We start from the raw sequence: 144179 nt of genomic DNA, 5'->3' as shown, positions 1-144179 counted from the left end.
GATAGAAAACAAAAATCCTTTTTGTGTGCACACACACACACACACACACACACCAGTATTATGATTCACTGCAGGGGGTAGAATGGGGACATTTATAGTTGTTTTGTAGCAGTGGCTCACAATGACCTGAGAGTACCAGGGGGTGTGACACAAATAGAGTGGGAAAAAATTTGTGCATAAAAATGAGAGTCAGAGATGTAGGTGGAAATAGACACGGAGAAGATGAATTGACAAAAACAGAGAAGACAGAAGACAGAACAGAAAGTCCAGAATCGAGACAGAGGGAGGACATGCAGTCCCGGCAGGGGCAAAGGTGAAAAACAGGAAGCTGTAGCTGAGAAGGTATCGAGGTGAATATTGTGAGAGTGACAGGGAAAGAGGAGAAGACATGGAGGTGAAAATGACAAAAGCCTCGTGGGAGCACAGAGAGGGGAGCGGGCCCCGCAGTGAATGCGTGTATATATATATTTTTTCAGTTTAGCCAAACGATCGGTTTATGCTTGACAACTGTGCGGCGAGGGCAGCCACATACTGTGCCATGAGAGCCTCCCGTGAAGGCCAGACGAAGTGCGAGACAGAGAGAGACAGGAGCATCAGAGGGAGAAGAGGTCGGGAAGCTGTGACTGTCGATATTCTATGATCGAAAAACAAAGATGGAGGAAAAAGCGATGGTGCGGAGGGACAAACACCAACAGTGAGCTTAAAAAGAGAAAAGGAAAGAGAAGCAGAAACTGTAAAAGGGGGGAAAAAATGGCTGAAAATGAAAATGAGGAGAAAAACAGAGTTGTGTGTTTGTACACAATGGATTGGGCATTCTTTGTGAGGACACTTATAGACATAATGCATTCTCTAGCTCCTTTACCTAACCCTAACCTAAACCTAATTCTAACCCTAACACCAGGTCTTAATCCTCAAAAAGCCTGTTAAAGTTGTGTGGACCAGCCAAACATGTCCTCACAAATAAAGGTTTGACAATTGATCCACACAGCCTATTTAAGACATGTACACACATACACTAAAGTGCTACTTTCCTTTCACCGTGAGCAAGAAATCACAATTACACGTGCAGCTACTCAGGTGAGTCACATTAACTCAGCAATTTTCTCACATTAGAGCCATAAAGGCACTAAAAACAATGGATGTCAGAGGTTTAAACACACACAATTCAACGGCCACATATACAGTATAAAACATACAAACCCTAGTAGTTATTAAGAATATTTACTGAGGCAGGGGGCATAAAGTTAACAGTAAGTACACGGCAACACGGGCCAAAAGATGTTCTCAAAGCGGAAGAACAGCTGTTGTTTGGCGTTGATCCAGAGAGAGACAGACTCCAAAACTTGTATACAGTAGTATATGCTGTACTTGAAATTAGATTAAATGAGGCTGAGGGAAAGGTTGGTTTCACTTGTTGTTGATGCGTCCTTGGGCAACCTGGCAGGTTTACTCGCAACATATGGATGTGTTGGTCGGAGTCATAGTGAAATTCCGCTGCATAAAGACTAGAAATTTACAGTAAATATTGACCATTTATTTGTAACTGAAATAACCTTTTGTCTTGAACGTGTCACTCTGATTGATGTTCAAAGTGCTTGCTCAGTGTAGTAGTGTGAGGAAATAAAAAAGACTCATCTGCATTGATATTGATCCGTGATAAGCCATTTTTTTCCCCACTGTGGTATTGTCAGACCCGGGTTCGATCCTTGGTTGGGGATGGAGTTTACATGCATGGAGTTTGCATCTTCTCCCTGTGTGTGCGTGGGTTTTCTCCAGGTTCTCCAGCTTCCCCCCACAGTCCAAAAACATGCAATATGGGGATTAGGTAAACTTGGGGCCAATTCCAATTCCTATCTTAACCCTCAAGCTCAACCCCTTAGAATCGGGACAGCACTTGCACTAGAGGGAGTGTGCATTTTTGAGATTGAGGGTTAAGCAAGGAATTGGAATTCACCCCAAGTTACTGTTTGTCTCTATGTGGCTCTCTGATGGACGGGTGATCTGTCCAGGCTGTAGCCCGCCTATCGCCCTATGTCAGCTGAGATCGGCACAGCACCAGCCCTGCGACCCTCACGGAGGATAAAGCGGTAGAAAATGTACCTAGTTTCTGTGTAATTCTGTGTAAACCTCTGGAGTCAGTGTTGAGTTAAGTTGAAAGACTTTATTGAAGGCAGCTCAGATCCGAGGAGAACTGAGACAACGCCTGACATCTGAACAGTGAGGCATCGTCACATATTCTGGTGATCAGCGTGCCAGTTTCTGATATATATAGTTAGTAAGACTTGAGATAGTGTATCAGGTCCTTGGTAGGGAACCTTGAAAGGTGTCTAGTTTGTTTGTTTATATTGAACACCGGGTCTGGTTATAAGAATATGTGAGTAATTAAACTCAAAGATGGCTGAAGATTAGAATTTTCTCCCCCCAAAAAAAATTAGTCGCGGTAATATTTTACAGCTGCACAAAATGTGGAGACGGTTTCACAGTACGAGCGTGCAAGGGAAGATGTCAGTGGACTGTTTCACAACGACGTTCACTTTCTCCAGCAACTTCAACAAACTTCTAAAAATATCCCTGCTCATAAAATTGGCTGTGGCTGCTTTCGTCGGCAGCGTTTTCTATTGGAAGCGTATTCGGAGAGAATTGTTTTTGTTTTATGAGACCCAATATGACATAATTCAAATTTCGCCTTAAGTGGCTTGACAGTCTCTACAGTGCTGTGCTTATTCAGCTAAACAAAAGCTAAATCAAAATAATAAATAGTATCTGAGGGAACTGAACAAATCACATTATATTTAAAATATGGTCGTCAAGGGTATTGAGGTTTTAAATAGTAGTTATTGGAAAAAAAAAAGGGTGCTATCATTACAGCAACTAAACGTTTTATTATTATAATAATTATAAAACATATTTATTTACTCTAATGACGATCTTACAAAACATCAGCTGCCCCTTCCCTTGCCTTCTTTTCACTGACAGCAGTTGACGATCACCTTATAGCCTCAGGACATTTCAAGGATCTGCTCCTGGACCAGCTCTGCTGCTTTGCTAGACCTTCACTGATGCAGTTTTATTATCAGGTTTTGCTCAATAAGCCGAAAAACAAACAATAAATATTCGCCATATACTGTCGTCTATGTAAGAATTGCCTCTGCCTCTACTCTCAGAGTAGGTGGAGAGAGATCATGACTGATAACAGTGCAGTTATGCCCGTTGGAGACAAACTGAATCACTCCTCGTGTGCAAAACTCAAATTATCGCTTACTATTATAGTCTGAAGAGCTGGAATAATATCCTAAAATGAAATTCTGGTGATTTATGCTAATGAAAATATTGTTTTTCCCCTTTAAATCCAATCATCACTGGATTTGAAATCTCTTCATATGACTTCAGGCTGTTTAAACTCATACAATGCGACTCTAGACGCGTTTGTGTTGTAGCTGCATTTTGTATTTTTGCATTTCTGCAATCGATGCACTGACTTTCACTTGTGTGAGGGCATGTTCACAGTGTGTCCTTACCGTATCACATTTAATCCAGGTGCTCGGGTGCAACAACGGATACCGACCTGCAGACACACTCACATGTCTGCAGCTAATCTCTGTTGACAGGCAGCCGTTGCCCCGTCACACAATGTCCCAATTATAGACGACTGTATGCTGCACAGCATGTGAGAGTGCGGATTATGTGCGTGTGTGTGTTTGTATTTAAAATGATGTGTTTGTCGTGTCAGGGATTATTGAGCATCCTTTTTAATTCTCCTGACAGGTAATCATTGCTGGTGAAGCTGCGGGTCATGAAATTTGCTGTCAGATTAGGAATTCAAAGTTAAAGTTGTGCTGATTAATTTGAACCTCAGACTTTTCCTTTGTACAATATTTCAGCCCATTAAGGTACTGCGTCGTAGAATAGAAGTTTTTAATGAGCAATATTTGTGATGTCTTTGAACACATCACAATGGTTACATTAGAATAAATTTGTGCAGTAAATAAAGCACAACCAAAATCAGATTGCATCCACAATGCAATTTTTACATTCTGGCTTTATGGGTTAAAGAATCAACATATAAAGTTTTAATGAGGTAGTAAGTTTCGGAAAAGGGCCGAGCCAGGATAACGATGTCTTCTACTTCCAGTTACTAACAAAACAACACTAAATCGTGGCTGTACATCTTGAAAGAAGACAGAGGCTTCTGCTTATGCGGACAACCAATCTCACTTCTGCTATGCGAGAGGACGCATTAGGATTTAAGCTAGTGGACTTTATGCTAACACGTTAGCATAAAAGTTAGCAGACTTCAACTTTCTCCAGAGTTTATGAACAACAAACGGATGGATTATTTAGCAGCCGAAAGAGAGCAGGACATGACGATAACTGCACACCTTGAGGAACAGACAAAGTAGTTACTTGTGAGATGATGACATGACACTAGCACCCAGAACCTCTTGTTATCTTCTTATGGGGTGAGTTTTCATTAATGTCATTATTACGTTAGTGTTCATTCGAAGTCACATACAGGGATTCTTTTAATAATCCACTCTGCACTTTCAGAACATTATGTGGCTGTATTGTTATTAACTAGCTCCAGTGCTGGTCCAGGCATTTATGGGGCTCTAAGCTGAATTTGATTTGGAGGCTTTTTTTTAATACTGAGATTTGTCTCGCTCGGTATTGTTGTTTAAAAATGCAAATGTTACACACATCAAAACTTGTGTTCGATCGGCTGTAACGTGCCAACCTGATGTGCATGAATCATGTGTGCATGACACAGCTTTGTGTACGAGGTATTGACTGTGATGCTAATGATATAGCATTATAGCATACCGTGTGTTGAACTGGTTTGAGCTGTGACATAACTCTAAAGGCCTTTGCACGTTGTGTCACACTGGGCCACGTAATTTTTCGTTGTGGCGGATTTTCCTGTGCTTCCTTTTCTGACGAAATCAAAGCTAAGTGCTGTCGATGACGTACAGTCCAAACATCCCAATTACAAGACGTGTGTCTTATGGTGTGTGTAACTGAAGCTTCAAAATAGTTTTCACCGACATTTGACATTCACCCCCCCCCCCCCCCACTCATAATTTATTTGTTTCTGGGTGGAAGGATGTGTCGGAATTTGCATCCGCGGTGCAAAGACCTTAACCCTGCAATTGATTTTTTTTTTTTTTTTAAACGTTATCAGTACAGAGCCAGCATTTCAATTATCACGATTCCTCACTCTTTGATGACACATAATGGTTATTTTATGTCTTAATATAACACAATTTCACACACAATGTACACCGACATTAAGGGGGAAAAATGCAGTCATAGAGCTTATGGGATGATTGATGATTGAAGTGAAGCTAACCTGCTGCTGGGCGTCAGGCAGTGTACTCAATTGTGTATTAGTGCTTTTTTTTTTGTAATGCTCCTAGAAATAAGCAACATAATTAGCAGCTGCTACAAATGCTGTGATGCATCACACTGGATTATTGCTGTGTCGTTCTTTATGCATTGTAGCTGTCCATATAGCAGAATAAATGAGTTGAAAATAGTTTAATTTGTCATTCATATCTTAACATTAGTGCCCTGTAGAGAATATCGCAGTGACTGCCTGTTTAAATGCTGGTGTATTAGTATTTGTTTGTTACTCCTTACAGGTGTTGGCTTTAATTTGAACCACAACGCCCCCAGAATGCACTTCTGTTGTACCAGAAACATCCAACCTCACACCTGCTCTTCACGTTAATGATCTGAACTTATCTTGGCACCGAATCTGACACACATTTCCCTCTAAATGGCCTTTGTCTTTCGACAAATGTAACATAAATTAGTCATGCTAAACATAGATTGTTTTGTTTCACCAATAAGTTGCCATAAAGGTGATAATTGAACCAGAACCTGAAGTAGCACTGCATAAATATTGTAAACTTCATTATTTGTATCAGAAGTCATCTGAATTTTTATTTAACAGCCATTATATTAAAATTCCCAAAAAACAAAAACAGTGACAGCAATTATGACAGATCACCCAAAAAAATGAACATCACAATCAGTTTAGAGTACACTTGATTTGGGGTTTAGCTCCGTGTTTAATTTTGGGATTGACTGATGCACAAAATAGTGCTTCAGTCTAATCCTATTAAATTATGAAGCCACATGTACATGATATCTCTGACGGCAAAAGTCTATATTCCCTGTTCGAAGGGGATTATTATTACCTATAGCCTTAACGTGTTACTGTTTTTACATAGATACGGTAGTTTTTGATATTGGTATCGGACACACAAAAGTGGTATCAGCCCAATTAAGGGTTAGGGTTAGTATTTCTTTGTGAGCATACCTGGTGAATTTTATCACTACAGATAATAATAGGTCGTTTTTAAGGGGGCGAATAACACTCACAGTGTTTATGCCATGTTGGTGCAGCAGGGGGGTGTCTCAATATACTCATTTGGCTTATCTGTACCATGCAGCCCTACACTCTTAGAAATAAAAGTGCAAAGTAGAATATAATATATAATATATATACATATAAGGTTCTTCGGCTTTTTTGGCTCCATGCAGAACCTTTCTATAAAGGTTCCACCTGGAACCCTGTTGGAGGGTTCCACCAAGCACCCTTTTAAAACCCTTTATAACCCTGGAACAAAATGGTTCTTAGTGGAACCATTAGTGATACCAAGAATCCTTGAAAAACCGTTCCTTCGGGAAAGGGTTTTTCAGAAGCAAATAATCCTCAGACCTTGTAGAAGGACACTTTTGGAAGCCTTATTTCTAAGAGTGTAACTCTTTCCTCTTATACCAACATGCAATTCTCACTGCTTGGTGTTCATAAGTGCCATATTTGTTGTGGCTTAGTGCTGCATAATGTTCATTGTTGTGATACAGTTTTTACAAAACCTACCCCATTGGTAAATTCTGTCATCTCCACACTCTTGGGTTCTGTGACATACACAGACCCATCATTCCTTAGCGCGCCGCTTCCACAGCTGTTTTGTCACCTGTCGTGGCTGACACCAGCAGAGGTGGCCCATCACAGGCCCGCTCTACCGTCACTAAGTCATTTCGACGGAGACCACATCCCCGCTGTTCAAAGCCACTCTGCTCCCAGCTGGGTGATGCGAACAAACGGCACCGTCGCCACGAAGGATGGTGACCTTTTTGGATTCAGAGTGTCATTTCGAGTTATTCGGTGACAGAGCGACTTCAAGGGAATTCTTCAAGGAAATTGTTATTCTCATCAAACGTCTTGTGGACTTCTCAAATGTACTCTTCTCACTGTACAAAAAACAATTCACAGCCACAGCAGTTTTACATTATGGTAATTTTACACAGAGGCTGATGGAATTGTGACAATTATAAACGGCATCAGCTGCAAGTCGAAATGATACCCTGCACATTAGGATTTCTTTGAAATTGGATGCACACCTTTCTGCATCAATAGGCTATTACACGCTTTGACATTTCTTTTGGCTATTAAGCCATTTTTAGACATGGACTCTGGATAATGTTCAGATAATTTGGTCTGAACATTTCGCTGAGTTAACTGTTCACATATGACAAGTGAAGCCGGAGACATCTGCTGACATTTGCACTCTTGCACGGAGCGTGTCCATCCAATGTCCAGAGAATCTACGTACACGAGTGCAGCAAGTTCAGATATGATCTGATATAAACGGACGGGTGAAGAGAAGTCTGTGAGAGTTTAGGCTTCTCATCTCACTGGGTCACTGGGACTGCAGCCAAACAAACACAGGGACAAATGTGATGGGAGCTGTGGAGATATTTGACTGGAGTTATCAGCGGAAAACAGCTTTCTGTTTTTATCTCTTCTCTCTCCCTGTGTGCAGGCCAAATAATATAACGCTGCAACAGATCCAAGAGGCAGGAACCCAACGAGGCAAAATGTCTGCAAATTGATTCAAGAATTTGCCACAAAGTGCCAGCGTTTTGTATTTTGTTTACCTTTAAAGTGGCATTAAATGCTGCCATAAATAAGAGTCGTGTCAGTTGGCAGTAGTATTACAGCAGAGTAAAGATATTTCACAGCGTTTATATCTAAACTACAAAAAGCTAGTTTCCAACCGGGCCGCATTACTCTCTCACTGCGAAACGAAATACTTGGATGACGCCATAAACTTGACGCCATTAAATCTACGGTTACAGCAAATATCAGCGAATCCTTTCCGTTTCCGTTCACAGCGCAAAATGGTCGAGTTGTGCGTTATTTCTGATCGCAAATGGCATGGATCTTATTGAAATAAAAATGAGATTTCATCTTTCTTCATGAAGGCGCGAGCTTGAAAGCTGGGACTCACACGCAAGAAGATTAGATGTAGGAAGTGTGTGTCTGTGTCTGTGATTGTGTTGTACAGATGAACGAGATATCCCGAAGAGGATGAATACAAAGCAAACATGCTGGTCCACTCTTTGATAGTGCTGTTCACTTCCTTTTTTCCTCTCACCTGTCACATTAGCAGTGAGAGGCTGGCGCTGGCCTCCCATTACTGTGCTCCTGTAACGGCTACGTATTCGACTCACACCTTCAAGGTCACCGCGCTTCGCCAACATGGTTAAGAAGAGTGGCACGAGTGTGATTTTCACCACAAATGCTTCATAGCCATTACTTGCATGAACACAAACAAACTAAGAGCTGCGGGCCTGTAAATGTCAGGCCTCACTCACTGTCACTGTCTGTTTGTTAATACATCTAATTGAGCATGGACTTTCTCTGTGTGTGTGTGTGTGTGTGTGTGTGTGTGCGAGTGTGAGTGAGATTATTGTTCAGTTCAGTTAATGTATTTTTTACATCACATTGTAAATACCTTATAATTTTGGAATCTGAAATAGTTCGTAAATTACAATAGAACAGAATATCTTTATTGTCGTTCCATTGCGAAACAATGGAATTGGAATGCAACCCTTTGTGCGACCGTAAAAGAATCCGGCTAAAATAAAACAAAAACAATAAAAGTAAATGACTAATTTAACACGCTCACAGACATTACTCTATAATCCAACAATTTATTACCAAATAATTTCCAGAGATGAGACAAGAACGGGCCCTGGAATGTCGTTGGCTGACAACAATAAAAACGAGGAGCGTCTTTTTTTTAGTTGTTTCCTACTCCTATAATCGACTGTATCTGAGAACTGATGTCTGCCAGCCACCAATCACGGTGTAGCACTTAGTGATTAACAGCTCGGCAAATCACACGTGAAGCCCGATCGCTGCACGGAAACAATGTAATCCCTCTTGTTACATCTAAGCTCTTTCTTCCTAAGTGTCACTGACATGTTACAGTACATTAGTCGAGGCTCATTATGAAGTGGAGTAGAATTATGGATTATGAGTAATGGCTGTGGTCAAACGTCATGGCGCGTAATATCAGCTGGAGAGGACGTTGATGGAGTCTGGAGAGGCCAAGTCTGGGAGGCTAAGTATAAACGTGTATGTGTGTGTGTGTGTGTGGATGTTAAAGGCGCCATATGTAAGAATGTGGCCAAAAACGGTTACTACAATCAAATTCAAAATACCAAGGTTTCAAGGTTTTCTCCGCCATTGTAACTCAGCTCAGACGTAGCAGTTGCTTTAGATTTATCACATAATGCACCTTTAAAGAATGATGTAATCGATCATATGACAGAATAGACACAGTGTCACTGTACAGATTTAATTAAGAGGATGGGGTATTTTTTTTGCTCATCTATGTAACAGAGTAGCTTATGATTTGGTCTGTTAATCTGTAACAATTCTATTTTCAACTTACATTTAAAAAAATTTTTTTTAAAAATCGAGGCATTTGAATTAAGCTCACACTGAAATTAGTGTGAGCCAAAATGTTTCAATTAATACAAATGCTAAGAGAAATTGAAGGTTCTAAGGATTCAGCTGTGTGATTTCTTATCTCTTTGGCTCTAATCTCTACATCTATGGCTCTCTCTCCACCCATCTACCTGTTTGATCTGCTTCTCTCTAATGCATGCAGTGCTTTCTCAGGACCCGAACGATGGCTGGCAGACATATGGCACTTTGTGGTTGTTGATGGTGATGACGCCGCTGCTCCTTTGAGCACCTACTTGATTCATTAATATCCAGCCACTCGTAAAGCTACAGACCACAAACGCACACACACACACACACACACAAGCCTAAACAGGGAATTCATAAACATAACACACATAAAATTAAATGCACAGATAACCTCGAGTCAAACGCATGCTTAAATAATGTGTCACACAGACTCATGGCCGACGCGCAAAACTATGCCAAAGCAGCACTAACAAATAAGCGATGCAGGAATCTGCTAATACATTTATGCACACCTGCGCAGAAATATAAGCATACATCATGCTGCGCACACGCACACACACACACACACACACACACACACACACACACACACACACACACACACGCACGCTCACACACTCTGCAAGATGTGCTGACACACTGTCCTCTTTCCCCCCAAGGATTCCGGTAATTAGATTCCTACAGGCCAAGTCTCTCAATTTCACTGCGTTTAATTGGAAACACACACACACACACACACACACACACACACACACACACACACACACACACACACACACACACACACACACACACACACACACAGAGAGGGAGAGAGCGAGAGAGAGGGGGAGAGAAGACTCCACAGGTCCACGCTTGTTGATCACAAGCCGGCGCTGTGCTGCTCTAATAATTAATTTCTACGCTGGCCCCCCTCACACGCCTCATTTACCAATCAATCCCTTCTTTGTTTTATGAATTCTATTACGTTGGCCCCCGTTCTGGCAGGATGACGTGGAGGGAGAGAAAGAAGGCAAGAATGGCTGAAGCCTTCTCGTTGCACGGCAGAGTTGAGCTGCATATTTATAAAGAGTTCATGGATGGATGGGCAGCAGCAGCAGCAGCATTAGCGTGGAGGTGAGCACATGAAAATCCCAACGCTGTTGTCTGTTGAGTGACACTGATTGACACTGGCATTTCACCTCGGGGTTTTCTTCAGTGCTAAAAGCTCATGTGCACCTTCATCCCGAGAGGCATTTTTGTGTGTTTACTGCGGTCGATAAGGATAAAGTGTGAGATGCAGAGTTGAATAGGAACACGGAGTATGCAAATTTCACAAAAGAAGGTTTCATTCTGTTTATTTATTCATATAGCAGCAAAGGACAATAACAAGAAAAACATGCCACTTATAAAGCAAAACAAAAACAGTGGGAACCAGTCTGACTATATTATCTTCCAAAATGCCAAAACATTCCTATCTGTACAGAATTATTGTTACTGACTTTTCCTTTAATAATGATTAATAATTTAATATAAATAATATAATTAAATCATTTAAAAATTGGCAAATTTTCTCCTCCGTTTCAACCTTAAAGCTCACATAGAGTGGTCCTGTTGCACATAATTATATGTGAGTTATGGAGGTCTACTTAAATACATTAGCTTGTTAGCAAAAACCTCCTAGTTGCTGTAAATGAGCCGATAGAAATCTCTCCTCACTGAAGCTCTCCTCAGCCGCGGTGTTTCAGACTGAAATCTCACACCCAGAAGACAGACTGTGTTGTGATTGGCCAGCCAGCATAGAGCCTTCCCAACTGCCTTGTGATTGGCCAATAGCCGGAAGTGACATAATTAGCATACCAGCTCTCAGAAGCGTAACTCCCCCCTCTGGAACGGTGGATGCACTGCAACTCATTATCAAAACATTGTTTAAAAATAGGTTCGTCACGACTTTGACCCGGAGTCTTCCTGTTTTCTGTTATGGTCGCACTCGCCAGCACTTTCGCGTGTTTTACGGACAAAGCGGAGCTTCGTGAGACAACAATTCCCGGAATTTAGCGTCTTGTGATGTCCCAGTGAGCACGCAAGTCAACATTGCGTGTTTTATCTTCTGTGCTTAGACTGAGGAGGACCACAACAACTTTAGTGAGTCATCTTATAGATAGATAGATAGATAGATAGATAGATAGATAGATAGATAGATAGATAGATAGATAGATAGATAGATAGATAGATAGATAGATAGATAGATAGATAGATAGATAGATAGATAGATAGATAGATAGATAGATAGATAGATATTTCTGAATCACTCCTATTAATAAGGAACTGGAGCAAGCAATTAAGGATTTAATTTAATTTAATCTGTTGTGAATGCAGACAAAAAAAAGCAGCGAACTAGACCATGAGCGCTCTCTATTTTTGACAACACCTCTCATCCCTAGAGAGGCAGCAAGCAACCTGGGGCAAACTCAGTGCTGCTCACACACACACACACACAAGAGATAACACACACAAACACACACACTCTCACACTTGTGGTTGCCCACCCTTTGCATGGTTGTCATACAAATACACATTATACACTGAATTACTATTAACCCACAGGTTCCTTCTGTGGACTAATATGTGCCATGTGATCTGTGTTCATTTTTTTGGTATCATTCTAAATTGCCCATAGGTGAGAATGTGAGAGCGAATGCTTGTTTGTGTTGTGTGTGTTGCTCCTTTGTTGGAACGGCGACCTGTCCAGAGCGTACACCCCAACCTTGGCCCCGTGTCAGCTGGGATTGGCTCCAGTGACCTGTGACCCTCATGTGGAGGATATAAGTGGTAGAAAGTGGATGGAACGGCGGTGGAAGTAATACTGCAGCAATAACACGCATGAAGGTGAAGTAAATAAGAGGCTAAAAAGAAGAGCGGCAGAGGCAACAGCAGCAGGAAGGTTCCGTAAAAGGTTGCTCTAACTTTAACTGTAAAGACTTAAAAAATAGAAGCATAGAAAAGTGATATGATTTTTTTTATTATTATTATTATAGCTCTCCTTTGAATAGGCCATCGCTGGCTGCTGTGTGCTAAAAAGGAAAACCTGCCCAGATGCAAAAAGCTATCACACTGAGGGTTGAAAGCAAGAGACAAAAGGAGATGGAAAAAGAAAAGATGGGATAGATTGTGAGACAGGGAAAGAAAAGAAGAGAAATGAAAGATGAATTAAGAGGTGCAGAGAGGAGGGGAGACTTGAGAGACATATTGAAATGAGGAGAGACCTTTGAAGATCGGCAGGTAAATCATTCCTTTGATAATCGTATCGGCTTTTTATTGTGGTGCTTAGTAATAGCATTTGCGTGCGCGTGTGTGTTTGTGTGTGTGTGTTTTCGGGCAGTGTGTTTGTATGGGTGTCTCCTTCACCCTTTCATAATCTGGGGCACGTTAGAAGCAGGCACTGGAGGCTGGAATCCTTCCTCTAGATCATGAACACAAAGCAAAGACCCTTGATCTCACATGAACGAACAAGATATATAATAACTTTATGCGACTGGAATAATGTGGGAAACATAACAGGTATTGTATATATTGTACACATATATACATACAATGTGTGTGTATGTATATATATATATACATATATACAGAGGTGGAAAGTAACGAAATACATTTACTCACGTTACTGTATTGAATACTTTTTTTTGTGTATTTTGTATTTTTTAAGTACAATTTAAAATCAGGATTTTGTATTTTACTTGTGTGCGTATTGACTCAAGTATTGTACTTTGTTACTTTATAAATCCTATCCGTTACCGAGAAAAAAATAAAAATTCAGCACAATGAAGACCTACAGGGGGAAAATACACAAACCAGAACCACACGAATGATGATGTGATTAACACCAGCACTGGCGCGTGAACATAGAGGGCACGCGGCAAAAGTGACGTAATATCCTTTGTCACGCCGGGCGTGTGAGCTCCAAAATAGTATTCGATTGCTGGATTGGATTGCCGTCTTGTCATATTTCTACTACCCTCACACCCCACGCAAAGTAACGAAGTAACTTTTACTTAAAGTACATTTTCAGATGACTACTTTTACTTCTACTTGAGTAATATTTCATCAAAGTATTGGTACTTTTACTTGAGTACAATATTTTAGTACTTTTTCCACCTCGCAACACTCTTTTTTAACATAAGCTATACTCCTGTCACAATCCTATACCTCGTTTTACTTCAAGTGCTTTCATTTTCCTGTTTTATTTTTGTCTCATATTATAGTTACTGGTGTTCGTTTGTCTGTTGTTGTCTGACGTTAGTTCCTGTTTTATTTTGACACTTCCTGTTTTGTTTGGACACTCTCCTCTTGTCTTGTTTCATGTCACTTCACCTCGGTGATTACATGCCCCGCCCCCTAATTAGCGTCACCTGTTGCCTCTCCCTTCCTAGTGTGTATACATACTCACACTTTCCCCCCTTTGTCTGCTTTGTGTCCTGCACTTGGGTCCTTTACATGACAACCGCAACCTTAGCTGTAAAGCTGTTACTTCATCATACATGAGCAAAATGGATTCCACTCACAACCCACATGTTACAAAGAAAGTAGAGTGGCAAACTGGAGCTTTTAACTCCATGGAGTACACACAGACGGGTGCTGTCGGATGAGGTCTCTACTGCTGGATTCAGGTAAAAATGTCCAAAAGGATCCATTCTGCAATGTTGCCTGTTACACATGTTAGGAAGCTGTAAGTTTTAAACATGAAACAACCAAACTGCAGCCTTAGCGCTATGCTAATTGCGTGCTTTCAAGTTCTGGTTTCTGTTTGAGAATGATTAATTGTTCAGCGCGAATCAGAGCCTTGTTTAAATCACCTGCGACATGTCAGACACACAGCTGTGCGTTTAAGCAGCCACACTGTAGTAATTGACAGTTTATTTTGTGTATGTGTGTCAAAGAGCAGCATGATATGTAGGGGAGTGTGTGACTTCAAAGGGTATTTCAGCCTCATGGTCTTTGTGGATCATTTGACACAGTCATGCTGCATTATGTCAGCGAGTGCATTTTGAGAAATTTCTCTTGACACATAAATATATATGTATATCCTCTATCCTGTTGCCTGTCTGGCCTCACACCTTCAGTAATCAATCAGCAGAGCAGATGCTGCAGCCATCACTAGCAGCATGCTGGCTAATGGTTAACAGGAGTAGATTGCTTGGGGTTATAAAGCTAGGCTGCAGGCCAAAGCATCAACTCCCCCGGAACTATAGGGAAACTCCTGCATGCCCGTATTTGGATGCACTTTAGTTTTATAGTATATTTAAAGATATAATATGTAATGTGTTTGCATTAAGAATATGTAAAACAAGAAGAGTGCTGCACCAAAATCTTTTTCCAACAATAAACCTACAACTTTATTTTCAATTTCGTTTTACATCGCCCCAGAAGAGGTGACAACATGTATGGTGTACACCAGAGGTGAATGCTTTAAAGGGACACTGCGTAGTATTTATGGGTTTTATATGACCCAAAATCCACTTTTTTTATACATATTATGTGCTCCTGCATTGTCTAGTCGCTGTATAATAGTTTTTGCTTCATTTTCGTAGTGTTTCAAAAGGTCATGTAAAATAACATGGCCGCTGTTAGCAGCGAGACGCCATGTTTCTACGGGAGCCTGTATAGACAAACCCGAGAGAACAAATCGAGCGCCGAGACGAGGCTGAGAGCGGATCTTTTTACGCGTTTAGAATGGAGGACCACACATATTTTACAGCGTATAAAGGAACACCAGTACCTGACCGTACGCCCGCACCACGGAGGAAGACGACGAGGATGACATTTGACCGGCTGGGGATATCTTAGCGCTCAGGGAAGGGAGCAGTTTGTTGTTGTAAATTTCAGCCTCTCCTCTAGATGTCACTATAAACTACTTACTTCACCTTTAAGACAGCAAGGGAAGCTCAGCTTCCTCTAAAACAGGGGTCTCAAACTGGCGGCCTGGGGGCCACATGCGCCCCCCCCCCCCCAATCGATTACACACGGCCCCCCACTTAATATCATGTAATAATGAAAACATGGACCACGACCTCACCGTCTTTTAAACACAGTGTGTAACTGAGGCACAGCTGCCAGCGAGGTAATAGAATAAAATATACGTTTGCTAGCAATGTTTTTATAACAGTGATAATAAGACATTTGGTCATAATTAGGAATGGCATTGGCCGAAATGGCTCCTGGCACAAATTTTAATTACAAATGTCCACACTATTTTAATGTGATTTGAAATAAATGTCTGTTTTTGATATTAATACATTCATTTTGCATCATAAATAGAATTATTAATTATATACGGTGGTGTGCAATATTGAACTATTTTGAAACTTTTTGTTCCGGCCCCCTCTTGACCACAATAGATGCGCATTGGCCCCCAGGTCATTTGAGTTTGAGACACCTGCTCTAAAATGTTGTCAAATATGTGCTGTGATGCATTTACATTTCGATGCTAAACGTTGCGCTAGTACGCGATTAGAAACTTCGGAATCGGCTGTTTATCACGGGTCGTCTTACGTGATTTTCATATTTCCGTAGCGGCCACTGCATTAAAACCATACACACTGTAAATAAAAACACTATTATAGCATTTCAGTTTTACATAATTATCGCGCTTCCTTGTTCTAGTTGTTTACAGAATGTATGTATGAATTAATGTATAAATTCCTGTGCCTGACGGCTGCATGCTCCTGCTAAATGTCATTGTACATTCATACAGTAGCGGTCACTGACATGTAAAACAATACTGTGCGGGGACATACAACGTGTCACTTTAGTATATCACCTGTACAACATGCATTCATAGTTCCCACTCGCGCTCACTCTTTGACAAGTAGGCTGCATGATGAATCTGGTCTTGTGGGTGATTTCAATATTATGTAAAATTAAACTGCATACATTTAATTTGACATTTATGTAAGGTCATTGCTCAACCACTTTCTCAGCCAAGTCTGGGGTAATTGAATTTCAGATGCTGTTTTGCCCACAGCCGTCCATGGATTACTTACAGGGCATATAGAGCACACACACACACATACACCCAGGCTTCTCAGACTACCACGTGAACTGAGCAGTTGCCACCACAATATGCGCATGATCAATATTATATGACACAATGCATGCATACATGATAATATGATTCCAGTGGTAAAAGCTCTAAAATATTCCCCACATATCTCCATGCTTCACCCACTTGGCGATGAATCTCTGTTCTTATTACTGATGTCACTCTTTCAATTGTTTTCATCACTCTTTACAGCTGACACGTCGTCTTAAGCTGGATGAGGGAGATTGTTGCTGCCATCCAGGTTAAACAGGGTAAAACTGAAATGTTGTATTTTTATTTTATTATCAGACCCGACTGAAGGAGCTAAATTATCGACTTTTTTAAGCAATAGAATTCACCTCTTTTCATTGGCAACTCTTTGTGTTTTCAGCCGTACTCCAACCTTTTCCTAGTGTATTACTTTACTAGCGCAATCTTACTTTTGTCTGTCTTCACATCAAATTAATTATCTCAGCTATACTGAGAAAGTTATATGGAGCTAATAGGCTTATTCAGCATAGTGTGAACTCGTTTGATAGTGGTTTGAATGTAACATGAGTGAGTTATACGGTAAAAAAGATCCCATCATTGTGCAATCTCACACACTATAGTCTTTGACGCTAACTTCATGATGTACTGTACTGCATTCTGCTGTTGAATGTGAGATGCTGTGCCTTCAGTTAACCAATCCAGTCTAATTGGCACAGCCACATGTGTGCTATTAGGTCTTTGTGTGTCCTCAAGCTCGACTAGTTTCAATCCTGAAGCTAAAGTACAGCTAATCACTCCACTGCTTCCTGGTGGACGGCCCTAATGCATTTAACACTTCTGAGGGAGCCGATGGCTGACGGTGTGGAACGGCCTCTCTTTCCACTGTCACAAAGATCTCTGAATTTCTCTCTTTCTTTCATTTCACTTGTTCTGCCATGCTCGTCTTTTCTTTTTGTCAGTGAATATGTGTGAAATAATATATATATAAAAAAACCCTCACATCTTTGTGGGTGTAGATATAGGCCACTGGACTTGCTTGAGTTTAGTTTCACTTCTCATCCATGAGGTTCTGACTCACTGGTAGATGGGGCTGCCACTTTTTTCCAAAAATCAAGTTCAAATGAATTTATAAGCCCGCAGTTTCATAAATACATAAACGAGGATTTGCGTCCATCTAGGGTTTCATGCGAATGTACGCGATCTCATGTTCCATTCCAGTAGTGTTGTATTTCTCACCAGTAATTTGTTTCATTCATGTTTCCTTGTATTCTTTGAGCGCTGACTTGTACACGTGTGGGTCTTTAAATAGCCTCAAGCATGATGAAACGAATGCTGTGCAGACCATAGCGGACTTTAACTCTCACATTGGACGTGGAAAACATGATCCACCTGTGTTGTTCTGCGTGTAAGTCTTGAATAGTTGATGTTTTAAAACACTTGCGAGAAGCACCGTGGCACGGATCTCTGCAGACAGCAGCTGTTTATGCATAACGCATGTCAATTTGCTCCGAAGGAGACACAGAATGTCTGGATAAAGAAACAGTGGTTGCATTAAAAGATATACAATTTGTTTTATTTACACATGAGTTTTGTGAACTTATATCAAGTTGGTAAAAGAGTTGTGTGAAGGATGTTGGAAGTGTCTGTGTCTTGGGGCCTGTCCACACAGTGTATGTGAATATTTATAGTTTTTTTTTATTTATGGTGTTGGTGTTTCGTCCACATGGAAACAATGTTTTACACCCTAACCCTGAAATGGTATAATGGAGAGTGAGAAAATCTCACTGCCCTTGAGTTTTTCGTGTATACAATGAATACGCTACTTGTTGACATCTTAGGCTACTTTTACATGATGAAGGTCTGAACAGAAGACGCAAAAGTGGCGTTGCGTCTTCACTTTTAATTCTGCGTTTAGACGAGTGTTTTTGGGAGGAAATCGACGGTGATGCAAACGTGTGCGGAATTCGTTTGGGTATGCATGCCAGGCGGTGCTAGGTGGTGCTGTGATACACTATCACACAACGCCGCCATGTCTGAGTGCATGCGTAGAATCTTCCTTCTCTTATCTGCACCGCGAAAACCAAAAAATGGCTACCGCCAGTAATAAAAGTTTTTTTTATTAGAGCTGCCAGTGCAAGGCCAGAGGCATGGAAATAATCTGACATGTTTGTTTATTTCCCTATACTGGCGCATGTATGTGACGTAAATGCGTACGTGACATGATTAGAGTTTTGCATCTTGGCAGTGTAGACAGACACGTTGCGGTGGAGCCTATTCAAGTTTTCCATTGCATTTGTATATGTGCGTTTTTAACCACCAAAAACGCCTTCACTGTCTAAACGAAAGGCACTTCTGATAAAATATTTTGTCGTTTTTACCCGCAAGCGTCTTTGTGTAAATGGGGCCTTTGTCCCACCTCTCTTACGCTGGCATTCACTGTGTCTGTCTATCTTTTATTTTCTTAATTTTATCTCCCCATTCTTTCCCCTGGCTTGGTTCATTCTATCTCCTTCTCTGTGCTTATATACATTGTACTGTGTATAACGTCATCTTCTCCGTTTTGGTGTATCGTTACAGTGCCAAGTTTTTGAGTCGGTTTGGAGGATTTTGTGTGGACAGAGACATTTCGTGACATGTTTACAGGAAACGTTTTTCAAAACAACAAAGAAAATATCACGTTTCCTTTACGTTTCATTCAGTTTCCATGTGGTTATGGCCTTGTAGTGTTGTAGTGTTTGCTGCAGCTTTGTCCTTCCTCTGTCCTCCATGTGTCAGTGGACAGCTAAGTCCTGTCTGGACAAGCAGGCTCTCCTATGCTGTGCCATGTGGGTTGTTTTGTTTCTCCAGCATAAAAAGGTCAAGACCGTTATAATTGCATTGTATTGCATGGACCACATTCCCTTTGTTTCTGGAGTTTTGTCTTTTGGGTGGACGAGTTTCTACCTTAAAGTGTACAGGAACGTGGTGTTTGTTCAAATTCTTCCTGTGTTTCTTAGAGACTCTAGAATAAATAATAGACTGAATAACAAATGTGTTCTATTCTCTTGTTTCTTTGATGTTCTTCCTTTTGAAGATTATTTGGGTGGCCACAGGTTTTAAGCACTTCACTCATGTGTTTATGTTCCTTCACCTTTCCTTGCTTTCTTGTGAGTATGTCACAGGTTCTGATGATGCTCAGATCTTCTTCTCTCACAATGTTCACTTATTTTTAGGATTTTCCACAATCTACTTATGTCTCTTATTCCTCGAGTATTACTTCATGCCAAGGTATGACACACTGCTTTTGATCCTGCTTTCTGAAGACCTTGGTAATCCTCACCTCCACCCTTTTTACAGTCACTCTAGCTCTCTCTCTTTTTCTTCTCCACCTCCATTACTTCTCTCCCCATGAAGCACAAACACAGAGCGGAAGACAACAAGATAGCTATTCCCATGATGCCAATGATCTCAATGTCATCAATCTGGGTCTTTTAATTTATTTTGATTAAGAGACACAGAACAGTGCATACAGTATGTTAAGATGTCTATCTTGGTAGCTAATAAGCTGCAATGCATGTGTGCAAGTGTCCACTGTGGACATTTGGATAGAAATAGACAATTTCTTCAGTGAGTGTCGGGCGCAGTCTTGCAGAGTTGAATGTCGGTTCAGTGGCGCTTCATCATGATGGCCTTTCTTTTCTGAACTCGTTCATTGCCTGTGTTGAATAAAAATTAACTGACGCTCAAAGAGTACGACTATGGTTTATGGGTCCTTGGAGAAAGCAGAGGAATAAGACAGTGTAAAGATTATTACTTCATAAAGCAATGGCTAGTAAAGGTATTAATCACGTTAAATTGGGTGAGTAGTGACAGTCTGCACATTTTATCGGGAGGATAGTGGATACCTACTAAGAGCTGAATCCAGGCAACTTCCCATTCACCAGTTTCTGTCAGGATAAGATTTATAATTGGAGAAGGAACTTGGAGAACAGTAGAACGTGATGGGGTAAAATGTAGTGATACATAAACCTAAGAGGAGAGGGGAAAAAAAAAACATGTGCAATATGTAATTAATAGAAAGACTTTAGTGCATGTGGAAAATATGTTTAAATTTGTGGTCGGGGGGGCAGATGGCAGCATTAAAGTCAATTTGTTCAATTCAATTTTGTTGCTGACAGGACTCTTGTGTCCCACCTGCCCACCATATTAACATCAATATGACCTCAACACCAAAGGCAGACGACTACATCACGTCAAGTGAAATTAAAGATCAGCCAAGCAGAACCAGAACTCCCGGTGGCAAAGGCGGTTTAAGTGGACAGATTTTTGCATTTTGCAACAGGGACTGTTTCAAAAATCAAGAAACTTTTTCATTTTATTATTAATAAATCTATACTTCCCCCTTAAAGCTTTATTGATCAGCCAGTGGCCACGTCCTCTTGTGTGCACATGAGAACACACGGACACCAGTGACCTTGTTGAGAGCCACTGATGCTATAAGCCATCCATCCTCACATTTTGACAATGCGTTTGTTGCAATATATATCACTCTGCTCAATATCCTGCTAAACCATGCACATTTTAACAAAACAATATTGAAAGAATAGAGAGGATGTGACACGTGATAATGACCTTCCTTATTTCCTTAGTTTACTGTTGCTTGCATTAACCACCGGGCTTTGGACTGTTGGTGCACTGTTCATTTCATTTACATAGACACACATGGTTGGTTTATCTTTCTGCATGAGTATCAGGCATTTGCCAAAAGATGAATTTAAGATATCCATGTTTATTTCAGTGCATTTAATGTCTCATGTACTTACTCCATCCTACCTGAGGCCAATTGTGAGAAATGGAATAATTCGATTAGACACGTCATCACCAACGTGTTTTCTTATCTTAATATTAAATAAAAATAAATGCATTTTTATGCAACACGTGAAAGACTGGAGGATGAGCACATGTGCAGAGTTTGTCTGTGTGTGGAAGCAAACTGCGGGGGTGACTCTAATTTTGATTAAAAATAGATTAAAGGTGTTGTTTGAAAAACATGTACAGCAGCAACCTTTTAGTATTTTTAATGGTTACTGCAATCCCAATCCAAAACATTTGAAAATGTGGGCTGCCACTCGCACTCTGTGTTCATGCACGTCTATAACTGGCCCACACATCTGTTTCATTTTTTATAAACACTGAATTTAAAAGTTTAATTTTCACATGTCAGCAACAGGAGATGACAAAGTCACAATAAGGCTTCGTGAAAACATCATTATGTTGAATATCCACTGACGAAATGCCTAAGCGAGAGAGGGCATCAGCTAGCTTTTGGTGACGTTAGCTGTTTTGTTTCAGTCTTCAGGAGAGACGCGTCCACACCGAACTCTCCACTCTCACTTATCTATATTTAACGTGTCTCCGCTGTAGACGTGGGTTTTTCCTTCTCTGGTCGAGATGTTTTTGAGAGGGGCAACTAGGCTTTTATGATTTTATGATTTAATGAGGAGCACTTCCAACACATAGCTACAGTGTGCTGGCAACCAAGCCGTCTAATTGCTAAGAGCTGTGTTACTGGGTGGGTGGTGGTAGGTGGCGCAACAGACACGGATAAATGTTAATTTGAAATACTGGATTCACTGATAACACATCATGGTCATTTTTCTGACCTAATATAATACATTTCGTATGTATAGGCCCGTTGGGATATGAATATATTTAAAAATAATAAGGAATGAAAATCAGAATCGATTATATACACACACCAACGTTGGATAGGAGGCCAGAGCTTTGCACTTCATGGCCATTCAATCCTTTTAGTTCGTCTCTCCTCTCAGTTCTAACGTCTCTTGCTCTCTCAGCGGAAAGCTTCCTTTTCAAAGTGCTAAGAAAGGGGAGGGGGGACACAAAGGTTAGACCAATTTAATGAACATTCCTCCATTCTGTGCCTTTTTTTTTCTCCACCTGATGTTTCATATTCATAATTTTCAGTTCTTTTTGTTTTATATTCATTCCACAGTAGCCCATTTTGTTGATGTCTGCTCTTTGTGTCTCCCTCCCTTCCTGTCTTCTCCTCACCTTCCCATTCTTCACATCTCCTCCAGCATCCTCCCATCGCCCCTTATGAAATGTGAATATGCAGTCAAGTAGCATCACAATCCTTTTTCTAAATGACTGGCCTTCTCTTTATGTGTGTGTGTGTGTGTGTGAGAGAGCTAGTGAGTTTGTATTTGTGTGTAGTTGAGGGTGGCAGTGCAGACAAGCCATGAATGCTCCAAGATCCATATTCAAATGTCATTTCACACTGTTGAGGGTAAAAAGACCTGACACAGCACTCTGTGAGGAGGGGAAAAAAAGGGAGGGGTGGAAGAGAAATGGAGGGAGAGAGTGAGGGGAGGAATATAAGAGATTGGAGGGAAATAATGTTGAAGACAGTGCTAAAAGTGGAGGAGGAAAGTGAGGGACACAACGTGGGAGAGGAGGAGAATAATGGCTGTTGGCACCTACAGTATAGCAAAGGAGCAAAAACGAGAGAGAGGGAGGGAGGGAGGCAGGGAGCAAAGAATGAGTAGCAAAGAAGCCAAGTCTAAAAAGGGAAGAAGAGGAGGATGGAGAAAGGAGATGGGATGGTAAAGGAAGTGCAAGAGAGCAGAATATTAGCAGCACAGAGGAGGAAGACATTTTGACAGTTTTCTCACTGTCCACACACCTCACTTTTTTTTTCTCTCTTGTGCAATCTCTTTTCTATTTCCAAAATTACACCCTCGCTACCTCCTCCCTCTTTTGTCCAGGTGAAGCACTGGCCCCCTTCTTCTCCTCTATAAGCACAGCCCAGCACCTCCTTTCTCACACAATGCGCCTGTTTATGCAAATGAGGTAATTAGGAGGCTGCTTAGGCTTCCTCTGAGCTTTAAGGTTTGAGGAGAGCTGTGAAGGAACGAACATAGTGGACAGTATATGTGTGTATATACAGTATATACGTGGACAGATGAGGCTTCAGGCTTTAGTGTTTGTTTGAAAGAATGTAAGTAGATCAGCATTATGTATACCCATATACTATCACATATGTTATTCTCTTTAAAATCTTGTATACATTGTGTGTGTGTGTGTGTGGTTGACTCTATATAGTCGTATTTCTTTTCCTGATGCTATGGTTGTCTTTGCAGTCACATCTGTATGGAAAGACTTCAGCGCTCGCTGTTTTTTTACCTTTTTTTTCTGCCTTTTCTATATGTTTTCTTCCTCCTCCTCCACCCGTCTTCTCTTGTCTCCTACCCTTTTTCTGTCAGTCTGGCTTATAGCCTTACCGTTTCTGTCTCGCTGGCCTCAGTCGCCTCGCCAACACGTTCTTTGCTCCTGCCCTCGAACTTACTTTCTTCCTCTTTGATCCACACGTCTCCATCAGGTTAAGCCACTGGCTCCCCCTCACTGCCCTCTCTCAACCCCTTCTCTTGCGTTTCCCTCGTTACGTTACAAATTTTTCATTTGTCAGTTGTCTAATCACCTCTTCTCCATCTTGTTTTTAATCGTCGCTGTTTTCCTCTCTGGCTTCAGACTGTGTTGGAGTTGCTCGTGCTCTAAACAAACATGAAAACACTCACATTCTGTGTTCTTCAGTCGAGCCAACATGCATAATGAGGCTGTACATGCAAGCGCGCGGACATGCACTCGCATACATTTGCCGTCAAGGCAGCGCTCCTTTCTCTGACTTGCCTCCTTAGGCTTGATATCAAGGCTTTGTCTGTTCCCCTTTGTGTTCTCACTGTGCTCTTTTTCACACAGACATGAAGCGACTCACAAACACATGCCTGCACACACACACACACACACATGCATGTCACCTCACGTCATTTCTCCCCGAGTTTTCAAAGTTCGGAAGGCAGTTTCCTGTCAGGGAATGAAGGTAAAGGGGAACGAGATTTCTTCAAAGAGACAGGGAAGAGACGGGGGTAGAAGAGATAAGGGGAGGTGACAGATGTTCAACTCGACACCTTTTGCCTCAAAGATCTTTTATTCACCTTCTCCTCCTTCATCCCGGTCTCTTACTTCTGTTCTCCTCCTTTTTGTTTTAACTCGCAAAAGTCATGTTTAAGGCAAATTCCTTCATTGCTTTGATCTGAAAGGACCAGTGTGTAAAAGCGAGTAGCATCGAATGGTGAGACTGCAGATTGAAACAAACACAAGACTCTCCCCCGCTTACCCATCCCTTTTATCAGGGAACTATACTGTAGCCTTAATGTACCAGAAAGGACATAAACGTGCATTCACAAAGTTGTCTCTCCTCCACTTTCCCATTCTCTCCGCAGTGTCCTCGTTCTCCTTCATTGGTTTATGTATCAGGTTTATGTAAGTAGAGCTGTTCTCCGCTTGAGTAGTAAGCTTTTCCATAAAAACGCTCAGCAAAAGGCCCTCGCTTTAAGTATATAAACGACTTATTCTAAGGCTGAACGTTTCGAACAAGTGGTCATATGTTAAACTGCAAGTTCAAACTAAAAAGAGGCTGCAATAACAAAGCCCCTTAAATGCAATTAAATCTTATTTGTATAGCAGGCTGTGACGGAGAGGAGAATGGAGAGGAGAGGAGATAGAAACTAGGAACACAATGCAGTCACACAGTTGTGAATTATGAATATAATGGTGCTTCGAGCCAACTAAGGAGCACCTGGGACAATGATGTGGACAATGATGACACCAAGTGTCTTTATTACTGTCTACTCTGTTAATTAGCTACCTCGTCTGTGTGTGTGTGTGTGTGTGTGTGTGTGTGCTGAATAAGCCGACAGTGGCAGACGGGCCGAGGACAATCGCGTCACATTAGGGACCGAGTGTTGCACAGCTGCAGGTGTTCGCATGTGTAGTTTACCGGAGTGAAAAGTGTGCATAGTGTAGGTCGTTGTCTGTGCATGGTGGATGAGTGGATACGGCTGTGTATGCATGGTTGTGTAACCTGTGTCCTGCCTTTCGTCAGATGTTGTCTATCCTCCTTTTCTTCCCCTGCTTCACAATCATCAACAAAACACACACACACACACACTCCGACTCTGCAGTAGACACACTTGCACATCAGCTTGTAAGACTGAAGGTTTGTTTTATTTGGCCAACGCCCACATGTGTGAGCGTTCTCTGCCTCGCACATGACATATCAGGGTGAACAAATAACAGAAAGAGGTCTAATAGTAAATCATTCGCAGCGTTACTGGACGTCCCCTCCCTCGCCAATATGGATTTGTATTGGGAGGCGGGAGGAGCCTGTTCTAAATGGATATTGCAGTTATAAATCAGTCAGTAAACACAGTATTGTGTGCAGTGCACACAAGCTTTAACTAAGTACAGGAACACAGATCCCCATCTCCCCACATGTCTTAAGCATATGCCCACTCCATTGCATCAGAGATGACAATGTGCTGTGCTGGAGTTGAGGTTTTCTGTATGGCTCACTCACTCTGTATCCTGTTCTCTTGTGATATACAGTAGATCGTGCTAAACAAAACATACAGATACACAAAGTTCTGCAATGAAGCGATAAATGAAACTCTGTTTTCTGTTGTTGAGCTGCCTCTTGTTTGGTATTTGGGAAAATAAATAATGTAACATTAGTTGAATATTGCATTACAAAACTGGCTCTGTCAATACTGTCGGACCTGAATGAGGGAGTATGTGTGTGGATACAGAGGCAGCACAGGGGCAAGAGGCATCAATTATTATCCATCCTGTTAAACGGCTGAATGGTTTTTGAGCTGTATAGTTCACTAACAAAACTTTTTTAGTCCAATCCAATCCAACTTTATTTGTTAAGATCTTTAAAACAAACAACAGTGGAGTGCTCTACATAATAAATAAGACATAATTCAAAGTGATACAATAGTCATACTACAAATTGTTTGCAGTTTTCTCACTGTCTTGACATAAAATGTCACACACTTCCTGTGTGCAGTGTAGGAAGTTGAGCTATAACATGAGCTATAAATAACCTTAATCAGCATTGTATGAAATTCTTAATCAATAATTTGAATATGCATATATTATATTTAAGTTATGTCACTGTGAGATTCCATCTTTGTGTCCAGATCTCAGCCCTGTGTGGTTCATTAGTACTAAGGTGATGTGCAGTAGATGTTCGGCAGATTAAAAATCTTCAACGCGAGGAGTTAAAATTGAAATGCAAATGGATGAATCTTGTCCATTTTGTGTGGCTTGCCTCCTTCTTAATAGAGCCGTTTATGGTCTATAGTCAACATCTGGCCTCCACACACTCAGTGCAGTAATCCGTGATCTGTAGGTCCTTGCAGACTTGCTTTTCTCCAGCTCATTTGCCAGTTTGTGTGTCGTCCTGTCACCCAGTAAATTGATATTATTACACTTGAACTTTTGTCTGACCCACATTCTGAAAGCTGTGCATGGTGCATGATGCTGTAGAGCTGAAAGCTTTGAGCACATTTGCAGTGAAGAGCAAAGCATTGGCATCGGCATATCATTGTGCCGAAAAAAGAGACGATGTCCCCGTTGCAAGGCAAGGACGAATATCCACAGAAGGTGTGCATGTAAAACAATATCCCAGCTGCTTTGCTAGAGCTAATGCTGTTAAGCAGATTAGGTTGATATGGGGCCACTGTTTCAATCCACTGACAGGCATTCTCTAAAGATGATTCCCGACAGAGAGCTTAGAATCCTCTCATCACACAAAGAGAGAGAGTGGAAAGGAATAAAAAGAGAAGTGGGTGTACTGCAGAGAGCTGTAGATTGAGAAAGAACACGAGTTAAAGCTATCAAGCTAGCAATAGTAGGCTTCACACTATACGTTTAATGTGTTCAGGAATGATCCACCCATTTAACTCATTTGTTCACTGTAATAGCAGGTGTGCATCAAAATAGACATCTAAACATTGGGAAAAAATTGGACTTGATAAAGTAGAAATAAGATGGATTCAATTCAAACGGAGACTGGAAAGTTTGAATTCCAAAATAAAACATTGAGATTGGGCCTCAGAAGAGGTATTTCATCTATTCATCGGAGCAAAAAGTAAATCACAACACACACAATTCAAACACAATTTTATACTGTTCTGCTGTGTGTGTGAATGTGGTCTTCTTTCATCTGTGTGAACATCTGGGGCGAGATCTTTAAAATATATTTAGTGTTTTAAGAACGAATAGTTCCGTCCTCTGCTAAATGATTAACAGTTTTATTCACTTTGTCTTCTTCGGTTCACCGTCATTCACACTTGGCAGAATTATATGAAAGTTGGTGTCTTGTGTAGCTGCCCAGTTTCACACGTGAATTAATTCTGATTATGAACAAAGGAGCTTGAAGCGGCTCCAGCAGTGTTGCCACGGAATACACACACTCTCGCAACGTTCACGTAACCGCTTTCATCGTTTAATTCATCAATGTGACAAGTTGTCAAACTGCATTTTGAGATTCTTATTTTTGCAATAATTTCATTACGAACCAATAATGTGCAGCATCTGGCTGTTAGGGGTAAATCTGTCCACTCGGCTGGTCTGTGATCCAAGAACCAAAAAAAAAAAAAAAACGACAATCTGGACGTTCTGCCGAGTCAGACAATGTTGTTGCAAGGAGGAGATGGATCTGACAACCATATGTTTCCAACGACCGACCTTAAGTGTGTGGCTGTTGCTGCGGGTTAATGATCCATTTCACTGCAGTGGTTGTGGAGTTCTCAAAACTGAGGACAGAAATTTAAAACTGAACAAGTAAAACATGCAGTATAAAACGGCATTACACTTAATGTGGAAATTGCTGAGTGTTGCTTTGAATCATATGCTGTCTTACGTTTATTTATGTAATCAATAAAGGCAATATAATGAGCATCAGTTGCTTTGTCAACAGCATTAAACTTAGTAGGACAAGGCTGCACCACTGTTAAGAGCTACAGTTTCAACCAATTGCCTCACAGTATATAGCAGGTTGTGGAGTGCTTTGCTCATTGAAGCCTGTCCACATTTCTTTAAGGAAAGTATTGAAGATATGAGATTTCCCTTTTTTTTTTTTAAAATGCACAAACACACATTTGTGTTCAGTTTGACTGTGTTTAATTTATCTTGTGACTCAAATTCACCAGCTGAGTGACACTCAACATTGTTGATGCTGCGTATACCACTCTGATTGTAACTAAATTCTGAAACCCACGCGTTCTGCCCTGTGACAACCTGTCACACAGTGCTGATGCAGCATCCTCTGGGCCTCATTTACTTTCTCTGGAGAAATATTCTAGGTGTCCTGCTATAGCAACAGTGGCTGAGTCAGACAATTGCACAGATTAAATTTAGTGTTTGTTTTCTGATTCTGCTGTCGATCCCTAGAGGGATTATCCTGAGTAAACCACACGGGCTCTTATTTTGTGGTGCTGTGAAGACATGGAGCCTGGTGCCTGGTTTGAATCCTGCTCTGACATGGGGTCTTTCCATGTAGAGTTTACATACATGCATGGGTTTTTCTCATAGTCCACTGTCTAAAGACATGCATATTAATGTTGGGGTTACTTAGACACTGATGTGATATGATTCAATTTTCAAACACACAGTGCATCTCTTGGGAATGTTAAAGAAATTGCAGTGAAACCATTCAGAAATATTATTCTTTGCACAAATTTGCTTCTGTCATGATTTATAGTGCGAATTGGGTCACGGCTGTCCAGTCCAGAAATGCTGCTCTAAATTACCCAGTGTGAGGTTGTTTTTCTCTGTATGTTAATCCTGCAGCTGACTGGACACCTGTCCCCGGTTTACCCTGCCTCTTGCCCAATAACGCTCCATGCAGCTTCCGGATTGCTCTTTAAGTAGATCTTCTGAATAACTGATGGAGAATATACAATTCTCACAAAAAGTTAGGGATATTCAACAAGAATATCTCTATGAAAAGTTCATGCTACAGTGATATTCTACCGTGAAAGTAGGGCATTTAAGTAGAAGGATGCATTTCTTTCTCATTTCTTTACCACAACACAAAATCTCAATGTGTCAATAACTTGCGTTGTCTTGGTCTCATGATGTCAAACTTTCATGATATCACGATTAAGAGCGTAATAGCAAGGCATTGATTATCTTGAGTTGTCCTCTAAACTTAATCAAAACAAGGGTTTCATTAGCCTTTTGGCTGCTGTAGAAAACACCGTTGTGAAAGATGGCAGCCTCCATAAAGCAAAAACATAAAGAATACACTCTTTTCCACCAATTGGAACGGTTTGGTACGGTCATATTTATTTGAGTTTCCATTAGAAATAGTACCAAAATAACCGGCCTCAACCGTTCTATAATTCAGTAACCTTCACGTGGGGTACCATAGTAATGGTACGGGTTGAACTAGACCCACGACAATGAGCTGATACAAAGCTTGACGCCTTGTTGAGATAAACAGCCACAAACCGAACATCGCTGGATCGGGTTCAATGTCATTGTTTGTTCCCAGCACAACGTCGCACTATGTATCTCGCTTACGTGGCCCTCGGGTACAGCTCACACCCGGCCGACCAAGTAAAGCTACTCTTTTTAGGCGCACAGGGTTTTACCGTTTAGAACCGTACTGTACCAAACTGCACTGTACAGGGTAGTACTTATGGGTAGTATATTCAATGTAAAAAAAAAAAAATCCCTAAATGTTACACACTGGATCTTTAAGATCATATATTTAAATATTACAATTGCTCGAAAGTACATATTAAAGTTAACTTGGCGAGATGAAGCTGCCAAGGGGGATTTACGATCTTCTCCATTATGCGCGATTCATATTCATTAGCTTTTGAAAGCTATTGTTGCTGCTGTCAAGAAGCCAGCCTTCTTATTCAGCTTTGGCTACCGTGTCAGTATCCACTTTATGAATGCATTATACTTTGTCCCTGAATATATACGGATAGTCTTCGTAACAACCTAATGGGTTGTTTTGATCACTTGGCAAGAGGTGCCAAAGCTTGTTTGTCTTAGGTCAGTCGATGAAGCATTGCCTGACATAGCTGACGAGAGAGGGAGTGTGTGTGTCCCTGTGTGTGTGTGTGCGCAGGATGTGTGGGTAGTGTTTGTGTACACAGTTTACTCTCAAAGGATTCTTCACCTGAAGTGATCATATTAGCATTAGCCACTGTCTGTGCCTGAATGGTCCAGTGAGGCTGTAGTTTGCTGCTGGAATTCTTTGCAGTAGAAGAGGGGGAGGTGACATAAGGAGGGGAGGGAGCTGTGACTGTGATCGGATAACGATCAGATCATGATGTAGACGCATGTAGTGAAGCGTCATCTGATCACAGAACACGCACTCTAATGCCAGGTGTAAAGGCGGCCATAGACGGCCTTACCCTAACCTTATCAGTGTTGGTTAAATTCCTTAAAAATGTATTACATTTTACTTTTTACTTGTGTTCAGAAGTCACAAGTTATATTACAATGTTATTTTCTTTGCAAAGTAATGTTCTACTTTTATCAAAAGAGTGAGGTTTGGTTCACATGCAGTCACTCTCGTCTGGGAGGGGTGAACTACGAAATACGTTCAACACAGCCGTGCCTTATTTCAGTGAACTAACTACTGATGGCGTCAATCCATAGGTTATGCCATTTTCATTCATATTAGTTCATTTTATTATTGAATTATGTGTTTATTAATGAGATGACTGTAGGGCTTTTTAAATGGCATTTGTCCCCTCTGCCAGCAGACTTCATAACCTTGGTATGAAGCATCAGTCTCTTATCCTTTTACTTTTTCTATTTATCATTACCTGACGTGTTGAATGCATTGCATTTTTACGCCGTTACTTGATGAATAAATGACATCTTCTCTTTTCCAAAAAATAATAATTGTGAAGCATCAAAGTAGTATAATGTGTTACAGACCAATATATTACTCAAATATATACTTTTTTACCCCCAAAAGTGAACCTTAATCATTGCTAACCCTAACATTAACCCCTACCTTAACCTTAAACTAAACCATAATTCTAACCCTAAATGTGAAACCCATAAACAGCCATTTAAAGATGTGTCAGAATGTGAGGACCAGCCAAACCATCCTCACTTTAACAAAATATCAAGGTTTTTATTTGGTCCTCACAAAGATGTACATACACACACTTCTTCCAACCCGACTGTAGTTTTTGCTGAAGGAAGGAAATAAAATAGGAGAGAAAATCTAATCTTCCTCTCTGTAACTTTACAAACCACGTTTTGCAACTTAGATCTCATAACATTAACATTTCAGGGAGGGAATTTCCTTCCCTGATGCATTTCTCTGTCACTGTAGATTGCAGCTTCCTCCTAATGCTACACAGCTGACTTCAAACAAAGCTTAATAGGATGAAAGTCTTTACTTTGCGCACCTTGTTTGCAATAATTCTTACTGGTGTATAAAGAGCGTGTTCTTAGACTGTCTATATATTAGCTTTGAATGCTTTACTTAAACTTTGATTCTGTAATTTGTTTCTGAAACACTTTGGATGATCATGTTCAGATGAATCTGGAAACCTTAACTTTTATTTTTCAAGGTCGGCGGTTTATTCACATTTGTATTAACACATCAGCAAATGACATTTTATGGCAAAACATGACAATGCTGAATGAAACGCACTGGTGTAGTGTCAACATAATGAATTTATCTTGGATTCGACAAAGTAAGGAGTTGGTACTTATATGTATATGGAGGACCAGACCTGACATAACAATAAATACATAAATGCTTTACATTTATTTCTACATTTCTGTTCACCTACAATTATTTATTTATTCCTGTATTTATTTATTTATATTTTTATTCCTGTATTCCTGTATTTTTTTTTTTTTATTATCATGTCAGGTTTTGTCCTCCATACGCCATACTACATATCTCTCAGCTTCTGCTTGTATTAGTTTTTTTTTTTCTTTTATGTACATTTGTCCTTTTGCTTCATTTGTGATATACTGTACATCAGATTCAGATTGTTGTTCCTAAAACACATCTTCAAGTCTTTAGCTGATATTCACAGCTTTTTAAAAAGGAATCCAAATTGGTTCCTCAGTCACCGTATGAATCCACAGTGTTGTTTTTTTTCCATCCAGCCTCTGCCTGTGTCTCAGACTGTCGCATTGTGTGTGTGTGGGAGGGGCAAAGCAAGTTTTTTTTTTTTTTTGTATTTTCTATGGCTCATCACAGCCTTTACTTTAGCTCATAGTGCAGCTAAATGGGTGACTGCATATCCGCTACCCCGATTAAGGGTGTTAATGTGTGAGCGTGTGCATGTGGAGAGAGTGTGAATGTGTGTGTTTGTGTTAACACAATAGTGCGGGCCTTTTGCACAGTCTCTCTCCCTCTCTCTCTCGTTGTCTGCGTCACACACATTCATCAATACAAATAAAAACAACATGAATGAAAACATGCCGGCAGAGCAACACAGGAGCAAATTATCACAGTAAGAATAACATGTTGTTGTTTTTTTGTTTGAAAAAAGTAAGTAAATAGAAATGCAGTTTTGACTGTCACACATACACACACACACACACACACACACACACACACACACACACACCCAGATACAGACACACAATAGTTTTACACGGAACGCACAGAGCACACTCCTAGTCATTTCTGCTAAGCTGTCTCCTGCTTAATTGTAGTCGCCTGTAATAGCTGCAGGGGCTCGCTAAGACGCTTTGTCATGGGAAATAAAACACAGCATAGTAAGAATAAACTTACCTCCTCCACAGGAAGCTGCCGTTGCCATGGTAAAGCAATTTTAAAAGGCCAGTTATGGAAACAGTCAACACAAAAAAAATGTGTTGTTTAAAAGACATTTTCAATATGTGTGTCCTGAGATAATACGTGTGTATACATTAATTAATAGATGATGATAGAGGGAGTCTTAAAACATTGTGTCACTGTAACCGCGTCAGGACGAGTAGTTCTCATGGGGACCTGGTCCTAATGAGATAGAACTTAATTTGTTTCGGAACTCAGTTTAAAATTGTACATGTGGTTCGGTTAAGATTCCATTACCGGTTAATGCCTGCCATTTCAGTAGGAGCATATTATCCAGAATGTATTTGCATGCAACTCGTATAGGGAAAAATAACGGTGAAATAATATTATAATGATCACTTGAGGCCCTTGACTTTGATAACCCAAGCTGACGAGTGGTGTGCGTAACCCTCAACAAACCGTAGCGGCTTGTAAGAGATGGGATAAGAAGTAAAGCAAACGCGGCCTCAATAAGACGGTGATGATTCATGGTCAACACAAAAACCACCTCTGGAATGTGGGAATTTTCATTTCATAGAGATCAGAGAATGAGAGCAGAAACCTGAGAGCAGGAGAAGCAGCAGAGGACACACCTCGGTGTGAGGAGCAAGAGCACATTTGCATATGAACAGGGCATAGAACTGAAAATGAAATGAAGGATAGTGCTCTCAAAAGGAAAGAGACTCTGCTCTTGAATAAACGGATAAAAAAAAAAAAAACAAAGAAAAAAACAACTCGATAGGAGAGCAGTTCCAGAGTGGTTAATGATCCTGCAGAGAAAGCTGGAGTGAAACAAGACAATGGGAAGCAGAGTATTGGTGAGAACAGATTGTTTCTTTCTAACATACAAAGGCACAGGGTTAGAGACATACAGTAATATCACAATCTTATTTCCTTTATTATTATTATAGCCTTAATATCTTCCTAAGCCAAAAAATACCTTATTTTTTTTTGTCTTCAAAGTGTTAATAAAAATGGACGGCGATTGAACAATTGCTTGCTTTACTGTGACTTCAATCTCAGAACTTAGTTTTTTGTTGTCCAGGCTTTTCAAAAAGGAGCCAAGAAACAAGTCCTGGAATATACCATGTTCCTGATCATATCAATGTAGTGTTATCGTAGGAAATACACTTTTTTTCCTTTTTAGATGAAGTCACTTTAGATAAGTCAAAAGCATGCCAAAGCAACAGCTGGTGATATTACCCTAACTGTTGAGCCTTGTGGTCTGATCAGAGGACAGACGGACCAAACATCAGTGCTTGCCTGTAGGCAAATCCTGTCTGTCCACCTACACCAACATACCTCAGACTTCGTTCTGGGGAAGGTTCATTAATATGCAACCCCAGATGTTTTCAATCAAAAAAAAATAAGCTAGCAGTACTTCATCACTTCATACTTCAACTGTATCGTTAAGGCTCTAAAACACTTGGTAATGTGGATGGTGGGCAAATCTTGAGCAGAATTGATACGTTTTTAAATATAAACATAGTGGTGTTGATGTTGTAAAATAATTTCACCGTGAGGCAGACCAGAGACGGTGGGTCTGGAAATCTAATATGGTCTGATAACACTGGTCAACAGCAAATTTAAATAATAATGTAATAATAATAAATGGTGCAACTCCAGACACATCACTATTAAAGAACAAGGACAGAACTTGGTCAACACCAATCAGGTCAACTGAACAAAGCTACCTACGTTTTTGTTTACATGTGCAGGTATTTTCACATCATATAATACAACATGATTTTATATTTCTTGCAATAAACAAATTTTGAAGATTTTGCATGTGACAACTTATGAATGATTTTTTTATATATATATTACAAGTGAAGATGCAAAAGATCGGATTTTTCTAAATCAAATATGCATTAAAACCTGACCTGATTAAGAAAAATGGATGTCATGTTTGGATTCAGTGGTGCAAAATGGTCCTAATTCGGTTGAAAATACATAGACAACTTACAATGGTTTTTTTTTAAATTGTTTTTAACCCAGTGTAATCTGTGTAAGCAGTGGATCATTTACCACTTCAGGGCAAAGGCTTTTGTTAGATATGTTGAACAATTGAAACACAAGTCTTTGAAAGGAAGGCATTTTACAAATTGTGGGTCTTTTAACTATTGAAATAAAGCAGTTTTAAATCTTGTGTGTGGTATTTTTTTTTGGGAGCCAACACAAACGTGACAATAACTCTCCAGATGCAGTTCAGAGTTTCGATTTGTTCTGGGTTGGTAGATAAAAGTTAATCCATTCATGAGTGAACTGAAAGGAAATGGAATACCATTTCCTTGCCCTCAACACTGTGATGGAACTAAATGAATTGTCAATGAATGTGCAATGACTGTTGACATTGATTTAGTCTCGTATCTGTCTTTCTTCGCGTGTGTGTGTGTGTGTATGTGTTTTTGACTGATGGTTGATATCATTGAGCAAAGCTTTCTGTTATCCACGCAAGAGAGTTTATGATAAGGGCATCGTGTGGCGCAAAGAGAATAATGAGCCCTTGAGGCCAGAAAACGACGAGCATTAAATATATGTGCACTGTGAGGTGATGTAATGACACGGTGGTGATGTTTGTATGCATATTTATTCACTATATGTGCTGATACTGTGTGTTGTAACTCCAAACGGGCGTCTTAAGTTTGCATGTGCATGCGCCAGTGTTCCCAATTCTCTAATATTGACCTCCGTTGTGTTTCAGATCTCGGCTTGGTTGCCATGACGAGCGAGGAGTGTCCTGTGCCGCTGGGGAGCACCTCCTCAGCGGTGCCAGGGCAGACCGAGAAGTACATCTCGGCGCAGCCTGACGACATAATCGAGGAAGTGGGTCCGGATGATGACGTCAGTATCGACAGTGATCTGAGCACGTTCGTGGTGCCCTACCCAGAGCTGGCGCCTGTGGTGTTTTTCTGCCTTAAACAGACCACCTGTCCTCGCAACCTGTGCATTCGTATGGTCTCCAGTCCATATCCTTTCATTTACTTGGCCTCAGATCTAACTGTTATCCCTGATTTTCATTATGATCTAACCTCAGTTGTTCACTTGTCATCACATATTAGCTGGACGCACTTCCATCAATGGTTTTTTTAACACCCTGAACTTCATTAATCCCCCTCACTCCGTCATTAACATCTGACTAACTAACATAAACTGCCTGACTGACTACATAACTAACAGATACCCTATCCCCACTGGTCAAGAAGTGTTTAATCCCAGGTTTAAACAGGTTTTTCATTAGTGAGAATACGTTTAATCAACATTCACTCTTGGGTCAAATGACTGAATGTAATGCACTGTGCTTTTTATTGGCTTTGGCTCGAATAGACATTAGTGGGAACGTGAAACCCAGGTGAGCATGATCATTTCTTCCGTCTGCTTAATTTTTTTTTTGCCAGCAATGCATTGTTTCTGGCGCAGTGCTGCCATGCCCTGTTAATTGTTAGCTGCCATCAAATCGCTTTTTTAAAACCTTGGGACAGTGTGCCCAATATGTTTTTTTATTTAATCAATTTGATCGACTGAAAGATGGATTGAAAGCGAGAGTGAAGCAACCAATGTCACACTGCCACTGCCACCGTTTTGTAACAACAGACATCCCAGCGTCTTCTCAAAGTAAGTGTGTTTGACGTTCTTTCACAACTACGGCTGCAGTGATCACCACTCCGCCACTTGAAGAATTGAATGTGCGTGTGTGTGTGAGCGTGGTTTCTGCTTGTGCCCACAAGCAGTTATCCGTTTGCTGACTGCATTGGCAGTGGAGCTAAGGATGATCCTTTCACAATAGAGACAGACTGGAATGCACTGCTGCTGCTGCAAAAAAAACCCTGTGTGAACGTCTAATTGTGTGCATCTCTGTGCAATATGGCTACGCCATTACAGTATTTACTCTCATGTTGTGGAGCTGATACAGGATTGTGTTTGTTCTGTGAAAAGCACTGCACAAACGACTTGATGTTAAACTTCTGCTCAGCACACTTTTGAAGTGAATTAAGCATAAAGTGCTTGGCTTCAGTTCATTCAGCAATAGCCAGGTTGTTTTCCTGCACTGTTATCATGCAAAGACAAATTGAGTCAAACTAATGAATTAAACCCTTGTAAAATACATTCCATGTAGACACAAATGGGAAATTATACACTAATAGTGTTTTGTCATATGTTTGGCAGTAATTATATGCATGCAGTAACTGGCTCGTAGTGGAAATAGCAAAAAGTTCTATTTACTCCCATGCAGTACATATTCATATTTTCCCACATCCTTGAAGATTTTGAACTCATTCATTATATTTTATTTGTCTTTCTGAACATAAGTTGCAGTGAAAGAGGAAAAGATGATGGTGAGCAGAAAAATCAGGAAAAAAACATTTAATGGTTCAGGCCTTCAAAACTGTACAGACAGGCTTTCTAGTTGCCATTCAGACACTGTCTTGAGGGATGTTTTCAGGCGAAAAAGAGGATTCTCAAGGATTTTACTTGGCTCGCTAAGGGTTGAGCTCTGCTACTCTCAGGTGGGCCCATGCCACGGGGCACAAACATGCTGCTGAATATACAGGTCTCACAATATACAATTCGATATACAAGTCCTCTCACAGTCCGAATCATATTTCATATCGCCTGAGCTTATATTTCAGTACTATTGAAATGTATTGCCGGACACCCACGGCGACTAAAACTGCAGGATATCTCTCGAATGTGAGATAACGTATAAAGTGAGTGTCAGACGGGACTAAAGACAGATTGTGTGTGAGTGTAGTGGTTTTAGAGAAGGTTGTTATGCTTGTCACTGAGGTGGTTAGTGAGGTGTTACCTTTGCCTGCTGTGACTGTTAGTAAGAACTTAGTTGGAAGCTTGCTAAAGTGAGAGCATTTGCGTGTGGGATGGCAATGTTCACAGGCTTTGTGTTTGTTGTGTATGTTTGCACCACTGTGGAAGTGCGTTTGTATATCACAACAACGATTTCAACTCATTCATGTATCTGGATGCCGACTGTAGTGTGCAGGTCTGAGGCAATGATTCGATGTGTTTTAATAATGCTACAACGACCATTCGGTATAGTTATTTCTCAGTAACCTTAATGGAACGCATGCAGAAAAATACAAGAAACATGAATGCAGTTTATAAATAACATTTTCAAGGGGGGGGGAAAAAAGGATGTTTCAAGTATTTAATGACCAATAGCATGACCCTGGATCTATTAGACTTCGAGTGGAACTCTAAGGCATTACATAGATGTGTTTTATGAGTTAAACCCATTGACAGTTTGCTTATACACTAGCGTTCAAAAGTTTGCGGTCACAGAAATGTCCTTATTTTTTAAGGAAAATGAATCTAACATTAAATGAATCAGAAATACACTCTATACATTGTTAATGTGGAAAATTACTATTCTAGCTGCAAACGTCTGGTTTTGAATGGAATATGTACATAGGTGTATAGAGGCCCATTTCCAGCAACCATCTCTCCAGTGTTCTAATGGTACATTGTGTTTGCTAATCGCGTTAGAAGGCTAATGGATGATTAGAAAACCATTGAAAACCCTTGTGCAAAACAGTTTTGCTGGTTCTTTGACTATGGCAAATTTTGAAATTTTTCTAAATTATTATTTTGAATAAAAAACATTATTTCTAATCTATATTTCCTATTCGTTTAGCAACTCTTTTAATGAATAAAAGTGTGAGTTTTAATGGAAAACACAAACAAATTGTATAGGTGACGGTAGTGTATACGAGACCAACTTTAAGTCACATTCTAATCCCACTGCCTATGTTCACACTATTATGGCAGGCATCAAACACAACAAAGCTGGTGGTGTCCTGGGACTTTTCTGTATATATACTACAGTATACTACATATGATTGACATGAAATACACTGCAGTGATGGCCTCATTTCACATCAGGTTTCTTTTCGCTTGTGCTGGCCGCAGTGTGTCTGAAGTGAATTTTGTCAATATGTTTGTGTGTAGAGGGAAATAAGTGGTTGTTTCACCATCTCTCTTTAAATCAATAATTCTGTCCGACACTCGGTAGCTGTGAAACGCCGTCGGTGAGTGACACACACACAAACACACGCACACACATGCTTGCAGAGCCATTCTTCTTAAGACACTGCATTTACTTCCATTCATTTGGACAGCCCAACCAAAGCTCAATCTCTTAACCTTAACCATGTTGAAACCCAACCTTAACCTAACCACAATTAAAACCTTAGCTCTGAACTGAACCAGTTCTTCAGAAATAAGGTTCTTTCTCATTAGGACCAGGTCTACTGGTCCTGACAAGGTCAGTGTTTACTTTTACCCTTGCACTTCTTCCAACTCTTTAACTCAAGTTATAATTCCAAAGTAAGTTATTACATTAAATAGTGATATTTTAGACTGAATTTATTTTCCCTGTGAAAATGCACGGGTAATTAGCTGCAGCGTGAAGCATTTCAGACAGGAAATGTGCTGGTACGAGTTGTTTAGAAGCAGAGGAGTGATTGATGTATGGCTCTGGGCATTGTTTTTCTTTTCTTCTTTTTTTTCTACCCATTCAAATAACATCACAATTGCACAACACACTTAACTATATTTCATTTCCCTTTCCTCTCGTTGCTTCCTAAAGTCTTCTCGACTTTCTCTAAAATGACTGTTGGCCAGCTCTGTTGTCGTTTCCCTCCGCGTCTTTTAAGTGTTAAATATTTGGTATGTTTTTTTTTTTCTTTCTGAAAAGCTTGATACATAACTACTCTTCCCTTTGCATTATCTTACCTGCACCTCTTTGACTTTGATTGGCTCCTGTGGTGTTTACGCAGAGTGAGTGGCCTCTCTGGCCTGTGGTCGTCTTTGGCCCTGACAGCTTGTTATCTCCATGGTGACGGATGGCTGAGGTGCTGCCGTGCCTTGCTCTTAACTACTGCTGAGGATAGAGCGCACACCTGGGACACATCACCTTCTCCTCTTACCTTCTCATTTTCTCTCTCTGCGGTTTTCTTTCCTCTTGACTTCTGCTTTTCGGGTTCCCATCCGCCCTCTGCGGTTGGCGATGGAAAAGTTGCTGTGGGGCTACAAGATAGATTTGTATCTTCTCTGCTCTGACACTTGCTGTGAGGTGTGCCACTTGATAGATTTGAGCGCGTGTGGATGGTGAATGGGTTGTTTCCTCTTGTTTTGACAAATGTATTACAAAAGAAAATCAAAACAGTGTCTTTGATTTAAAGTGACACACATGTCTGTATCCCTTAGCTGTTGCTTTCTTGTCATTGCTTTCATTTTTTTTGCTTTTCCAGATTAATTCACTCCTCCCCCTATTTCTTATCCCAAATTTCCCTTTATGCCTTCTTGTGTTGTAATGTGTGCTGCACTTGTTTTAATGAGCCCCTGCTTCAAGTGTGAACTGTTGTCCTTTTACCCAGGGGGGAGTCTTTATAAAAGGGGAACAAACATTAATGAGGCAAACCTCTGTTAAGGCAAAATAAAACTTATTAGAACCCTAATGCTTATGCATTTAAACCAACTCCCTATGCTAGTACAAGTACCAATACTGATTCTAATGATCACCACACTCTCTCATCACTCTTTATCACTTCATCTTTCCTTCCTTTCCCTCCTCCCTTTCTCTACTCCCTCAGGTCTAGTCTTAACTCCATTAGTGCCTGCAGTGAGAGGAAGAAGAGACAAGAAGGACAGAGCAGAGATGAGATGAAGGGCTTAAAGTGACTCTAATAACTCCGGTAGTATGAAGCTTTAGTGCACACACTCTGTGTGACCTCTTTCACAAGCATTATTCTCTCATAGTAGTAAGGTTGTACTGACCATGTGCTTTTTTATATGATGCAGCTTGAACTTAAGTGTTAAATAAGATATTAATTTAAACAGAGGGCACTTCCACATCTCATTGTATTTGTTCCATTTCCATATCTTTATAAGAGTAAGAATTTCAGAGAACAAATGCAATGATTTCACCTGAATCCTTGAGGCAAATGAATGTTCTTTCAAAGCATGCATGCTTGATCCTCCTTCATCAGAGGAGCGTTTTAATAACCGATACACTGACACATTTCTACTTCACTGACGTGCAATGTTTTTGTGGACAGGTCTGTTTGAAACCATCGCTGTGTCTTAGACACGCTTATTGGCTATTTTGACTAGCAAGCAGAGAAACGGTTTGTAGACGCCGCTTTGGAATTGCAACCATAATTGGGTTATGGGTTCACTGTCACTTTATTTAGAAAAAAAAAAATGACATTCAACCGGCTGGCTGACATTTTTCTCCCCGGTGCTTTGGCGTCGCACTACGCTGTATGTGCTCTACGCATATCATTGCAGGGACACTTAAGACAGCAGTGCCCGTTTGTCTGAACTCGGTAACAGCAGGGCAGATTGCTTTTGGATAAATTGCGCAGATAAATGTCAGAGGTGTACAAACAGATGTCTGAGTCTCTTTGTCTCTCTGTCTCTCTCTCTCTCATGCACACACCTACTGTAAGCATATGTTTGAATATTATCCCCTGTCATCATTGCATTCATGCTGCCTTAAACGTAGAAGAGAATTATGTCAACTCAACTCAGTATTGCTTTGTACAAATTGGGACTCTTGGGAGAATTTAATCAAGTAATTTAATGTCTCCATCGCCACTAACCGCAGGCTACATTTTATCCAACTGAGTGCTTTGTAGTTTGCCATTTCACATCGATTATCCACAAAGTGCTGTATAAATCGTATGAGTCATTCTACACTGAGAGTCCGTTCTGAACAGATGTGGAATGTTCAGTTTTCCTGGACGGCTGCACGATGGAGGGAAGTTGCACTGAGCACAGTGATGCGGTATCATTTTAATAACAAGGCTCTATAGTTCCAAGTAAAAAGGGACACTTTTTGAATCAAAGTTCAATATGGGATTATTATCTCCCATCCCATGATGAAATACTGCATTTCTGCAGAATGTTTTGGAAGTTCCTGAAACGATGTCACTGCGGCTTTGCCGTCAGTCGTCTGTTTTACTTGAAAAGGTATAACTTCTCCCCACCTCCTCCTCCAATAACCATTCCTTTACTTAATCTTTATTTTAAACATTCTAAAAATATCCATCCAGTGAAGTTTTCTTTAAAAGGCAAGACTTTAATTGCTGTGCAGAAGTAACATAATCACCAGCTAGGGCTCATATCTGCCAGTTGAAGACGGTTTGCATCTTACCATACAGTAACATACCTTAGTTTGCTTCTTTTGCTGATTCAAATGGATGTGAACAGAAGCAGCTAAAGCTTCAATTTTAGTAGTTTGGATGTTAATTCTACGGCTATTACCAGAGGCGACTGTTTAGACTGCGACAGATAAGCAAAGCAATAATTATTTACTCCAAATATTCTTGTCTTTTTACACGAGGAAGCTAAATCGTCAGCAGACACACTTGGTAATAAATCAAATGTGACTCAGTCTTATTTTGTTGAATAAATAGTATCTTTTCAGAATAATGCTCTGCTTTGTTTTGCCTATGGTTAATGCTAAAAAAAAACACCACAAAAAAACGAAAAGCAATCTCTACCTGCATGCATAAACATGCTGGACCATATAATGTATTACTGTGCATACACATACATTTTAATTAGAAACACAGGGTGATACATCCTTGAATAAGGTATTCAGGATTGTGTGGACAGAAAGCAAAGCCTCAAACTAAAGTGAAGTTGCAGATGTACTTCTGATATAATACTTTTTACATGCACAGCTTCTGCAGACTTTTATTTAGATGTTTAAGCTAATTATGAATATGGGTCTGAAGAGATTGCATCAAAGAACATAATGTCTTAAAAAACCGGGGAACAACCAATCTATTATTGGCCCTGTGAACGCTCCCCGTCCACTTTTTGTGGGTGTGTAGGAAGTGTGAGGATGGTGTGAGTCACTAAGGGATATTTATGAATATTCTGCGTTTTCATTGATCGTCAGTATGTTTCTGCATGATCCGTTTACCCGCTGGCTGTAGAGGCTTTGAGGTCAGTAATGAATACTTATGAGCATATTAGCAGACCAAGAACCCTCATTTCAATAACAAGGAGCGCAGCGGATCACATGCCCTTTTAGGTTTTAGGTTCTTTATGTCGCTGCGTCCATGCTACATGAGCTTCATGTTAACAATTCATGGCTCACAGTTACGTCAAAGTAAGATGAATATGAAAATCGCTGAATCAATGAACACAGAACTCCTCTCTGGGAAAAAAATATCATTGCTTTTCCCCTTTTTTTTTTACAAATATGGGAAACATGAAATTTGCTGTGAATTGTATGTTCTTTGATATGAAACCAATTCAGGGCCATAGTGCTGCTGCAGTATTCTATTTATTCGATTATTTGACCATGTTGTTATTCTGTATATTCATGTATACAGACACGATGCAACATATGCGCAGAGATGGAAAAAGTACTAAAATATTATACTCAAGTTAAAGTACCAATACTTTGATGAAATATTACTCAAGTAGAAGTAAAAGTAGTCATCTGAAAATGTACTCAAGTAGTACTTTAAGTAAAAGTTACTTAGTTACTTTGGTTGGGGTGTGAGGGTAGTAGAAATATGACAAGGGGTCAGAAATCCAAAACTATTTTGGAGCTCACTCGCCCGGCTCACTTTTGGCGTGCGCCCTCTATGTTCACGCGCCAGTGCTGGTGCTAATCACAACATCATTCGTCTGGTTCTGGTGTATATTTTCCCCCTGTAGGTCTTCATTGTGCTGAATTTTTATTTTTACTCAGTAACGGATAGGATTTATGAAGTAACAATAAGTACAACACTTGAGTCAATAGATAATCACGTAAAAAGAAAGTATGTTGCTACCATGAGGGGAAATTGTGATCTTTTCTCAGCCCTAGCAGGTGTTTTTTTTGTGCCTACACCTCTCCACGGCTTCCTCACTGTGCCTAAAACTAACCACACTCCTTACCAGGAAATGGTTATCGACTGTATTTTGAACATTTCAAAATACAGTTTGTATTCACTCTCACTCAGCTGTGATGTGTAATAGTGCCCTTGAGAATATGCATGACATACAACTGCCCAAATAATCACAATCGTTTTATGGCCAAGTCACTGTTCACTTGGGAGAGATCAAAGTGAGTTTCACTGGGCTGAAAGATGGAGGAATTTTATTTAATTTCTCTTGACATTCACCATATTCCCTTTCAAGTTAATGCTCTTCTGAATTCATTTTGTTCAGACCACAATGGAAATGTTAAATTAAGTTGTGCCTCATTTGTTCTCGGGAAACCTGGACCTTTGTGCAGTAAATCATTTTGCATGTCGCAACAAATTGCAAATGCATACAAGTTTACTGCAAACGCACAACAAACTGCAGATGAGCAGGGAAAAGTACACAAATGAGAACAAAATGGGGAGGGGAGACAATAATGGAGGTGTTGGGAAAAGAGGGGGGGTAATTGTTCTGCAGATACTCCGAGAGCGATGGGGAGAGCTAGTGAGAGTCACGAAAGCTAGACACTAAGTGAAGGACAAGTGTGGAGCTTCTCTTTGAAAGACGGATAAAAGAGGATGAGAAAAGATGGGGACAAAATAGAAAGATCGTAACCCTTTGGGGAGGTGGATCGAGAGATAGGGGGAGATGTGAGAGATTGCTAGTTAGCACTTTTCTTGAAAAGACAGAGCATGTGACGGAGACGGTGTGAAGGAGGGGAAGAGGAAGAGAAAGGGAGATAGTTAGCACGGTGGCAAAGTGAACTTTTGCCCAGTGCTTGTCAGTGCAGAGGACAGCAGAGGACGTGTGTGTGTGTGCGTGCATGTGTGTGCGTGCCCAGCCTCTTGACAGTGAGGAGGTACATGAAGTCTCTAATTGCTCTGGTGACTGCAACTTCAGACCTCTTCAGTGGAAGGGAGATAGACAGAGAGTGGGAGGGAGGGCTGAGTAACGCTGACGCCAGGACGGAAAAAGACAAAAGGTCTCCATGACGGGAAGAGGGACTAAATGAAGTTCTAAAGAAATGGCACAGGATTAGGACATAACATAATGGTCAGGGACCAAATGCACAAAGTGGAATCCCTGTACCAGCTGATATGAGCAAAGAAAGAAAGAGTTCACATTATAATAAAATGATAATTTCTGCACAATGCAATGATCGAGTGGATGTAGAGCAAAACAATATTTCCTTCATCTTCTTCTGATTGAATCGAAATACAGTTCTGTTTAAAAACAATGTAGTTGCAGATGGATGTTGCATTAAGTACACGGAGTGTAGACATTTAGATTAGTGCGAGAGTCGAGACTCACCCTGGTGATTTGGTGATTTTTACCTGCACAACTGGACCTGGTGGACATATGATCTACTGATCTACTATATTGCACACTTTCAACATTGACCCACAACATTTGACTTCTATCTAGTGACCCTTACCATTTCCTGGACCTATTCTCTTATCGCTCTGTCAGCTCTGAAACGGGAGCGAGGGAGACCGAGGGAGTATCAAGACAGAGTGAAGACAGGAGTAGAGTGACCACAAGTGAAATGGCCCTGCTTTGTCACTGTCACACACACACACACACACACCTTAATCTGTCTAAATCCTTCTCCAGTGTTTCACCTTGGACTGTTGTGTTTGTATTTGAGGTGTGGGGCCGGACTGTCAGGGCAGATGCTAAACACAATGTTTACCCTAACTTTAACCATAACCAGTAACCATAACTTACCGTAACCTGAACCAAAGCATAATTCAAATGTTTAACTCTAAACTTAACTAGTACCTCAGAAATTAGAAGCCAGAAAACGTCACATACAAATACACAAAACACGCTCAAATATACATGTAACATGTCGGGGGAATAACCACAATATTGGGCCTAGCCTTTGTTTAGAGTCCACCAAATTGTTTTATTAAGGTCAGTTCATTAAAGCGGACCTAGACCGGAAGTTCCAATTAACGCTGTTTTTTAGTGTGTATCTGCGTCATTACCTTGTTCAAGAAGCCTTGAAGGTTCAAAACAAACAGTTCAGCCACTGCTGAGAACGCTGTGTTGTATTGTAATCTCGGGCTCAGCTCACACCGGTTCTCCGGAACAGCAGATCCTCCTGCTCCGGGTACTAGTCCGGGCACATCCGGTTGCGTACATTGAACCATTGTTAAAACAATGTTTTGATAATGAGTAGCAGTGCATCCACCGTTCCGGGGGGGGGGGGGGGGAGCTGCACCTCTGGCCAATCACAAGACGTTGGGAAGCCTCTATGCTGGCTGGCCAATCACAATGCAGTCTGTCTTCTGGGTGTGAGAGTTGAGTCTGAAATATCGCGGCTGGGGAACAGCGTCAGAAAAGAGGATTTCTATCAGCTCGTTTACAGCAACTAGGAGGTTTTTGACCATAAAAATAAGTTAATGTATTTAAGTAGACCTCCATAACTAACATATGTGCAACAGGAACACTATGCGAGCTTTAAGTTTCCATTATTTTCACAATTATTTGATGCAAATATATATGCCTATCTATATGTGATCATTGTCTGGAAATGCTTGTGTTATCTGGCATCTACTTCAGGACTATCTGTCCTGGAAGAGGGATCCTTCTCTGTGGCTCTCCCTGATGTTTCTTCCATTTGTCCCCTCTGAGAGCTTGGTTTTCATTACTGGCTCCAGGTCAGATACGTTTCCCAGTTGGACTCTGCCAGGAGGCCTGAGGATTTTGTCAGTGCTTTCTACAGATGATGTGGTCCTACTGGCTTCATCAGGCAGTGACCTGTAGATTGCTCTGGGACACTTTGGAGATGATTTAACTGGAAAAACGTTGGGGAAAAAATCCAGTATTAATGAGATTGGCAGCTGGATCAGGACACTGTCTGTCCCCATTAAGGTGAAGAGGGAGCTCAATCAGAAGACAAGGTTCAAGATTGTGTCTAAAATTAGTTTCTTCCATACAATGTCTGTGCTCAACCTTGGAGATAAATTAGGGACCTCTGACATCGAGGAGGGGCTTGAGTTGAGCTGCTGCTCCTCCGAATTGAGAGGAGCCAGTTAGGGTGGTTTGAGAGTCCCCTGAATCCTTCCTGGGGAGTTGTTTTGGCCATGTCCAAGTTGAAGGAGGCCCCAGTGTGTAGACCTAGGGCATACTAGAAATATTATGTCCCTGGCTGGCCTGGAACACCTTGTTGTCACTCTGGCAGAGATGGCTAAATTTGCTGAAGCGTGGAGTGTCTGGGTCTCGCTGCTGAGACTGCTGCTGTGTTCCTTACCTGAACTGAGGGTCTAAGGACAGATACACTGTACATTTGAAATGTACATTCACACTAAGTAATAAATGGCCAGGCATATGGCTATGATGGCTATAATGGCACCCCAAACTAAGATTTGGGTGAGGAAAAAATTCTCCCAGTTGCCCATTGTCCATTTCTTCCTTTTCTGGAACTGCTTCCTCACATATTTCTGTAGGTAGAGAACCGTGACAGCTTCCACAGCTGGATCCTTCTCAACCAGCATGTTCTTCATCTCGTCTCCATAGTTCTTCTGGAGCTGTTTTATGACAGCCTTGGCCACTAACTTGGTCTTGTCGATGTGTGGGATTTGCCCCTTCACAACAGCGAGCCCTTTCCTCGTTTGAGTCACCAGACGTGAAACGTGAAAGCACAGCTCCTGGTCAGGGAGTGCCATGAGCATGCCGGTCCTCCCAAAGATGTTGATGACTGCCACAGTGAGGAAAGTAAGGGCCTGTTTTTCTGTAGAATCTACACACTGTTCTGTTTTGACCGTTAGGGTGTCATTCAAAACTCTTATGCACCTTATTGCCATTGGAATGGCTTTTGTGTGTCGGATTAAGATGAAAGTTGGTGCTGCTGAGAGGTTGTTTGTTTGATTTCCCGAGAGTGAGCATGTGGAGAGTTCATTAATGTGAAGTGATTGTTGTTGTTTCATCCTGTGACGTGTGTGATGTCACCTGTTCCTTTCATCATTATCCTTTTATTACTCAAATGACGTACTCATGACCATGACTCAACACTTTTTTTTTTTACCCTTATTCTCCCATATTTGTCATTTTAATGGGTGTATGGAGCAAATGGCAAGATTTGATAAATTAAAGCAGAACAGTACAACTGAAATCTGAGCAGAGTACTTCAGAACCAGGAACTAAAGGCTGCAGCCTGGCCTTCTCCTTGGCAGTGTAAGCTTTACCTGGCACTAAACGCCATTCTGATTCTGACGAAGTGCAGGTTAGGGTTGGGCAGAAATGGCAACAGTGGTCAGAACTAATAATTGCTTGAGAATTAATTGCATGAAGAAGTGCAAAGAACAGTCTGGCCAAATCTTAGTAGTGTGAACAGGCTTGCATCCAGCTCTGGTCTGTAGGCTAATTGTTTTCTCTAGCCAAACAGTACATGCATTCATACCAATATCTGAAAGTCACTTGGTGAGTAATCTCTTTGTAATATTATATGATAAAAGCAAAACTATAGCACAATGTCCTTTTTCTACTCGCCTCCAAACGTTTTCCAGGCTCTAAACAGAAATGTTAAATGACACAAAAAAGGTTACGAAGCATGGACCCGACGACCTCTGAACTGCAACGCCATCCCAGGGGAACACATTTACTTTCTCACCCTCTTTTTTTTTTGCTTTCACAAAATTGACCCTTTGGCCTGTCTTCTGATTGTAAAAAAATGGCTGACAAGTCGACTCCTTTTACTGCAGCCTATAGTTTTGAAGACTAAACCCCACTTGAGGTTTGTTCTTGTGAAACTAATGTGTGCACTTGACTGTGCTATGCAAGCACAAATACACACGTGCGGCATCCTTACACACAGACACACACTATAATGGAACACTGTAGATTCCAACTGCCGTTAAACACAAACAAGAACGAGCTGTTATGGCCGTCATTCCAACGCTTGCAATTAATGAGGTTGTGATTCGTTGAGCAAACGATGAAGGAAATGACAACTAGTCATATTATTGTGCACGAGTCGTCTTTTTTTAATTTGATTTTTGAGTTTATGTTTAAAAAGTAGGTCTGTGCAACTGTGTTGTAGAGACTTTGTCAATTTGTGTGTGTGTGTGTGTGTGTGTGTGTGTGTGAGTGTGTGTGTGTGTGTGTGTGTGTGTGTGTGTGAGTGTGTGTGAGTGTGTGAGTGTGTGAGTGTGTGAGTGTGTGAGTGTGTGAGAGTGTGTGAGAGTGTGTGTGAGTGTGTGTGAGTTTGTGTTCCCCTGCAGTGACTGACCTTCAGGTAACCAGCGAGACACTGTAACCTGCATGACAAGGCTATATCTTTTTTTTTTGCAACTTGTAGGCATTCCTTTGCTATTTGTGTTTAATTGTTAAGTAACTCGTGTGACAACTTTACACAGTACTTCTAAAACATTTTAGCGCACAGAATTTAGCCCCAGCACGGTCAGAGGAGTTATGGGTGAAAAAGGTAAAGCAATGACTGGTCAATTATTGACATAGCTAAACTGGTTATTACACCAGTTTAGCATTCTGTCATTGTGTTATTGGCTTATTTAGCTGTTAAATGTGCTTCTATTATTAGTCCTTTTCTTAATACAGGAAGCAGGTTTTTTTTTTTTTCTTTTAGCAGGCAGGCATTTTTCAATATATTTGTGTTTTTATAATTTGACAGCTGCATCCTCACACACACACACACTGGACCTGCCAAGTGCCAATAACTAACAAGACCACTGGAGCTCTAACAAGGGCACCTTGATGGTTGAGAGACAGGAGAGTGTCATTCATTTATGTTCCCAGCCCATTGTCCCCTATACTTTCAAGGACCCGCTGACAAACTGCCAATGTTTAAATTACTCAGCGTTATTGCACCTTTGTATAATGTGAACTCAATTTTGTAGATAGACCGATTGGTCAGTGCCCTGCTCAGTTTTTTTTATTTTTATTTTTTTATATAATTTTGTTTTTGCTACCTTTCTGGCACAGATATGTGGCTGCATGCAAACTAAGGATGATTATGAGGCACATTGAAACGAGGGAATGCATGTTTGACTCTTCTGATGATTGGACTGTCCTGCTGAAGATTTGAAGCATGACAAATGACTGGCAGAGACGTACAATGTCACTGCTGTCAAGTTTGACATGTTTCTTTGGTCTCTTGGTTAGTTTTTGCTGGGTCGTGCTGCTGAGGGGAGCAGCTCGGCTCGTCATTCTGCCTGATCTGGTACGTCAGTGTCCTTACCGGCTTAACCAAGCGTGAGTAAGTGAAAGTGCAGATGAGAGGGGGACAAATTGCTGGCTTCCTGATGCTGCTATGTATGTATACAGTTTGAGTGAGTGTGAGCGTGAGTGTGTTCTTGTATTTGTGACCCCTTCCAGACCTTTTCTGGCATAAATACTGACCTTGTCGGGACCAGTTGTCCTTGTGAAGACCAAATCCTGGTCCCAATGATGCAGAACCTTATTTCTGGTTAATGTTAGGGAAAAGGCTTTGACGTCAATGACGGTCCTTAAAAGGATAGCTGCATGAATGTGTGTGTGTGTGATGTGATTAAATAAAGGGAAGGCTGTTTAAGACGTGTGTTTGAGTCAAAGTGTAATTGTGTTACACTCTGGGTAGTTTAATGGAGTTCTGGGTATATACCATACGTGTCGACAAATGTGAATGTGTGTGTGTCAGGTAGTAATTAGTAACGACAGGCTTTCTCGCTGTGCTGACGTGCCCACAAGGGACTTCAGATAAAGAAAAACTGAGTCCAAACAGCTGCACCAAGGCTGCAACTTTCTCAGTCGGTTGACGAGTAAACTGACTTAATTTAGCCACTCAAATCTTTTCTTTTCGCTCTCCTAATGCTGCAGCACTTCACCGTAGGAAGAGACACAGAAGATGGTGGTATGCATTACTGAGTCCCTTTGTTTCAGTTCAAGTCTTTCAGCACGTGAATTAATATCGTTGTAGTCTTATGAGGAACTGTCCAGGGTTTACCCCGCCTATCACTTTTATGTCAGCTGATATTGGCACAGCTCCCCACGGCGACCCACGTGTGGAGGATAAAGCGGTAGAAGATGGATGGATGGATGGATAGGTTTATGAGGACAAAGATTATATTCCAGGGATTTGAATAGAGAAAACAGGAGAAAAGGGTGTGCAGATTTCCATTCTCTGAACCCTTTACAAAGAACAAAGATGTCAAGTTAACTTGCAAACAAATAACAGAGGGAAGTTGGCGCATAAAGCACTTACTGGGACGTGAACTTGCAGGCTTCAGCGCACCCTGTAAATTAACCCCTGAATCTGCAGTGTTTCTTTTACACACTTGCTACAACAGAAGCAATACACATTTTCTGAAGTGAACCAATGTAAAAAAAATACACTATAGTAAATTATGGGTTAGCTGAGGAAGACTTGTGTTTCTGTATTTTTAGTTTAGTTTCACTCCGAGAGAGACTTTGAGGATGAAATGCCCTGTCGATGCAAAAATCCAGAATTGAGTCTTACTTTTTTGGTGTAAAGTGGTTAGCTTTGCATGTGTATTTTGATTTCCAAAAACTCTCTTTCTCTTGTGCTGTTTAATTAAACCAAGTTTAAGTAGTAGAATGCCGAGGCTTCTCCTCTTTGAGAAAGAAAGCGGGGGAGTGAGGGTCAGAGGAAAGAGAAGCAAGGTCAAAGAGAAGTTACTATAATGTTGATGTCAGTCAGTCACAGTCACTGTGTTCGAGTGCCTTGTGGCTTTTACTTGACGACATGAAACTTCGGAGATATTGCTGGAAGAACAGGAGCAAGGTAGAAGCGGTCACCACAGCTCTACGGGGCCTGGGGGTAAAGGTTTTTTAACTTTTCTCTGTCAGAATCCAGTGTAGCTTCTGTTGCTTCCCGTTTGCATACAGAAATACATTATGCAAGGAGGGCAGCTCAAAGTCAAAAGTCAACACGAAACATTACGATGATAATATTTCCATTTAAAGTATAGACATATTATACCCTATTTCTCCAAGTTAACCTAGTTCCCTGGTGTCCTAATGAATTTGGCAGGGTGATAATGAATCACCCTGCCAAAACAGCCCTGTTCAGAACGGTCAGTTTTGAGTGCCTGTCTCTTTAAATGCAAATGAGACACAGGAAACTACGTCAGAGTCACTGAGGCTCCGGCAGCTAACAGCAGTTAGCATTTGGAAAAGCCATCATTTGCCGACTCTAGCTGGCACATTGCCGTCATATAAAAAAAATGTATCCACTGGACACGTAAATCCTCTGAGGCTGGAAGTGTGTGTAGAACTCTGTGCTGCACTGTGCAGCCAAGAATAGAACACTAGCTTTGCAAAGAATTGCACAGACAGATTGAAAAACTCAAAGCTCAGTTCCTTTCAGGATCACACGTTGAGCACTAACAAGCTTCTATCATATCTTTGATACAGTAAATGTCACATCAAATTTCTCAGCGACTGTAAAATAAAGGGCAACGTTATGAAAGCCTTGCAGAGCTTTTTTTTTTAATTATTAATTTTCCCTTGCAATTTGTCTTTGAAACTTTTGCACATGAATGTTTCCTCAATGCCAGTGAGAGCTGGGCCATAACGAACAGCCTCTCCTGTTTCAAAGACCAGCAGCCACCACTTCTTGTGAGACAAATTAGACCAGACCCCTGAGACTAAGAGCTGCATTTCACTGACACCAGCTTCTAAAAGCACAACTTAAAATAAACGACCAGAAAATAATAAACATGGGACCTTCAAGGGAAACAATTTTATGCTCAATTGAATATAGTAAACAGAGTGAGAGGGAGGGGATGGAAACGGAGAGATCGTCACCTTTTTGTGCGAGGAAAATTTGTCACCGACTCTCGCTTCGCACCGACACTCGACGCCTTCATACCGCCTCCTTCAACTTGTTTGTTCTTCTTTCATGTAACACCTGCGGAACTCGAGGATCCACTCGCTACGCTTCGCAATTAGAAGCATACACTGAGTGAGTCTAACCAATCATGGGCAAATCGATTTGCCAGAATGAAAAGAAGAAATCTAAAAATCAAGCCGTACTCTGGTGGTGGTTTTGAAGAGCAGGTAATTGAGCTTGTGAGAGTTCGCTCTTTCTGTCGAGTCATGCAGGCTTGCTCTTGTAAATACTGTATATAATATTTGACATTACTTTCTCATTCAGGCATATTTATGTTGCTTAAAGGTGCATTATGTAATAAATCTAAAGCAACTGGCCATAAAATCCTCCTAATATGTCACAGAGACTCGGGAATAATGTTCATATAACAAACTGAACTCAACAACAACAACAGTACAGCCAAAATATTTCCATCAAAAAAAATATTTTGCAGACTGCAAATCATGTTTATGTGTTGAAATCATGTTTTGGCATGTGGCGCCACCTACCGCCATCTACCAATCATTGCAGTCAGTAGAGTCTCAGCTGCCAAGCAACCACGGGTTGCCAGTTACGTCAGAAAACGAAACATAAAAGACCTCGGTATTTTGAATTTGAACGTAGTAACCGTTTTTGGCCACATTCTTACGTATGGCACCTTTAAGTGTTATGGATCCATTTTGTGGCATTATATTGATTGAAATAGAAATCCAAATAAGTTTAAATTCATGTGTGTAAATATCAAATGGATGGCAATTGTAATGAAAAGACCAAAACATCACATCAAACTGGAACTTTCTTTCAATCACTGAGCCACTTTCCCCTTGTTTTGTTTTTTTTACTTCCTGTCTGTAACAAAGGATCATGTCAGCCCATTAGACCCCTGTTGAAATATGGATGATGAGATGAGAGACTTGAGGGCTTACAGTTCCCCTTTCACCCTGATCCTCTTCATCCTCATCTCCTCCTTCTGATCTCGGTTTTCCCGACTCCCCTTTGTCGCTTTAGAGTGATGGAGGGTGTTTTTTTGAGAACAACTCAGGGGGGAAACCTGAAATTTAATTTAGTTTACAATCTCAGTCAATCTCGTATTATTCTGGCTCGGGTTATTTAATCAAATTATCCAAACTTTGGTTTTAGTCTGGTCCGTCTTGTATAATAATAATAATAATAAACAAAAATGCTGCAGGCAGTAACTGAAATAACACAGCACAAGCAAATTATTCACAGTTTTCAAACTGGTGAGCGCAGACTATGTGACCATATCGACACATTTCCACGCTGATTTGTGACACATTATTTCACCCTTGAGGAACTCTGTTAGCGACACACACACACACACACAGAATTACTTTCCTCAAGTTTGTCATTCAGGATTATTGTTACAGCGACTACGCTGTGCTTCTCTTCTTTTGGTCCTCTGCTGTGAATGAAATGAACAAATAATTCAAGTAATAAAGGGGTAATTTATTTTTTCAATCAAAGTAACTTACAAGTAATTGTAGAGTGCAGAAATGCACGTGAATTCACACCTTTTGCCGCCTGTGCAACGCTCATCAAATGTAATTGTTTTTCCATCAGGAAAGTTCCTATATTCAAGAGAACACAACGAAATGATAGAAACATAAAGTGTATACATTTATGATAGTTTACTGTATCATTCTATAGGAGTTGAAAAATCTGTCCTAAAAACAATAGACAGACCCTGGATCCAGACTAATAATATTCATGATTCATGAAGACCTGTGGTCGAAGACTGACCTCTGTGGTTTCACAAATTCTAAGTGAATTCTAAGTAATTCTAAGTAAAACAAAACTTAAGAGACAGGGAATGAAATCAGCCACAGAGGCTACTGGGAGCTAATAGCAGTTAGCATTTGGAAAAGTGATAATTTTCAGGCTCTAGCAGACACATTGCTGTCATATATAACATGTATTCACTGGACAGATAAATCCTCTGAGGCTGGAAGTTTGTGTAGGACTCTGTGCTGCACTGTGGAGCCAAGAATATAACTTTTCGAGGACTTCTGGTTTTCGAATGCCGTTGCCCTCAACATCGCGTGTTTTATCTCCTGTACTTACGCTGAGGAGGACCACAAAACCATGAGTGAGTCATCTTTTTTCACACTTTCCAGTGTCTCTAATATAAGGATTAAAATGACTAAAAAGTTGATTTTGCATAATGTGGGACCTTTAATAATTCAAAGAAGCCACAGTCACTTTTGGGTTCATTTGGAGTTCATTTAAAAGGATCGTTCAGTTTTTTGGACATTAAGTTGTATGACGCAGACACCAGCTAGTAGAGTGGATGCAACGCTGTCAAATCATTGAACAAGTCTGCGGTTCAGAGTGGAGAAAAGTAGTTCTGGGTGAGAGCCAGGGTCACAAAACTAATGTTAACACAGTTGAACAATAAAACCGCCATCCGTCAGTATGTCAGAGCAATCACTATACGCTGAGCAGAACAAACATGTCGGACTACGAAATCGATGAAGATGAACCGTTTAGAGATAAGATAACAACAAAAGGGGATGGATCTGTTACTTAATGAAACATTTCGTCTTTAAGTGCAGACAGATTTGTAACACAGACCTGTTCCATACACGTAGACCAAACTAGTTGAGAGTGGACTCACAGCAGAGTCATGGGAGAAACCTGGCTCCAAATTTACCCAATTCATTTGACTGGTTTGCCTTTTGTCCAATTGCTCATAACACTGAAGTGCAACCTGTGCTTCTCCTCATTACATATACCTGCTGTAGGTTGTAAACAATATTTCCAGCACTGCCCCTCTGACACTGACTCGCTGTCACATATTAGCCGTAAGGACGTAGCGAGATGAAGAGATTGCAGAGCAGATGGTGTCACTACATGCGTCGAGCCTTGTTGCAATGACTGCTTACATGACTAAAGGGGTTCAACTAGTTCTTACATTTGGAGCCACACATTATTCCTTCTTCCTCATTCCTTCCTGAGGAAGAAGAAGTGTGTGTATTTTTATGCAAATGCATGATTTTACTTAGACAGAGAGGAAGACGGGTGGCCAGACGGAGGTTGAGAGCCGGTAAGGAAGGTTATTTTTCTCATCAGTTGTAGTCCCAGCAGATGTCAGCAGCACAGTGCTGTTATCTATCAGTGCTATATCTTTTTTTTTTCCCAGTCTGTCTTTCCCTCTGCCTGTTTCCAGTACTCCAACACTGTGTCAAATTCAAATTAATGGATGAGTACATTGCATGTGCTCCCATCAACTGAACCACAAAGCACCATATAGTTTTTATCTATTTCCCTGCTTCTCACCCCCCCCCCCCATGCCTTTCTCTAATTCTATTCGCTTATGCGCTCTCAGCGACATCCTCTTTCACCCCTGACTCACCTCTATACTCACTGAGTCATGTAGTTCTTTCTCTCTCTCCATCACACACACACACACACACACACACACACACACACACACACACACACACACACACACACACACACACACACACACACACACACACACACACACACACACACACACACACACACATTATTGGCTTATATTTCCCTTGGTGTCTGCAATGCATTCAGCCTCACTAGTGGCAGCAGTGCACTGGAGCAAGGCACCTGCTGTGCTGAGCTGATATGATGTAAAATGTACACTCTTACTCACACGCACGCGCACACACACACACACACACACACACACACACACACACACTGTGAATATTCAAATGCTTGAAGGAAAGGCAATCACCCCTGTCTGCAAATGTAAACACTGTGCGTTAACTTGTACATTGCAATTTCATCTTCTTACACTCACCCCAACAATGTTTTCATACAAACTCCACCAGACAGACGGACAGAATGTAGAGAATTGCCATACACAGTTTATATGCTGTTTCGGTGGGTAAAGGTGACCCGTCTGCTCCCGTTGCCTTGGTTACAGGCCACAGGCCATTCTACAGAGGTGCTCCGGGTCACTGTCTGCCATGTCAGGCTGTGTAGTTAGCAACTTGAGTCATATGCCATGTGTGTGTGTGTGTAAGGGAGTTCAATTATGAAATGACATTGCGGTTTCATAATTTATGACTCAAGCCCACTCTGTTTATTTTCTTGTAGAAAGAAAAACAGGTTCTACGGATCAAATGTGTATAGGAAATTACCACTACGCCTAAATTTCATGACATGTCTATGGAACACAGCTGGAGCCATTTAAAGGGCACAAATTAGGCAAAATCTACTTTTTAATCATTTAAATCCTTATACTTGGGACTCTGGAGGTCCTATCAGTCTGCAGTGTGAAAAAAAAATGCCTCGCTCATGTTTTGTGGTCCTCCTCAGTCTAAGTACAGGAGATAGAACACGCGATGTTGACTTCCGTGCTCACTGGGACGTCACAATGCGCTAAATTCCTGGAATTGTTGTCTCGCGGAGATCCACTTTGTCCGTAAAACATGCGAGAGTCCTGGCGAGCGCAACGGACATCCGCAAATAGTTATATTCTTGGCTCCACAGTGCAGCACAGAGTCCTACACAAACTTCCAGCCTCAGAGGATTTATCGGCCCAGTGGATACATGTTATATATGACAGCAATGTGCCTACTTGGATCCTGCAAATGATCACTTTTCCAAATGCTAACCGCTGTTAGCTCCCAGTAGCCTCTGTGGATGATGTCATTTCCTGTCCCTTAAATTTAATTTAATCTTTTTTAAGGTGGACCTAAAGAGATACTACTAAACAGAGCGTTCTGAACAGGCCTGTTTTGGCAGAGTGATTGAACTGCTGTGGTGCTTCATCCTTATGGTATTTTGACCAAAGCATGTCACAGACATGTTCATAAGGACACCAGGGAAGGGTTAACTTGGGGAAATAGGGTATAATATGACCCCTTTAAATCACATACTAAGTGCTGCATTCCCCTGATCTCCCCTGAGCTATATGCTTCTCTTGGAGTACACAAACTGATTTAACATAATCCGATCAAAGAAAATTGACTCGTGACTGCCAATGTATGTTAAGGTTAAATCAATTTAATCTACGTTTGCATTTAAATTGACCACAAACACAGACACAATACCAACACGTCGTGTGCATTTTTTCCCCCTGAACTGCGCGTTTGCAGAGTAATGAAAGCGGTGATTGAATTAATCTTTGAGGAATAGAAAGAGAATGCTAACCTTCAAAGTCATTGTGTGACTTTAAAATAAATGTACATCTTGTTTTAAAGTGGAGGGGAATTTGATTTGATGGCATTTAAACAGCAGTGATTTCATTAAAGTTTTCACTTTTGTATAATGCCCATATGTTCATTTAAAGAGTAATGGGATCAAACTGAGCCACTGTATGCTATATAATAGTGTATACGTGTGCAACAAGATTGTTAGTTATTCAGTAATGATGTGTCGATGAGTTTTTAGAAAAACATGCCTTCAACAATGCAACTTCTATTAATACGAACACGCATATGAATTTGATCAACACCTTTATTTTTGTATTATTTGTTTTACACAGTAATAGAAAAATCACAAGCAATGGATTTTTTTGACTTTATACTTGAATAAGAAGTGTAAGATGATAATTTTTTGCTTTGAGACCTGTTTTACAGCTCGACGATGTAAAATTACACCTTCGAGAAGGTTTTAAAGAGTGCCAGCGTTGTTGGTGAGTTGTCGGCTTTGGGAGTTTTGTATTTACTTTCTTATTACCATTGGTAATTACCTAGTAACACTTTTGTGTTTCCGTGAATTTACCAGGTAAATACCTGCTAATTAGGGGACTGTAAAAGAAAGTGTTACTGAAAATTGATAGTCAGTCTAAAACTATGGAGAGGCAGCAGTGTGCTAGACAAAGGATGCTGTGAAGGAGGACACAAAGACACAGAAGAGGACTCGAGGGAGAGGACAAGATGGAGTCCGCTGTGGTGACCCCTAAAGAAGAAGAAGAAGATGACTAAAGACTTTAATCTTTGTAGCACAATGTGCAAGAGGAGCCCACAAGCAGCCAAAGAGTCAGACAAATAAAAGACACTCTGATCAATTTTCCCACAAGGTATTAGGAAATGAAGTGGGATAAAAAGGGATGAGAGCATGAGTGAGGTAAGAGGTGAGATTCCTGGCAGTCTGCCTCACTACTTTGTCACGGCGTGGGGACACAGAGCGAGAGAGTGACGGGGGGAGAGAGAGAAGCAAGGGCACGGTGCAGCAGTCACAGAGTCCAAACTGAAGCACGACGGGTGCCAAGGAAAGTGAACATTCAGACTCCCTCTGAATCGGCTTGAACCTGGCCGTCACTCAGTCGCGCTGATGGCTCCTTCCTCCAGCAGCTGGGACCTTTCTGGCCGTGTCACACAATCATCGCAACTATTTCTTTATTTCTTGGAGACGACACATCCGAATTGATGAGACGATGGTTGTAGTGGATATGTGTGAGATGTTGTAGTGAAGGAAGGGATGTTGCAATGGTTTACTAGGTCTACACATAAGTGTAAGTAAGTGTAAGTGTGTGTGTTTGTGTGTAACATGTGACCCATCATGGTTTGTTGTCCGTGGGAAGAGAGACAGGCACCGGCTTCAGTATAGTGAGAAATAGAATGTCATTTTGATTCACTCTCAATGAGATGGATCCTGAGGGTTTTCTCAAGAACACACACACACACACACATTCTTATACAGCGTTCCTTGTGAAGACACTTATCAGGGCGAGAGGACACTCGGCACGCAATTTTGAAGATTCCTATTTCCCCATATACATTCGTACTTCATTTAATGCACACCCACACACGAGTTTACGTGCACACATGTACATGAAGGTGCTTCGCTGGTTAGATAATAAACAGGGAGGGAGATGATGTTGATACTTTTGTCGTGTCGGGGTTTACAGCAGAGAGAGAGATGCTAGAAAAACTACCGTGGACGTTGCTCATCGTGTTGTCGTTTGATATAGGCTGCACGCAATGTGTGTGGAGAGAAGGGGTGGATAAATCAGCCGTTAGTGTGTGTGTGTGTGTGTGTGAAAGAGAGAGTGGTTGGCCAGTGAGCTGAATGATATGTTGTGTATTTATTGTATTGGGGTAAAAAAAAAACATGTTTTTTTGTGCTGATTCTGTCGCCATGCACTCATCAGTGTATGGGAAACTCTAGAAATGTTGCAGTCTCGAGCTCTGCTTATAGATATAATGCATTCCCCAGCCTCTTACCCTCACCTTAGCCTAGCCCTGTCCCAGAGTGCCTGTGCCCTGATATCCCTCTGCACAATGCTGCACTTTAACTTAATCTAAACCCCAACCCTAAAAAAACCCCTCAAAAAGCCCTTTTAATGTTGTGAAAACCAGCCAAAATGTCCTCACGTAGAGAGGTTTGAATCAAAATGTGTACATTTTGTTCTCATAGACGTTATATAGGCTACACACACACACACACACACACATGAAGGCACTAAGGAGTGGAAAAGCCTCATTGTAATTTCTCAATCTCATTCATCCATGAGTCATCCTGTTTTTAAAACACACACACACACACTTAATTATTAACGTGAATATGAAGCCAAATTGTTGTCATGCAGCCAACTTGATGTGATGGTCTTTTCTGCCCCGGTCCACGTGGAGCTGTCTTTATTACACGTGACGGAACATAAATTCGTTTCCGCATCACTTGAGACTGCAGGAACATCAAACGGCTATTTTTAATATTAACATTAAATCTATGTTGCCACTGTGCGTCTGGGGAACTGGAGCTAACGAGGCACGTGTCACTTAGACGTTTATACCGGCACAGTAGGCTTCATGTTGTGTTTTTGTGGGTGTCGCGCTCGTAGTCGTTTTGCTTAGTATATGCTATGTGTTTATGACAAGCACCAAAAGTGGCACAAAGCGAAGATCCTTAAATATTTAAATGTAGACAGACAGCTTGATATGCTTGGAAAAAGTATGAAAAGGATTGCGAGTGTTTAACTAAATCTGCATTGACACACAGAGAGACAGGCATACAAATAGTTGTGATGCAGAAAAGAGGAGATGAAAAGCGATAGAGAGAGAGAAAGGATGCTAAGAAGAGCAGACATGCAGGAGGAGGAGGAGAAGAAAATGTGATGCTGGTGAGAGAAAAAGGCAGATGCATCCCCTGGAATTAGTCTCCACTTAGGTCCTTTAACATAACATTTGAATCTAAACATCCTGCAGGTGATTTAACTTTAAAAGAACAGTCAAATTAAAGGTTGAAGCTTTATAACAGCATGCTTCATTTCCTTTTTTCCCCTCAAAGCATCAGTGGTGTCAGACTCGGTTAGCGCCCTCTTAGCATGATTAGAGGAAAGCATGACCAGCTATCAGCTGGCACTCTGGAATCAGCTGGGTGTGAGTCAGCCACCTGCTGCGTAATCTCCCCCCGGGAAGGAAAGGGTTTTGGGGTCAGTATGACAAAATAAAATGAAGCAAAACTGACCCCGACTCACTTCACGTGTCAGTACAGATGCTGCTGATATTATTAGCTTTAAAGGCCCCATAATATACCCTATTTCTCCAAGTTAACCTAGCTCCCTTGTGTCCTAATGAACATGTCTGACATGCTTCGGTCAAAATAAGGATGAAGCACCACAGCAGTTCAATCACCCTGCCAAAACAGGCCTGTTCAGAACGCTCGGTTTAGTAATATCTCTTTAGGTCCACCTTAATAAAAAAAAAAGTAAAACGAAACTCAAGGGACAGGAAATGACATCAGCCACAGCTCCGCGTGACAACAATTCCAGGAATTAAGTGACGTCCCAGTGAGCGCGGAAATCAACATCGCGTGTTTTATCTCCTGTACTTAGACTGAGGAGGACCACAAAAACACGACTGAGTCATCTTTTTTCACACTTTGCCGACTGATAGGGCCTCCAGAGTCCCAAATATAAGGATTTAAATGATTAAAAAGTTGATTTTAAAGTTTCTAAGGTGATGAGGCATAGTGAGGAAAGTTGTGTCTATTCACCCGAGATTGCTCTGAAGACATTGCAAACCTGTTTGTTTACGGCCAAGTTCAACAACATGTCTTCTTCCATGCTTTTTTTTTTTTTTTGTTATTATGTGTTAATTTATTTTCCTTCTTTTTCTCAGATAGTCTGCTTCACTCAGTCTTTGTCTGTCAGGCTCATACTGTGCCTCTGTTCTGGGCTTTTTAAACCTCAGGCAGGTTTAGTTTAGATCTATTGGAGTACACACTAACACACACACAACCTCATTCATGCACATACAATACATTTACACACACGGGTCTTTGATCGATTTTCCATTGCCTGTCGAGTTATAACGTGTCCCAAAGTGTTTGTGCTGGGTTTTTTGCTTGGAGGGAGAAACTGTCCATTGTTTGCTCTGTCCCACCTGAGAAAGATTGAAAGGCTGGGAGGAAGCAGAGAGAGAGAGAGAGAGAGATAGAGGGAAGAAAAAAAGGGAAAGCAAGTGGCACACAGGGAATTTAAATGAAGGACGAAAAACTTGGAGACGTGAAAGAAATCACACAAAATAAAATCCACTCTAACCCAAAGAGGTTTAGTCACTTATTCAAAAAGAGAATGTGGCCTTGGTTAGATGAAGAAGGAAAGAGCAGACTGCGTTGTGACATTATTTCTTCCCCATTTCACGATGTTACCCTAGAGAGCGGTGCTAAAGCGGAGAGGAGACGGCAGCAAGGAGAGACACAGATTAATGGAGAGTATATGATGCGTTTGTGAGTGTCTGTATGTGGGTGAACGTACGTGTGTCTATATGTATGATATACATGTCTGATTTCAGGAGAGAGAGGGAATGAAAAAGTGAGTAATGAACCACATTATCCCTGGAAAAGAACAAAACAGTGGATATATTGTGCATTATGGCTGTGTATGAGGTGATGCAATCCCCATACAGGGGTGATGATATGCTATCATGTTGGGATACTATAAGCAAGGCAACACATTGTGATGTGTGTGTATGCAAATAACTCACAATTATTTGCATTTTGATAGTCAAAGGTTGTAGGGTACGCTGTCACAGTGCAGATCGTTGATTAGTGGACAAAGAACAGAAATAATAATAATTATTATTATTATTGCAGTATAAAAGAATACAATGCCAGCAAACCTTGGTGGCTCATATTGTATTTGAAAACGTTCAAAAACGAGCCGAGCACTCTTTGTTTAGTGTGCTTGTAAACCAGGGTTGCTACAAATACTACTAATGTGTTCCTACACTGTTGTATCTCATCATTTCACATAAATATTTAAAAGTTACCCGGTGCCGCGGCAAACTCCTCCACGGACACAAAAAACAGGTTGGCTGGAAAATTACTTCTTATCTTCATTCTCGGTGATCGATTGCACCCCGGAGAAGTTGCAGCTGCACGACCAGCTCACTGATGTGCTGCGCGCCGCTATGAATGAATGAATGAATGCAATTTTTCTAATGTGAATTTATTGCCGTACAGTGAACAAAATTAGCCCAAAGGTGCCGAGCCAAATATTCACACTTTGTTGACCGTACTGATGATTGCAAATGCTCTTTGAATTGAAAATAGTCTGAAATAGATTAATACGTTTGTTTGTTTGTTTGTTTTATTCAGATTTGTCGTCAAACCAAACCATGGAGTTGTGTTGAGAGGGTTGTTATTTTCATTTGTCTGTTTTCCTCCAAATGAGAGCATAATTTATAAAACTGACATCATGGTCTATTGAATACAACCAGAGTGTGGTATTTGAGTCCATTCACCCCTCAGGAAAATGTTTACTGATGTTATAAATCAAGTGCGACGTATAGGCTCATTTTTCCCTTCGACGTCCATTCGTACTTCTTATTGCATCTGGCAGACTGGCCCCCAGGTAGCAATTCTATATATTGTTACCTATTGGTTGGCCACATTTAGTGAACCAGAAGATTACATCCATTTTATAGTATATGGTCTATGGCGGGCCCACGGTTGGTGTAGTGGTTAGTGCTCTCGCCTTTGCAGCAAGAAGACTCGGGTTCCTGGGTTTCTGCAAGGAGTTTGCATGTTCTCCCCTGTGTTTGCGTGGGTTTTCTCCGGGTCCTCCGGCTTCCTCCCACAGTCAAAAAAACATGCAATATGGGGATTAGGTAAATTGGTCACTCTAAATTGACCGTAGGTGTGAGAATGTGAGTGAATGGTTGAGACCATAGCCCTGCGATGGACTGGCGAACTGTCCAGGGTGTACCCCGCCAATCGCCCAGTGTCATCTGAGTAAACCCTGCGGTGGAGGACAAATCGGTAGATAATGGAACTATTAATGGTAGTGATTAATTCATAAATCATCTTTAAAACACTGTGGGTTAATGCGACATGGAAAAGTATGGAATTTAATTTGAGTAATTTCCACGTCTGGATTAGTATGGAAAAGGGGAAAAAAGTATGGAAAAATGTTAGTGTTGTTTCCAGACTATTATAACTAATCAAGCTGGCTGTAGAATGGTGTCACGTTGCCATGGTTACTGTTACTCACTGCGATTCTCATTTATTTATACTTTTCCATATGTGTCGTCGAGCCAGCCACCTATTGTGTCATGCTAGTTTTCCGATGGCTCGCTTCATGAAAAATGAGTGAAGGATTTTAAAACCATTTATTTACATAATGAGCATCTAACAATTGGATTTCAGATGTTTTATATTGACCGAAAAATCCTCTGAGAAGTAAGGAAAAGTATGGAATTTTGATATGGAAAATGTGTAGGAACTCTGTGTAATGCTGCTGACAATCACCCATATGCCCATGCTTATTACCTCTGGAACATTATATTCATAGACACCATCAACTCACCTCCCACTTGAGCTCCACAGGAGTCACAACAGCCTCACACCCGGTGCTGAAGCTAACAGGCAGGGATGAACTCTGACTGGATGGATACAGCGGAGTGTAGAGAATTATATACCACTGGAAAAATGTGCTGCTTTAAAACGATCCGTCAAGTAGATTTACACACCTCGACATAGCGGTTGTAGCATTAGCCTGAATGTAAATTCTCACTCTACTCTCAAGAACTGTCGAGAGTTACGGGGTCCACAGTGGTACGTAGGTCACATGATACACAGGTATGAGTTGCATTTGCACTACTACTAACGGGCCAGGATTTCCATAGAACCTCGATACAAATACATGCCAACACTGTTCTTTTACAGAACTTGTACTCGAGTGTCAGTCATTTTCTTTAGAAAAGTAGTTAAATACAAAACGTGTGCACTTATTTTGCAGGAAACTGATCTGGAGGGTCTGGCAACCCATGCTACGACATTATGAGTGTAGTTTTTTGTGCGATGGGGTTTAGAGTGGGCTGAAGAAAGTGTAACTTTCGAGGCTTAACCCTCGGTTTTAACCCTTTAACACCTAAGCCTCAAAATGTAGGGACTTTTTTTTGCTTATTTTAACCATAAAAGGCCATAAAATGTAATTTTTTCTAGAATATCTTTCAATATCTGGCAGTTATTTAGAATATACTGGTGTATTAAAGGTGCCATATGTAAGAATGTGGCCAAAAACGGTTACTACATTCAAATTCAAAACACCAAGGTTTTTTAGGTTTCGTTTTCTGACGTAACTGGCAATCTGTGGTTTGCTGCGGCAGCTGAGACTCTACTGACTGCAATGATTGGTAGACGGTGGTAGGTGGAGCCACATGCCAAAACATGATTTCAAAACATAAACATGATTTGCAGTCTGCAAAATATTTTTTTTATGCAAATATTTTGGCTGTACTGTTGTTGTTGGTGAATTCAGTTTGTTATATGAACATTATTCCTGAGTCTCTGTGACAAATATGGAGGATTTTACAGCCAGTTGCTTTAGATTTATTACATAATGCACCTTTAACAATTTAAAACTCTGTAGTTGTACAAGAACACCAGCTTATGCGTGTTAAATATGAAACACGTTGGCTTTGACGTGAAACTTCTCAGCTTTTAGAAACCATTGGATTTTTTTCCGATAGCACAAACCATCACGGAACTGCGTTGTCATCTGCGATACGCTCAGTGTTAAAGGGTTAAACCCCCTGGACCCACATCTTCGGCGAGTTTAGAGGACAATGAGTCCACAGGAAATGAACAAACAAACACAAATATGGCAGCCTGACTCTACCATTGCTCCCGCCGCTAAGTGAAAGTTTCAGTCAAGTCAGCCGATATTACTATTACAGCTTGAGCTTCTGTGTGTATTGAATATTTTTTGTCTGTGAATGAAGAGCAGCGCATTCCTACGCTCATTACTACTTTTTGCCGATGTTCATGGTGTTTTACCTCGACGAGTCTCTAGCAAGCATTAGCTTGTTGACAGTATACTTACTACAGTAGACCGCAGTACACCACTGAGAGCACTGCTTCATGCGCTGTCAAACTTTCAAACGGATTTCATATTTCCAGAGTGAAAGACGGGTGAGGAAAGAGACGACAGGTGAATGAAAAACACAGGCTGCAAGAGCCGAGACGGAAACACCTCCTTTGGGAGAAATGGAAGAAAGCATTCAAGATTTAAAGAAATAGGGGTGGAAAAGGGAGGACAGGAACAGGCAACCTGGTGAATTAAACTATTCTACATCAAAATGAGGTAAAGAATTGAACCTCATTTAATGAGACAAAGGCTAAATCCCATTTCACCCCTTGCCCTTGTAGAGATAAACATGTAGGGTGAATCGTGAGCGCTAACTAGCCCTTCAAACTGAGATTTTTCAGGAGCAACAGTCAAGTGGACGGCTAGAGGGTTTTCTGAGATTAAAGGGATACTTCACCGATTTGAATGTGGCTTTGTATTGCTAGAATAGCAGTAGAATTTTTTTAGAAAATGTGCTTCCCTCCCTCAGTTTTTCACTGAGTTGTAAAAAAATCTGTTTTTCCATTTTCAAAATTTGCCCTACTGTGCTGCAAAACGTGTCATTTGACTCACAGTAGGGCACATTTGGATAAGGGAAAACAGATTTTTTTTACAAGTCAGGGAAGAACTGAGGGAGGGAAGCACATTTTCTAAAAAATACTACTGATATTCTAGCAATACAAAGCCACATTCAAATCGGTGAAGTATCCCTTTAACCAAATCCAAAGGAAACTAATGTTAGCATCGTACTGTACAGCTAGCGAACCAATGCTAGCTGTCCAGTATGACGCTAACATGTCGTGGATGCCTTGCAGCTAGCTACAGTAGCCACAACAAAAGTTGTTTGCGGTCTCCTGTACACATCATAAACTTGTATTCCCAGATACCAAAGACGTTTTCTGTCACGTCTCTGGAATATCATAATATAATATGTAGATTTTATTTCCAAGGGGGAAAAACGGGATTGGGCCTAAAACTGTGATTTAAAGCTGTACTGTGTAACATTTAAATATCAATTGTCTGTTGCGTTCAAAAATATTGTCAAATGAATTCACACAATGCTGATTAAGCCTATAAGCCCCGTAGTACGCTCAGTGTTTTTCAGTATAAAAGTTTTTTGTCTCCATATCTCTGACAACACTCCCGTGCTGCACACAGAGTGGCACTTTTTTTTTTTTTACGTCACAACTCCAGGCGATGTGGAAGAAGCACACAGCACGATTAAAGGGAGACGGCTTCAATCGCTGAGAATTTGCCACGGGAAGTTTCCCAAGTTGATTCTACTGCTAAAAATAAACTTGGGTGTTTAGCAGAGCTTCACGATCATATTTTTATCACACAAAAAAAAAGGAAACATTTTGGCTTCTTACAAAGGTGATATTGAAAATCAGTTCTCCCTGAACAGGTGCCTGCATGTGCAAATCACGGCCGCTGCTGTTTCTTTCACCACACAGCTCCAGTTTAGTTTCCTTAGATGAGTAAAAACACAGATATACAACATTCCAAAGTACTGCGGAATCGCACATCAGCAGACGGCACCATGTCTCTCCCACTGTGTGAGCGTGTGTTTGAGCTCACAAACTGTTTTGGTAATTACTCAGAAATCCACAGGGGGCGATAGAAGGTTTTATATCACTTAAAAACACTGCAGTATGTTACTGATTTAATACGAGGAGATGTGAGCGCGTAAGTACATTACATCCTCGTATTTCATCTCCAAGTCAGAATGATTTATGCCATATCAGTGAGTGTTTTTTATTTTGATTGTGATTGATTAGAGTGTGTCAGCCCACGAGTTATAGCGAGCGAATGAGGTCACATAGGTCTGACCGCTCTTCATCCTGCCACTGCAGCCTTATTTGAAACATAAGCACTGTTTTCATGACTGTGTATTTTCTTCCAAAGCCGCACTTGCTCCTTAACCCCACTCCTGTTAATACATGGTTCGAGAGGATTAGCATCATGGTGATCCTGCTCAACTGTGTGACACTCGGCATGTACCAGCCTTGTGAGAACATCGACTGCACCTCGGACCGCTGCCAGATTCTGCAGGTAAGGCAGACACCGTGGGAGTGTGCTGCAGCATCAGCATGTCAGCGTAATGATGAAAAGAAATGACAAAACAGTGAAAAATATATATATATATATATATATATATATATATATATATATATATATATATATATATATATATATATATATATATATATATATATATATATATATATATATATATATATATATATTTTATTTTTTTTGACATAAACTCACCGCACTTCTTTTCACTGCGATGCAGACACACTGCAGCTGCGATATTTCCCTCTTCGATGATTGTCCCCCGTTCTCTGAAAAGGGAATTTATGTTTAGTTTGTTCCATGTACACTGCAAAAAGTGGTTTGATTTTCAAAAAAACGGAAAATAAGCCTTGTTTCTGGGAAATTGTTCTTATTTTTTCTGCACTAGAAACTGTTCCTGTTTTTGCTTTGTGTGTTCACTACTCTTGTCTATATGTGTTAAACTATAACTAACTTTAACCCTTTAATGCTGTTTGTTGTTCCAGGTGCAAATCTTCGCAGTTTAGTGACAAGTATTGTAATTAAACAGAACATCTTCCTCTCTCTGATCAAACACCAGCTATGGCAATGACATTTTGCCATTAGCTATTTTAGTCCATGCTTATGTCACTGTTACACTCTTTCATCACTCTCTTGTCTAATAAGCATGAGGCACAATGTGTGTATATATATATACTTTAATGTATTTGCATTGAGTACAAAGTACAACTTTGAACAGTTGCTCTGGTTTTTGTCCAATTTTTTGGTTTTAAATATTCTAGCCAAGCAAAATTTGCTCCAAACAAGACCATTTTAATTTAATTATGGCTTATTCCTAATTGGGCTGTTTTGGCAGTGTCGTCTTGTGGAGTCGCATGAGAGTTTATAAACTCATGATGGAAAATACACCTGACACGTGATGGCTGCTGAAATCGTCGTTACCTTTTTCAATGGGTTTTGTGCACAGCTGCCATTTTGACATGTTTATTGCAGAGAAACCACAGATGTTACTGATCAAATTAACAATGGCTCTCTGCAGCGCGTGTAAGTCAGGGCAGCGTTACTGTGAACCAGCATGAAACCTGAAACTCTGGAAGCTTGATGGTGCTCAGCCATCATTCCTCATTCCTCGGTGTTGTATGCAAACTCAGCCAAAGTAGACTATATGGCCCCGTCCTATTTCTCCCCCTTCAAATTTCCACTTGGTTTGGAGTCCCCTCAACCGTAAATTCCCCTCGTTGAGGGAAGTGGCTTCCCTATGGAATTGGGACACCACTATATGCAAATTAGCGTAGTGAATGTAATCAACGTGCTAACCTACCTCACATGTTCTACCGGTGGAGCGTGCTACCATTTTCATTCAGGAAAAATGCCGGCGTCATGTAGCACATGATGGGCATACTCTCTTGAAGCTCTCTGCAAGTAGCCACTAGCTAGCTAGTTAGCTACTTAGCTAGGTGCTTTTATAAATTGTCAGTTATTTTCTGACATTAGTGTTCAACGGTCCTTTGGATGTATATCAAACCAACATATTCCAACACATTTCGACATTGTAACATGCTTATTTGCGAGAAAATATACTTGCAACGAAATTGTTCCTCTGCAGATGTGGCCGCCATCTTTGTTGAAAAAAAAACAGTCGGCTCGCTGAATTCGCAAAGCATCATGGGTAATGTTATCTTCTACTTCAGTTTTAAGCCCGCATCAGAGCTCACTACATTTTGAGGGTTGATTATGAGGGCAAAATCGCACTCCCCCTACACGAGAACGCACAACATTTAGGGTTAGGGCAAATATTTTAGGTTAGGGGAGGTATTGGGACGGGGCCTTTATATTGTCATTGTTTTCTAAATTATTGAGGTTCATGTGCTTACCTTTTTTGTTTCACTGTGATCATCAGTAACAATGGGTCTTATTAAGAAGTCAGCAGGCTGATGTTTGAATACAGATTATTGTACTGCCTTGTGTTTTCATTTGCCAATTGGCTAATTTTTCCCTTTTGTGTCCGTTTGTAATCCTTGTCGGGGCCAGTGTTGCTGACTTGGTGATTTGCCAACTGGCCTCTGTGTGCACCTCTACGATTGTAATTGCTTTTCACTCAGCAAATTTGGCAGACTCCATTTCAGGTGTGACAAGACCAAGCTAATTCTGCCTCATGTTTTTTTTTGTTGGTGATTTAATGTCTGTTGACACTGAAAATCTGTCTACAGTAAAAATGCATTGCAGAGTTTATATGCTGTTTCAATGTTTGCACTGCCATATCGTGCCTTCAGCTCACTATGGTAGATTGTAATATCAGTGATTCCTAAAGTCTGAGACTGCTGGCCAAATGATCTAATTTGCATTTGGTTCAAATTTGATACTATTTTTATTTAAATGACAGTCAGCAAGTTGAATCAGAAACGGAATATTTGAATATTTGATAAAAGGGGTAGTAATGTCAGAATATCATCTTTTATGAAATATCTGTTGCTTTAATGGCACTCAAACTGACATCGACTCCACAAGTATGCTCAAAATGCATGATATCAGTGAATGATATGACGTTAATGTTTTTTTTTAAAAAGCACACATCGTGAAACTGTGCTGCAGTTTGAATCTCTCTCCTCTCAGAAACTCCTTCAGACCTCAGTATTCCCCGTTAACATGTTTTTCTGTCAGTGTGATTCACTGGAGAGAATTGCTGCAGCCGTCTGTCACTGCCATGTATCTTAAACTTGAAATTGAAAGTGTTTGCCACGTCTCTCTACCTGGTTTAGAACTCGTTTGGTCAATGACGTTGTACATTCACTGCAGTTTTAAAACTGCAGCACACATCGTCCCAATTAACCCTCTGTCTTCCTCTTCCTCCCCGTGGTCTTCCTCTACTCCTTACACACATATTCTCTGTCCCTTCCTCCATCCTTTGTCTCTCTAATAAGCTCATTGTCTCCCCAGGTGGTGTGAGGGTCCTGCTCTTGTGGTTGCTAATGGTAACAGCAGGGATTTTGCTGACTGGGCTTAGATTGTTAGAGTGGCCCTCGGATGCTCCTCTGGACCTCTGTGAAGTAAAGTATCCTCGTCTCACTTTCCTTCGAGGAAAAGCCTCACAATAATTGTCAAAAATGCCCTTTGGATAAGTTCAGATAAGTGTTTGTTGGGGTTAAATTGGGTTCTGATCTGCTGCACCTTTGGTTGGAACCTAAAAATGCTTTTGAAACAAACAGAGTTTAACAAACTCAGCCACAAGCTGGAGGTACAGTGATTTGTCTTGTCAGTCTCAAGGAGACAAGGAGCCCACATGCATTACTTTATTTTAAATGGCGCCATCACAGTCCTGATAACCTACTTTGCCACATCCTCTCCTCCTGCCAAATAAGTGGCGCAGCCAGTGACAGCATATGAAGTAGTTTCCAGCTCGGCTCCTATTTCAAATCACGGAAAACTGCCCACCTCAAGACAGCCTCAACCTCCTTTACAAATCAAGTTGCAGATGAAACCTGATGGGTTGACTGAAGAGGAAACTGGCAGCTGTGACAAATGACGGCGATGAATTCATTCCCCATTCACTCGACGCGGCGAGCAACAGGGATCTGTCTGGTGCAGCCAATGTCAGATTACATGTGAAGCATGCAGGCTGCATTATTTATCAAGACATCATTTAAACACGCTGCCGGCTCTGTGTGATGTGTGTGTGTGTGTGTGTGTGAGAATGAGCAGGGGTTGGATTCATGTCACCTTCAGATGCATTACATCGCAAACCAGGTTCACGCCAGAGGAAAAAGGTGCAGTTAAAGATTCATCTAAATAACAAATAACACTCATGGTGTGAGAGAGGAAATAGCTGTTGACATCTTCTACTTTAACAAAACACAATCACCGGTGCCACTTGTACCGCTGCAACATAAGAAATACACACCATTACTACACATTTATCTCCTTGAATGTGATTGTCCACGGCTGGAAAGCGTTTTCCTGTCATTGCTAATCTGTGCGTTTCTCCAGTAGGTTGAGTGTGTTGTTGCATTCCGAGTGTAAGTTAATGAATCCACTACCAGCAGCTGGTATATGAAGATTATTGAAAAGCACTCGCGATGGGTCGACGTTCTCGCATTTTCTTATTAGCTCAACCCGGCATGTATGTAACGTTGATTTGAAATTGCTTGTGGGAATAGTATAGAAATATCCTGGGTCAAAAAACCCTGCCTCTTGCCCTGTGTCAGCTGGGATTGGATGACAGATTATAATTTCCGGGGGAATTTGGAAATCTCCATGTCAACTCAGGTTGTATCGTATGTGGTTGGAATTATGCATCAAGACAGACAGCGAAACACAGTTGTACAACCTTGGGCAAAGCGCTTGTAAATAGTTTCCTGAAAACATAACGGAGGGGTTTAGTCATCTGAACATAATGACGTAAGCAGGTCTTGGCAGAGACATGGGATCATCCGTCTCACTTTTGTTATTTGTTTTTTTGAGGTTTGACCTTGATGGTAATTTTACCTTGTTTAAGTTGTCATATCACTATGTTAACAGCAACACTGAATCTGACAATAACCACAGAGCTCTTCTGTATCCTTCTGTTAGTGTGCGTCGCCTCCAAGGACAGTTGGACAGAATGTATCAAATTTTAATCGTGACGGCCGGTGTCACACTTGGCGAGTGTACTGTATTTTAATTGTGGAAGACGGCACATGAGTCTGTGTGCTTTGGGCCACATTGTTTCACTGTCTCTCATCGTCTTCTGCTTTCCTAAAGCTTTACTGTTAACAACTAATTAATCATTGTTTGTTTTTTTTTAATATTCCAGACAGTTTTGTTCTCACCAGAGACGACCAGACACTGACCACATCCTGAGCCAAATAACTTCATGGTCACACATGAGACGTCTGGCTCAAGCAAAAAAATATGTCAAACGCGTATTCTGTCGTCTTGGGCTTTACTTTCCCTCAACTTTATTTCCCTCCCTCCTCTCCAAGGCTTTCGACGCGTTCATCTACATCTTCTTCGCGCTGGAGATGGTCATAAAGATGGTGGCTCTCGGGATCTTTGGGCGTCGCTGTTACCTGGGAGACACCTGGAACCGACTGGACTTCTTCATTGTCATGACTGGGTAAGGCAACTCTATCAATATTGGTGTTAATTATTCATGCAGTGGAGTTTGTATGTGATGTGAGGAAAGAGCTGTCACAGCCTTTATTGTTGAAATCAAGGCAAAAGAAAAAAAAAAAAAAGACTCAATATCTTGTTTTTTGCTGTCATAAAATGAAAGAAGTTTGTAAAATTTCTTTGAAAAAAAAGAAAACATCGGAACGTGCTCTGTACTGAAGGGTTAGGAAGCAGCCCATTGAACTCGCAGTCTGACATTAATACCCTCAACCACTTCAACTCCTGCTAAAATCATATGCATTTGTATGTCAGTTTTCTAAGCTCTTAAGCTTAATAAAGCTGTCAGATGCTGTAAATGCAGAGATTCGCTCATGCCAGACGTTTTCCCATTTACCTTTTGTAAGTCTGGTCGTGACTGACGATGCAGGTTGATCACCAAACCGTCTAATCATGTCAGTCCACATGACTTCCTGTTAACATCCTGGGACAAACGTCCTTGTCTGTAGGAACACAAAGACTGAAACTCAAGATCTAGAGCTATGCTTTTCGTGCACGATGACAAATATACTGCTATTTTCTATAAACCTTTCAATATTAATAAACGCTAGAGTTGTACTTGACACTTTAATCCATCCACTGAAGTAACTGACATTACTAATGTGGTGAAATTGTTTGGCAGAGGCATTAAAGGAGAGGGAGTAAGGGATTAAAGGTGCCATATGTAAGAATGTGGCCAAAAACGGTTACTACATTCAAATTCAACGTTTCTGACGTTACTGTAAATCCGTGGTTGCTCGGCAGCTGAGACTCTACTGACTGCAATGATTAGTAGACGGCGGTAGGTGGCGCCACATGCCAAAACATGATTTCTAAACAAAAACATGATTTGATATGAACATTATTCCTGGATTATTCCCAGGAAATATCCATCACATGTGCTGCTGCTGCTGCTGCTGCTGCTGCTGTTGCTGCTGCTGCTGCTGCTGCTGCACTCAATGGATGCATGTGCACAAAACTAAACAAAAGCAAACACACCTGCTGAAGCACCTGCTGTGAACAAAGTGAAACGAGAGGCTCAGACATGGGTGATAAAACCAGTGTGTGTGTGTGTGTGTGTCTGGAGAGAGGCTGGTGTATTAGCAGACAAAGGAAGGTAGAGCCAACAGACTTACCAGGGCAGGTGGAAGGACATTAATCTTCATTTGAGCAGAATCTGTTTATACCCAGTGGATGCCCATGATTTGTGTGTGTGTGTGTGTGTGTGTGTGTGTGTCATGGACCTACACACACACACACACACACACACACACACACACACACACACACACACACACACACACACACACACACACACACAGAGATCACAGTCTCTCAGTTTACGCATTCTGAGTTTATTTGATCCGTGTAAGTGTGCCTATGTCTGTTTTGTAGGCTTTTACGTGAACACCTTGGTCCTCATAGCATCCATTAGATTAGCGTCTGGGCTAATTGCAGAGAGCAATGCCAGCCTCACCAGGCACTGCAGACTCTCCGTATTTGTTACCCATGGACACTCTCTGACCCTCTTCTGCCCTCCATCCCTCCCTCTCTCTCTCTTCCTTTTTCACATGCTAGGATGAACAGGCTCAGATGCTTTTGCTGAATTAACCCTACCTGACACATTAGAGTCTGGTTTATTTTACATCCTGTATATTTTATTGATTATTCTAGCATAATCGAGTGCACTGAGGAGGATTGTTCTTCCCTATCTTGTCTGCTATGTGCAGAAATAGAGGAAAAAACAATCATAGCATGTCTCATCGTGTGTTAGGAGAGATTCTTGATCCAGGGATAAAGCATGATAGTCTGTCTCGTTTCATATGTACCGTAATAAATGATGAAAGACTCCTTCTAAGCAAGTATACGGAGGAGTTGTATTTCTCAATTATCTTTTTTTGATGTAAAGAAACGGAAAGCTTGATACGGTTTGCGGAAGCGTTTAACCTGGATTGGATAAGACGGCACTGCAGTGGTAGTTTATCACAACATAAAAGGGCACAACTTCTGTGTTTCTTCTATTATTTACACCTTTATTTTATCTTTGTTTTTTTTCCTTATCCAGAATGTCAACTTTAACGAAGATGTGAAAGTTACATCTCTTCATTAATTCTGTCATGTTCAAAATGCCCTGAGGTCTACCCGTGCTACACACACACACACACACACAAAGATAAATGCATGAATGAGATAAAGGTGAGTCACATGCAAAAAATGTGAAAAACACAAAAACAATGCCAGCAGCTGCTCACTAATTACCCGTCCAAACACAGCATCCTGACTGATTGTGTTGAGTGTGCATGCGTGTCTTTCGACCCACATATGCAGGATTCGCTTGTGATTCTGTGTTTCTTTCTATTTGGGCGCTTTTTACTATGTCATCTATCTCAGCATTTATCACTCAGCCTCACCAAGAAAGGAACATGTAGATTTTAATTGCTTCAAAAGTCCCCGGGCACTTTTTTTTCTGTCTTCTGTTCAGTTCTGCAGTCTTCATCAAGTCATTACAACTCAGACAGATACTATTATGTTGGAGGTAGCTTGTAATAACACCCTGACACTCGGCTGGGAAAGAAACGCCTGGCCCCAAAACAACTGTTATGAACTTCTCCACACTGTGACATTCATCAAGCTGCTGTGTGGCATTTCTCCACGGGGACAGGAAAAATTGGTCCGAAAATGAGCTTTACTGTAAGAACAGCAGAATTAGGCTGTGTCCAACGTGTCCAATGGGCGCAACGGGTGCAACAATTGCACCTAAAGGTGTGATGTAGCACCCTCTCATGCCTACAAATTGATGGTGCTTTTAAATATTTCATAGGACATGAATAAAATGTTACTGTTTCGGGAGAATGTCAGCGGTACAAACAGTTCAAACCCTTGTTACAACAAGGAATCCAGCTCTACTGCGCACTGGGGTGCAGCTCTGCTGATGACTCCGTGCTGCAGAGAAGGGCAAATGGAAAGAGCTTTCCTGTGGGATCAATAAAGTATCACATTATTGTAAATGACATGGTTCATAAGTCTGTCTCTGTGAGAGTCCCAACAATGTTATAGCCTCGGGCACAATATTTCTGTGCAGACTTAAAGCTGGGCTGTTGCTAGTCTCACAAAGTAAAAGTCTCATCACCTGATCGTTAAAAGCTTAACATTTTTGGAAGTTATTGAAACATGAAAGTTTATGTCTGAAATGCTCTGATGATATTGACACAAGATTAATTCCACTTATTGTCTGACTTCCTTTCTATTTTGCGGCATTGCTTTGCACTGTACACAGTTGTTACCAATGTGGAAATATCAACATTTCTACTGAAGGTTCAGCTTCCATTTCTCTCTCTCTCCAATTTCTGTATTTGTCTGTCTGTCATCTAATCTATCATCTAATCTATAATGTAATCTATAATCTACTATATCTATCGTCTAATCTATATAATCTAATATATCTATCATAATCTGTCATCTACTATAATATACACATATACAGATAAGATGATCAATATTATTGATCATCTAATCTGTCATCTACTCTATCCATCATCTACTATATCTATCATCTACATCTCTCTACTGAAGGTTCTATCTATCTATCTATCTATCTATCTATCTATCTATCTATCTATCTATCTATCTATCTATCTATCTATCTATCTATCTATCTATCTATCTATCTATCTATCTATCTATCTATCTATCTATCTATACTCTAATCTAATCTGCATACTGCCCAGTGATTGGTCAATAATGTAATTTCTAACCCCTTCTTGAAGCCATCTCACCAAACATTGGCACATTTTTTTTGATGACACATTTCTCCCACATGCACTTGGTGGTATCAAACATTCAGTGTGCTGTAGAACCCATTCACACACTCCTGTGTGGATGTGTGAGTGTGGTCTACATGTGGCAAAACCTACACTCACTCCACGGACACACACACACACACATTATGGAGAAATGTGACCATTCTCCTGTGAAAGTGGTTTGGGTGGTTAGGGCACAAACATCTTACTTGCTAACAGATGCCAGGCTCTGACTAAGCTACAACATCCTGCAGGCAACAGAATGAATCCCTCTATTTTTCGCCTCTCTCTTTCTTTCCTGCTCTACACCTCTCTTTCATGTTATTCTCCCCCGTTTGATGCTTTGTCACTCGCCACTGTTGCTGAGACTCACACAGCTTTAGGAGGGGACAGGTGAGAATAGTCGATAAAATGGCCGATGTTGTTGAATCATGAGGGCTCTCTCATCCAGCTGGAGCCTTTTAAATCTCATATTCTGAACAAGTAGCGCAGCTGGGTAACTACAGAAAAAATGAAATTCCTAGTTTTTCTCATTTTGCCTCTCTTTTTTTCCTCCATCTGTTTAACCAGGATGGTCGAGTACTCTCTGGACCTGCAGAATATTAACCTGTCGGCGATCCGGACAGTGCGGGTTCTACGGCCTCTCAAAGCCATCAACAGGGTGCCAAGTGAGTTCATTTTGTCTTTACAAATTACACCGATACATGTGCTGATAAAGGACAGTTACATGCTCTTGCACATTGTAACTGTCCTTTATCCATGTCCCTACACTCTTAGAAATAAAAGTGCTAAGTAGAACCATATAAGGTTCTTCGGCTTGTCCTCATAGGAGAACCCTTTTCGGCTCCAGGTAGAACCTTTTTATAAAGGTTTCACCTGGAACCCTTTTGGAGGGTTCCACTTAGAACCCTTTTTAAACCCTTTATTTAGGAAAGGGGTTTTAAAGGGTTCTCTGGATCAAAATGGTTCTTACTGGAACCATTAGTGTTACCAAAAAAACCCTTTCTTTGGGAAAGGGTTTTTCAGAAGCAGATGGTTCCAGGTAGAACCTCAGCCCTTGTAGAAGGTTTGGAACCCTTATTTCTAAGAGTGTATGTAAGGTGATACGGACAGATGCGTATTACCTTTATGCCAAGTCTTTTACCATGGGGATCATTAAGCGTCAATGTTATTCTTAACCACACAGCCTTTTCAGGCCCAAAGTCACATCTTTATCACATTCCCAAACAATTAATGCTGCTTCACTGATCGGTTGAGGCCGTGACCACAACTTTGCTCATTTCATCTTAAACTCAGTTCTCGGTGAAACTTTTAACATCTATTGATTTCTCCGTCCTGCTGCTCAAACTGTCAACTCAATCATTGTAAGCACCAATTAGCCGCCCCGAGCTAGTCTTAGCCTGGTCTCATCTCTAAGTTATAGCACTTTAGCTGTTAGCCAAGCATTAACAGCTAATGGTGATTGTGGGTAATGGCGATGTAGATATAAGTAGCTATAAATCCACATTTTTTACAGATGCATTTAGTGTTTATTAAAATGGCAGAAAAGCAATTTCCGAATCGTTCCTAATTGCACACTGTCTGATGACAAACATGTACTCCCACTGCAGTTATAAACTAGGACAAAGAAATTCTGTCCTTGTCAGATGACCCAGAGTTCCTTCTCCCTGCATTATCATCTTGGATTAAACAAACCACATAAACTGTGAAACTTTTCCTGAATAAGTTACGCTCACTGCGATTGACTGTCTCTTCCACTTTTAAGTAATAATGAAAGAGTCTGCAGCAAATGGAGCTGATCGCACAAAAATCCCATTGCCTAATTCAGTTTGGACCGCGGGGACAGATACTGTAGCAAAGTAAAACGTGGAAAGTAATTGCAAGTTTTATTTTTAAGAGGAAAACGGTGAAAGACGACAAAAAGTGGATTTTCAGATGTGTAGGGCAGAGCAGTTATACGGTTCATTTCAGAGCTACATAAATGCACTAAATGAAGCCTTGTTTTATTTAATGCAGTACTCGTACGACCCAGGTGTAATGAATCTATTAGTCATGCTCTGATCACAGCCCCTCTCACACCAAGGCGGTCCATTTGAATAACAGTCCTTTCCCACTTCTTGCGACACCAATGCTGCCTCACACTGCAAAGCTTGGTCGCCTCCATCCCAGCATCCTCCTTTCTGGATTGTCAGGTCCAAAAGGTTAATATATTTTAGAAGGTCTTGCTTGGGCCTCAGTCTCATAGGGGAGTTTCCTGCATTGTGCCCCAATTGGATTTGCATGAAGCTAATCTAGGGAACATTAAAAGAGTGGAGCCATCAGCACCAACTCTGACTACATATCCTGTTGTTGCAATTAGTTGTTTGATTAAGACGAGAGTGTTCCTGGAAGTGCACGTTAATGCATGACGCATTTCCTTGACGACTGACTGGAAAAAGACACGTGTGACGTTATGTTTACATGCCGCGACACCGGAGTCCAGGCAATGTTTACCAGTTATCTCCGTTAGCTGCATTAGCTCGTTTAGCACCGTTAGCGCGCCTACAGTCGAACTGGAGCGGTCAAATACAAATAACCAGGGTACTTGTGTACTGCGTATGTGTGCCTCTGGATTGTTAAAAGGAGTCTCTTTAAACTTTAAAAACAGAGTCACGTAAACATGACCGTCTTTTTTCGGCCAGTCGTCATGGAAACGCATCATGCGTTAACGTGTTTTCCCCCTTTCACGCTTCATTGTCCTGTCTATGAAAGCAAAAATAACATTTTTTTTTTAAAAAAGAGTGTTCCTGAATAATAAGGAAAAATTAGGAACATTAAGGTACATATAGGATTTTAAGGCTTTCAGCACACTTTCAAGACCTTCTGCTTAAACCCCATCTTTGTTTCAACACAATTTTTTGAGACAAACAGATTTCTTCTTCTGCCTTAAGTGTTGGAATTAATGTCACTTTTTTGAACACCCGTTGATTGAGATGCTTTCCAGGTGGAGCCATCATCAGTGTAGGAACTGCAATTTGTCTGACAGCCATGGCAGCTCTGATGAAATATGGACGTTAATTGCATGACTGTTCAGCTGGTGTAATGAGAAGATTGTTGGTGCAAGGACAAGTGCACAGTTTGTAAACAAATCTGTTTCTTTTTGGAGCTGATTACTTATCATATCACATACATGCATGGGTCACATATAATCTCTTTCTACTACTTTATCTATCTACTATTTCCTTTGTTCCCTCTGTACTTTGAGTGTTACTGTTTACTTTGTTGTCAAGTTAGGAGCATGTAATGAGTGTGAGGTAGCCAGATTCCATCCCCTGCCCATGACCCCATTAGAGGTGAGGAAACACGGGGGATAGAGCTATTTGTTCTTTGTGTTGTGAGATTGCGTCTGTGTCCACAGATACGCAGGGAGCACATGAGCAAATCCTGACCTCACACAAACCTCAATTTGTAACCCTCCAACAAAATGGCAAATAATGGCCCACTACTGTGTGTGTGTGTGTGTGTGTGTGTGTGTGTGTGTGTGTGTATATGCTGTTGTGTTAAACTTTGTTGATGAAATTGGTGCGAGACGGAGGAAGTGTTAGACTGAATAGGAGTAAGACGGACAAACACAAACTGTAGAAACTGAAACGATAAAAGGGAAGAAAGGAGAAGAGAGGGGAGCATGGGCAGGTACTGTAGCTGTAAATGTGTTGCCATTGTGGTGTAAGGGGAGGCATCCATCTTTATCTGGGGACAACAAGAACAGTTGGCAAACTGGTGCAGCGAGGAGAGAGACTGTGCAGAGAGGAAGAGGAGGAGGAAAAAGGGACCAAACAAAAAAAATACACTGTTTTCATTGCTCAATGTTTTGTTTGGTATACTATTTGTGTTCTTTCTTTCTTTCTTTCATTCTTTCTTTCTTTACCACTTCCCATTTTTCAGCACACCCTCAGGCCCCGTCTCATCCGCACTCACCCTCTCTCTCCCTTCATCCATCTCTCCCTCTCTTCACCCAATTAGGCCTAATGGAACAGTGGCCTAATGACAAGGACCCGGGGGAACAAACACATTTAGACTCGCCTCCAGCCGCCGCCAGAGACACGTACACACACCCGCAACACTACTGCTTTCCATATAATAGAGGTTGACGAGATGAATTAGCCAGTGGAGGAGGAACTCGGCACTCTTGAGATACAATTTCCATAAATTCCAAACTTTTGATTTTGATTGTTTTCTACTTTGTAATTGAAAAAAAAAAAAAAAAAAAAAGATACACACATTAACGCCCTGGTAATCTGCAATTCAGTGAACTTTGAGATTCCGCACACTCAGGACTGAACAACAAATCAATATGAACATTACAGAAGTTTGGGGGGAAAAAAAATGACCAGGGCCGGTTTATTACTTTGAAGCACAGACTTCAAACTCAGACAAATGAGCGTAAGTTTGAGTCTGGACATTTTACTGAGTTTGGTGTTCACTACTGAAGAATATGGATGGACCTTGTCGAGATCAGATTTGTTCAGAACATTCAGGTCAGGGCTGGTGCCTGGATCAACCAAGCAGCAATATATATATATATAAATACTACTGTTCAAAACACACCATTCAAAAGATTGGGGTCACCTATACATTTTTTTTTGTATTTTCCTTTACAACTCACACTTTTATTCATCAAAAGAGTTGCAAAATGAATAGAAAATATAGTCAAGGCATTGACAAGATTTGAAATAATGATTTTTATTCAAAATAATAGTTTTGCCCTTCAAAGAACTGTTTTCAGCTGTGCTAATATAATTGCACAAGGGTTTTCTAATCATCTAATAGCCTTCTAACGCGATTAGCAAACAAAATGTACCATTAGAACACTGGAGAGATGGTTGCTGTAAATGGGCGTCTATACACCTATGTACATATTTCACTAAAAACCAGACGTTTGCAGCTAGAATAGTCGTTAAACCACATTAACAATGTATAGAGTGTATTTCTGATTCAATTTAATGTTATATTCATTGAAAAAAAGTGAGTTTTTTTTCCAAAATAAGGAGATTTCTAAGTGGCCCCAAACATTTTGAAAGATAGTGTATACTCGCAATATTTGTGCTGACATAGTTTTGTGCATGTGAGTAAACTACAGGTGTTTGCATCCCCTCCTGCGAACATCATCCGCACGTGGGAACGTTGTCACTGCTGTCGCTCTCTCTTCCTCTCTCATTCTTGCTCTTCCTCTCGCGTCTCACTCAGCTTCTCACCTGTCATTCAGCGTGTTGGCAGTTCTGATGCGCCGTTGTCTTCGTGACATATTAACCTACTGTGGAGCTGTCATTCAGGAATCCCGGCACGTCACTGAAAAACACAAATGAACACTCACACACACACACACACACCTCTCAGGTGTCCGTATGGGGTTGCTGTGGTTTCATAGGTCTCACCCCTCTCTCTCTCTCTCTGGTTAGTACAATCAGTTGTCATTATGTCACTAATCACCATCTTAATATGTCTTAATATGTCAGCCACAGGTGATAAGGTCATCATTATTCGACAGGGGACACGCTTGCAGTTCTGCAATTAGTTCTCATCTAATCACGAATGAGACCTCAAATTGCCCAATTACTCTTCTGTGTTCAATGGGTGCCTTTGTACTCCTTTTTTTTTTAAACGTAATACTACATTTTACCTTGAGTGAATGTGCAGCACGCAGCATCTTCTGTGAGTTCACTTAGGGTTAAACGCAAAAGCCGCGATCATCTATTGTTGATTGTCTGACAGGTCTGCGGATCCTGGTGAACCTGCTGCTCGACACTCTGCCCATGTTGGGCAACGTGCTGCTGCTCTGCTTCTTCGTCTTCTTCATCTTCGGCATAATCGGCGTGCAGCTGTGGGCGGGGCTACTGAGGAACCGCTGCTACACCGAGGAGAACTTCACCCTGTGAGTTCAACATTCAACATTTGAGACTAAAATGACCAAGTTTTGCCGAAAATGTAAAGTTTTGATGAGCAATTTTTCAGCATGCCTAACACACCACATCATTTTATCTTCATTTTAAAATGAAGATAAAAGCTCCAACGCAGCCACGTTGCTTCTAGTGTGAGAATAAGAGTCTTATTAGTGTCTTAGCTTCATGCCTCCATGTTCATGACCATACATGACGGCGTCTCCCACTGTGATTGTGCCTGCGTGAGTGACATTCTCAAGTGTTCGCTCCTTGATTTCATGACATTCTCTCAGTTTCCTTCTTTTGTGCTGGCATCAGCTCACTAGAAAGGCATGTGCCTCTGATGTGTGTTTTGTAATTTGTATATAAGCCATGCATACTCGCTCTGTGCCTCAGTGCAGTGGCTGGAAACGCTGACGCAGCTTATACTAATGACACATTTATTGCCACATGAAAGGGGACATGTTACAGCCAGCGCTCTCCTGCCTGCTTTGTCCTCACTTTAAAGCTGACGTTCAAACCCCAATAACCTCTATGGAAATGAAGTCACGTGTTGTACTTTTACTTGTGTTTAAAGCGGACCTAGACCGGAAGTTCCAATTAACGCTGTTTTTTTGTGTGTATCTGCGTCATTACCTTGTTTAAGAAGCCCTGAAAGTTATAAACAAACAGTTCAGCCACTGCTGAGAATGCTGTTGTATTGTAATCTCGGGCTCAGCGAGATCTCTGAAAAAACCCGGTCCGCTTACGTAAACACCGGTTCTCCGGAACAGCAGATCCTCCTGCTCCGGGCACTAGTCCGGGCACATCCGGTTGCGTACATTGAACCGCAGAAGAAGAATAACGTCCGTTGTGGAGGTGTTTCACGAGCGTCAGTGTCTTCTGACTCTGGGTCTGACTCCGTGTCAAAGTCATAAAAGGGACTGCGGCTGGGAGTCGTGAAGAAGCTATTTTTAAACATTGTTAAAATAATGTTTTGATAATGAGTAGCAGTGCATCCACCGTTCCAGAGGGGGGAGCTGCGCTTCTGAGAGCGGGTGTGCTGAATATGTCACTTCCGGGTACTGGCCAATCACAAGACTCTGTCTTCTGGGTGTGAGAGTTGAGTCTCAGATCTCGCGGCTGGGAAACACCTTCAGAAAAGAGGATTTCTATCGGCTCGTTTACAGCAACTAGTTTTTGACCATAAAAACAAGTTAATGTATGTAAGTAGACCTCCATAACTAACATATATGTGCAACAGGACCACTCTATGTGAGCTTTAACACATTTATTGTATGTTTAGATAAAAGCAGTAATCCTTTACTGAATTGATGGCATTTAAACAGTGTTATTATTTTTATATATACGCATATTATGCAAGTTTGTCTTGGTGTTGAGTACTTAATTATAAGGGTCCTTGAGCTGGAGCATGAGGACTGTTATGCTAAGTGAAGGGCTAAGATTAGCTCTTAGAGGTTACAATGGAGTGGAATAAAAAAAAAATCCCTGTCAAGAGCAGCATCACGTCCTCCCCTCTTTCATCTCCACCTTGTCTTAATCCACTTCATTCTTGCACAAGTCTCCAATTAGCAGGTCCTTTTCAAATCTCAGGCCACATCCACACTATTGTTTTATTCAAATAAAAACAAACGTTTTCTCCTGATGCACCTGCAGTCTACTGCACTTTTTTTTATAAAACTAAGACACAGTTACCTGCATTTGCTTTCAGACTGATTGTTACCAGCCACGACTGGACTATCAGCTGTGTCGTCTTACGTATGGTACTTTCTGAAAGATAGATTCAGTTACATAGCTGCCAACTCTCACGCGTTGGCCGTGAGACTCACGCATTTGATTGACTTCTCACGCTCTCACGCCACACCTCCGATTTCTCACGCTGAAGTACACGATTAAAAACTGTTCTGAATAGCATAAGCATATGGTGCGAATATCATCCATCCTCTGAAACGTTTGAAACCGCTCGCACCCGAGATACCTAGACAGTTCGGTTATGATACTGAGCGGCGAGAGAGGTGTCTGAGCGTCAATGGTTCTAGGAATTCAGTCAAGTGCAGAACGGATCAGTCTGGTACAGGTCTGTTAATGACACTATAATAGGTCAATAGTGGTAGTGTAGTGGTTCAGTTGTTGGACTTTTGAGGGGAAGGTCGTAGGATAGAATCCAGATGTCAATGTTTTTACATTACTTACCGTATTATTATTATTATTGAATAAAGCATTATTAGTATTAAGAATTAATCATCCATAAATCATATTGTATAAAGCATTAATTAAGCTTGGGATGCATAAAATATTACTATAAATAAATATATTGGGTGTGTGGTGTTAACCAGACATACATTAGCCCCGCATGCCACGATGTCTCACTCTGTAAACACAGGTTGTCTCCAAATCCAAGTTTAGTGGCGTGAATGTCGTCTGTTCACTGTCTTCGGCTTCTTTTACATACAATTCTGGAGTGACTTGCTATGGAGACACATCTTAGCTTCTTTATGACCAAACAAATATTGCACTAATGCTTCCAGAGAGCATGCCAGTGCCACTTCAAAGGACATTTTTTATTTTATTTTTTGAAGAGGAATTTGTCCCCTGTTGCTCTCAGTTTCTCCTCCTTTTACCATATCTATTTTAATATGCTGGGTCCTACTCTGCTCCTTTTCTCTGTTGCTCTAGTGTTGATTCTTCCCTCTGTCTCGCTTCTCATTGGCAGGTGTTTTCTCAGTGTGATGCCAGGTGTGGCCTCATGCTGTTCACTGCCAAGTCACCAGCAGGGGGGCAACAGCCTTCATTCATGCCCCACTACTTTGATTTGTGTTTTCTCTTTTTTCCCCCTCCTATGTCTTTATCCCTCTCCCTCTGAGGACAATTTTAAAAAAAAAAGGACCAACGTGAATGCTGCTGAAAACATTGCTCTGCTGTTTTTTTATGTGCGTCTCTATCATCAGTCAATTGAAACTGAATTGTGTAATCTTTATCCTTACTGTAAGTTATTGCAAGCTCAGTGCGTCTTATATATTCGTAAACTTGACTTTGCCACCAAATCAATACATGGTTTTCATGCAATTCTCAGTGGAAAGTGGTACAGCCTCATGGGGCCGAACTATCGACCCTGGAATTAGCGAGCATACATGCGTGTTGTGCGAGTGGTTCAGAGGTAAAATGAGTAATTCTGCTCCTATGCATGTCAGCACTATCTATTAAGGTATTGACTGAAGGAAACAAGGTGGGATCAAGAGAATTAGAGAGGAAAGGAAAGCGGGAGATGAGTGTAGTTGAGAGGAGTTTAAGGAGTGGTGACAGTATTAGAGAAAGATGGAAGAATAAGAACAATTAGAGGATTAACATCATGTCTGAGCATCAGCAAGTGAGAGGATGAAAGTACAAATGTGCTTATACCGTATGTTGCAGGCAAGTAGTTCAGGGTAAGCAGTAGATGTTTTTTTTTTTTCTTCTTGCAGAAGGCAGAAGAAAAAGTGCTGTGAAAACGTGAGAAAAAGAGGGGCTGATGGCTGTGACAAACGGAGAGAGTGTGATTAGTAAATGGTGAAGGTCAACTGACCTGGTGTGTGTGTGTGTGTGTCTGTTTTCAGTAATGGGCCTATTGATGGAGAGGGTCTATTTTGGTCAACAGACGCACACACACACAAACACACATAGAAACAGACGAATGGTTGTACAGATAGATGGATTGATAGATGAGTAGATTATAGAGTGAGTGGATGGACGGATGGGCGTAATGGCAGAAAGATGATGGATGGATCTTCAGACCGTGTCAACCACTCGCTCACTCTCTCACTCGCTCACTCACTTGATCAATCTGTTCCCTTAGTTTTACATGATTAAACAAGTTGTCTCTCGCTAAACACTCATCTCCAATGATGTGCTTGTCAGTTGCTTAGTTAGCCAACTAAATACCATCTTCATTTAGTTTGTGCCTGAGTTTTTGATGGCACATTACCCAAAGAGGGCCTTCTCGTTTTTTTTTTTTGTTTTTTTTTGTTGTCTCAGACAAGGTACATAGACTTCATTTCGTAAGCTCCCCTCCAGTGACTTCTTGGCACTCATTAAAAACGTACACATCTAAAGCTAATTTTGCATCTCAGAGAGTGATTGATGTTTATCTTCACCAATAAGTCCCGATCATGTTATGCTCGTGCGTCGAGCAGATTAATCAGGGCAACAGCAGCAGCACAGAACTGTTCCTGTTTCAAAGGCAGCGCTCATTATTTCTGCTTTGAGAACAGAGCAATTTGTCTTTTCCAAAGCCATGTGTCTTATTGCTACCGAATTTAACAAATCTGAACTTGATTTTCCTGTTGTATACCTGGATCCCAACCTGGATTCATTTTGTTTTAGAAAAGACGATGGGGGAGCGTTGAGTAAAACATCGATAGATTTCATCGGAACGGCTGCTAAATATTGCATTTGTTTCTTTTTTTTAGAAGTCTGAGACACTGGAGGCAAAGGTTTGAATGAAAATAGAGCAAAAATAATATGTATAATGCACTTTCACCAGACTTTTTAGGGTTTTCATAATAGATGCATTGGTTTTAACCCACCTGACCCATTTCCAGACAGGAGCAAACAAAATGAAAAACATAGACGGTGTGGCTATAAAATGCATTTTTTTTTGTTTTACTTATGAGTTTCTGTAAATAAACAGGTGTTGCTTGATTTTGCGAAGAGGCGTTGCTTGAAACTCATTTTGTCCTCTTCTGACCAGCTCGTGACCCCACGTTTTCATACCTGTCAGCATGTCTTTGGTTTGCTCCACTGGCTTTAGGCAGTGTTCGCTAATTCACTGCTAGATCAGGCGTTTCTCTCGCTCTCAAACACAGATACTGCATGTACCGTCTATTTAATAGCTTAATTATGTCAACATCTGCAGCGATAGCATGTTTAATTTAGACCGGATTGGAGATGAATGGTTAAAGAAACATGTAAAACATGAAAAAAGGTAGGATATGTGTATGTGTGTGTATATATTCTGTTTAACTATAAATGAGACTGAGGAGATAAAGGAGACGGCTGCTGCACTCTGTGCATGCAGGATCATTTGCTGTTCTTTATCCACCTGTTTTCTCTTAATGATGCATTTAACCCACATGCTTGGTTGAGTGCTTGTAAAACAATGCTCATTATACATTTCCCCCCGCGCCTGATTCTTCTCTTCCATTTTCAACGAAATGATCGCGAAACTCCTCGAAAGAAGCACTTAAATAACAGAAATCTATTTGTGTACTCATGGTTATCGAAGTAACTTTTGGTTTTTTCTTTCCTTATCCTTACCCCAGGTCTCCAGGTATGGCTCTGCCGACCCCGTACTATCAGCCGGAAGAGGACGATGAGCGGCCCTTCATCTGCTCCCTGCCGTCTGATAACGGCATCATGTCGTGTTCGGATGTCCCGGCGAGGCGCGAAGGAGGCCGCACCTGCTGCCTGGACAAGGAGGACGCGCTGCACAGACAGGCTCTAGGCCTGACTCTGGAGCCGCTGGCCAATGGCAGCGGTGCAATGGGTCTGTGTATCAACTGGCATCAGTACTACACTCGCTGCCACACGGGGAACAGTAACCCACACAAAGGTGCCATCAACTTTGACAACATTGTCTATGCCTGGATTGTCATTTTTCAGGTAGGATCTTTCCTGGTTTCTGAACATAATATAATCTAATTTTCACCGTTTTATGGTTAATTTTGAAGTGTATGGCAACACTTTAGACGAGGGAACACATATTCACCATTAACTTGGTGCTTTCTCAGATATAAGTAGCATACTAGCCCTTTATTACTAATCATTAAGCACGTATTAACACCTTATTATACATAATCTTATTCTACCTCTATTACGACATGATTAAGATTTTTCCTACATAAGGTGTTAATACGTGCTTGATATTTACTAATAAAGGGCTAGTATGCTACTTATATGCATGTTAGTAAGCAAATAAATAAATAGTTAATAAACTCTTAAGATCAGGGAGCACATATTTACCATGTGTGTTCCCTAATCTTAAGAGTTTATTTATCTAAAAAAGCATTTGTAGATTTGTATTAAAGGAATTTTGAACACCTTTTTTATACCATTTATGATATTACTCAACCAATTAATCTGTATTTTTTTTCGTCACTGAAAAACTGTAAAAATGATTTAAAATTAACTTGTACCTGTTTTTGCACCTGTGCTCCTAGGTGATCACCCTGGAGGGCTGGGTAGAGATCATGTATTATGTAATGGATGCCCACTCCTTTTACAACTTCATCTACTTCATTTTACTCATCATTGTAAGTAACAATTATTACTACTACATTTATTCAATTATTAGTACTCCACATTATGACAATCGGACACATCCATTGTGGAATAAAGTCTGTCGATTAAACAACAATAAGTAAAGAGTGAAATATAACTGTAGTCGTATACTCTGGGGATGAAAATCCCTTATTTCATTTCCAATATATGCAGACATCATTGGTCTCCTGCTTTCAATAAATTGATGGATTCCTGGGTGTTAATAGACTTGTGAAAATCCATAGAAGCATAAAGGACTGTTCACAATCGATATCTGCAGGAGAGTGGGAAGGAGATGGATGTTATTTAAATTGTATTTGGTGGTTATCAAGACGAAAGTGAAAGAAAATGATCACGGACAGCTGGAAACTGCAAGAAAGCGTATTTTCAAAAGAGAAAAAGAAAAAAAAAAATCATTTTATCAGCACCATTGCAGGGCCAGATGGTGGCACAATGAACATCATTTAATTCTATGTTCACGCTCTGTGGAAGTACAGCAGAAGTCCCAGAAGTAGGACTTTTAGACCCACTAAAAACTGTTTTAGTCCCTTGTAAAACTTGGATAGAGAGCAAGAAACCAACTGAGGTGAGACAAGGAAATAAAAATATAGAACAAAGAAAGAAGAAACATTGTCTAATAAAACATATATATAATATAATGATGATAATAATAATATAATCACATGCTACATTATATTTTTGTCACTCACTGAGTGGCCTTGAAGTGAGGTTATAATTGGACTCATGACTGCAGCTGTAAATGTCATCCCTGTTTTGGCAGATATGACCAGAGGTTGGCACTGGCAATATAACCACCTTTTAGAAGATATAGTCGTTGACATGGTGTCACATTGCGGTGTAATCAACTTTGCTGGCATTTTGCTGCTCCACTGTCCAAAGTCTGCCACGCAGATCGCGCAGATCTGCGCTACTTCTGGTTCTTCTCAGCAAGAAGACTCCATGAACCGACTAAATGAAACGAGCTCATTTGTAGTCAAGTGCGCTTAAGGAGGTCTTGTTTAGTTAAGTGTAACATAAGCTGCTTTCAGACGAGCACTAAATTCCACTCCAGAGATTCTCCAGAGACTGTGTGGAGGGGTTGTGTACGCCAGTGTCCTCAGAGGTCACTTTGGAGTTTCTGCTGCCAGCTCCTTAGTACAATCTCTGGCTAATGTCCAGTCAAACTGATGTAAGAACTCAGCGGGAGAAACTTTGGAGGATTCACAGTGAGTGAATGGATAAGTGTTCTGCTTCCTGTATGGTCGGGTCCAGACACCACCTCATGTGGATCCTCTGGAGTTTCTCCTGCTGTTGTGAATGCATCTCACTGTGTGTTGCGTTTGACCGATATTAACATCACACCTTGAACGCCTCATACATTTTGTGCCTCCTATTGTAGCTTCCCTCGAAGGCTTCCGTCTGTTTGACTACTCTTAGAGAGCAGGGGCCTATGAGAAGAGTTGGAATTGTTTTAGAGATGTTTTCAGTCAGAGATATGAGTTTCTGTTCATAGACTTTATCATTTTTAATTATTATTATTCATATTTTTTAATTTTTTCTGTGCGCGTGTGAGCGTCCATGCATAATGCATCTCAGAGCTACCAATAGAGATGATCTTTTCTACTAAAACGGATGGAGCCACATGAACACATGCACTCACTTGTAAGCCAAGCCTGCCGCATACATGTTCCCGAATGTGTGATCACACATACTTTTTGTATACTAACGCGTGTGTGTTTGTGTATGCACGCATGCATAATGCAGCGATCGTCTGAATGGTCATATCGGGGCTGCTCCCCCTCATTATGCGCAAAGCTGTCTTCTGATCACAGGCGCAGAATAGACGCACTCGCTCACACAGATGTAAGGCTGGAGGTAAATCAAAGGCCCACACACCTGCAGACCTGCTTTGACCCACAGGCCACAGATGGGCATCTCTCCGCCCTCGCTTTCCAAATACACACACACACACTCTCGTGTACAGTGTATTTTTTTCTCTCAGTTCTGAATATTTCTGGTGTACCAGCTTCTCTCTCTCTCTCTTCTTCATCTTGTCTTGCATCTTTCATCTTGATCTGTGGATGAAAAGCTTTAAGTGGAGGGTCAGCACATTTGTATTTTTTCATATATATATATATATATGTGGATGTTTTCTGATTCCAAAATATGAGTATATGTCTCAGCTCAAAAAAGGGGGGAGACATGTTCACATTTGTAATGAACAAAACCAACAACTCTGCTACAAACCTGCTCTTCCATCCGCTCAGCATAAGCCATTATTGATCTGAATCACTGTTCCATAACCAGCTCGACGACAGCCGATAAAAGCCATTTCAGCAGTCTTCTAGTGATTCCCATTACTGCCAGTAAAAGGGTCAGCCAGCACATGCACTCCTTGTCTTTCTAACCCTCGTCTTAAAAGACAATTTAAGTTGTTTGTTGAAAGTTTGAAGAAAGAAATAATGGTAAAATATTGTTGACAACAAACGGCACACACGGCATTAGATAAAAACAACAACAAAAAGAGATGTTCAGTTGGACTGGAAGGGAAAGTCGAGATGGAATCGGATGATAAAACGAAGGAAAAGAGAAAGATGGCAACATGCTGAACTGGTATGTGTTGCCTCGGTCTGTCTGCTCAAATTAGCCTTGGTTTGGTTAGGAGCCAACATTCGGAGACCTTTACTATGAGTGCTAACATTTCTGCAGGGTGATTGGCACATGGTAGCTCTGTGTGTGTGAGCTCGATGAAAAACAAGCCTGTATTTTCCAAGAAACATCTCATGTTTTCATGTTCCTTCCTGTCTGATGAATGAGCAGCCAAAGGCTAATTTATGCATATTGATTTTTTCTTGGTTAAGTTTTTTAAACATTACCCACCCCTCATTTCTACAGTTAATTTCTGTTGGCTTAATGTATGACAGATTATCTCATATCCCCCTGCCTTTCATTCTCCATTAGATTGTGCTGGCTTTCTTTTTCTTTCACACACTACGTTTTATACCTCGATACACTTCATTCTAACTGTCTTTTGCCCCATATCTCCACAGATTGGTTCATTCTTCATGATCAACCTGTGCCTCGTGGTTATTGCCACCCAGTTCTCAGAGACCAAACAGCGGGAGCACCAGCTCATGCAGGAGCAGAGGGCGCAGTGCCTGTCCTCCTCCACTCTGGCCAGCATGGCTGAGCCAGGAGATTGCTACGAGGAGATCTTCCAGCTGGTCTGTCATGTCCTCCGCAAGGCGAAGAGGAGATCGGCAGCTTTCTATTACACACTGAGGGGCAAGCCACCACCAGCTGGTGGAGGCAGGGGTAACAGGCGCGCCGGAGGGCACATGAACGGAGAGCGTCATCGTTCGAGGCACCCAAGATGTGAGTAAGAAGGCCTTTAGTAAATGTCAACTGAATTAGTTCTATTTATTTGTCATTTAACCTCGACTTTTTCAGACATCTGTGTAACAGAATCTGATGACCACCTGAATACTGGATGTATCTGTTTACATCATTTCACAGTCTGAAAAATAATATTTGTAGCCCATGCAGCTTCTGCTACAATTTAAAGGTCCCATATTATGAAAAATCAACTTTTTAATCATTATAATACTATTTGGGACTCTGGAGGCCCTACCAGTCGGCAAAGTGTAAAAAAAAGATGACTCACTCATGTTTTTGTGGTCTTCCTCAGTCTAAGTACAGGAGATAAAACATGCAGTGTTGACTTCCGCACTCATTGGGATGTCACAATGCGCTAAATTCCTGGAATTGTTGTCTTGCGGAGCTCCGCTTTGTCCGTAAATCACGGGAGAGTGCTGGTGAGGGCAACGGCATCCGAAAACCGGAAGTCGGCGAAAAGTTCTATTCTTGGCTCCACAGAGCAGCAGAGAGTTCTACACAAACTTCCAGCCTCGGAGGATTTATCTGTCCAGTAGATACATGTTATATATGAAAGCAATGTGCCTGCTAGAGCCTGCAAATTATCACTTTTCCAAATGCTAACTGCTGTTAGCTCGCAGTAGCCTCTGTGGCTGATGTCATTTCCTGTCCCTTAAGTTTCGTTTTACTTATATGGGACCTTTAACATGTGTACAGTCCTGTGTGTTTTGCATTGCAACTTAAAGCGAATCCAGAGCCATATTGAATTAACTCCTGTCACCGCATCTCTCCAGCAGCCAACTGTCCACACCAAAGCAAGCAAGAGCATGGCTCTCAGCCAGAAGCCAACTCCATCAGTCTGTCTGTTCCTCAAAACCCAGAGGACTGCCCTATATGTGCACTGTCATTGAAAGATGGAGGCGAAGCAGTAGCGGACTCTGCCAACCACCAGGAGGACGAGGAGGGCACCATAAAAGAAACGGACAAGGAGGAGAACCACTTAGAGGAGAAGGGAGATGAGGAAGGGAAGAAGAGGAGGAGGAGGAGGAGGACGTGCTTTGAATATTGCCGTGACATTTGGAGTGATATGAGGAGGAAACTTTGGGGCATTGTGGAGAGCAAGTACTTCAGCAGGGGCATCATGATCGCGATTCTTATCAACACCATCAGTATGGGCATCGAGCATCACAACCAGGTATGTGCTGTCCCAGCCTGCTGTAATATTTCATTTTAAAGGGGACATATTATGCAAAATCAACTTTTTAATCATTTTAATACTTGGGACTCTGGAGGGCCCATGGTTGGTGTAGTGGTTAGCACTCTTGCCTTTGCAGCAAGAAGACCGGGGTTCCTGGGTTCGAGGCCGGTTTGGAACAACTTCGCAACAAGGGCCTTTCTGCAAAGGAGTTTGCATGTTCTCCCCGTGTGTGCGTGGGTTTTCTCCAGGTTCTCTGCTTCCTCCCACAGTCCAAAAACATGGGATATGGGGATTAGGTGAATTGGTCACTCTAAATTGACCGTGGGGGTGAGTGAATGGTTGTTTGTCTCTATGTGGCCCTGCGATGGACTGGCGAACTGTCCAAGGTGTACCCCGCCTATCGCCCAATGTCAGCTGAGATAGGCACAGCACCCCCCGCGACCCTCTGGTGAAGGATAAAGCGGTAGTTAATGGATGGATGGGACTCTGGAGGCCCTATGAGTAGGGAAAGTGTGAAAAAGAAGATGCCTCACTCTTGCTTTTGTGGTCCGCCTTTGTCTAAGTACAGGAGATAAAACACGCGATTTTGGCTTCTGCGTCATTGTTACATGACAATACATACATTTAATCAACCTCTTCTTCCTGAAACGCTACAGCAGTGGATCACCAATAATCTCGATCTGCAAATCACAATATATCTTCTTCCCTTTTAACTAGCGCTCTTTTCCAATGTAATATTTCGATACTGACTCTCTTATAGTGAACATCATAGACTAGGGCATACGTTTTATTATCTGAGCCTTTTGTTAAGTGCCAAAAACCTGTTTTTACACCTGTCCCTGATGGCAGCCATGTTATCACTAAGAGTTAGTGTCCGGGCAGGTGCATGGAGATGCCGTCACTTGGTGAAATCAGTGTTAATTATATGCCAGTAGCTCATACAAACACTCCTGAACTATTGCTTTGCCAGTTTGTTTGTTTGTTTTGTGTTCCTTTTTTTTCTCAGGGATTTTGGTAAAAGCTGAATATTTTTGGAAGCCGGTAATCACGTCTATTCCATCACTGTAGGAATATGAATCGGCCAGACAGACAAACTGTAGTGTCAATAGTGTAATCATTTTTTCTCTTCTCACTCCCACAAATCACCACAGCCTCATCAGACAGACCGCTATCACTTCTGATGAAGCATCGCCCGCTAGGAACGATCATAATAGCAGCTGACATTCAGGAGGATGAGTGTGGGCGTGGAGCATCACTGCTGTCTCCTGACAGAGGTGTAAACATTTAGCCTAGCGGCAGACAAAATGGAGCTGGCTTTTAACTTTGGCCTGTCTGATGTCTGTAACTGAGAGTGGGTTAAGCCTGTCAAGAGTAAACACTGCATGCATGTGTACGCATGCTAACACAAATGCTGTGTGTGTGGTTAATCACTTTTGACAGAACCACCCTTTTTTAAAAAATAAACTAAAAATCGTAAAAGAACAATTATTTAAACACACAAAAAATATGCACAGTGCAAATTGAACACATTTATTAGACCACCACCCAATGTAAGGTTTATGCCACAGCTGTCCTAAATTAGCGTGTTGGTTTTTACGTTTCTATAATGGTTAATACATCAGTATGTAGAAGCTCTACAACCAAAATGATCATTTTTAATGAATGCTATAATGTAATCATTATTTTTATCCTTTTATTTTCAAATGCACTGTTTTACAAAAGAAATTGTAGAACACATTATTTCTTGATTAAGTTGGCAAAATATAGTTTTATTCTTGCAATCCTGAATAGAAAAATTAGAAGAAAAAATTTATAATTTGAGCGAGCCAGCTCAAATTTGGTTATGAAAAGGTCAATTCAGTTTGTCGGTCGCCAAATGAATAACAATAAAAAAATTTGTTTTGAAAGATTTCTAAAATATTCATGTTTTCCTGATTTTTTTAATGACAGGTGGTCTACAATAGATTTGTTAAGCGATGTGCATGTAAATATACACGTACAAACATTGCGCTTTCAAATGATGGGCTTTGTCATTAGACACCATCAATATTATATCAACGTTATACATAGAATTTATAATCAATCACACATTTGTAAATGAAAAATGTATAAAAATGTACATTTTATACAGGAATACACACCAATTTTCTTTTTTTTTTTAATAATCCCTTATTTCTCTTCCCACTCCTTTTCTTCTACCCTCTCTCTTGTTAATTCTATATCCATCATTCTCCCCTTATGTCCTCTATAAATCCCTCTGTGCTCTCTTCCACATTCCTCCACTCCTCTGTCTCTCTTCCTTCCCTTCTTCCTTTACCCCAAGTGTCTTATCTTGTCTGGCTCTGTAGTTTTACCCTGTCCTCCCTCCCTCCCCCCTCTCTCTCTGTCCGTCTTATCCTCCCACTCCCTCTTTGACGGTGTTCAGAGTAGTTCTTTCTCTTTCTCTCATCGAATGAAGACTCTAAAAATAAACAATGGTTGTGGGGGAAGGAAGGAAAGCGAGAAAGGGGGAAGAGCGAGGCAGATGCCGGTTACACAGCAGTTTTCAGCTCAATTCCCTGTCTGATCCGTGTGTGAGTGAGTGCGTATGTTTCAAAGTAGGCGTGTATATTCGAAATAATGTGTACATTTCCCAAGCACACACACACACACACACACACACACACGCAGGTGCTTTGTCTGCTGTTTGAGTATTTCTCCCTTCACAGTTTTCCTAAAATAGCACAGAAACAGTTATACAACTGTGTGTTGCTTTGCAGATGAAAATGCAAGCTTTTTTTGATGTGTTTCTCACTGAAAAACACTCACTCACATTCCCCCACGCAACCAGCGTAGCAGAAAATGTTCAAGCATATCGGGGTTTTTTCTTTCGTTTTTGTACATTAGCAGTTTTTCGATATTGATGTTTTATGTTGAATTTTGACTCATGATGAGTGCGATCATGTCTGGATGCTTTTTTGGGTGTGAAAGAAATTGGCACATTGAAATTTAGGCTTGGAAGTCGTGGCGCATTCATTCATATTTCATATATCGTATAAACAACAACATGCTGGGAGCACACTTTGATGGAGAAATTTAAATGCTCGTCTTTAGAAGCCAGTGGTGATTGCTCTAAGACGGTAAGGGAAGCTCAGCTTCCTCTAAAATGTCGTCAGATATCTACTGCGTTGTATTTACATTTTAATGCTATATGTGTGCTAGAACGCGATTGGAACGCGTCACTAGTTCGTTCAGAATCAGCTGTTTGTTGCGAATGACAGATCATCTTACGTGATTTTTGTATTGTTGTGGAAATTCTCTTCTCTTCTGAGTGGTTGAGATGAAGAAAGACCCAGAGCATGGCGAGACCTAAACATTTATACCCTAGGAGCGCCCCTTTCACATGCCTTTGTCTGTTGAAGGGGTCTGCCCCTCCAGGCCGTGCTTTCACACCGCTTTGTCTACTGCAGGTATCGGCGCTGACCCCCTGCAGGATGTTGCATTTAAGTGCAAGTTGAGTCTAGACATCCTAATTTGAATACACAAAAGAACCTGGTATCTTGTGTTAGGAAAGGAGTGTTTGGAAGCTGTAACTGAGACAAAGGAATTGAATTTACCGTTGCAATATTCCCGCATTAAAACCACTTGAAGCTCAGCTTCGACTGTTCTTTATGTGATGACACGGAAGAGGTATTTCACGGCAAAGTCGTGACTTCCACGGAAGCTCAGCTTCTCTGGGAGTCAATGGAGCAGTGGGCGGGCTCTTGGCGGATGTTTTTTGATTCCAACCAGTGTTTGATTGACATCTTTGCATAAACATAGGCGACAGCCTCAGTTCTGTGTGGATTTTGCCAGGGAAGTCTGTAGACAAATAGCTGGTCATTGTGTGTCATTTGCTCGGCAATAATAGACGAAAACTAAAAATACACAAGAAAATGAGGGGAAACCTGATTAGAAATAAGAGGTGATGGGGCAAGAGGAAGGAAAGCAGCGAGGAGGGCGAAAAGCAAGGGGAGGTTGGAATTGTGGTGGAACTGTGTCGTCATGTGATGTGATGGTTCTGTCGATCGTACTAAATCTCATCTTCCATGTTTGTTCTGGCGACTAGTCGGAGAGTTTAGGACATAGGTCAGAGTTAGAGCCGAGAGTGAAGGGATACATGTATATTCAAACCTCTCATCCTGCTGCAACTCGTCTACAAAAGCTGTATTTTAACATAGATTTGTTTTGTTTTTTTATCATCATTAGCTGTGGCAACCGTTATGTTTTAGATGGTATATCTATTCCTCTGTCACTCTGTATACACTATATATATATATATATACATATATACATATGTATATATATATATTACATTTTGTGCTTTCCATTGATTTTTGACAGTATTTTACAGCATATATAATTGAACACTTTAAATTACATAATACATTTTCTCTCTTACATCAACATAAATCTCAGGAGATCACTCGTGAGATGTCAAACAAACATAAAACCTAAACAAAAAAAAAAAACATACACAGGACAAAGACTCCTTACTCACATTCCTGTAACTTAGTACTTTGTTTCCTTATTTTCTTCCCTTAGTGTCTGCATTTTCTATCCTCATATATTATATATGTCATCATGTTCTTCCAAGTCTGCCCCATTATCTCACAGCCACAGTATCTAAAGTAAGCCTCGAGGGAAATACTTCCAAATTGGCACAAACATCCACTTAATATGCTGTTTAATTTAATAGTCAAAGGTGTGTCACTGTAACGCCACAAAACATTTTTATGGCCGTAATTCCGGACAATATCTACACTCATTATGACTTCTACGAGTATTTAATAAAATTAAATTCTGAAGTGATAAATGGTTTTATTCAAGAGGTTAAAGGTCTTTCTTCGACCTTTTGAATAATGTGCTCAGAAGCACTTTTCTGGATGTTATTCGGGACAATTACACGGGGAGATTGTGACCATATTTCCTGTAATTAGACTGCAGGCGTGGGGCCATGGTGCAGTAAATCTAGTGCAAAGGCGATGTCATTTTTAAAAAATCTGAACCAGAACCCAGTTTTTTTAAGATGGCAAACTAACCTGACCCAATTCACACAAAAAAATGCATCAAGCTATCGGGCAAATGTGTGCATAATATTTGCCATTTCTGCCATTTCAATTACAGCCATCTCCAATAAATGCAGCATATGTTTAATTTAATCTCATACACTTCATTTTATGCATGTGTTATTTAATGCTACTTAAGTAAAAGGTTATAAAACCTGCAAATGTATGTATTATGGTTTATCTTTGAATGACAGATCTTAAGCAATCTGGAGTCCACTGATCCGTCCTCAGTCTCTGAGCCCAAATCAGCCTCAGTAGAGTTTTTTTCAGGCTGAAGCATTGTAGGCTGAAACCAAGCTCATGAGATTTAGGCTAGTTTTGGGAGATTATTCCCCCCCCCCCATCCCTTTCTATCATTCTTGATATTTCTCACCTCTAATCGAATATTACTCTCCAATCCTCCACACCCATCATGCTATTCATCTGCTCCCATGTCACACTCCTCTCTTTGCTCCTCCTTTGGCAAGGTTCTTCTTCCTCTCCCTGTCTACCTTCGCTGGTCGACGGGAGAATATTGATTGTAGATAGATGGCTCTGCCAGATAATGAGACTCTGGGAAAAAAGAGAGAGAAAAATGGATGAAACTAGGCAGATGGAGACAGATTGGGAGGAAAAGCGGATTAGAGTGGGAAAGGCCTAGAGATGTGTGTTTCTCTCATGGTAAGCTAACTTTGGCGGCACTAACTTGCTATTTCTACACAGAGGCTTTGAAACTGAAATTCACAGGGGGTATCAGTGAAAGCATCTGATCCATATCATCCAACACACACATGAAAATAAATCCAGGATTAAATTAAACATGAATGTGCTTTTCGCTGTTTGTATGAGTTTCTTTGCCAGTTCCAGATAACTTATTCAGCCTGTTTGACACCGTGGTCACGAAAAAACACATGATGCCATACAGTGTGCTCTCTGTAATCCTCATTTTGCTACTTGTGTTGGCTGATGAGTTATCTATCTATAAAACAAGCTGCGTCTGTGTGACTGTGACGGGCATATCTCGCTGACCGTGAGTCAGATCGCCCTAAGACTTTGGATATGGGTTGACTCATGGCATGATTTTCTAATTTTTTTGGAGGAATTTTAATTTTCACTGATTTATCACGCTACACCAGACAGGCAGTGGCTCATCAGCAGCAGCTGTGCTGTCTGGAGCGGGGAGGTGGGAGTGAAGAGGCTGTTCTCACAGTGGGTGAGACATTTTCACACGGTTCACCGCAGAACACTGTGTCATACTGAAACGACGAGGTGTCCATTCACCAATACGCAAGCACATGCTTATTTTGCATTAGCATGCTACTACTTTGTGGCTAACTTGGCGAACTTGTTTCCAAAGGTATGCTAGCGAGGCTACGATTAGCAGTGGCATAGGGCTAACATAATAAAAACACTGTGCAACCTCGTTAGGCACAACGCAAATATTTTCATTTTCGATTAGCATTAGTGTGGCTAGCTGTTGTGACTGTCAGCCACGCCAGAAAGAAGAGAAAGGTCTGTATTGTCTGTAAAATTGAGTATGTGTGCCAGTGGCTGACGGTCACAAAACAGCTTGCTACCCTAATGCTAATTGAAAATGAAAACATTTCCGTTGTGCCTAATGAGGTTGCACAGTGTTTGTATTATGTTAGCCTTTACGTTCCTTATCATGCATTACCATAACAGAAAAATCTTCTTCAGCCCCCACGATAGGAATACATACTTCCTACGGGACTAGTTTATATCACATTATAAACATCCTAAACATCTCCATATGTTTCCTATTTGAAATGATATATACCGGAGTAAAGGCAATTTTTCTTTTTAAGTGGCAGCGACAGTTTGAGAGGGAGCACAAACGGAACATTGTGTATTTAGTTGTTTCCTTGTGGTGGCTCCTGAATCTCTTGTCATGGGAGATGGGAGGTTGAATATCAAATATGTTTTCTGTCTGTACAGTCCATTCTTTGTGCCACTTCTTCTGTACCTAAAGTGCTATCTTAATTGTTGTTTTAACTTTTTTTTTTCTGTATTCTTTTTCTGTTTCTATGACCTCCTCAGCCTGACGAGCTGACCAATGTCCTTGAGATCTGCAACATCGTCTTCACCAGCATGTTCACACTGGAGATGATCCTCAAGTTGACCGCTTTTGGCTTCTTTGAGTACCTGAGGAACCCCTACAACATATTTGATGGCATCATTGTTATCATCAGGTTTGTAATCTACACAATGGCTGCTAAGTTGTCATTATAATATAGCATCATGTATCATTTTGGATTTTAAATGCATTTAATGTGTTGGCCATAAAGTCTCGCAAAGCACTTGAATTACACTGCTTCTTATACATAACACATGTTTAACACGGGAACTGTCGAGCAGCATGAGTCTGTTATCACCCATATGGATTATGTATGGTCACAGATGCAGAGCACTCGCTAATTCCTTTTTATCTCTCCCCACATTCCCCAATTGTGTGTTTCTCTCTCCCTCTCTACCAATGTCGTCTTCTCCTCCACATCCTCCAATTTCTTATTATCTCTGTATCTGTCACGGTTACACGTGCGCGTACGCAACCGCGCAAACATTCGACATGCAGTGTGTGCGAGATCATCGGCCAAGCAGACGGCGGTCTGTCAGTGCTTAGGACCTTCAGGCTGCTGAGGGTCATTAAGCTGGTGAGGTTCATGCCTGCGCTGAGGCGGCAGCTGGTGGTGCTGATGAAGACCATGGACAATGTGGCCACCTTCTGTATGCTGCTCATGCTTTTCATCTTCATCTTCAGGTAACCGAGCGAAGAAATAAACAAAAGCTGAGAGTTTGAAAAAAAAAAAGAATGTGTGCAGCAGAAGGACAGATTTTGTGGTGCGTGCGTTAAACTGCGGATAATAATAATAAATGATAGATGAGTGTAAATACATAATAAAAGTGTCAATACGCATGGTGCAGAATTCTACTTTTACTGCATAAAACATGAGACATTCCATGAAACAAGACAGACAGGCTTAAGGCCAAAAAACCGTGATAAGAGTAAACCATAACTATAAATGATCAGATAGGGACTGAGCTGAAATTGCACTGGTGTAATGATCATTTGGCGTGATTTAAAATGTACACAAATATCTTTGCTCTTCACTGTAAAAACCCTGTTAGTGATACGCCATTAGCGACGCTTTGCTCTGTGCATCACGAGTTCAGTGATGAATCACGGCAATCATTGTAGCAGCTGTAAAATCGAAGTAACAACTCACTTTTAAATGATCCCCTAAACTATACATGTAACGATTATATGACGAAAAGCAGCGTTTTATACCTAATTGTTGTTTACCAGAAAATGCCCTAAAGAGCTTACATATACCAACTCCTTCTCCATCCATTGTATTTAATGTCATTTAAATAATGTATCACAATTGTTACAAGATGAATTACACTATATTGTATTCACATGGTGACTGGTGTAGTGCACCCATACAATTATGTGTGTGTGTGTGTGTGTGTGTGTGTGTGTGTGTGTGTGTGTGTGTTTGTGCAAAACAGCAATAAAACAATAAGTGTATCAAGACCAGTGGCACCAGAACTTTAAGCCAGCTAATGCTGTCCTGAGCAGCAAGTGGCACTTGGCATCCCGCCACTGTGGCTTTTTGGGAGCAGTTAATGTATACTGCCTCTCAGCTAAGACTTAAACCTTTAAGACCTCTGCATAATCACTATAAAGAAAGCAGTGATGAATGATGGTCGAGACATGAATGAGAAAACGAGGCATCGACTGGGTCTCGCTGCCTTGTAACAGCTGCAAACTGTTGGTTGACGGTAAAAGGAGACACAGGGGAGAGGAAATGGGAATGTGAGTGATATTAAATATAACATTGAATTAAATGGTAATAGGCAATTGTCCTGGGTATACTGCTTTTGTATAGGTGGTTACACTTTGTGTATATTTTGACATGAATGTGTGTGTACGTCCGTGGCCTGTAATGTAGTTTATTAAAAGGGATAAAGCTTCTCTATTGATGATTTTGACAGAATTAGATTGTATCTGTTATGCTGTGTTAAGCATATTGTAAAGACAAACATTAAATGCACTATATTCTTATTTGGCTGTTTTTGTATTTTAAGAAAAACTGTTTTTTTTTGTGTGTGTGTTGCAGTATCTTGGGGATGCATATATTTGGCTGTAAGTTCAGTCTGAAGACAGACGCAGGAGACACAGTGCCTGACAGGAAGAACTTTGATTCCCTGCTCTGGGCCATCGTCACGGTCTTTCAGGTATTAATATGATAAACACAATTTATTTGAACGGCCTGAACAGATGTGCTTGAGCAATGGATTTGTGTGTGTGTTCACAATAATATGTGTGCATTCCTGGTCTAATATGTGTCGTTATGCTGCAGATTCTGACTCAGGAGGACTGGAACATGGTGTTGTACAACGGCATGGCCTCCACCTCGCCCTGTGCTGCTCTTTACTTTGTGGCTCTGATGACTTTTGGAAACTATGTGCTCTTCAACTTACTGGTGGCCATCTTGGTTGAGGGTTTCCAGGCTGAGGTGAGATATTTTCAACTATTTTGGCTGCGGACAGTAAGCAAATCAATTTAAGCTTATGCGACAAGGGATAAACTCTCTCCTGACCCAATCTATCGTAATTTGCTTGCACAGTTTGCCTTAATGTGGTTGGAGAAGAACAATAGATTTCAGCTCATTTCATCATTTGCTTAACCTTGATTGTTTTATCGACACTTGTCTTTCTCTATCTCTTTTTTACTGTACCTCATTTCATGCCCTGCTATGCTCCACCCCCCCCTCCATTCTTTCCGCTACAGGGCGATGCAAACCGCTCTTACTCAGATGACGACAGATCTTCCTGTAACTTTGAGGAGACTGATAAGCAGAAAGACTCTCTGCAACTCTCAGGTACTGAATGCCTCTAGTTCTTTTCTGAACCTTGGTGTTCTCAGTGAAACCAGCCCACATCAACACAAATTGAACGGAACTCAAGTTCCACTGGCGTTCGTCATGAAAAAGGGCTCAATGGCAGAATGTTAACAGAAATAAACAGACTTCTGCAAGTGTTCCTTTTGTTGATTCAAATGATGCACTAACTGCTGATGATGAGAAGATGTAGAACTAAATCTATGTTGCCTACAACAGTACATGCGTATATATTTATTGGTCCTTGGTCCTGGAAATGTGCTGTGTGCCATACATACAGCAGATGTCAGGTATACAAACAGCATCCATCAACAACAATACTGCACAGATAGTTGAAATACTTTCCAAGTAGCATCAATGTGATTAACAAAACGTTTTCATGTCGAAATGGCAGCTGTGAAAAGAAATGTATTGTTTTAACACTAACACTATTCCCTCAGGAAGTACTTACAGTACATTGAAATGACTAAAAAGGGCAAAGCAGCAATACCAATCATTTCAGGAAGGTTTTTGTTTCCTGCCTCTGACATCAAGAACAAGTTGCTTTTTGTCTAGATTTCAACAAACATTGCCAAACATTTGTTTGGAATGGTGAGCTGAACACATCTTTAATAATGCATGCCTAATGCCAACACTCCATCCACCCCTCTCGCTATTCTCCCTGAAGGCATAACAGAATTGAGCTCACCACAAACCAGCCAAAGCATCAGGCAGTAAAGTGTAGCATTTAGCCGCACACTAAGCCTCTGGTAATCACTGTTCCGAGACCTAAACATACCTTTTAAATGTTAACTTTATCCATAACAACATAAATAAAGTGCTGTCCATAACATTGTTTCAAAACAGAAGTTCTGCTGATGTGGCAGCAGCAAAGAACACGCAAACAAAATGAGTGAACATCATGTTCTCGTTTTTGTCACTGTTGTTTTCAACAATCATCCATCAGGCTTCTCGTTTTACTTTCTTTTTTTCCCTCCTATTCTCATCTATTTTGTTTCCCTTCTCCTTCTATTCCTGCTTTCACTTGCCCTCAGACCCCAAGATCTGTACTCTGACTCCGAATGGACACCTTGACTTGCCCTCACTGCCTGCCGGTTTTTTCCCTGGAGAGAGGTTGACCTTTGCTCTTGGCTCCAGGAAGAACAGTGTTATTTCTCTTGGCAGGGCCAACCTGGAGCAGAGGGCAGTGGTAAGTGGAAATAACTGTAATGAGAGAGGCTGGAAAATAAATAGCTGCGGGTCCTTTTGTTAGTTGCTGATTGACCTGCTCGCCATTGTGTTTTGATGCCACTGTGTAAGAGAATGTGCTGAGTCATGACTGTCTGCCTTATATCAGAGATTTTTTCAAATTTTTCAATTATAGTCATCACAATAATGTATAGCTTAATACTATGATCCATGTTTAACTAAGGTACAATGTCCTGTGATGTCATTTGAATATTAGTTATACGTTAACATTATATAATCCATCATTTTAAGTCTTAATTTTCCATCCATTATCTACCGCTTTATCCTCCACATGAGGGTCTTGGGAGGTGCTGTGCCAATCTCAGCTGACATAGGGTGACAGGCGGGGTACACCCTGAACAGATTGCCAGTCCATCACAGGGACACAGAGACAAACAACAATCCATTCTCATACCTACAGTCAATTAAGATGCTGATGCCCAATTTACGTAATGTTTTTGGATTGTGGGAGGAAACCGGAGGAAAAAACCCCCCACACACGGGGAGAAATCTTAACTTATTCTTCATAAATACAAACAACACTGACAACTTTCCTTATCAGATTCTCTTAATTTAGCTCTAATTTTTAAACCTGTTATTGTAAAAATGGGTGTGATTGACTGGCGAACTGTTCAGGGTATACCCCGCCTATCGCGCCAATGTCAGCTGATATGGGAACAGCACCCCCCGCAACCCCCTGGTGGAGGATAAAGCGGTAGATAATGGATGGATGGATGGATGAGTGTGATTGTCAAATCATGCGTTTCTTTTTGTTAGTAAACCAGCTGATCTAGAAAGAATAATATAGCCATATTATGGCTGCGTATCAAAGACGTGGCAGAAAATGCCTGTCTCTCACTATCTCTCTCTCTCTCTCTCACACACTCTTTCTCCCACAGTATCCATGTCGTGGTTATCACAACTGGGGTCGCACGCTGCCTCCCCATCCTCAGGCTTTGTGGGCTCGTCGTTCTAGCTGGAACAGTCTGGGAGGTGGTTGTCCATACTCTTCCTCTTCTCCCTGTGCTAGTCCGGCCTTCACCTCCACCTCTGCGAGGCCCTTCTATGGCTACGGCCTGGGTGGCCTCGGAGGGTTGGTCGGAGGAAGCCTCCGTATCCGCGGCCCCCGTGCCTCCTCCTCCCAAAGCCGGCACCAGCACTACACAGACCAAGATGAGGAAGAGTCTCTTCTCTCCCCCCCTGCGGTTGCATCTCACTCTCTTCACCTTCCCCACCCCATGTTGCCTGGTCACTTTGTGCCCAGGAGAGACCGCAGAGCTCTGTCACTGGAGCTGCCTCACCTGCTTCAGGTGCCCGGACCCCCACACCCTCTACCGCCACCGCACCACCCGCTTCCGCCCACGACGCTCCATGCTCACCACAGGAAGAAGAGCTTCTCTGGGGGGGGGATGATTGGTGGAGGTGGTGGCGGTGGATGTGACAGTGTGGGTGGTTTAGGAGGGGTCTACCAAGACTGTAATGGGAAGACCCCACTCCCTCAGCTCCTCCAGCCCCCACCTCGACACAGAAATGAACAGGCTGCAGGGGCAAACTCCCAGAGCCACATGGTGGCTAATGTCTTCCCCCAGGTGAACGCACGGAGCAAGGAACGTGAGGATCTGGATGATGACATTGACTATGTAGGTTACTACTATGTGTTTGTGGGAGGGGGTTAAATTATTCGTAATAGCATTAGGACGAGCTTATCCACGTGCTTCACTGCACGACTTTCAGAGTCGGAGGATTGTCGTACATTCCACATTACACGATGTGCTCATTTCCAGCGGCTGGAAATGAGATTGGGGTTTGTGACCTGCCATAGAGGTGTCATAAAGTCTCTGTGAGGCATGCATTTGCATATCTTACACTGCGAACCGCTAATCATGAGCTGATTATTGGTGATTAGCCACAACTTAGAAAGCTTGTCTGGGGGCGGATTATCAAGCAGGAATTCTTGCAGTGTGAGCAAGGTTATAGGTTTTATAATCATGTTTTCCTCTGGTAAATTGTACTTTCCACAGATGCCAATCAGCATCACATAGTCTTAATATTATTAAGACTATACTGTATGTATCAATCAGCGATCAGAAAAACAACTCAATCCATCCTTGTGATTCTGAAAATCCAAACATTAGCGTTTGTGTTAAATTACAAGGTTTTACACAATGCAGTAATCTCTTGCTCTCTTGTGTAGGATCTCTGGGTAATTTGTATAAAGCCTGCACTCATGGGAGTCCCATTGTTTTCATTGTAAACAAGTCTGTGTACAAGAGAAACAAGGTTAATTAGAAAAGACTATTTAGACAGCAGGGGAGAGAGCTATACAGATGGCACTGTTGGAAGATGCTCCACGCTGTTGCGAGGAAGTGTTTCACTTTTGTAAATAATTCACCGAGGAGACCAAACAGGAAGTTTTTTTTATTTCTTTTTCTGTGCAATTCAGTTCGTCTTTTTGTGTTTTACTCTGTGGATAAGTTGTGTGCAGTCGGTGTATGGGCTCTGCCTGTGAGTGCCATAATGCATAATGATGCATGTATTTGTTGCAGAGCTTGTGCTTCCGCATCCAGAAGATGTTAGAGGCGTATAAACCAGACTGGTGTGAGACCAGAGAGGATTGGTCCGTCTTCCTGTTCTCCCCGCAGAACAAGTGAGTCACTATAGCTGTGCTTTGTTTTCCCTGTTGTACAAAGTGTATTTAGTAGACCACAGTGTATATATATATGGTTTCCCACCAAATCATTACCAAGCATGGATGGGAAGATTCTATTCCCCATCTCATCAATAGGAACGATGGGTTGCCAAACTTCCACAGAGAAGGGACTACATTAGAGTATCGATTGCATCTTTGTAAATAACTAAGGGATGTTTTCCCCCCTCCTTAGAGAAAAGAAACATACCTCATTAATTGCCAAAGGCAATTGATTCAATTTGGCATTAATGTTGTGTCGGAATCTGCAGAGCAGGTTTTCATATAGGTGTGTTTAAAGGAGACATATTAGACCCTATTTCTACAAGTTAACCTAGTTCCCTACTGTCCTAATGAACATGTCTGTGAAATGCTGTGGTCAAAATACCTTAAGGATGAAGCGCCATAGCAGTTCAATCACCCTGCCAAAACAGCCCTGTTCAGAACACACTGCTTTGAGTGTATGTCTCTTTAAATGCAAATTAGACACAGGAAACTACGTCAGCATCACTGAGGCTCTCTTACAGCAGTTAGCATTTGGGAAAGCCATCATTTGTCAATTCTAGCCGGCACATTGCCATAAAATGTATCCACTGGACACGTAAATCCTCTGAGGCTGGAAGTTTTTGTAGAACTCTGTGCTGCACTGTGCAGCCAAGAATAGAACTTTCTGTGGACTTCCGCTCTTCCAGATACTATTGCCCTCGCCTGCACTCTCACGTTTTATAGGGACAAAGCGGAGCGACGCGAGACAACATTCCCAGGAATGTCTCATTGTGACGTACAAACGAGTGCCGAAGTCAACATTGTGTGTTTTATCTCCTGTACTTAGACTGAGGAGGACCACAAACACATGACGGAGTCACTTTTTCTCACACTTTGCCTACTCATAGGGCCTCCAGAGTCCTAAATATAAGTATTAAAATGAGTAAAAAGTTGATTTTGCATATGTCCCCTTTAAATGTGTCAATGTATGTTGCATAATATAGTTCCGAAATATATTTACTCAATTCTGCTCCTTTTTCGGCTACTCAAATAAAGCAATCAGTGGAGATAATTGCTTTTTGGCAGCACGCAATGTCACACGCTTGGTTTTTAACACATATTCAGTGTTTATGTCCCAACTCTCTCTCTCTCTGGCTGTCACTCTCTTTGTTTCTCTCTTATCTCCTCTCCCAGCAGAACACTGTACTCCGGAATCTACTGCCTCTGAGAGAGCTGTTGATGTAATTTGTTTTGAATTAGGAGAAATGTAAACAGGGACTGAATGAAGCTATTTACTCGCCAAGATATGAAAGAGTTCCCGTGCACCGTGAGGGAACTTGGCTCTCATTCTGATTTGATGGACGAGGGTTTTAAAATGCATTCGATCAAATGGTGGACTAATATATACATTGTCTTCCCCCCAGCAGTGTATTTATTCATTTACTCTACTGTTCAAAAGTTTGGGCTCACTTAGAAATGTCCTTATTTTTGAAGGAAAATTAAATTTTTGAATGAATGAATCAGAAACACACTCTATACGTTGTTAATGTGGTAAACGACTATTCTAGCTGCAAATGTCTGTTTTTTAATGGAATATGTACATAGGTGGTGTATAGAGGTGTATAGAGGCCCTTTTCCAGCAACCATCTCTCCAGTGTTCTAATGGTACATTGTGTTTGCTAATCACGTTTGTGTAGGTGACCGGTAGTGTATTTATTTTACTTTTCATTTATCGGAATTTCCTCTGTTCTTGTTTCCACTCATTCCAGGTTCAGGCAGATGTGCCAGTCCATCATAGCCCATAAGCTGTTCGACTATGTGGTGCTGGCTTTCATCTTCTCCAACTGCATCACAGTAGCTTTGGAGAGGCCCAAGATATTGCAAGGCAGCTTGGTAAATTCATTTGACGTGGTTGTGCATGTGTGGCAGCTTTTTTCTCCAAAGGAAGAATTCCATTTTATAATCTTAAAGGTGCAATGAGTAAACCTTTACTACCCCTAACTACCCCATGTCCTCTTTCTGACTGGACCCCCCCTCTCTCTCTCTCTCCTCCTGTTTGTCTGTTCAGGAAAGAGTCTTTCTAACCATTTCCAACTACATCTTTACTGCCATCTTTGTGGGCGAAATGACACTCAAGGTAACATTTTACAACCTGCCTCTCCATACCGATGAGTCAAGTGAAGAGTTCAGGCTGTTCTGGACCAAATCTTTTTTTTGTCCACTTGTCTTCCTGTGTCCCTCTGTTTGTCTCTCACTTTGAATTGCCTTCGCCTCAGGGCTCCCACAGCTCAACCCCTTCCCCTTCATTCCTGGCACTTTCCATGTTCTTTTGGAATAGAGCAATTAAGCAATGTCATTAATTAGTGGCTAGTCTTCTCTTATGGATGCGGTCCGTCTCCAGCACTCCCCCACACTTCTGTTGACTGCTTTCTTTTTTTAAAGCCACTTTCATAGGGTCCCTCTGTACTCTTTTTTTTTTTTCCCTTTTCTTTTATTTGCTCTCCCTCTCTCTGCCATTGTCTTTGTATTCTGTGCAAAAGGCTCTGGCACAAATGGGCCATCAATTATGCACCACCACAATCAATTATTAACCAATCACAGCCCATCAATGAGCCACAGAGTTGTCAGCCCCTCTGGCCAAACCGAACATGTCTCCCTCCACGTCTCTGTCTGTCTGTCTGAGCCTCGTAGCGTCTCCATTATGCGTGTTGCTTTGTGTGCGACTGTGTAACATTAATCTCTCTGTTGGACTCTGCTACGGTTTGTTGTTGCCGTGTACGAGATGTAGCCAAATAAAAAAAAGCACAGCACAGCAGGGACTGGTCAGCATGATGCACAACCTGGTTAGTTTATGAGGCAGCTTCAAACTAATTGTAGCACTCTAACGCTAGTACGTTCACTACCTCTAATGATTCCCCATTTGTATTTGCCTTTCTGTTTCTCAACACCAAGTAGAAACATTGTGAAAAGGAAACACACTCACAGTTGTGAAACCTCTCATTTTTACATTTTGGCATTCAGACCTAAAGTGTTTGCCAGGAACTGATTTATTCAATCGTCGTGATATGTTTGCACACTAACCCACACAATCCCTCTGAAGCTTCACCGGACAGTTGGTAAACAGCTTCATATGTCAGTGGCAGATTTTATTTTCTCCACAAGTGCTTCGCCAAACACTGCATCAAGCTGCTTGCATGTGCTGAATACACAGCAGAATAAGGTGTAAAAAATAATGCCTCTCTGGCTTCAGGTGGTGTCCATGGGTCTGTACGTCGGGGAACAGGCGTATCTGCGGAGCAGCTGGAACATTCTCGACGGCTTCCTGGTTTTCGTGTCATTGATTGACATTGTTGTGTCGATGGCAGGCGGGGCAAAGATCCTCGGGGTGCTTAGAGTACTAAGGTTGCTCAGAACCTTGCGTCCCCTCAGGTACAGACAAAAAGCCCCCAACATTTTTTGTTCAATTAAATAAATAAATACATAAATAATAGCCTCAACAACTTTGCCATATTCAATCATCTTCCAGTTTTTATCTTGTCACACATGATAATGATAATGATGAGTTACTACTCAGATCACTCCCTTTTATCCAATAAAGCAGCTGACATTGAATATCTTTGTTAGAAACTGAGTTACTGTAACATTTTCATAAAGTTCCTTTTTTTATTGTTTCCTCTGTTGTTCTTTCATATTCTTGTTTTTGTTCTCCTCGTACTCCACTTCTTTGTTCAGGGTGATCAGCCGAGCTCCAGGTCTGAAGTTAGTGGTGGAGACACTCATCACTTCTCTCAAACCCATTGGCAACATTGTCCTCATCTGCTGTGCTTTCTTCATCATCTTTGGCATTCTTGGGGTACAGGTAGGACACACACATTATTTCCATGTTGTTGTTTTTTTTGGGAAATAAACTATTTGTGGACTTGACTTGTTTTCCTCTCCTTTATGAGGCTTTTTGAAAAAAGAAAACCTCTCCCTTTCTTTCTCTTTTTGCTTCAAAGCACCCATGTTTAGAAGCACGTCTTGTTTTTTTCTCTGTCTCTATAAGCTCTAATCATCACTGCACACATTTTCCAGCTGCTGTTGATCTTTGACCAGCTCATTATTTCACTCCGCCGGATCTTTTTATCTCATCAGAGAACTCAATGAAATGTATTCTTTTATATATGCATTTTTTTTTCTTAAGTTTTTTTGTAAGCAGCTGCATCAACAGCTTGGTGTCACTATCTTTCTGACAGCTGTTCAAAGGCAAGTTCTTCTACTGCTTTGGCCCCGATGTCAAAAACATCACCAACAAGTCTGACTGTCTGCAAGCCAACTACAAATGGGTTCACCATAAATACAATTTTGACAACCTGGGACAGGTTAGTGTCACTTGTGTGTTATTCTGCATTTTGTATGTGAATTGCATACAAAATGTAAAGTAGAGCATCTTGTTTTTTTTCCCCTTTTCTGTCTGGCTTCTGTCATCCAGGCTCTGATGTCCCTGTTTGTACTCGCCTCCAAAGACGGTTGGGTGAACATCATGTATCATGGTCTGGATGCTGTGGCTGTGGACCAACAGGTACACACACATATTTAAACTATACATAAAAAATGAATCACAATCTTCACTATCCACAATGTATATGTAACATGTTTAGCTCACTCTCTTTCTCCTTCCCTCTTATCTCTCCATCACATCACGGACAAACCTGCCACGACAATGCCAGCCGGTGACCAACAACAACCCTTGGATGCTGCTCTATTTTATCTCCTTCCTTCTCATCGTGAGCTTCTTCGTGCTGAACATGTTTGTCGGTGTGGTGGTGGAGAACTTCCACAAGTGCCGCCAGCACCAGGAGGTGGAGGAGGCCAAGAGGCGCGAGGAGAAGCGACAGAAGCGCATGGAGAAGAAGAGAAGAAGTAAGCGAGGGGACTAAAAGGAGGGGGTGGAAAAAAGGACACGTTTTTGTGTTTGATTAAAGCCTTTACGTTTTCCATTTCCCGGTGCTCATTAAAGAGCAGCTCGACTATGCAAAAAAATTCCCTGTACCACATCAGAGAGAGGATCTGTCATGCATTATCTATTTTTGAATTTCTTATATATACTGTATAATGCACGTTGTAATTTTAGTACCCATAAAGGTTTGGGGATATTATGTTAGAAGTATTTTAGAACTGCATCCCTTACAAAAACACATTTGTATATGTTTTAAAATACACTCTTAAATGTTTCTACCAATAGAAGCCCAGAAGCTGCCCTACTATGCCAGCTATGGCAACATGCGCCTGATGATCCACACACTGTGCACCAACCACTACCTGGACCTCATCATCACCTTCATCATCTGTATCAACGTCATCACCATGTCCCTGGAGCACTACAATCAACCTCGTGTAAGACGGAATGTTTGTCTGTGTGGGCAGAGACGCAGAGAGTTCCCTCCATAGGTGGAGAGTTTACTTGTGTGTGACCGATGAGCATGAAGAGACAGGTGCTGTTTTAGATGTGGAAACCAGGTCGTTTATCTGTAGATACAGTTGTCCCCTAAGCACCTCTCACACACCGGCTGTTGATAAAGAGGTGGTTTTGCCCAAAGAAAACATATCTACTCAGTTATTGCAGGATACAGTGTGTGGAATGTGGAGCTTAGAAAGCTTAGTTTGTTTTAAAACTAGACTCTGTGGTTGATTTATCAAGGCTGAAATCCTTCTGGAAGTTCCATGGACACAAATCCAGTGTGGTTTGCTTTCATTGATGTAAGTGAGTTGAGCAACTTAAAGGTGCCATATGTAAGAATGTGGCCAAAAAACGGTTACTACATTCAAATTCAAAATACTAAGATCTTTTAGGTTTCGTTTTCTGACGTAACTGGCAACCCGTGGTTGCTCGGCAGCTGAGACTCTACTGACTGCAATGATTGGTAGGTGGCGCCACATGCCAAAACATGATTTCAAAACATAGAATTGATTTGCAGTCTGCAAAATATTTTTTTTTTTAATAATTATTTTGGCTGTACTGTTGTTGTTGGTGAGTTCAGTTTGTTATATGAACATTATTCCTGAGTCTCTGTGACATATTAGGAGGATTGTATGGCCAGTTGCTTTAGATTTATTACATAATGCACCTTTAACTCTCACATTACCACAAAATATACCCTCTTCTATGTAGAGTATGAGTCTGTCTTACAACTTTATTGTATTGTGAGCAGCTGTAGTTCATACAAAGCCGCTGTGAATAGACTGAATGCTGATTTGATGTGGGCTGTTGTCAGAGTGATGTTAGCTGTGCAGTACATGCTTCTGTCCGTTCACTTGTGATGATGGGAAGTTGTTAAGCCTTTTTTTAAGGGTGTAAACGAGAGGAAACCGATTATTCTTTACAATAGATGCCCGTTTGACCTTTACAATTGAGCGAGCTTTCTCCAACTGGCCGCGCATCAGATAAATATCACAGGTCTTGGCTGTGTTTGTCAGCTGTTGGTCCTGACATTTGGCAGCCGCCCACATGTTGCAAGCCTCCGCTCTGTTTATGAAAGGATAAAACGGCTTGCAAAATTGGAATTAGAAGGACTAAAATATGCTTACCTGAGAAATGTTTGAATACTAAGCAAATGCAATTCACTTGAAAATATGTCGGTTTAGAGGAAGCTGTGTTTTTGCTCTGACAATGCTTGATTTTATTCTTCAAACAATGGCTTCAGTTCTACAGTTTGTCCCTGCTGATGCTGCTGATAATGCCACCCTTTACACTACGCACACACACCTTTTCTTCCCTCTCTTCTCCCCAGTCTTTGAATCTCGTGCTGAAGTACTGCAACTATTTTTTCACCTCCACTTTTGTGCTGGAATCAATTCTAAAACTCATCGCTTTCGGCTTCCGGCGCTTCTTCAAAGAAAGGTACAATGTGGATTTATACTTTAAGTGCTGCTGGTGTGACGAGTGTTTCCCCTTTTGTCTGCATGCAGCTGCATCCGTGTGCTTATCTATCAGCATTTTATGGCCTTTTTATGACCCCCTTGGATTAGTCGCTGCAGAAGGATCTTTATATTTCACAGCAGCTGAGGAGTTAATGCCACCAAAAATAACATTGTCAATCTGTGTCTGCTCAGCAAAGCCACTGATTTGATATTAAAAAAAAAAAACAATAAAGCACATAACATGCCTCCTGACATCCTATCTTGATATTTTGAATTAACATTGAACATTATTTAGTTCAAAGTGTAACATCTGAACAAATCCGCCTCTTGCTTTGATCACTATACATGGAATACAGAGTCACACTTTCAACGATAAAGAGGATTATGAAATATTTTTAAATAACTGAGCCGGCTCTGATGTGTTCTGTTCTGTTATCACGCTGTCGAAAGCAAAAAAAAAAAATGGGTCAAACACTGATTTCGTGACAATTACCACACATCATCACTGCTGTCAATACAAAATGTCCTCTTTATTATATTTAAGAAGCAAGATTTTGCTATTTTTATCCGTATTGCCACATCCCGTCAAGTGTTTCTACTCATACAATAACCAGAATGTCCAGTTGTTTGTGCCAAGGCAAAATGTAAATGTATGTATTGTTATGTGCTATTGTTATGTTATGTGTGTTTTGTGTTGTAATGTTTGTTATTGTCAGGATGTAGAATCCAACCTCTGCACTTGTCTGTCCATGTCCACGTTCATTCACTCTGGGCCCAGATTAATCAATTTGTCACTCACTTAAATTTGCGCAGTGATGAGACTCGTGTCAGGGCCAAGTGATGACTAATCAAAGGCAGACAAAGATTTAGGAGCTGATATTACGCTGATGGAAGTTTAATGTCATTGATCTATTTTGGTTAGTGAATTGAAAGAGGAGGGAGGATAAACAGTTATAGGGAAGGAAGGAAGGAAGGAAGGAAGGAAGGAAGGAAGGGAGGGAGAGGCTCACAGGAAAGAGACGGATAATATATTTGAGGGGAAGCTGGACTGATCAAAGATAAAAAAAAAAAAAAAATTGAATGGGACAAAAAAGTGATGAAATGAGAATTAGATGGACGGATATAGACGGAATTTATCACACGGTTATCAGCCGGCACTTTGTCTCCTTTTACGTCGTGTCAGCAGCAGCTGTGAGCAGTCATTGTACATAGAGTGATTTATAATCTGCTCGTGAGCCAGCTTTACAACTGGGTTATTAGAGTAGCAGGTATAACACACAAACACACTGCCACCAGAAGAACTGGATTTTTTTTTTTCACTTTTTAAGTGTTGCAGTATGTGTGCCAGGCCAAACTTTGGATACACGTCCAACACACATTTAACCTGCAGATTCTTTTTAATCCACTTTGTTTAAGTCTTGAATTAAGTTGTTGTTGTTTTACTCGGTGCTTTTGTAGCAGCTACCTCTCCAGTGTTACAGTCCCATAAGACACGAACACAGCAGTAAATGAACCTGGAGCAAAGAGTTGTGGACAATCAAAGAACTGGAACCAAAAAAGCAGCGTCTCATGCACTCGATAAACTGAGATTTGGGTTAATCCTGACAAATGAACACCTGGTGGTGTCGTATGTTTTAAAACTTGGATGCAATGTAATCTCAGATCAGATGTTCTTCTACTGTGACCGTTTATTTTTATTTTCTCTTGCTAGAATTTACAAATGCCGCCAAACACACAGTACAGTAGACACGAGTCAGAAAACATGCACACAAAGCAAATCATGTTGTCCTTGTTCAGTTAAAAATCTGTTGTGTTGTTAAAGAAAGTTGTTTAAGATTTATAAAACATGAAAGGTGAGTGGTTTTATACCATGGTGGTCTTATGGCACCCAAGTAGAGCTCCTATAAATATAATATTGTGTGTATGTCCTGTATTATAATTTCTTTGTGATTGCTCCGTCATATGTTCTTACTTGCCAGATGGAACCAGTTGGACCTGGCCATTGTGCTGCTGTCAGTGATGGGCATCACCCTGGAGGAGATTGAGATCAGTTCTGCCCTGCCCATCAACCCCACTATCATCAGGATCATGAGAGTACTGAGAATAGCACGAGGTATGTACATCACTCACACACACACACACACACACACAAAATCAAATTTGACCAAGTCAATATTGAATTGTACTGAGAGTATTTACAGGAAGTGCAGCTGGGACAGGACTTGTGCACGGGTGTGGTCTTGTATGTGTATTTTTGCCCAAAAAACTTGAACTATAGGGAGTGAGGACATTTTGGCTGGTCCTCACTTTCCGTCACCCTTTTATAATAAGTACACACTATTAGCATAAGTGAAGTATTGATAAATATTGAATATTACTCATGAGTATGTAGTTTACAAACACAGTTATACATGTTTTACTCGTCCCATCAGCTGAGGAACAGTGTCCAAATAGCTGCTGTACTCGAGCAGCCAATCAGCATCCACCGCCAACAAAAGAAGCTCTTTGATCGACTTACACAGGACAGCTCTCTTACCTCTCTGTGTGTCCAGCAGTCGCTCAGTACATTCAACATTTCAGCACATGAGTAAAACATTTATAAGTGTGTTTATAAACTACATACTAATGTGAAGTCATGCGCTTTAAATTATGAATTCAATATTAATTCATGCTTAACTAATGCTAATAGTGTGTACTTATTATAAAGTGTTAACGACATTTAGTTGTGATGGTTCAGGTTAGTGTTAAGGGGCAGGAATGTGCAGCCAATGCTGCACAAATGTGTATTTGTGTGTGTGTGTGTGTGTGTGTGTGTGTGTGTGTGTGTGTGTGTGTGTGTGTGCGCGTGTGTGTGTTGAATTAACAACTGACCTTTCCACAGTTTAATGTTTCTCATTTAGTCTGTAATTGAACTCAAGGGATTTCCCCTTAAATGCCCACACTCTCTCTCTCTCTCCCTCTCAGTGCTGAAGCTGCTGAAGATGGCGACAGGAATGAGAGCCCTGTTGGATACGGTCGTTCAAGCCCTGCCTCAGGTACACACACACACACACACACACACACACACACACACACACACACACACACACACACACACACACAAACCTTTTGTGTTTTTTTAGCCGTCGACGTCCATTGGTTTAGACAACCCAAACAAATCCTTATACCTGACCCTTAATCAAAACCAGTTTCTTCCAAACCCTAACCTTAATCAGTTCCCTGCAAATCGGGTTTTGCCATAATAGGACCAGGTTTTGGTCTCCATGAGGACTACTGGCCCCTGACATGGTCAGTGGACCAGAAAAGGTCCTAAAAAGGTAACAAATACACAAATCACACACACTCACTCTGACAATCTCAGTCAGTTACCAGGATGTTCTTATCAGGTATTCTTACTTCTGACAGTATGATACGTTCACCGCTGCTATGTGGAGGTGACAACGTCTCTAACTGTTGCTCATCAGTTACCATAGTTGTCCTTGACCGAAGTGTTTGCTGTCAATTTTTTTTTTATGCTGTTGGGGAGCAGTGGCTCTGATCAGCTGACCTTCTTTGTCTGCTTCAGAATGTCAGCTCAGAGTGGAAAATCCTGACATGTACAGCACTCCAACATCCAAGCAGTTAAATTATTTACACCTGTGCTTTTCCTACTGTCACAATGTCCACTTATGTCTTTACCTCCCAATAGTTTTAGTGAGGACTTGTTCAGTACCATGGAGAGCGCTCACTGAGATAATCGTGTACTAGAAACAGTGGGGGCTTCTTATGTAAAGCAGTTGTTTAATTTTTGGAAGAAATGTCAGACATATTTCAATTTTTGCTCACTGTTCTTCCTAAATGGAAGTATCCTCTTTATTCTGTGTAGGATATTGTTGTGAATGACCACATTAAACACAGGCAAAGTTATCCTATACGATATATACTGTATTCATTCATTCTCGTACACCTCGCCAGTCCATTGTACGTATATACTGTATAATTAGGTTTATTTAGTGATGCTATTTATAAGCAATTACGTCTCCTGGGATCATTTCATGTGAGCACACACACACAGGTAAACAGGAAACAGGTGGTATGGTGAACGAGGTCTGGCCGAGGTGAGAGAGAGAACAGATTCCTTGTCTTTCTTTTCTATTGATCCCCCTCTCATTAACACTGAGCCCTTTGCTCCATCCCAAGGGCACCGAGTGAGGTAATTAAAACTTGGGCTAATTAAACTGTTCCAGGAGGTCTCTGACAGTATATATATACTATATAAAGGGCTTAAAAAGAGCATGTTGCGTTTGCTCCATCACATAGGGCATTAATGTTCTCACCGACAATGCAGCCAAACATTCAAGATATAAGTGGAGATTATTGAGCAAAAACATTACTTTCAGTCAATGCCACATAAAAAAGCAAGGGATAGAAATAATGGCACACTGACGGCTATAATAAATCACAGGATTTAATATTATGCAAATGCTTCACCGATTACTTTGAAAAAACAGCTTTATAAGGTAATGTTAAAGGCTTTGTATTAACAAGGGATAATCACTGAATTATTATTGACTTAACAAAAAGCATTTTTAAATTAAAATACTATTTTTTTACACGTATATGTAACGTGCACTCACACACTATACTCGAATATGAAATTTATATGAATAAAAACTAAAAAATTAAAATTAAACTAAATTATGTGCACATTATGGCCATTAAAAGTATGTTGAAGAAAATAATGTTTGTGTATATTATTATATATTATGTATATTATGGTGCTGCTCTTGTGAATTACTCACGGTTTGTGCAAATGACAGTAGTTTAAACTCTTTAAGTGCTTGAGCATCTATGATACTGTATGTATTAGTGACACAATTGTTCCTCTAAAGGTTTTAAGATAAGAGTATAAGATGTAATTCCCAGTGCTATTTTAAGGATTTCTCCCAGTCTACCATACACTACACTGCTAGTTTGGTGACCAAAGTAGTAGTTAGCTTCTCGCTTACATGTTGTTATGTAATGCACCCACAATTAACTCACTCCTGGTCCATCTGACAGCTTTTTAAAGTGACATTTCCTGCCTAGACGTCTATATTTATTATTATTTTTGTCCAATGCATTGGCATGCATTGTGGCTCCTTCTTTGGCTACAATTGACACAAGCTGTTCACCTACATGTTAAGAGAAATTCATTTTCATTAGCCTGAAATCCTGACCACTCAGCAATCTCATCAGTGCATATCCTCATTACTAATGAAGCAGTATTGTTTGCAGAGTGGTACAGATTTTCGGCACGAGAGTGGGCTCTGAATCCCTGTAATGGGATTAGAATTTGCCCTGAGTGTTTATACCGTGCCGTATCATCACTATAAAGTTGTGGTAACAGCACTGGCTGTTAAAAAATTCACAACTGCATCAGGGCTTCAGTTATATCGACATCTCGGAGGAAGAGCCGAGCAGGAAGCCGGATGATTTGGTATCAGCACAGGGAGAGTGTTGTACATCAGACACTGACTTAATAAATTAGCCAGCAAGCTTAAAACATAGTCACAATTGATGTTTTGCATTCTGTGATGTTGTGACATTGTTTATGACATATACATGACATGATGTGATGCTCCCCCCTCTCTCTTTCTCTCATAAATCATAAAAACCTGATGCTTCACAAGGCCGCAAAAGAGACAATATACAGGAACTGAGTAAAGAGCATCCACTGTGTGGTCACAGAATCTGGGATTTTATACAAACCTCCCCTTAAAAGGTTTACATGGTGCCATTGCCTCCATTGCTTTAATGTCTGTTTTTATACTGTTTTTAACAACTGTCCTTTCTGTAACCTGCGCTATCCATGATTTTATTGAGTTCAAGCGACTAACAAGTTTCTTCTCTCTTTTAAAAGAATCGCTTTAAAGGTCCCACATTATGCAAAATCAACTTTTTAATCATTTAAATCCTTATATTTGGGACTCTGGAGGCCCTATCAGTCGGCAAAGTGTGAAAAAAGATGACTCACTCATATTGCTGTGGTCCTCCTCAGTCTAAGTGCAGGAGATAAAACATGTGATGTTGACTTCCGCGCTCATGGGATTTTTTATAATGCGCTAAATTCCTGGAATTGTTGTCTCACGGAGCTCCGCTTTGTCCGTAAAACACGCGAGAGTGCTGGCGAGGCCAACGGTATCCAAAAACCGGAAGTCCGTGAAAAGTTCTATTATCTGTCCAGTGGATACATGTTATATATGACAATGTGCCTGCTAGACCCTGCAAATGATCACTTTTCCAAATGCTAACAGCTGTTAGCTCCCAGTAGCCTCTGTGGCTGATGTCATTTCCTCTCCCTTAAGATTTGTTTTACTTTTTTTTAATATATACTACTAAACAGAGCGTTCTGAACAGGGCTGTTTTGGCAGGGTGATTGAACTGCTGTGGTGCTTCATCCTTAAGGTATTTTGACCAAAGCATGTCATGTTCATTAGGACACCAGGGAACTAGTTTAAATTTAAGAAATAGGGTATAATATGAGACCTTTAAAGTTTTTTGTTTTGTTTTTACTGAGAATTTTTTTATAATGGGAGCAGGCTATTTTGCAACTGCCGAATTAATTTTCAGGCGAAGCAAAAATGGCAATATATGTGATGTATACGTGTATAAAACTGAAATGGGCAGGAAGCAATGGCAGTGTTTTTACTGAACCTGGTTCAAGTTCAGGTTTTATAATCATATTGGTGACCTTGAGTCTTTTAAGAACTGCTGGTGTTTTAATAATATACTCTCTTATGTGTGTGTTGCAGGTGGGTAACCTGGGCCTGCTCTTCATGCTGCTGTTTTTCATCTACGCCGCCTTAGGAGTAGAGCTTTTTGGAGAACTAGGTAAGTTCACAATATCTACTTTTGGTGATTTGGCACATAAAACATGTAAATAACGTAAAGCAAATGGTGTTCTCTGTGACAATATTGAGACATAAATCCATCTCTTCAGTCTATTATTGGTAATCTACAAATATTTTCTATTGTAATGGGATAAATGACAGTCAGTGGTCCTGTTTAAGCGCTAACTCCTGGCTTTCAAAAAGGAACGTTTTTAAATAGGGTGGGGATGGCTGTGGCTGTAAAAAATGAAGGAGGAAAAAAAGAATGATTTTTTTTTTATTATTTGGATTACATTTTGATCTCAGTGTGAATGGTTTCTGTCATGTATCATGCGGTAACGAACATAAGCTCTTTCACTAGTTTGTATTAATCCTTGAACCATACTGTATATGCATGGTGGCAAATTAAAAGAAAATCCTACGTAAAGCGTCTCAGAAGGTTTGGTCCACCACAAATCCTCAGATTAGCTTTCAGTCTATTTTGACAGTGTTTACACTCGGTGAGCTCAAGAGGAATGACCACTATTCTTTCAAAATGTATCACTAAACTGACGAGGGAATCAGGTTTAGAGTGCTGACTTAAATCTAAAATCTCCTTTGTGTTCAGGTGGGTTAAGATGTGGTGAATATTTCAGTTTTAAATTTATCAAAACATTTTATCCTGTTTCTATGTTTTCCATTTTTGTCACACACGTGTATGTCAATATCTGGCCTTACTAGGTAAACACAAGCACGAGGAGTTGTTGATTACCACCAACAAGAAGGTTGTGTTTTTAGAGAAGTAGGAGAGAATTTAATGAAATATGCTGGGCATGTAAATCATAGCGCAAGGAAGAAATTATTAGATTTTGGTGGTAATTCAGAACTGGATTCAATTTTAAAAAAAAAAAGAATTGTTAACAATAGTGATATAAGGGAGTGTATTGACACTGTGGGAAACTGAACGGCCTTGGTGTCTGTGTGCTCTCACTCGTCTTGTCCATGAAAATGTAATTTCCTTTTCATCCTGTATTCGTGTTCATCAGATTTCTCTCCTGCAATCGGGGCAGCCATTAGGGAATCTACCAATTCCCACAGTAATCATAGTGTCCTAAAATACCCAAACTGAAGTTGGAGGATACACTTTCCTCCCATACTATCTTCTCTATTTTGCTGCAGCCGCAGCCAGTGGCAACAATGCTATTGGAGCTTGGCAGAAGAGCAGATTAGTGGAGAGAAGTGTCACTTTTCTTGAGGCCATTTCAAAGATTATCTTGGGCTGTAAGCTCAAAGACAACCAGCGTTTGCTCACATTGCTATTTATTTCATAGCGCAGACAAAGTTGCCTTGTTTGGACAGTCAATCCAGGCAGCTTAGTGACAAAAATTGTGCATTCCTCCACATTTTCCAACAGCAATGATTGAATAAATGTTGAGCTTTCACATTCACAAGAGTCTTCTGCTTTTCCTTTTCCTTTCCTGTTCCATTTCTGTCGCTTATCATCTCTCCCCTGTCTCATCTGTGATCCAACAAACTGTGCTCTGCCTCCATCTACTCCTTTTCTCTGTATCCTCAGTTTGTAATCAAGATTACCCATGTGAGGGTATGAGTCGTCACGCTACCTTTGAGAATTTCGGCATGGCTTTCCTTACATTGTTTCAAGTCTCCACGGGCGACAACTGGAATGGCATCATGAAGGTAAACAGTTGCATTTTCTTTTTTTTTTGCCTGGATATATAATGCATTTTTAAGTTATGCTGTCTTTGTTTTCTATAACACAGTGTGCACAGACTAACCCGTGGCCTGATTATGCAGAATGTTGAACACACATCATACGGATTAGAATTTGAAAGCATTTTGAAAAATAAAATAGACGTCTCAGAGAGACTCAGATTTGTCAGAATCTCATCTTTCGCTCTAGTGATGGCTGCCGATGAAATGGAAATGTGCTTGCTCAGCACTGGGAGTGCAGATTTCCGTACTGATGGGGCCTCACTGCACAGCACACCAATTTCCTGTACACACTTTTACTACCAGCACAGCTATGACCAGTACTCCGCGCACCGATGCTGCGAGGGGAATGGGAATTATGCTGCAGCATGTCAGGCGTGGACCATTTAGCACACACTGAATACACCGTGCTGTGGATGGTAGTGAGTCATTACGCAAAAGAGTGGGCTGCAGATGTTACCTCCCAGAGTAAATCTCTGTCATTTTAGCAATCAAATTACTACCTGGGCTGCAGGAGAGAGAGAGATCTGCTTTGCTTTGGTTTGGTTTGGTAAGAAGCAGGTAAGAAAGAGTGATAATTAGTCATGCAGCGAGGAGAGAGAAGAAAGGAAAATACCAAAGCAGAGAGGATGATAGGTAAGAGGGCAGTGGAGAGGAAAGGAAGCTGCAGTGATCTGTAATAAGATGGCAGTTAGAGGAAGGGAAAGAAGTTAAAAGCACTGACCAGTTATTGTGCTTTCTCCTCGTTAAAAGAAGAGGAAAAATGTGGATGTGAAGGGTGTGAGTGTTTTGAAAGAATGAAAATATGTAAAGAAACAAGATGGAAAGGGAGTGAAGGCAGTAAAGAAGGTGTGCACTGTGTAACTGGCAGGCCAAATGAGATAGAAAAGACCGGCTTCAGCTCAGATGGCTGAAATTGTTTTATGTTGTCCCTGCTTATGTGACATATGTGTACTTCCTCCAGAAAACACTTGTCACTTTGGTTCTGCTCTGACAGAACTCTGCTGTGAAGAAGATGCCCCAGAGTGTAGACTCACTGCAATAATGAAGAAGGAAATCTTGTTAAAAGTAGAAGCAACAATTGCAATTATATCCACTTCCTCGAGCTTCAAAATAAAATACCACTCATGGCTTATCTGTTTTTTGTTTTTGTAAAAAACCTTCTCCAACTGACCAACCTTGTCCTAAATGTCTTTCCTCACCAATCTGCCTCGATGACACCAGGACACCTTGCGGGAGTGCCCACCGGACCACAGCACCGATGTGGACTATGCCTGCAATCCGAGCCTTCAGTTTATCTCGCCCATGTACTTTGTCTCCTTCGTGCTCACCGCCCAGTTTGTGCTCATCAACGTGGTGGTGGCCGTGCTGATGAAGCACCTGGACGACTCCAACAAGGAGGCCCAAGAGGAGGCGGAGATGGATGCGGAAATTGAGCTGGAGCTGGCCCAGGGCACCCTCTGTTGCATGGGTGCCCCCAGTTGCGGGGGTGGGGTTGTAGAGAAAGGACTAGTCAGTGTCGCGCCAGGACCTGGAGGCCCGGCAGCAGCGGCAGCCAGGGAGCGAGGAGACGGCCGAGGCGAGAAGGGAGACGGAGTGAGGAAGATGCAACACACCGTGGCCACTGCACACCAAGGACAGTACAACTCCTGTAGCTCCACACGGACCTTGTACTCACCAGCACAAGTGAGTATGAGTGTGAGTGTGCATGGAGAAGAGAGAGAGAAAGTGAGGCCTATTTTGTGTGTGTGCTTATGTGCGTGGGCATGTGTGTCTGGAAGCATACAGTAGATGTCTCAGGCCAATCTGGGGGATCAGGAACAGTCTGTTCAAGCCTTTTTTAAAATATTCTTGGTGTTTATATATATATATATGTGTGTGTAAAATCACATTATTCAAAACTATTTCTAATCCTTTATGTTTTTGTTGCATTGAATCCCAGATGTAATCCAGCTGTGTCTTAGCTGTAATGCTCTGCTGTGCTCTGTTAAAACTGATGGAACTTGAGAGCTTTAAAGTAACACCACGTAGGATTTGCCCTCGGGTTCTCCCCACAGTTGGTGAACAGTATCAGGCGAAATCTGAAGCAGAAGCTTCTAATGTACTAACAGCCATGTCTTCAGACCAGGTACAGCAGCCTATAGCATTGCGTTTTATACAAATGTGATGAACTAACCCTGATAAAAACCCCCACAAAAGAATGATGGTACTTCAGTTTTTGTAGCTTTCGCTCTTAACCTAGCTTATATAATGTAATATGGCCTGACACCACCATGACAAGCAAACTGGTTACACTTACGAGTACAACAGGACCAGGTTGCCCTCGGTACAGTATCAGTGAATTCGGACCAATATTTGCTCTCATCCAACCTCTTTGTTACTTTGTTTGCTTTCTTGTTGGAGCGAGGATAGGGAGAGTGACTGTGGGGTTTTGGATTGTATTCCGTAAAGCAAGATGTTTTTGTGGCACAAACCCAAAACCAAAAGTCACATAGTGCCAGTGCAGGCGATGCAGACCTGCTCAGGCTTTGACAGAGGTGCCCTTTACCTTATTGTATGTTCTTGTACCATCAAACACAATCTTGGCGACATTATTTGAAGGTTGAAATCCTACATGGTGTCACTTTAAGTTAACGTCGGTGATATCAATGGTGGCCAGCAGTTTCTGGTGAAATTATGGCAGGGTTAGAGGCAGATTAAGGAAATTAAAGAAAAAGGTGCAACCAAGGTGCTTTACAGATCTAAAGGCACAGCAACATTAAAGGTATAAAAGCAATCAATACAAATAGAAGTAAAACAGTAAAATAATGACGTAATAGAAAAGTAAAATGTTAAAAAACTACATAGAAGTGTCCACGTTGACTATTTTTATCCTGAACTGAAGGCCAAGAGAGGTGAAGAGGTGGGTCTTTAAAATGGTGGGGGAAGATTTAATTTCCATAACTCGTTCCAAAATTTAGGGGCAGTTACAGAAAAGACCCCTGGTTTTTAGTTGGGATCTAAAATCAGCCTGTTATTAGACCTCAGAGGTCGGGCTGGAGTGTGAAGAAAAAGAAGCAGATTGAGTTGTGTGAAGAAATCAATTAAAATGTAATAACATGGAGCTCGCATTTGGGTATTTTCCAAAGTGAAGACAAACTGTCAAAGTTTATATTCAGCATATAAAAGTCAAGGTTAGGGCTTTTATTTTTAAATAGTGTTTTCCTTTATAACTGTTGTCATAGCAAGCATTGGAGACACAAGCAACTCTTCTTGCTTCGGCTTTTTTTTACGTGCACAGGGTACATTTGATGAAATTATAGTTTGATTACATGCACCTCACAGTCGGGCGGTAGACGGTCGCTTATTTTTATTCGGGCCTCAAAGACACAAAAAAACACATTGTGATTATGAAATCCCTAATAATAGTCAAAGATATCCAGGCAGACGCACACATAAGGATGAGTCATCGGCTGCCATGAAGAGTTTCACCTTTGTTGCTAAACTTGGCGTCGAGAAGCCATTTTTAACAGCGTTGGCTGAGAAAAGAAACTTAATGGAGACCACAGAGAACATACTGGCAGCGGCTTATCACACACACACACACACTCACACAGACACACACAATCACAATCTCCCTCTCATTCCCTTGAATACAACAGATCTGCACAACACAGGTCCTTTGTAGTTTGAACAGGCCTCGTTTTGAAGAAGAAGAAAATGTGAAAACACTATGACTTTAATTTGTTTATTAACGAAAATACACTTCTTCTTTCTTTCTTTCATTGTACTGTCTCAAATATATTTAGTTTTCTAATAATAATCACAAATAATTAACATAATTATGCAGGGTTACAGCCACAAAGAAGTAATTTTTGACTGTATGGTAAATGACATACACACACACACACGGAAAAAGAGAGGGGAAGGGGTTAAAGAGGAGATATAATAGATTAGTCAGTGACCGTCAGATTACAGGCAGTAATTAATTTCTTCTCTCACCTCTCTCTCTCTCTCTCTCTCTCTCTCTTAAACTTCCATTTCCTGTCGACGGGCTCCATTGTTGTCCACTAATACAGTTATTAATGGAGGGCAGAACATAGGTCACCGAAGTCAATCAAACGTTATACTATATCATCAAGTGCTGCACATACACATAGTGAACTGTCTTGGGACTGGACTGCCTGCGCGAGAGAGTACGATATCTATACTTGCGCACAGAGCTGGATATGGCCGAGTCACTTTATCCTTGATGATGATGTGGGGACATTTATAACATTGGGAGGACAGAGTTTTCCAGCCCACTCATTTGCAAAATATGAGCCACGAGTGATTGTAGTATAACAGCGTGACTCAGAGATGTGCGTTTGCATAACTGAGTCCTATAAAGTAATGTGATAGAAATACTTCACAGAAATAGCCTCGTGTCGGGATCGAGGACCTTGTTCCACGGTGTCTTTGGGGCTATATCTGCTCACAATAATGCATTTATTTCCAACCGTCATGAACGCGCTACAGGAACGGTGCGTACTATTCATTGTAAAGGGCAGGTTCATTTTTCTGCCACGATGGTTTTCTAAGAAACCGATGTGAAATTTAAGCGAGAGTGGATCATTTAACACAGAGAATAGAAAAGTGCCGACTGATTCATCTGAATTGCTTTTATCCTAATCATGCCGAGTACAAAGCAAATGCTTAAATTTTAAATTGTTTCAACAAGGTATTGAACAGTCTAATTGAGGTAATATATCAAATGTAATTGCACCACTTTCAGGGCTTAAGGCTGTGATAGTAAAATGATGTTTTACGTGGCTAATGGAGGTTTGTAGTCACATTAAAGGGGAACAGTGTTTGGCTCTGAAGGCCAACAAAGTCATCAGGGGATTTGTTCTAGTTTGCCGTGTCTGGGATGTTTTTTGAAAGGAATATCAAAAATTCAAATTTGAAATCTACATATGTATGGGTGAACATGGAAGTGTGACTGTGCATAAATAAGAAAATGTAAAATCATACCTGCGTGCGCTCACAGGCATTTTTATAACTCTTTCAATGGTCTATGCATTTCCCTGCGTGTTCTCTGTGCACGTTTTGCACCTGTGTGCAATACTGGTCTGCCGGCCTGCGTCCCGTGTGTTTGTTTTTGTGTGTGTGTGTTATGTCTGTGTGTGTGGGTGTGTGTGTGTGTGTGTAATGTATGTTCCAGGAGAACCAATGGCTGGATAGCGTGTCTCTCCTGATCAAGGATACCTTAGAGGGGGAGATGCTGATGATCGACAACCTTTCTGGTTCTGTCTTCCACCACTACTCATCCCCACCGCCCATCTGTAAAGACTGCAAGAGCTGCCCACAAGAGGTACCACGCCAGAGACATGAGAACACGCACGCTGATGTAGTGCACAGACATACAGGTTGTAGCGTGTCCAGTCAAACATTATCAAACATTTCAGAATCACTCGCATTATCTATGTCTTGTACTAAAAGGAAGACGTATCATGTCAGTGTTGTAGTCACAAACTCATCTCATCACTGTCAGGCAAACATACGTTTACCTTAAAGGGGACATATTTGGCCAAATCAATTGTGTAACCATTTTAATACTTATATTTGGGACTCTGGAGGCCGATGAGTCGGCAAAGTGTGAAAAAAGATGACTCACTCATGTTTTTGTGGTCCGCCTCAGTCTAAGTACAGGAGATAAAACGCAATGTTGACTTCCGCACTCATTGCTACGTCACAATGGGACATTACTGGAATTGCTGTCCCTAAAAAACAACAAAAATGCGAGGGCAATAGTATCCGGAAGAGCGGAGTCTACGAAGTGTTCTATTCTTGGCTGCACAGTGCAGCACAGAGTTCTACACAAACGTCCAGCCTCAGAGGATTTACGTGTCCAGTGGATACATTTTATAGATGATGGCAATATGCCGGCAAGATTTGGCAAATTATGTATTTTCCAAATGTTAGCTGCCTGAGCCTCAGTGACACTGACGTAGTTTCCTGTGTCTCATTTGCATTTAAAGAGACAGACACACAAAACTGAGCGTTCTGAACAGGGCTGTTTTGGCAGAGTGATTGTTGCTGCAGTTGTCTGAAGTGACTCCTCAGGTGCTTTGAGTGAATGTAAGAGTTGCACCATCTTTGGTTGTCCATTTAACAGTCAGACTAAAGTGTGAACTGACTGCATCATGGGATTGAAATTGTTGCACCTTATGTTTGGTGGTGGGGAAGGACATAGGTTTGAAATGCATCAGTGCAGTCACAGAAATGAGGCCCACACATTGTCATTGTTGCTCCTGCAGTTTCACACAGGTGCCAAATTTAGATTTTTGCTTGCAAAGTCGACTCAGTAGGCACAAGAAGCGGGTTCACCCGCTGGATATTGCTAGAAGGTTAGCACAGTGTTGCAAATTATGATTGTTTGGACACGGAAGATGAGGACAGGCTCGGGTTGGGAAAATTCCGGGCTGATAAGGCTGGGGTGAGCGCCGCGAGATGAATGACAAGTGTGCGGGGAAAATGAGCAGCAGAGCAAAGAGGCTGATGGCAGGTGAAGCAGGACTGGGAGATTTAACGCAGCAGGAAAAGGAAGGCTAAGGCAGGATGAGACTTGATGTTGGTGCAGAGGATATATACCTTTCTTATAAAAACGGCATCTGACAAGCTGGCAGCAAAAAAGGGGGAGAGGGAGGCGCATGCACTGGAAACACAATGACAGAGAAACTGGAAAAATAGGAAGAAAAGGGGAAGAAAACCTGGAGTCGCCTCTTAGACCTGGACTGACACCTCTGCAGCTCTAGTCGTTCCTGGTAGAGATGGTATTTTAAAAACTTTTATTCCTGTTGGAGCAAATGTTGGTTATGGTTCAACTTTCTGATGTGTTTGGGTCAGTCGGGACTGATCCATTAAAGGCCCCATGACATAAAAATCAGTCTCTTTCGTCACATACAGTAAATGTCTAATAAAATCCATTTTCAATTTTCCTATTATATCTGAGAGGCTGCAATGCCATTAAACACACTTTTTGATTACTGACCTTGTACTTGTACGATATAAAGCGTTGCTTCTCATCAAGCGGCGAATCATCCTTTTGATGCTCAACCCCTTCCCACCCTGACGCACCTTTCAAATGCATCAACTCCATCGACAGAGAGCTGCCTTTCTTTCTCCTCTCTATCCCTCCTCAGCAGTCTCCTCATTGGTTCAAACATATAGTCTCACTAAAGAAAAGTCCTCATCATCATCATCATCTGCTTCCACAAAAACATCACTCTCAGCTTCCCCTTTGGTTAACACTGCAGATATTGGATTAGCGCTATGGGCTATACTCTAAACGGCAAAGGCACTGAGACCATCCCTTACAGCTCCTTTCAACTAGAAATATGGAAATATGTGGAGGCTACGAGCGTTCAAAGAGCCATGTCATGACTGCCTTAAGATGATCGGTAAAAAAAAATGTCACTCTGCTGCAGAAAAAATGGTCCAGTTTGAAATAAATGCATACTGAATGCAAGTCATTTTACAAATGCGTAGAAAAAGAAATACCAAGAAACGTTCTTTAGCATACATATCTTTATTATGTGCAAAAATACAGTATATGTTAACATGGACATGGTGTGTTTTGTTCAAAAGTTTAATCTACGCACACCATGACCAGCTTGCATCCATCCATGCATGCATGCACATTTTGCGTCATCATTTTTTACACATACAGAGCTTCATCCATCCCATACAATACGTGCAGTCTGGATGAGAAATGTTTCTCATGTGCTATTATGATGCAGTATAATAGAGAACGTCAGCCCTTAATTAAAAACAATATCAACACGTTATCAACATTCTGATTGCACAGACATGTGGATTAACGAGGGTCTATAGGGTCACACATACACCTTACTTGTGCATTTCCTTTTACACAAGAGATATTGCATAAAGCACTTACTAACAAATCCACTGTCCTGTGTCAGTGATGTCCATCACTATGAGAAAGTGCAGTGGGTCAGCACAGAAGAAGCATTAAATGGGCTCCACACCTCCTCACCTGTCAGTCGCGCTTTCTGCTTGTCTATAGACGCTGTCAAATCATCAATCTTTCCTGCTTCTTTTACATGCCATTTTTTTTTTCCCCCAGTGGTCCCTCTGCTCTTTGGGTGAACACTTGCTCTGTCTCTGAATTACTGAGAGACTGATCCTGTGTTCTGTTCCCTGTTACTTTCCCCCCGCTCACATTGTTTGAGGAGCTCCTTTTTCATGCAGATGACCTTTGCTGTATGTGAAGTGTTATCGCGTGTGTGTACGTGTGTGCGGACATTAATCAAGTGACTGTTTAATAATAAGAACGTAGGACCGACACCAGTATGAGACAGACTATAGGCCAGTGTCTTTGTTCAAACATGCAACCACTGGCTGCTGCTGGCAACTGCTGTTCAGGCAGAAACACAACTAATCCGGCAGCTGGTGACCAAGTGGAAGGGAATTGGGCTTGAAGCCAGAGGGTTGTCAGTTTGAATCCTGGGACAGCACAAGGGCTGAGGTGCCCCTGAGCAAGTACCTAACCACAGTTGCTCCCAAGATTCAGATGTGTGCTGCCCACCACTCATGCACCTGGTTTGTGGTGTTCACTCGTGGTGTTTATATATGGATTGGCAGAAGTTAAACACTATCACTGTGTGTGTGCATTTATGAGTCTAACTTTAACAGTTTTTGCGTTACATTTTTAAAATTATTTAACCAGGAAAATCCCATTGAGATTAAGAACCTCTTTTTCAAGGGTGCCCTGGCCAAGATAGACGGCATCGAATACGAAACACTCGACAGTTACACATTTTAAAACTGAAACAGAAAACAAAAGAATCCAGATTAAATTTAGTACAAGTACATTATGAAAAAAAAAGTGCATGCCTCAAGAATTCTCAGTTTGGATTTGAAAAACGCTCAATAAAATGAACTCAGGTAGTTTCATTGAGCGTAAAAATGACTGCATATGCAGACTATGTCCTGATTAGGACCATGGAGGAAATTGATGTGGCCGTGAGATATTACCCACTCATGCTTATTTGCTTACCCATTGACAAAATCTTCCCCTCTCATTGCCTCTCTGCAAGCTGTGCCTAACTGCTGACACTGTAGTGGGCATTTTTTAATAGGTTCTTCTTGCCCGAGTTCCTTATCTTGCTTGTGAATAACCTTCAGTATTGCTGCAGATATCCTGTAGAAGCAACTGTGTAGCAACTTCTCCTGCACCCACTGTGACGTGACCATTACCTGTTGTTAAATATACCATCCAATGACTGGCATAGATGTTATTTACACTGTACTTTAGAGACACAGAGAACGTTGGCAATGCTGGAGCTGCCACATAATGTAGTACTAAAAGTGGGGACTGATGCATTTGTATAAAACAGAATAACTGCTATGTGTTGCCTTAAGTGTAAGATTTGCATTATTTTGCTTCTGCTTTGCTCTCTTACTTTACCCACTCTTCATTTGTATCCCTCTCTCTCGCTCTCTTTCCTTTCATTCTCCTCCCTCTTTGGGGCACGGGCAGTGGTAATTTATTGCTGCATATAAGCCATGAATCTTCCTGTATGAACCTCCTTCCCTTTCTCATCTACTGGCACATGTTAATATAAATCGCTACCAGGCCTCACTCCATAGCATTTCACTGGGCCCTGTTAGGGTACTCTTTTTTAATTTCACTCTCTGCAGCCATTCATTGATGCGACTCCCTAAAAAGAGACGCTGCTTCGGCACATCGGAGCACGCACGGATCTCTGAAGTTGCACTCCAGTTCGCCGTTTGCCTTTTGAAATTGTGCACAAAATTGTGCTGCATAGAGAGGCGGAGATAGGATTGTTAGCCTAGAAGCTTCAGCTTACAGGGGATTCATGCGGTGATAATTCAAACCCACTTCAGGAGCCATATGGGCAAACTCAACTGCAGCACTGATGAATTAAACTTAGCTGGAACCGATGTATGTGAACAAATGGTAAAGGGAGTTAATAACAGTTGGATTCATTCACTGTCATTTCCCATTCATTCAGTGTTTATTAATATTGTTTAATTAGGATTACTGTATGGGAGAGTGTGAGAGGCTATTTCCAGCAAAAAAAAAACTATATATACTGCTATATATGCACTTCTGTGGCTCTGGGAAACATTTGTTCAGGCTATGATGACAAAGAAATGCTGTTACTATGTGAAATCTCTTACCCTGCTTTCTTTACAGGCAGGTGACAGAGCTTTTTGGCCACTTTGGTGACACGTGTCGAGGCTTGGCAGAGGTTTCACCTATATCTCTCTCTCTGTGTAGCTCATCGTGGCCTTACAAGGCAAACTGTTTCAACAAACAAATACAATACAACACATGCTCAAAACAGACGCATGATTACATGTTACGTCTTCAGATTGTTCCGAAGCCAAAGTTGCAAGTCATGTTGTTGCAACTATTAGTTCAACGATTTTCCAGGAAGTGTAAAATGCTTACTGAGACGTGAGTAACTGAGCTCGCTTTCTTGCAGCAGATCAAGATGGCAGAGATTGAACAGGCATCGCTAAAATCAGAGCAACTGTCGGACAAGTCCTCATCCCCTGCCCTACCAGACGACCTCAGCCTGGATGAACATACTGCCTACCAGCTACTGGCACAGGAAGGCAAGGTGAGCATGCAGACGTGAAGTGGGAATTTCAGATTGTTGAAAACTCCGTAGGAGCTCTCATTTTCTGTAAGACCAAGGACCATTGGGGGCATTGTATGGGAATAAAAAGGTGTGTTTGTAGTATTTGCGAGTTACAAGGTTGTGTCCTTGTTATTGCTGTCAGGACGTGCAGCGTGACTCCTCTATTGCACACGTTACACTAAAAAATCTGGATGTGAGCTTTCAGCCCTGATGATCACGTGCAAGAGCGCACAGGTTTTGCTTTTGCTTTGGAGTTAGAAATTAAAAGTGCCGGTGTCCGATTGTGTGGCAGAGCGAACGCCTGCTCTGATGCCAATGTTGTAATCATCTTTACACAGAATTTCAAGCACATCCTGCTTCTTGCCAGTGTGTGATTGTCTTCTGTTAAAAAAAAAACAGCTTTAGAGAAACAAAGGTCCACTGACCACTGCAAGGCCACTTGTACAAAGCCATTGTTTGTGGGCTCCAATTTCGTATTTGACATGCACAATGCACTGGCACTTTGTATTTCTTCCCTCCTAAGTGGATTAGCATCAAAAACGTTGGCAGAAGCTCACTAAAATTAATTTTTCTACTCGAAGCTGAAAACAAATTACCATTGTAAAATGCTTTTAATGGCTATGCTGTAAGCTCTCATGTGGAATATAGACATCATCTCTTCCTCTCACTGTATCGGTGGTAACTGTCTTGTCTTTGGAGTTTCCACAGTCTCTTCCCACCACAGACCTTCTCATGAATAAATCTTTGCAGCCATGTTCATCCGTAGTTGAAACCCTGGGTGGCCATCAAGCATTCCTCTCTTGCACCCATTCACCCCTTTTTTGGTTTTATCTGCTCCTCTGGTATTTGTATGCAATTTACTGCAACTTTCCATAGCCCTTGTATCCCCATTATCTTATCATTAATTCTTTATAGATATCCATGTGCTTTGTAACAGGGGTAATGGTCCTTGGTTGTAGATATCCAGATAAGCCTCCTGTTACCATGCATATCTGAAGCTGCTCATTAGAGGATGGGGGGGGGGAGAGAGGGACGGAGAGAGCGAGAGGGGCAAAGGTGAGAGGACAACTAAGGTTAGGGATTAGGGGAGAATTTGTCGGGTCAGAAAAGCAACCGTGCAAGCGCTCGATGATTGTGCAGTCCAAACAAACCTCTGCCATAATCTGCTGCATGCCTCCTGCTATTGCAGCTGTCTCTCTCTCTCACACACACATGCACACACAATAACAAATGCATAACCAAACATTTATTGGTACAATGTACTGTATAAGATTAACATGACAATACCAGGCTGTTGTGGCTCATAATCAGTTCTCACCCCTTCACGAGCACTAAGCCTGAGGGAAGAGGTGAATTAGAGGCCATGTTTGATATCTGCCGGATGCCTGAGGGGTCTGCACTCTTCTTTATTCATTCCCATCTGGTTTCATCTGAACCAAATGTCTTATGTTAAGATATGTCACATGCACCCGAGCTACACCTGTGACTATGAAAGTCAAAGAATGTTTAAAAAGACAATTTTGTAACCAATTTCTACATGTCTAATGTTTTTTTAAAAATGGTGGGAAAAACATCACACATTCATCAGCCCTGGACGATCAACTTGAAAATAATCTGCTCTCCTCCAGAAAAGCTGCAGCAGTGACTCTCGCAGCTCTGAGGAAGCCAGGGGTGGGGGAAGTCGTACAGGAGGCCACCAGACTCAGACAGTGGTGCAAAGCCTGGTGCAGGGGCTGGGCCAGTCCTGCAGTGCCCTGTGCACTGGTGTTGAGATGGAAACTACGCTACAGGAGATGGAGCTGCAGACACATCAAACGCCTGCGTGCTCGCCTCACTGCAGCCCCGGTGAGTAAATATAGAAAAGTCGGCTCGATTTCAAAGAAACACATCAATATTGTAGTTTAAATGTGTGTTTTGTACTAAGTGTACTAACATTAAACAGGATTTATTGTATCTGGTCTGTCTGACACACAATAATCAAATCATTTGAATGAGCTGAGTTAGGAAAACATGTCAGCACGTTATCTCTAGAGTGGTGAACTATTTACACTTTGACACGCGAACTGCTGCAGTATTCACACTCACAATTCTTGCCATGCATTTTACATGCCTCTCCTATTAGAGGTGGGAGACCATTTGATTCATAATGATTTCTGCTTCAATCTAAATATGTGTGCAAAGGATGATCTACTCCAGTCTGCTTTGCAAGACAGAATGACAAATGGAGACATTAAAGTGTTTTTTTCAGATTTATTAAATTTTAAATGTAACTATTACATAAAAGCAATATGACATATTGCATAAGTAACACAAATAAAAGTGCCTCTTTATAAAAAAAATTAAAAATATTCTGGTACATAAATATATCGATTCTGAATCGTAGTAAATGTGAATCGAACATTTTTTGGCATACTTCCTATACTTAAAAATGGTTATAAAGCAATATTTTTCCTCTAATAAAAGTAACAACAGCAGCCAAAAAGGATCAAACTGTAGAATAGTAAACCGTATATAAAATGGTGGGTCAAGATACTTTGATCAGTCACAACATAAACACCAGTTAGGTAATGGATTATTGAAACTCACTATCAACAAAACCTTACATTTTCTTTAGGTCCCTAAAATGTAGAAAAGAATACGAAGGAGAAGCACGTTTTGACATGAAAAGAAAGACTAGATCTAATATGTTACATCAGGATAGAAATGGAGAGCATGTAGCTGGTGTGTCCAGGAACAGCCACAAGGAAAGAAACAAAGAACGACAAACAGGAGCCGGTGGCATTTCCGCTCTCTCTCTCTCTCCCGTCTGCCTGCAGAGTTCTTCCACCCTGCAGGAGCAGTCATCCCAGCACCTCGGAGCCTGAGGCTGACAAGAGGACTTAGACTGACCTCTCCAGCCTCCTGGGCTTCACTCCGCTCCCCAGGAGTCCACAGCAAGATGCTCTGTACACAGGTAAGGGGGAAGGGAGCAGAAAACTGGACGCAACTAAACGACGGCTGTGATATTTCATTGAGGCGTAGACTTGATATTGAAGTCCTAGCAGAAAGGTCCACTGTGTAAGAAATAGCTCGCTCGCTCATGGTGAGACTGCAGATTGTGACAAAGTGAGGGCTCCTCTGCTCACTCAGTACAATGGCCTTCACATCATTCCCCATAAAGCCTCCCAAATGTTACACCCTGAACCTTTAAGCAAAAGATTAATTGTGTACCCAGATGAGAAATAGGTGATAATAAATGTGTATGATATGATTTTTTTTGCTACCAGCAATGTACAGTAGATTGAGTTTTTTCTTGGTTGGACTCATGTGCTTCTTTCTTTTCCCACTCCCTTTTCCCCTTTGCCCCGTCAGTACCCCTCCCATAGTGACTCATCCCTTGCCACAGGCAGCTCTGAAGGCAGCCTCCAAACCACCCTGGAAGAGGGCCTGAGCTTCAGCGTCTCTCCGCCACAGAATTTGGAGCTGCCGACAGCTCCCATGCCACTTGTGTGCCCGCTGCCTAAAGAGAAGGCCATTCTTACCTCATCAGTGCAGACCCCGAGACCAAGGTGCAGCCCCTCGTCGGCTCTCACTCTTCAGGCCACCAGGGGCCATCAGCGGAGTCAGAGCAGTGGCAGAGGCAGCACAAGCCCAGGATACACCCATGAGGACTCTATTGACCCTTCAGATGAGGATCTGGGTATAGTCATCGGCTCGTCTATTGGTGGCTGTGGCTCAAGCCAAGCGGGCAACAGTGAACATTTATCAGAGGCACTAAGCAGCTTGTCACTGACATCACTGCTGTCACCCAGCTCTCTGGTGTATGCAGGGGGAGCAGTAAAGAAGTGCAACAGCACAGGCAGCCTGGACAAAGGCGGGATGTTGCTGTCATCCCGGGGCAAGGACGGTCGCAGAGAGGTTCTGGGCCTAGAGCTTATGGACTCCCAGGGCTTCTTGGCCAACCCCTGGACAGGGGTATTAGTTGATAAGAGAAGAGGAGATGGAAGAGCGGAAAAAGGAGATGGAGAGCAAGGATTAAAGGGGAAGAGCTCAAGCCAAACGACATTTGGGCCTTGTCGAGAAAACAGATGAAACCCACTGTTTACCCTTTGTCTCTCCATTCCTTGGATCTAAACCCACTGCTGTCCCTCTTGCTCTCTCTGCTCCCATCAGCGAGAGACAGGCTCGACGATGCCCTGTATTCCAGAACCAAACCCTCATCTTCGCCTGTACAACCCCCTTTCTATACATTTGTGACAAAGCCCATGTGCTCTTTTATGCTACCTAGGGGAGTGGTTTTGGTTATGGTGTGCTCATGAGACAGTGGCCTGCTGAATTAAGGCCCGAGAGGAGAGGAAGCTGGGGTCTCACAACACTCTTAAAAGTCTGTACCTGTAGAGGGCAATGTGGAAGGTTCTGCTCACATCACCAGGAGGCCCATTCATTTAAGGGGAGGTCTCAGGAGCAGAGACAAAGAGAGCTTCAACTCGAAGAAAAGAGCGAAAATCTTTTTGTTGTTCTAGTGTACTTTGGTCTCCTCCGCGTCGGCTCGAGTTCTCTGAGGTTCAAAAAGCAAAAATAGAAGTACCCAAAGTGAAATGTCTATTCACGCCGAGAGGGACTGTTTTTGATTTGTTTATGTCTCAGAAGCGGTGCAGCAAGTATGCAGGCAGGGGCTCAGATATGGCGGAATACGTTGGAAATAAGGTTGACTGAGAAGAAGAAGAGGGCAGGTCATCTGTTTTGCTGGGAAAGCAGAAAGCGGATCTAATGTCCATCTGCCCTGGCAGACGGAAACAACAGGTCCTACTCACTCCGGCACCGGACCTTCTGCTGAGATCAGAGTAAAAATGTGAGGTGGAGGAGAGTTCATGAGTGTGTGCTCATCGTGCGTGTGTGCATGTGTGTGAGTGCAATGCCTCAGGTATCCAAGGCATGAATTAAATCGTTCTCATCATTTCACCATACGTCTGTACTTTTTTTTTTTTGGGAAAGAAGAGATAGGTATTGACTGATCAAAGCTGTGTGCCTCGGTCACCTCGGTCTTGAGTGGCAGCTGAAAATGAAAAGGGAAAATTGCGTGGGTATGGCCGTGCATGGAGTGGAACTTGAAATTGGTTAATTTTTTCCTTTTCTACCTTCAGTGTCTCTTACTCACTCAAACATGAAGATATGAGTATGAAAAAGAGCAAGGTCGCACAGCGCTTTAGAAAATCCTCATCAGAAGACTCAATGATGCAGTCTCGTGTGCACCAGATCCTGGTTTTTCGCAGCTGGATGATAAAGTGAGACTTTGAGCACACTCCTTTTTAACGCCTCTTCCTCTCAGCAAGGATTTAAGGTGAACGGACACACAAGCATTTGCAAGGGACTTTGACTGCATGATGGATTTGCATTTAACCAAGATTTTTATCCGTATACAAAAAGTGTATCAAGATGTCAATGTTAGGTGATAAACTTGTGATTTCTATTCCACTATTTTTGTAGAAAAGAGAATAGGCACGTGCAAATGTTGCCATTACTTTGTCCCAGTTTAATTTAACCCATCTGGTCTCTTTGACTTGTTTTCTAGGACTTTTTTGTCTGCTCGTGGCTTCCAGTTTTCTAACATTTTTTAAGATGTAGACGGTGTATAGGACAACTAAGCAAAAAATTTCAAACAGACTTAATGCGCTGAAGTGATTGTTCCCTCCAGCACATTTCTCTTTGGGAACATTGGTTCCTTGTGGATTTTTTCTTTTTTCTTTGTCAACCACAGATGGGAACAGCCATATTCACTTAGCCCTCACTTAGCTCACAGACATTGCTTGCTGCACACAGGGACATTGATTTGCTTTGTTAGCTCTCCTACGCTAAAACCACAAAATGGTGTAAACCATCTCTATCAAAGCTTTAATTTCGATTATGGACACGTTAGTGTTCCTTGAGCATGGTTCCTGGATTGCAATACAGCATGTTTTTTTTTTGTTGTCTGTTTGATGACAATGCACCCATCTTCTCTTCCTTTATCTCTTTACACATCCAGTATACTGTAGCAACCTTTACATTATATTTTGGTATCAAACCTGACAGTGAAAACATGAACAAAGCTTTGCATCTTTTAATGCAAAAGTATTTTTTGGCTTCTGCTACTTTAAATACTCTATCCAAAAGCTCATCTGTAAGCTTAATTTCTAGAGTTAGACTGTTGTATTTTGATCATTACCTTACTTTTTTTTCCAATTTCTCCAAAAGAAAAGAAGTAGGTGATGAGAGGAAATCTGAGCATTATCTTATCATGCAAAGTAACTTTTACGGTGTGGCTATGTTTTATCACGACGTTTGATAAATGACAGTTATGTGCGTGAGAGAGTGTGCGTTTATGATTTTAGGCTAAGCGAATGGCTGGTTTTCCTGCGTCCTGTTTGTTGGTGAAGACACCTGAGCGTAAAACGACGACGAGGGGAAATATAAAGCAACCAAGGGCTGTTTAAGTTTCAAAGATGTGTCATTTTATCTTTGCGAGACAAATCCTTGTGTCAGTGAACATGGCATCAAAGGTTAAAGCTTGACTACACAGCAATAAATGTTCTATGTGTATGCCCTGAGTAAATGATGTCAATGTGATTTCTATCTCCTCAGAATACAACAGTAATCATCATTACTGTCTGTTTTTTGCATCTACTTGTCTGAACTTAGAACCAGTCAAATAGCACTTCTGCCATCTCGGCACAGAGATGGACTGTATTTGGACAACGTGAATAAATGAGATTATTCAACTCAGGTCGGGGGGTAAAAACTACTTGTATAAACTTGGGTGTAAGGGTGTGCTCAGGCTGAACGCAAAGCTAATTTCCCTCTCGTTTGCACAACTTTGATAGTGGGAGTGTTTCTATGTTACAAAAACAGCCGACCCACCAGGTGTTAGCCCAGAAGAGCTAGCGAACGCATCAACTGAGTGTGTGAGCAGATTATGCCTTTGTACAGTATGTGTGCGTTCCAGCTCCAGAGTCATGATTTGACATTCTCCCTCCTCGTCTTTGTTTGTGGAGTCAAGTTCAGCAGCAAAGACCACGTTATATATTGTGCGTTTCAGCATTTTAAATGTATGTGTGTGTGTGTGTGTGTGTGTGGAAACGTTATACCTTGACCATTCCTGTTGTGCACGCCCACATTTAATTAGTACGCTCTCATGCTGCCTCTGAGGTTGGCTTTGCGTTTGGCCTGAACACACCTTAAGAGTGTACAATTCACATTTGTACATATCTTTGTATGCTGATCTGCATGTGTGCATTGCTGCCGGTGACCGTGATTATATCACTAGTATGTATTTCATAAAATTGTACAAAGTTAAAGGTGTTGATTCAGTGTTTATTGACTGCTGATATGAAACCACTAACCCACCAACGTCCTTCATGTCGAGGGAACTTCGGGTAAAGAAAGAGGCTGCAGTTCAGTCTTCAACTTTAGACCTGTTACGTACATTTAAAAGAGTATCTGTTATGACAGCAGGAGAAAGTCAGGAGAGTTTTAAGCTTTAAAGGAGGAGTGGAGGGGGAGGGGGGGAGTTACAGAGTTGATGTCGACAGCTGGACTCGGTAAAGCCAACAGCGTGAGAGACTGCAGCTGCGAGATATTGCAGGGAGCAGGAGATTTCTCTAGACAGCTTGTCATCGGACAGCCTTGCCCAGCAGAGCCACCAGTACGAAGGAGCGCATTAGGCATGCACACTGAACTCCGAGGTGTTGTTTACCTCACACCCCACCCCCACCCCCCCAAACCAACCAGCCCTCCGCCTCATCTAACCTCTCCAAAAAACCAGCTCTCCCTGAAGGCCACTGTCCTTCAAATGTCACCGCAGAAGGGTGGAGGTGTGTGTGCAGAGTGTTACCGGTGGGTGCACTTGTGTGCGCGTCGATGCGTGCACAAACAAGTACGTGTGAGTGAACATGTAATTGCCCCCCGTTACCGGCAAGGTCTTTAAACTGAAGTGTATTGCCATCTCATTTAAACAAGGGTTGGACTTATGTACACTATATATATAAATCTATGAGCTGTGTTCACTTATAATAGTCTGAATGAGGTTGTTGTCCCATTTTTGTTCTCATATATTTAACCCCGCTATTCCACAAAAAAAAAACACTGGAGTCTTTCCTGACGCATTTATCCTGATACTTAAACGCCTTATTATAGAGAGAGAGAGACCAGCTCTTGGTCGCCGTCCAGGGAGTTGTCCAGCTCCATCGATTGTATCGTGGGCTCCAGAAACAGAGAGATAAAGGCAGGCTGTGGAGGTGGCACAACAAAAGAATAACTGAGGTGCTGCTGAAATTTGTCAACTATATATTATCTGGGAAAATGGATGATGGTTCTCCGGATGATGTTGAAATCTAAACAAGTATTATTTCCGTGCCTTTGTTGTTTATTTCCAGGTAGGTAGAGTGTGGTTGCGTCTTCTTTTTTTTTGGTCTTTTCTACCTCACTTTCATGTACAGAAGCTTCCCATGCCTTTGACCTCGGTGGATTAATCAAGCAAGTGCAGTGGAAACACTTCTCTCTGTCGGTACTAATTCAAATTGGCAGCCCATGTGAACATTTTACCATCATGTGCATATCACTGTTTGTGAACATTTGTTCTCCTTCCCCCGCGTCTTCTACTTTACCTCAGCAGTGCAGGGAAACAGAGAGCTGTGACAGCTGAAACCACGAGATTGGGAGTTGTGCTGACACTGCTCGTTTCAGCCTCGCTGCACTTTCATCATGATGGATGATTGACTGGTTTTCTCAACACCTGGTCTGCTGTTTGGTAAGATTATAGTGGAAAAATAATACACTAACAATGTCAAGTGACTGGTTTATGCCTTGGAAGATGTAGTTCAAGTGAGATGCGGTGGTTCAGGCGTACGCTTTGTGCAACAGAATGATTTAAAGTTCAAGCTGGCTCCATCTCTGTTTAGTTTGAATATACGGCTCCGCAGTTTTCTTTGACTCAAAACAGCTTTGATGGTTGGCAAAGGTGCATTGGTATTTTCAAAATTAAACGTTTAAATGCAGTTTCTTACCGTTTAAAAAGTTTAAGTACAAAGATGTTTTTTGTCACTTTAGATAGTTCTTACGAAACTGAGTGTTTATACCTCTGATACTTTTTATGGGAGGTTTAAATGTTGGACTTGGGAAGTTTCAGTGGAATGCAGTGCAGTTGATAAAGTGGCTCCACGATCACCACTGGCTTCAAAGCTTGTTATCTACACAAGATGGCAGCTTTCCTGGAGTGTTATTTACATAGACATTTTATTTTTACACATGAACCTCTATGATTCACTCTTTGAGTGAGATAAAGTAAAGATGAAATGACATTAGCTCACAAAGTAAAGTATGACAGACGGGTAACGTAAGGTTACTGGATATGATGTGATGGAAGTTTTCTTTGCTGTAAAATTAAGGTGTTTGTCTTTTGTTCGTAAAATCGGGGAGCATTTGGAGCAATACTAGAATAATAGTTCCTTAAAGTGGACATAAAAATCAACTGTTCAATAATTAAATCCTTATATTTGGGACTGGAGGTCCTATCAGTCGTGTACTGGAGATAAAACATGCAATGTTGACTTCCACACTCACTGGGACGTCACAATGGGCAACGGTATCCAAAAATGGAAGTCTGTGAAAAGTTCTATTCTTTGCTCCACAGTGCAGCACAGAGTTCTACACAAACTTCCAGCCTCAGAGGATTTATCTGTCCAGTGGATACATGTTATTTATGTATCAATGTGCCTGCTAGAGCCTGCAAATGCTGGCTTTTCCAAATGCTAACTGCTGTTAGACTGTCTTGTGCACT

General features: G+C 41.3%; 1 protein-coding gene across 1 annotated transcript; it reads left to right on the top strand.

Moving 5' to 3' along the window:
- Positions 1 to 36252: 36252 nt before the first annotated feature.
- On the top strand, positions 36253 to 138457 carry LOC310933623 (voltage-dependent T-type calcium channel subunit alpha-1I-like; the record flags this gene model as incomplete). Its single annotated transcript, XM_083897150.1, has 36 exons — positions 36253 to 36500; positions 68558 to 68669; positions 73631 to 73764; positions 78167 to 78264; positions 83348 to 83507; positions 88812 to 89151; positions 89709 to 89801; positions 92859 to 93183; positions 93978 to 94378; positions 101506 to 101657; positions 102041 to 102226; positions 103590 to 103707; positions 103833 to 103988; positions 104264 to 104354; positions 105407 to 105561; positions 106499 to 107239; positions 108146 to 108246; positions 110040 to 110163; positions 110339 to 110407; positions 111521 to 111699; positions 112003 to 112129; positions 112506 to 112631; positions 112742 to 112831; positions 112980 to 113172; positions 113495 to 113646; positions 115041 to 115150; positions 117150 to 117283; positions 118135 to 118205; positions 121944 to 122022; positions 123577 to 123698; positions 124956 to 125417; positions 128914 to 129063; positions 134228 to 134365; positions 136015 to 136231; positions 137203 to 137339; positions 137738 to 138457. 36 exons carry the CDS (start codon positions 36253 to 36255, stop codon positions 138455 to 138457), a joined length of 7011 nt encoding a protein of 2336 aa, XP_083753276.1.
- Positions 138458 to 144179: the final 5722 nt, after the last annotated feature.

Source organism: Microchirus variegatus (assembly GCF_963457635.1).
Source record: "Microchirus variegatus genome assembly, chromosome: 10".
NCBI classification, from domain to species: domain Eukaryota; kingdom Metazoa; phylum Chordata; class Actinopteri; order Pleuronectiformes; family Soleidae; genus Microchirus; species Microchirus variegatus.
This window is presented reverse-complemented; position numbering and strand designations above follow the sequence as displayed.